The sequence below is a fragment of the Gymnogyps californianus genome, chromosome 4 (assembly GCF_018139145.2).
Source record: "Gymnogyps californianus isolate 813 chromosome 4, ASM1813914v2, whole genome shotgun sequence".
NCBI lineage: Eukaryota > Metazoa > Chordata > Aves > Accipitriformes > Cathartidae > Gymnogyps > Gymnogyps californianus.
In genome coordinates this window covers 24285301-24429479 of record NC_059474.1, presented here as the reverse complement: position 1 = coordinate 24429479, position 144179 = coordinate 24285301, and the positions used below count along the sequence as shown (strand labels likewise).

Below are 144179 nucleotides of genomic sequence, written 5' to 3'. Positions count from 1 at the left end.
TCTACCTAATAGATCTTGAAAGTTAAAAAAATGTGGAGAGCTTCATTAACTAATTGCTTTACAGCTACCATTCCAGAAGTGTACTGTACCATATGGCTGACAAAAAAGAATTAAATAGCAGCTGTTAATCCATTGGGTTAAGAACATGACATAAAAGACTATCTTTTGCTTCCAGTATGTATCTTTGTCTCAGATATATGTATCTAACCTGATTATTACCTTAGTGGGTATAGCATGTATATCTTGCCAGCCAAACTACCAATAAGTTGTGCAGATGGGGATACTGAGGAAAGAAACCAAGGACATCAGGCAAATCCAGAGAGCAGTGTAAAGCTGATGTGCTTATTTTATTGCATGGTTGATTATTAATTTGCTAATTAATAGATTGTAGATGTAATGATCTGAAGCCTTCTTGCATGTCCCCCATTCCCTGTTCACAACTGTTGTCTCTCCAGCTCTTACATCCCTGCATTAGAGATCCCGTGTGAGTTCGGTGCTGTCGCTACAAAGGAATCTCACAGCGATTTGGCACTGTAAACGTAAAGAAGAAATGTAAAGCTTAGCTCTGTTCAGCTACCTAAGATATTTCTTTTCCTTTGTTGATACAAAACATATGAAGTAAGTTAGGTCCGAACTGAGTCTTGTACAAGGAGTCTTTTTCTATACCTAGTCCAACTTGTCCCAGAATATAGGCTGGTAGGAAGTGTGTTGTTTAGTGAGGATGTTAGGAGAATATTGAGTGATATATGAGAAAGAAAGATATTGAAGGTCTGTACACTGGCACATTGGACTTGTCAGTCATATCACACACTGAATTCAATCAAACACATTAGCATCCTTTCAGGCATGTAGACAGATAAAGACAACCTTGAATACCACTGCTTGCTCAAGACTTTTTAAACAAGGCTGTTTGACACCAACTATAAGAAAATAACAGTTGTGGAAATCTGTGTTAACTAAAGATATAGCTGTATGTATCAATATTTGATTATTCATTTCCACTTGAATCTCTCATCTGGAATTATTACATAGATTTCATTATTGAGATTTAATAGTATTGCTAATGGTGTAATACAGAATTCCTCTTTTTTTCCAAAAGTAGGGTACCTCTTAAAAGTGATAAGTAATTAAGAAAAAATATTTCGTGCATCTGATGTAGAAAAATACATTGGGAAAAGAATGAGAACAGAGACATGCCATTTGTGAAGAACGGCATTTTTATTATTTCTATTGTAGTCTCATCCTAAGGCCTGAATAGAGATCAACTATATGAGCAACTAATTTAGCAATATATTTACCCCTTATAAATTGTTAAACATTCAGTAACAATGCTATTTTGTCCACATTTTTCCTTTTATCAGTTTTGGCAGCATGTAAACAGCTGGTCTCACTATGCTAAGTTGTATGGTTACATAGAAGACGTATGGCTAAATTCACAAGATACTTAGCCACCAATTGCTGCCTGACTGCCTAAGCTTAAATACACACCTAGGACATGCGTCTGGAAGTGTTACTTTGAACCCCGTTTGTTTCTGACTGGTGACTTATTTTAGCAATAGGGGAATTAATAGACCTGTGGCCCTTCTCGTAACATTGTTCCGAATAGATGGGTCCAAAACTGTAGTGCTTCATGCTGTCAAGGAGCAAAACAGTTTCACTAAAGTAATAAAAGCAAATTTTATGCAGGTTTTGCAACTATGCTTTTGATGAAGGTCAAAGGGGGAATGTGGATGTAGATTTAGTCAGGAGATAATCAAGGTAGTAGACAGAACAATGAAATGGAAAAAGGGAACGCAACAGGATAGAATTAGAACTGAAAAAGTAATGGACTGAGGTCTGCTGAAAAAAACAAAAGAGGTGAAGAGAGAGCAGAAAGAAGAGATTTGGAATACATTGCAAAATGTAAAAATACAGAAAACCTAGCCAGAAAGTAAAATGTGTAAGAACGATTGAGTTTTGTCCTTACATAAGAACTGTACACATTTTGGGTCACATTTCAACAACTTTAATTGCTTAAGATTTTTAAAAAATAAGCCTTTTGATTCAAATGTCTTACATTTTGGAATAGGATAACTTATGGAGTAAATCAACAAATCAGTAAATCGTTCGTTTAAATTCATGTCAGCTTTCTTCTTCAGAAATTATATATTTCTCATTTTCCTTCTGACTCATTTTTTCCCCATTCTTTGTGCAATTACAAGTATTGGTGGAAATCTTGCCTTCCCCGTCCCCCTGTGAAAAAAACCTCATCTTTTTCATTTCTGAACCTGCAGCCTCTATTCTCCTGAGCAGTTCCATTAGCTTTACGAAGATAAAATAGAAGAGCAGCATGATGAATTGCAGTACCTATCTTCCTTTGCATGCTCGTACTACACACAAATTTTTAAAGGCATGTGTCACTCTCGTGCAGGTGCTGTATGTCTGACTAAAATAAAAGATTTGTCACATGGAGAAAACCTTTTGTGGCAGTTTATTTACTGTCTCACCTCATTCTTTCCACAGTGTCACACTGAAATGGTGTATATCTGAAATTCCTGCTCTGGGTGCAGACAAAGGGAGAAAAAGAAAAAAGTACAAACATAAAAATTCAAAAGAGACAATTTTCCCCCTTTTTATACTCTTGCAAAAAAGGATCAAAAATAATTTAATTATGTATTTTTCTGCAGTTCTCATCAGAAAATGAATTTAGGAGTTGTGAGGATGATCAGCTTTTTCCACATAAGAAGAGCTATGTTGTGTGGTCCATGGAATGTTTCAACCCAAATCTTGCTTTCAGCCTCACTGACATAATTCTGTGTTCTGCCTGCTCCTGCAGCTCGTTATTCAGCACTGAGTTTGACTGAAACAAATGACAATGAGCGGTTTGAACTTTCCACCACGGGGAACTCTTGGCTTCACTTGAGGCTCTATAGACATTTGCACTGGGGACTTCACTCCTGTAACTGGCCTGTTTCTGCATTACTTTGATGGTGAATAGTAAGCAACAAAGCAAACAGCCTTCTTCAGGATTAGCAAGCCAGTACTGTATTCACTTATTGGAAAATACATTTGAAAAAATAGAATTACTGGCTGTGCAGACAGTATTGGTGTCGGTGTTGTCTTCTACTAGTTAGTGAAGGAAACATAGTTTTGAGACCCTAGAGAATGTGGAGTAACTCTTTTTCCTTGTGTTCTATGTCATTAATGTCAAAGGCATTTTAGCCCCTATCTTAGGCAATACATGGTTCATAGTGCAGGGGAATCTTAATGTTTACAGAGCTGTATTTATTTTTCAGGTGTTTAGATGTGTTATCAGACTTCATCAGCACTACTCTTATGAAACATATGTTCTGGTCTTTGAATACATCCTTAGACCATGACTCTTCTACAGCAGGAACAAATAGGTGAAACAACTGTCCTTTTTTCATTTTCTTGTTCACTTAATGTAGTACAAGCTTTCTCTTAGAATACAATGGTAATTGTATTAGGCCATTAATTCCTATTATGCAAGTCTGGGGGAGAGATGCCTTGACATAAATATCCTCAGGGCTACAAAGGGCTTCATTTTTCCAGATTCTTTATTCTTTTAGGAATTCTAAAATAAACCGCAGACTTTCTCCGTTTATTTTGTTGCTTGGAGGACCAAAGCACATGGATCTGCCATCATAAATAATACTACATTAATATGAGGAAGAGCTGTAACCTAAGTGTGTAACTCCCCGAATACAGTTCTGAAATTGACTTCAATGGGATAGCTGATGGTACATGTGAAAAGTTGCCCATAATTAGTGAAGTATCCATATGTTGGCATATAGACAATAAATCATGACTGAAGAAATTTGTTTCTGAATAACTGTGCACTTCTGTGCCCTGAAGTTATTTTCAGTGAGACAATAAAAATGGATGGGCCTGATGTTCTGTGGATGTGATTAGGAGAGAGGGACTAGACTTTTTGACAGTTACCTAGACTACCTGAATTTGAGTTCAGACTGTGTTCTAGTAAAACAGTGCAATGTGAAACAGTTCTACTTGAAGATGTTGAAAGAGACCTGCTCAAGAATATTTGTTGTAAACGTATGTGTCTTCTTATGTATGGCTGGCAGATTGCTAATTTGAAACAGAATACTGTATTTGTAGTACAGGTAAAATAATTCTACAACAGGTTGAGAATGTTTTGAAAAGCGTTAACTTTAAATTTCTCTGTGTCAAATCTGAAGCTTTACCAGCTTGGGTGAATATTTTTTAATTCCACGAAAGTTTGATCATTTCTTAAGTTCTTGGCATGGCATTGAGCCCTACCTTCCTGGCCACACCTGTGCCGTGCAATTGAATGAAGTTCAGATGTTTCTAAACTGGCTGAGACCATGTGAATTCCTTGATGGCAGTGGCATTACAGGTCAGAAAGTCATTGTGCTTTTGGGCAGAGGTTGACAAGGCTGTAATACTGTTTCCAAGGCCTGACATTTGTTCCACATCCACTTCCATTTGGATGTACCAATGTACCTGTTTGTACTAGCCTACATTTAACATGGTAGATTTGTCTATGGCTTGTTCAGCTGAGGTCCTTATAATGAAATATAATATTTTTTTAAAAAATTAAGCTGGAAGTATTATAGAGTTGCTGCATTTTTCTAGATTGTCTTTTCTTTATCATGTAAAATATGGTCTTTCAAACTGTTGTAAATACACTGTCTGTGAGCTTCATCCTAAGAACACTTTATCAATTTTCAAAGCAATAGGTAAATTATTGTGGAGGATTTTTTTCTTATTTTTATTGTAGTGCAGGCCAATATAATTTAACATAATGATTTGAACATTTTTTATTAGCTGAAGTGATGCTATTTTTTCACTGCTTATTCACATGGGAGATACTAACCAAACTGGAAATACTTACCTACAAATCAAACAGCCTGTGAACTTGCACAAGGGTTTTATTTGTACTGATGAGAAGGTTCTGTGCTATAGTTTGTTGTGTCACCTGTAGCATGGCATCTGTTATTTTTATGAGTTGTTCACCTTTAAATTTTAGTTTTGAGGAAAAGACATCTAGGTAAATTTTAGATCACATTAAAGATTGCAAATTCACTCAATATATCCAAGGACCCAGTGGGACCAATATACAGTGTTTATTTTAGTATTCAAACTTACCTTTTACTGTCTGCATACTGTGGTTCTTCAATTTAGTTTCTTAAAGAGCTGTTTAAAGGATTTGTTATAGAATAAAGCTACTTCACTATGCTCCCTATTGCAGTTGAACCATTACAGTTTATCTTTTGTTCTTGAATTTAGTCTCTTTATGTCTTGAGTGACTTCTGGGTATCTCACTTTTCTACTGACTTTTTCAGTGGTGCTGAACAGTGTATTTTCTATGGTATTTGGAGGAATATACTTAAAAGAAAACTGTTAGTTACGAAACAATTTGGATTTTTATTGCTTCATGCACATTATTTTTATCAAGATAATGGTTCAAGAGTGTTTTCAGTAGCATGAATGTTTTAAGCCCCAATGAAGCTCATAAAACTCGAGTTAGTAAGCTTATTTTGGTTATTCCATAGTCTTGAGTTCTGTATTTTGGTGAATAACAACTGAATCAATTATTAGTTGCCAGCACACCCTAGTTATGACATCTCAGTTAGTAACTGAATAGCTGTGAGTGAAATGTCACAAATAAAATGAGCATTAAACTGCGTACCAATTCCTGAGAGGTTCTTTAGCTTGTTTGTTTTAGTTCAATATATTGAATGGTAGGGAAAAATCCTATTATTTCAAGCAAGCAAGTAAAACTGAAAAGAATCACAAAACCATTAAACAGTCTTCAGATAAGCAATTATACTTAAGAGGTTCTGAGAACAAAATATCATCCACCAAATGTGATTTGGGAAGGACCTTTATACATAGACGAGCGTATATCAAGAAATAATAAGCTGAAATTAAACCAAAAGGAAAAATGCAACCCTGTTCTCCCTGTCTCTGTATACTAAGCAAAGAGAAATTATTTATTTTGTTCTAATAATGCTGAAATTAGTGGTATACATTGTTATTTTTATCTGTCCCAAAAATAGTGTTACCTCTGCAGTATTTCTTTGCTGTTCAGTGTTTTACATGCCTTCCCTTTTATTCTACATGTGTATATTTACATGGGTATTAAAGCAGTAATCCCAGTTCTCCACTGATTTACTGTCTTGGTGGGTGTAGGTAGCGTGTCTTGTATTTGTGTTGTAAAGGAGGCGACTGCTTGAAGAAACTGGAGTTGAGAAAGGCATTCCTCATTCCCCACCTGAACAGACTTTGGTTTAAGAAAATGGGGAAATTTGTTAAGAACTCTGTGTGTGTGTGTGTGTGTCCCAACCCCCCAATAAGAATATGCTTTATGCCTTCTGAAAGCCTGTGTTTTCAGTGAGATAGGTGGAAGTGTTGGTGTGGAGAAGGCTTAGTCATGGGATTATTGGCTACAAAGGTCCCCTGTTAGACACAAAATCTTCTTATGGGCAAAAAGAGGAACACGGGAACACTGCTTACAATGCCGTCAGTAATTTGTTGCTAGTCCAATTGTTCAGTGTTTCTGTTCTCTTTGTTGTCTCTAAAATTGGTTTTAATTGAACTGTACAAGGTTGCGTTCCAATAGTGACTGAGCATTGTGATTGTTGTTTACAGTCTAGGGCCTCTGGTGCTGTTGTATGTGTGTTTTATTCCACATCATTTTATTCTAGAGTCATAGACAATTCAAACTACATTGAATAACTACTTGTTCTCACTATAAACTGGAGCTAAGAAAAAAAACAAGTTTTAGGCAATACTTACCTGATTTCTTGGCAATTGCTATGTCAACTAAACAACGTAAAATCAGCTCAGGCCAAAACAAGCCCAGAAGAATCCTGAGACCGTGCACTGTCAGGTCAGTGCAGTCTTTGGCCTTTTACTAGTAATAGTAAACATCAGTAGTAATGTTAAAAAATCATATTTACTGGTTTATATTTCAGCATTCATTTTTTGGAACAGACAGTGGCAAATGGGGGCTACGCAAGCCCTGCCTTCACACAAATGGAGATACGCAATGTTTCTAAAATTCTGTAACAATTTTATATTAAGAGTTCCCTAGCTAATTACATGGTTATGTTGTAATTCTAATGCACGTACAACTGATCTACAAACAGATCCGTTCTTTGCAGATCATTAAAATGGCGTCTCCAGCATGGTAAAGTAAGTTCTGAAAGCACAGGAGTCTTGAATTGCTTCAGATGTGTCCTGCAGTAATCTCTATGGAAATATTACTATGTTTTCTCTGTAGTTGTGGATGGGAAGACTAGCTGTCATCATTCTTCATGATGATTAATCGTGAAGTAGACTATATTTTAAATTCTATCCATCTCATTAGGTGCTGTATACTAAATGTCAGGACTAGCTGAATGAAGCTCACCTTTACTAGCTCAGTAAAGACGATATAATCAAATTTACCAACAGATTCCAAAATACTCTCTGGGATGAAGAAGCTTTGCTAGGTCCCTTATTTTTTAAAGGAGCAAGGGGGGAAAGAAACCAGTGATTTATTAACTTGAGTTTTCTGAGGAATATTGCTTCATGTCAATGCTCCTACAGTTGCAAAAATCTTCTGTGGCACAGTGAGATTGCAAGTGATGGATGGATACGTTGGGTATCCAGCCCGAATGTCCTGACAGTGTAATATGAGTGGAGTATGTCCTGCCATTTGAAGACTATATACTACCACATAAAGGTGGTGGTGGTGTTTTAGATTATATTGAGTGTTTCAATCTGAACTTCCCTTGCTAACTAACAATTTGAGTTTCCTGACTACAAACAGACATTTCAAAGTGAAGAGAAATGCACTGTAGTCTCTACTAGAATAAGCAACGTTAATAGGTGTGAAAACTTTCCTATCCTCCCCTACTCTCAAAGCCCTTCAAATTCTATAAACGTACTTATTTTTAGGTATTATATTATGTTTTAAATACAGTCTCTTTTTAAGTGTTTGCTGTATAAGACAACTACAGAAAGCCCAGTCTTCTGCTTTTATCTGAATATCACATGTTGAAATACCCTATCATTTCTCTTACAGCGGTAATTTAAAATATACATATAGTAATTATATACACACAAGTGAGGTATAATAAGGAACATGTTTAGGTGATGTCTTCCTTCCAATATTCCTTTTTGTGTGTGTCATCTCATACCAATAGGTCTTTGGGGTATAGAACACATTGTCCTATAGTGTGTTCACCACAATATCAATATATCATACAAAGATTAAGTCTTATGGTGCATATTACTAAGTTAATGACTACATATTCCACAACTGCATATAATGACCTTTCTTGGGGTTGTTTAGCCTGGAGAAGAGAAGGCTCTGGGGAGATCTTATTGTAGCCTTTCTATACTTAAAGGGAGCTTATAAGAAAGATGGGGACAGACTTTTTAGTAGGGCCTGTAGCGATAGGACAAGGGGTAATGGTTTTAAACTAAAGGAGGGTAGATTTAGACTGGATATAAGGAAGAAATTTTTTATGATGAGGGTGGTGAAACACTGGAACAGGTTGCCCAGAGAGGTGGTAGATGTCCCATCCCTGGAAACATTCAAGGTCATGTTGGATGGGGCTTTGAGCAACCTGATCTCGTTGAAGATGTCCCTGCTTATTGCAGGGGGGTTGGACTAGATGACCTTTAAAGGTCCCTTCCAATCCGAACCATTCTATGATTCCATGATTCTATTTAATCTACAATCTGTGATTACTTGAAAAATGTATATACTAATTATATTTGTGCTTTCGAAAAGCACAATCACATCTAAAGGGAAATGTTTCTAATTTTTCTTTCTATATTTTAAAATGCTTGTGCAAAGCTTGGGAGAGCTCTGCTTATAACTTTATTTTGCATTACTCAGGAGCAACAAGCAAAGAAGGTATGAATCAAAGATGTTCTAAGGAGAAAGAAAATAAAAAGTGATTGCTTATCCTAACAAGTTCATTGAAAGGTTGGGATGTGGTTCATCAGCCAGAAATCTCTTAATGGCTCCTACTTCTAAAGAAAACATAATTTTTTAGATAGTTTTTAAAAAATAAATTCAATTACATGCATGTACAGCATGAGTACTATGCTGTGAATAATTAGTATTCAGTAATGAAATGCTCAAGAACCACTGCTGCATCACCCAGGTTCAGAATAAAGTGTCTTGATGTTGCAACAGTGTCCGCAAAGTTCATGACTCAACTGGTTAATAAGAAAGATTTATTTTTTTTCAATTTCTGTTGGCACTGCTATGACAAATTAAAATAAAACCACAGTTTGATCATCCCAAAACTATGCCTGAAATGCCTACTGTGACTGTTTCCTGATTCTCAGAAGGTGTATTTAATTCAACATTTCCTGGTTTCTTCAGCAGCACTGCAAATGAAGTGTGGAGAGAACATCAGAAATAGTTATCTGTAATTGCATAGCAATTAGATGGGGTGACATATTTCTTACAGCATGCAACATATGTGATGTTTCTTTGGGTATTCTGTAATGTGGTTTTCTTTTCTTTTTTTTAGTGGATTCAAAATGAACTGTGATACTATTAATGTGTTCTGTTATTAACAGTAAGGACAAAACAATAAGCATGTTTTTGCTTAGTCAACATCTCCAGTTGACTTCGGTAACGTAATTTTACATTGGAGGGTTCTCAGAGTTGTATGATGTCTCACTAGCTCATAGGCTGTGACTCTTGTCACCTTTCTCAAAGAGAAAGGGAAGTCAATTTTTGGGAGTTTTTTTCAGACCTCTAATTGAAACGTAAAGTAATTCCTATTGCTGGAAGGATAAAGACTAGGGCTTGTAGCTGGAAAGGTGCAGCTGAGGGAATGTATCTGCTTAGAGACAATGCTACATAAAGGATGTTCTATACTGCCATTATTTTTGATGTGTGAGACAAAGACATTTTTCATAGCTTCATTTTTTTTCCACACAAGGATGGGATTGTTGCTTTAGTTCTGCAAGAAGACCTCAGTTATGACATTCTATAATTGCATTTTGAGAGAATCCAAATTAAAAAGGCATCAGGCGCTATTAAAGTGAATGTGAAATTGCCAGGACTCTTGTGATCATTTTTTGTTTTCTTTAAAATAGTTTTGAGACTATGTTGATAGACTTGCTGTTGTGGTGTGACTTTTCATAGCAAGAGTATGCATTTGTCTTTTGAAAGATACAACAGATCACTGCTCATATTTTTGCAGTACAGTTACAGATTATGAGAATCTCAGGAGTTGGGAGGAACTGGAGAAATGCAGCCAACTACTTCTGATTATATTCATTACCTTTAGTAATGATTATTCACTGTGCTAAATCTTTAAGGAAGCAAAACAATAGATAATCTTTCTCTGTTCCTTAAAATATGTGAAGCTGCTGTTAGTTATTAAACAGCAGTTAAAGAGCTGTTAGAATATTTTGACAGTGGAGCAGCAAGGGGGAAACCAATTAGAAAATAATCATGACGCTGAATGAGCAGCTAAAGATGATGTGCCTATCATGAATGGCAGGTGATGGTTAAAGAAGTTTTACGATTTGTCTGTGTTTAGAAAAAGGTGCCTGCACAAAGAATAGAAAAATACAGAAAGGCCTGTGCAAGAAATCTGCTGAGCATAGATTTTAAGGATGACAGGGCACAATTTACCATGGTTATTGTTACTCTTTACTCCAGCCCTTTTTTTCCTTTCAAGTTTGAATAGGATTTAAAACTCCTGAAAATAAGGGGATTGAGCAACTCTATTTCCTTCCCTGCTGACTGTTCTTTTAAACATCTTTGTCATACTGTCAATGTGACAGTGTCTAAGCATGGCGATACAGGGAAAATTATTAGATATATTTTTACCACACATTTGACAATTTAATTTCTCTGGGTTGCTTATTCCTGTCCACATTGTAGAAGTTTCCACCCACTCGAAGAGTGGCCTGAGCTAATTTAGCATAGCTGAAGTAACAGAAATCTTCAGTGGGTCTGGGCAGTAGGAGGTCAAAGGGAGAGTGAAAACTGAATGAGCAGCTGCTACACTAAAAGAGGAGGTATCAGGTACCCCCTGCAGTGGCCAGTCTTTTTACATCTGTAGCAAGTGCCCACATGACAGCAGGACACCTTCAGGATGAAGGTGAACAGTTCTTCATGGCAATAGTAAATAGATAGTTTTACTATATCTTTCTATAGTAAACAGATAATTTACATAAAGGTAAATATCCCTGGCTGGTCTATTCTTCTGTTTTTTCTAACTGATTTGTATGTACACCGCATTTAAGTGGTTTGGAGGAATGCCTCACCGACAGGGTTAATGGTTTGCTATGTTTGGAGCTCACTTGTGTTTCTGTCCCCCCTATTCCATTCTTTGTTATGCCTGTGCATACAAAAGCCTTATGATATGCTGAGGCAGAAAATTCTCTGCCTCATCCCCTCCTAATCTCCCATTACTGGATCTGAAAAAATCACACTTCGTATAATCACCTGATGAAGGAGACAGCCTGTGCATCAGCTCTCCTGTGCAGCTCAGAATTTGTTCTTTATGGACCAGTCAATTAGCTAACCTAAACAGAGTAACTGTCTGATAGGTAATTTATTATTTGTTGAACCAGTGCAAATATCTTGCAGTGCAAATCTCTTGCACTATATTTTGAGGTTGTAGGAAAAGAGTATGGATTCTTTCCCCTTAGTCTGAAACTTGTTCCTTTGCACTTTGCCGTGCACATTACTTCCTAAGCAGATTATATTTAAAAGAAACTTTATTTTTTTTTCTAGCTAAAGAGATATCTTTTGGATTACAGGGAAAAAAAGAAAACAAAAAGTATGACATACATCTATCATAAATAATACGTATTTCCATTATCCTTTTCCTGTCCTCTCTACAAGCCTCAGTCTCTGAAGAGCAGAACATGAAAATTCTATCACGTTAAAATTAGAAATGAACTTTTGAACCTTCAATGCTGAAAATTAATAAAACAGCTCTGTCCTCTTCGATTGACGCAATAAATGATATAATGCCAGTAAGAAGAGATTGTATTGCAGAGTGATTTTGAGTTAGAAGGATTGCACTGCACCACCAAACACACTGTAGTTAGAGTAATCCTATTAAGAAGAAGTGGAAGTGTGAATGGAGACATTTGTTAAGCCAATATACACACAGGAAGATGAAATAGTGCAGTATTGGTTTCACAGTGTAGCCTTACTTTGTTTTTAGTCATGCTGTTACCTTTCCCGAATATATCCAGTTTTTTTCTAATATGGTAATTAGAGTTCTGTTCCCCTAGAATACCTTTACAATTGTTTCTGTGTAAAAATTAAGTGTATAGTAATATATAAAGAGTATAATCTCATAAGTATTTATTTGCTTAGTCTATCAGTTTGTAGCTGAAAGGAACTGAAGCTTTTTTTAATTTTTATTTTTTTTTTCCGTAAGGCTATGTGATGACCTGTATTTTTCCATAGAACTTGCTCAACTGGAAAGTTCTGTTGATTAATTTTATTTTGCATCTGTCCAGGCCTATTCCAGATTAACAGAAAATAAAAAGTGAGCGTCTTTCTCAGCCTTCTAAAATGAACCAAGATGTCAAGCATCAGTTTTGATTTGTCGGAAATCAGTATAATAAAAATCTGTGTGAGATCTTACAGAAGGGGAAAATGCTCACTAAAACTTAACAATTCTTAGGGTCTTATCTTTTTGCATCAAAATTTTGTTTACTTCAGTATCGTCACATTTTAAGAAGTCTGCGCTCATTGTTTGTGTTTCCTCTTTTTAGGTGTCTCAGGGCTAACAGGAAAAGGAATACATTGTTATCTTCCTGTTAATGAAGTGTAGGGTCTTCTGCCGATGAGTTACTAGCGTGACCACTTCTGGTCTTCATGCAAGCAATATATTCTTTGATGTTTCATTGCTATTTTGTTCTTGGTTATTAATGAAGGCCATTCATTCAACCCTTCTGCTGTTTTTTCTGATGCTTTTTCTTCTTCCTCCTTTGCCCCTCCCATGCACACACTTCTCTTTCCATTTAATTCTTTCAAATCATAGTATCTCTTATATACTTACACACATTATAGGTAAGATATGTTTGCAGGTTTCTCTTGGTTTTAACTAATTTTTATGAAAGTTGTTACGAGTCATTACAAATGTAAATTGCTCATCTAGCAATTCCCAGAGATAAACGTGGGAAAATAGGGATTTTCTTGTCTTCAGAGTTTAGGCCCTCACTCTATTAAATCATACTTAAAAGAGGTGGAAATAAATGATTATAAAGTCTTTGTCCATAGGGATGACACCCTCTTAAGGCGAATAAACTTGGGACAGATTCTTGCTAAATCAACCCTGTACCTATGCCTTGTTTTACCCTGTTTTAGACACATTATCTCCAAGAATTCTTATGGAAATTACTAAGAAAAGCCAATAAGGAAGTAGGAAATTAAATTATGATGTAACTCTGTTACAAATTAAAGTAATTGTGGAAGGAAGTCTATGTTCATCTGTTGCTAATAGAAACAACTGTCTACTTCTAATAAATTGGCTAATAGTTTTCTTTTAGGTTACCTGATGTTTAAAAATTTGTTTTCCACTGACTGCAGACATTCTCATGCATCTGTTGTCCTCTAGTTTGGGTTTTTTTTGTTTGTTTGTTTGTTTTTTAGAAAAAGCTACAACTTCAGTATTGATGAAAATCTTATTTAGAGGAGGGGCCAGTCAGAAATAGTGGCAGTGTTACAGAAATTCAACGTGTATTTTTGAAGTCTCTGATCAATGTTAGAAAATCAAAAGTCATTTTCAAACACCTCCCATAAATACTCAGTTACAAAGTCAATGATGGTCCATGGATTTTGTCGTTCTGGAAGCTTATTCCAGTTATCCATATCTGAGATGCTATGAATGATAGCTGTCATAGACGGAGCACAAGGAAACACGCTAAATATGGAAATAATTTTTTACTGTCCTATGCTACCAAATTGATGAAAATTCCTTTAGATACGTATGGCCATGACCTTATTGGTACAGTAAGCCTAAAAAAATAGAAAGGTATCTCCCAGTGCTGGAAACTGCATTGTTGAAGCACAGTATTAACTTCCTCAAATGAGTATCTTCACACATTAACTTCCTCAAGCTTCGCGCTTCATGAAGTATCAAATGGTGCATTCAGGTGAATTTGAATTTTGAGGTTTTCTCCCTTGATATTTTAGTTCTATTAAGAAAAACAAAAGGCTGTGCTTTTCGTTTAAGCTAGTGCGCGTTTATTTTGCTGAAGTAATGTGTCCATCTATCACTATTAATTCAACCATCTTTTCAAGTTAATTGCAAAAAGTATTATCTGTTAGGCTACCTCTCATTTAAACCAGAGTTTAGTATAAATGAGAATTGATCCCAGACTTTCAAAGAGTGAATGCAAAATCTGTTTAACTACATATCAGTGGTTTAAAAGATGCTCAGTATTTTCTTACTAATTTCAAACCACATTTTTTGTCACAGTGATGCGATGTTTATTTCTTGACAAATTTTACTCCTTGACATTCTGTTTATGTGAACTAAAAATTTTCTTCCTAAGCTGATACAATCAATTTGTGCCTCTGTGATAATGAATTCAAATATCTATGCTACTACATACCTTGATAAGAATGTAGAGAAAATATAAGTATAGTATATTAACCTGCATACTGTCTTTCTTCCAGTGTTAAAAGACCAAGGAGAGAAACAGAAGCAACACTGTTTAATAATTAAAGTATAAAAGTGTAATTCAGATGTAGAGCTGTGCAAGTAAGTTTCATGGTTAAAAAGAAAAAAAAAAAAAGAATATTCTAACTTTGCATTTCAATGATTGGATTGGCAAGTTTCAAACTGGAAAAAGGTATTGTATTTGATATTTGTATTTTCAGTTGGATTCTGCAGGTTACAAGTTAAGGTAGCTGAGCTATGTCTTGTTCTGAAGAATACCAGTGACACAACACTTACAGCCCTAACAGGATCTCCTGGATTCCTAATATGACAGTATAGTGGGCAATTTTCAGTCATATTTTGTAAAACTGCAAGTGGACAGTACGTAACTTCTAACAGGCTATTGCTGGTGCTTCCATTTCAATATGATGCTGTTCTTTGGTAATAAAAATGAAAGCACACGTGACATCCAAATAGGAAGCAGAGAATGGTTATGAGAAGAAAAATAAAGTATTGATAAGTTGCGAATTGAATAATTGCTAACCTTCCTGGCCATGGTAAGGAAAATCTTAGCATCTAATGATTTATCAGTTTGCTCTAAATTTCTGACTTTTTAAGCCCGGGGAAATCAAGTTGGATATCCAATGTGGGTGGAAGTATTTGATGATTTTGTCAGTTCTCTCTCTGCTTCAAGTTAGCAATTATGCAGGCAGAGATAGCCTATTCCAACGGCGTGACTGAGAGAACTCTGATAATTTAAGAAATTTATTAATGTGTTTCGTCTTTATTGTTTCTCAATTCTGTGTGAGGTGTCAGATAACTTAATGCTAAATAAGTCATAAAAAGAAATCAACGAGCAGGGAGAATAACAAGAAGCCTGTTCTGGGCTTGATACTGAAAAGGACACACACAGACACACACAGGACCGTGACACAGCCAGCTGTGCCACAGACAAGGTGCTGCCTTCAGCATCACCTACATGCAGGACTGACAGGAACACAAGGACAGACAGCCAAGTGCCCTCCTCCTCTTTGACTGGTAGAGACTGAAGCTCACTATTGACAGCACACACTCAACACTCCCTTGATTCGCACACAACATGCACATTAGCGGATCCCTCGAATACCGGCATGACCCTGCTGTCTGTCCAACACCCCTGACCAGTTCCCAGCCTACACCTCTGGCCTGACTCCAGCTGCTGGCCCCTCTGCCCCGAGGACAGAGAGTGGGATTACACAGAGATAGTCAAGAAGGGATTTAACATGAAGACAGGACAGACTGTGGTGATCAGGCACAGGGCTCAGTCACGCAAGTGTACTGACCAGCTCCATTTTACAAGTGACCAACCCCTTTCATACCCCTGTCTGTCTGTTCCCACTTTGTTCCTCCCTGATCCCCTTCCCCTGCACATTCCTCCATCAGTTTGCATAGCTCCAAGATCCCTGGCAACATCCTGGACCCTCAGGTTTGCATCCTTATCAGCTGCAAGCTCTTGCTTTGCCTGAAGTTTCTTGATAGCCTGTCAGTTAGTGTGACTGACCAGGTTTGTTTCTGGTCTTTGTCTCCTTTATGTTTGTCCGACAGGTTTGTGTCACCATATATATTTTTTTTATGGCTTCTCCCTTCTCCTTAGTATCTTATTTGGCAATGTCCTAGATCAGGTAATACAGAAATAAGCATTCCTGCATTCTCTGTACCTTCATCAATTAGTGTGACTGACCAGATTTGGTTCTCCTTACTGCCTCCCTTATCATTTGTCAGTCAGGTTTGTGTCTCTCTATGTTCTCATTTATGGCTTCCCTCTTTTCTTATTATCCCTTGTCCCCTGTTACTATAGACCACAGTCTATTATTCTTCCTTTTAAAGTTAACCAGCAAAGCACTGAAAGCTTAGACTTCTTTTTCTTTCTATTTCAAACACAGTGTGTAATTGGATGTCATTCCTGAAATGGTGTGTTTCAGTTGATCATTGTATAATGCCCATTTACTGGTCGATCGTTGGATGCAGAAAGAAGCTCTCCCAAATTAGTTGAAGAATCTGGACTGAATATTTCAAATTATTTGCATCTCTCATTGTCTCAAAACCTTGATGCTGTTTTATTCCTGTAATGCAGTTTACTGCAGAATTGCAAAAGGTTTCAAAAATACATGGGACCCTAACTCCAGGTCAGTCTTACAGCTTTAGGCATGGATGCAGACTGCCTAAGAGAAACCTTTAAAAGGGTGGTGGTTTGTGAAAGAGGAGGGGGAGTTAGAAGGAAATCAAGCATTTTTCATTTTCTGTTATATGCACACAAGAAATTCAGTTTCAGGAAATTTCAGCAAAAGCATATTTTCTTATAGTCTGTCTTCTACCTTTGATAGGAGTCTCAGTCTACAACTAACTATGTAGCCTAATTGCAAACATGAATGAGCAAGTAAGTACACATGCTTAAAGGGGAGTGAAAGAATACATTGGTCTTCACGAGTGTGCAAATTTTATGGAATGTAGCCTAGCTTTAGAATGTTATTATCCATATAACAATGAGGTCATACAGATCAGAACATTATTAATGCATAAAACTGGGAAATATGGCAAGAGAGTTATTGGCAAATATTTACTGAAATGTAATATTTCACTCACTCATCTATTTCAGAAGCACTCCTTTTTTATGCTTGATTTTCCTGATCGAAACTGCATTATAACAATATGAACATTCACTATATCTTTGTCGCGTATTGATGGTGACTAGATCTTGAATTGCTTATGCCAAAATCTGCCTTTCATTTTTCTTGATCACCAATCAGGAAATGGAAGATTGCTGTGAAAGCCATGCATCTTCAATCACAATTACTGACCACCACTTGGATATCACCTAGCAACTGTAAATGTTCAGCATGAGCTTTCAGACCAGAGAAGTCTTTGAATGGTTTCAAATAATGAATGCCTGAAGGAGTCATAATTTTCCTGCAGGTATTTTGTGAGGGGAGGAAACAGAACTAACTGAAACACACATATGCAAAAGTATCAAAATCTTTTGCCTATAGTCTCAGACAATTAGCAAAGCTCCCTGTGTTAGGTGAGAATCCCATATATGAAATTCTATCAAATCCAAATGAAATAGATGATTCAAGTGCGGTGAGCTCTATAACCTCATATTCCTCTAGGACACATCCGTTATCCTGTGTATTTGCAGAGAATTAAATATTTTTTAACATAATACTGGTGAGCTGAGCATGACCAGAATCTTAAAGAAAGATTTGTTTGCTTCTGTTCTTCAAAAATAGAATATAATGATGTCTCCAAATGCTGCAAGTTTCCATCCTGTTTGTTTTTCATCTTGCAGTGTTAATAACATTCTGCTGATCAAATTCACGTACAATTATTTTGAAAGCCCCTGATGTTGTCAGCTTCGCTTTTTATTAACCAGATAATAAATGCTTATCTTTTTAATACACAAGGAATGAATACCTCTCAAATGCAAAAACATTCATTTTAGAAAAAAAAGTAGATATCCTTTGTAGATGTGTTGTTTCTTCTGAATCCCCATGAAGTTTGGCAACTTTCAACATAAAACACAGATCCTTCACTGTATTTTATCTTTTGTTGTTGATTGGATAAGCAGTGAAAGACGTGAAGATGGAAGGATGGATAGGGTAAAAGGCCCCACAACTTAGCTGTTACATTATAGCACAGCATATTTACTTCCTTTATTGTTCAAGTTTTTATTTTGGCTTGGATATTTTTGGCCAAGTACTTTCTTTGTTAGCTGAACATACCTATACCAACAGGTGGTTATGTATTTTTAATAGCTTCAAAGGTACTTTGACCATTTTTCTTTTCTTTATTTTTAACTTATCCCTAAAAGAACTGGACAGGTGATGAGTGAGGAACTGGTAACTGTATAATTTGTCATGGAAATAAGTTCATCCCATTACTTTAGGCTTATCAATTATATTTTTTAGCAATTTTGGAGGTTCAAAGGTGCCACTGCAAGATGTCAGATATTCAGAAGTCATCATTATGGCTTAAATCCTACTTTTTTATCCCTACTCTCAATTTTTAAAGATTCAGATTTAATTTGAAAAAACAGTCTTTTGCATGACAACTTTGATGCCATTCTTTTAACAAATCAGTACTTTTGTTTGTTGGTATCAGTCCTTTCTCCCCACTACTTGCTAGATCACACTGCTCCAGGAAGCTTATCTCAGAGTCGAACAAGAGCAATAGTATTGCTAATATATGCAGTTTAAACAATCAGAATAAACTTTCTGTCTCCAAACTTCAGTTCTTCTTGTTTTAAAGATTTTTACGTTCTCCATTAGGTGTGAAGCTGTTTCTTCATCTTTTTACTATTAAATTATGTATGTTATATAAATTATAAACATCTCATACTTTTTGACTGTGATGTGAATGTGCTCATCAGTCACAAATTTGCTTTTCACACAGTAAGTATCTGTGCATCCTAGCTTTCTGCTGGTTACTGACAAATCTTTGCTTTGCTTAAAACATTTGGGTTTGATTATTTTCTGTGGGTTTTTTGTCATGTTCTTTTATGGTATTTTGCATAATTCAAGCTGAACTTCATACACCGTAGCTGCAATTAAAATATTCTAAAGGCTGAGTGCTAAAGGAAGTGGAAATATTTCTAACTACCATTTAGATTTTGGATGGAGTCTATTGGATGTATACTTTGCTACAGTAGGTGTGTTTTACTGAATCAAAGCTTTAACCTGGCAGGTAAAATGTATGAAAAAAGGTTCAATGAAGAGTGAGGAAAAGAACGAAAACAGAAGTAAAAAGAAGTTTAGCATGGTCTTTTTGTACTGTGGCTGTGCTTAGGAATTACAGACACACGTTTACCTTCAGTTCAACTGAACAGCGTCTTGTTTGGACCTATTCTAGTTTTACCACCAGTAGTACTTCGTAGTGCCATCAGCTGTGAAAAAGGATATCCGAGCACAGCCAGCACTCACATACTGAACTGTATGAAGTTGTTAAGGTATGCAGGCAGATGGACAGCCTTGAGAGGGGGGTGGACAAACTGAACATTCCCTAACACAAGGTACAAAGCAAAATAAAGCTTGAAGGAAGCACTGTGGCATATTAATTAATTTTAAGTTTCGGCTAGGAGGAAATGCACAAACTTGATGTTGCAGTGTTTTGAAAAACATAAGGTGATGGGTGTAGTATGCTTTGTTTGTAGAGGGGAAGAGAGTAATTTGGAAAAGGCAAAAATTATTTGATTAGGTTGGCATAATATTGATATAATACTATAATGAATGAACCATAGAGATAACACAGTAAATGAAAACAAGGTCTAGAGCCTCAAGAAGATAACATTTCATCAATAAGCCGTTAGGATTGCTGAACTGTTTGTAATAGCAATTAATAATCCTTCCTAAGCAATTAAAGATGTGCTTGGGAGAAAAATCACTGCAAGCTACACAATATCCAATAGTTTTTACCTCTACTGTGGCATGATTTAATTTTTTTTTCTGGGGCACAGAATCTGGCTGTTTCAAAGGAGGATGAAACTCATAAAGCTAAGCTTGTAAAAGAAAACTTTATTTTTTGTTCAAGTTGCAAAGAGACTACGTGTCTTCTCTTTAAAGTCCATGACAAAAAAAAAGGGAACCTCTTCAAAAGTATTAAGTGATTCGAGTTATTGAACTGAAGCCTGTGAGCTGCTTAAGCACAGAAGCCTCTGATTGACTTCTTTTCTTTCCTTCCCACCTCTCAAGAACATGAAGGAGAATAGTGGTGGTGATAATATACTTGGTATTTTTTTGCATAAATCAAGGAACAATATGTACCACAGGAGTGCTGAAAAATTTTTTACTTTGAAATATAACCTTCAAGGGAGAGTGCACAGGGAACAGTGGGGAAGGCACCACAGTTCACATGATTCATTTCCCTCAGGGGTTCTTCTAGGGAGGAAATTTTTAAAAGATGTCTGGGATTTCTTGAGATCCCTGAAAATTCTGAATCACCAGGACAAGCAAAAAAAGAAGGAAACAGAGGGCTGGAGCATTCAGTTGGGTAATGTATCATTGTGTATAACTCATGTAATTCATTGATAAAATTCAGTTACTGAAACATAGCTGATTTGCTCATGTCTGTACTAATGAACTTACTACAGACTGTGGCACAGGCTTGAAAAGTGACGTGTGACTGTTGACCTGCTTTCTAGCAAGGTTTCAGCCAGTGACAGTGTTTTCTCAGGTGATACATCGTAAGCAAGGGGTTATTCCTAATTGTTGATATAGATAAGGCCACTCTATTTTGGGAAGAAGAAAGTCAAGGCATGAGGAGATCAGTATCATTTGTGCCTGTGCATGGAGAAAGTGTCATAAAACATTTTATTTTTGGAGATGTTGAACATCAGCACTACTTTGAGGTGTTTTGTGAGAAATTGAGCTTCAGGAAAGAAATCAAATGTGGCTCCTTCTCTTAAAACAATTATTGTCATTTTGTTCCAGTAAGGACTAGTGTCGTGGTTTAACCCCAGCAGGCAACTAAGCACCACGCAGCCACTCGCTCACTCCCCCCGCCCAGTGGGATGGGGGAGAGAATCAGAAAAAAAAGCCTCGTGGGCTGAGATAAAGACAGTTTAATAGGACAGAAAGGAATGAAAAACAATGATAATGATAATAATAATATGGGTCAGCTGTCCTGGCTGTGTCCCCTCCCAGCTTCTTGTGCCCCTCCAGCCTTCTTGCTGGCTGGCCATGAGAAGCTGAAAAATCCTTGACTTAGTATAAACACTACTTAGCAACAACTAAAAACATCAGTGTGTTATCAACATTATTTTCCTACTAAATCCAAAACACAGCACTATACCAGCTACTAGGAAGAGAATTAACTCTGTCCTAGCCAAAACCAGGACAACTAGGTATCCAAATAAGACTGATCTTTGCAAGTGAAAAGTAGGGTTCCCTTTGAAGTAGACAGTTGGGTCTGCTACCATGGAATTAACTAGGCATTTTTAATCTTATTTCTCAAATCTGTACAAGTCTCTTTCCTCAGTACAGAAGTAGAGGACTTGTACCATATTCAGAATTCATTACAACAGCAAGAAAAGTAGTTTTGTTACTTGGAAACAACTTCTTGTGTCTTTTGTTGTAAGAATCAAAACTCGGAGAGGAAGTACGGCTAAACAGCATGGTTTATAAATCACTTGAGCTAAAGTAACTTCAACAAAAGTCAAGATTTTGTGATCCTTCTCGAAACAGTAGACAAACAACCAAACAAACCCTTCCCCCAAAGAAAAAAACCCAAACCCAACATAAAACCAACACAGGAATAAATAGTGCACACAATTATAATGAGATTTATTAATGTTCCTGATTATCAGTTTACTATCATGCTTTCCTGGATATTCATCTGGAAAAAATTATTTCATGTATTGGTTCCTCTGTTAGTATAACACTCGGTCTTAAAGCTCTTTAAATTATTTCTTGTTATATTACAAAATTATCAGACTAAGATAATATTTATGGGAGCTGGTCCAAAACTTTTGAAATAGGCAAAAATGTTTCATTATTTCAGTTAGTTTTGGATTGAGCCCATTTGTTCATCAGGCTTGTATGGAAGAACTAGGGTTGATTAGAATCATGGGTTTACAAAGTTAGGCTGCATAAAACTGGTTAAGAAAAGGAGGACAAAAAAAGTGATAACCCTTTACAGCAAGTTAGTTCAAATAGCTGCATACTGTTGATGATTCCTGACATTCCCATTATTGACCATCTATGTCAATAATTCACAAAGTTAAATATACCCTATTTTTACTTTCAAGATTACACAATAGGCAACTTTCAAGAGATTCACAGTTTGTGGAGTTTTTTCTTCTTATGATTAACATAAGCATTTGGAGGTATCTGAATATTTCATTTAACTAATGATATATTAAAAATAATATATTTTTAAGGCGGGTATACTGATATGTCTATTTCTAGAAATAATACTTTATTTTAAATCTACATCTTTAAAACAAGAGTACTATTCCAGATAGTCAAAAATTTTGGAAGATAATTAGGTTTGATGATATCCAGTCATTCCTGATTTCTGTTGACATCAGCAGGTCTGGGGAACACAAGCAAAGGTCAGTGTTGGAAGTGCTCTTCAGCATAACGAATCACTGCGATAGCATTCTCCAGGCTTTCCTCCGTAAGTCCTCTTTATGTCATTAAGACAGCTCTTGACATAGGCATTACTTAACTTCTAGTGCTTGTTAGCTTGTTTCTATTATCAAGATAAAAGCTAAATGTTTTATTAGATGTGGAGTGTATGCAAAACAGATTGAATGCAGGTAGAACTGTGCTTCTGTGTGCTGGGATTAACTGAGCAATAAAATGCCTTCTCAAGGTCATTTTAGTCCTTTGGTTTTTTCCTTTCAGCTTTTGCTGTTGATGTTTTGTTGTTGTTGTTATTGTTGTAAATATCATCAGGAAAGATTTTAATGGTTGAATAGACAGACTGTGTAGTTTTCAGAAGTAAAAACAAAATAAGTGACTTTCCTTTAGTGAGTCATTAGAAGGGTCGCTGATTATTAGTTTCTACTAAATGACTGCCTAGCATGGTGGTAACTTAGTCACCTTAGTGACTGAGGTGGACTGTGGTGGACTGCGGTTTCATTCACAGACTTTCAGTTTGATTGTGTGTAAGCAATGGGAGAAAATGACTGGATGTGACCTCTCAGCTGGCTTGGCAATAATACAGCTGGAGGTAGAGAAAAAAAAGGCAAGTCTAGGGAAAGCTTCAGTTCCTGTACTTAATTATTTAAAAAAGCTGCCTAATTGTAAGCTTTATCTCTGACAGTTGTCAGATGTCTTCCTGCAAGTGAAGATCAAAAGGAATAATTAGTATGTAGTCTCTTTGTCCCCCTGGCTAACAGAATTTTTTTTTAATCTGCTAAAATGTGCATTGACGAAGTCCGTAATGGAAGGCAGTGATTTTCTCAGGTGAAAGTTTCCTTTCATTTTATCTCATTCTGTCTAGTTCTGGTTTTCAGACAAGTGGAACTGTAAGAAAAACTTGCCTTTGTGTAGTTTTTAGCATAATTTCTTCAGCAAATTGACAAAAGGTTCCTACTGTGAGAGAAATGTTTCAGTGTAGTTCTTTTTCTCTAATGTAGAACAAAGACCTCCCTGCAAATGTAACTTCGAGCTTTGAAAATATCAATAAGGTGTGAATCCCTTATTCCTTTCCTGTTTTATTCCTAATTAAAGCCTTAATTGGCTCCCAGCATTGAATATTTTGGACTCGATTCTTATCTGAAATGCACAAATAGATGAGTTAATTCAGTTTCTAGGTAAAGCGCTGAATACTTCACATGCCTCTACCTTTAAAAACTGGGAAAGCAAGAGGAGACACTCCTCCCATGATGACTTGAGGAGTAATGGGAGAGAGGATGAAACGTCTCTAGTGGATGCAGAAGGGTGAATTCCTTTGGCTTGCTTTTGCGCTTTCATTCAGACAACCTTGCTTAAACAGTCAGTGCGGCGGGAGAATCACAGGTGACTGAAGGAGATTACAGCTCATCTCACTCGTTGTGTACCGCTACCTCCAGTACCAGGCAATGTCCTCACCACAGAAGTCTGAGAGACTTCTAAGCTTGGTCAGGCACTTGATCACTCTTGCCTGCAACAGTATTATTTTGCCTGAACCCTTAGCTTTCACCTAGTCTTCTCTCTCTTCTGTGTGGCCTTTTACCTCTGCCCTCCTGAGCTCCTCCTAAAATTCACTGTGCATTCCTTTGTCCCTCCCAAATTGTTCTTTCTGAAAAAACATAGCTTTAATGATGGGCTGGTAGGAGAAGCCCTTCAATGACTTTAAGTTGTACTTCTGTTAGCAAATAAGGATAACCAACTGAACAGCATATACTGTTTATTATATAGTAATAAAAGGTATGTACTAATCAAAGCATAAGTTCAGAACTGTCAAAATAGGTAGACTCGTGCATGCATGCTGATCATGCTAAATTTCATAATGTTGACAGGCATAGCAAAAGGCTGAAAATCATTCAGGACAGCTGAGTGCCAGACTATTTCAGTTCACAGCAAATATTTAGAATTAGTCTACATCATACCATGCTGTTACATCAAAGACAACCAAAGACTGAGAAAGTGAAGCCAGCCTGACAGGCATTGGTGGGGGGTCAGAAGGAAGACAACATCAGAAACCATCAGAAAAATTTAGAGTCACGGAAAAATAGCAGATGCTAGAGCATAACCCAGTCACCACCTATGCCCAGTCCCCAAGTTCCTTATCACAGAGTAGGTTAAAGCTTGTGAAGGTTTATGTAATGAGATGTATCTTCTTCCCACGTACAGATTTGCCCTCATCTATTTCTATTTCTCTCTGAAAAGATGCTAATTCTTAAGATCCTGCAGCAATTTTGTCAAAGTTTTTCGCAAGTCTCAGAGTCCTGAAAACTCTGTGATTGATAAAGGACAGAAAGTTGCTGTTTATGTGTGTAGAAAGCCATGAAAATATGACTTGAATATATTTTAAAAGCTTAAGACACAGAAAGCACGTAGAAGTCATGTTATTATAAACATGAATGCCTCATAAGTCCAAATTAAATCTCCTCATTTATTTATACATATGTTGTTAGTGTATACGCGTACACACACGCACATGCAAATATGTGTCTTTTAAAAATATGCGTTTGGTTTTAGAATATTTTGAGTTGCAACAGCATTCCTACATTCAAGGAATGCTTTTCTATGGGCAATAAATTTGTGTTTATAAATTGATTTTAAATAATTTCAAGTGAAAGATTCAACAGAAATGTAATAAATAAAAATCTTATTTTGGTTTGTAGCGTGTGTGTAACTACGGGAGTCAAGAGCTAAGTCGTGTGGAAGGCAGAGCAGAAAACGTAATTATGTCCTAGTGCTCCATTGTATAACATTACTTTTTCAGCAAAGCCTAAATTAAGAAAGTCAGAATTTAGGAAACCTCATAAGTTTTTTAAAGCTTGGATTAACCTTTCAATTGTTTACAGTTGATGGTCACTTTATATTTACAAAAATACTATTTAAAGGTATATTAAAATAATTACAATTCTCAGTGAGAAAAAGATATATTTTTAAAGACAAATATAAACATAAAGATGTAGAGAAAAAAATAGAACAAAATAATGCAGAAAGAAAGATATCAATTAACATTCTTCCACATCTGTCTATAATTCTAGCAGTGCAAAATTGTTAAAATTTAACAGGAAGATAGAATATTTTTCTGTAGAGGGAGAAGTGGAAGAAAATACTTATCTGTATAGTAATTAAATGAACTATTAGTATTATGGGATACACGTGACACTGACACATGCCTATTTCAAACAGAGCTGTATATCTAAGAAAAATTATCAACTTCTTACCTGAAAAAAAAAAGAGAGACATGAGAAAGGTAATATATTGTACGGCTGTGCCTGGGCCACTTGGTATGTGTACGCCCTAGGTATCTTGTTGCACCCATCATCCAGCTGTGAGGGTGAAAGGACTGTTCCTCTTCTCATGGAAACTACTGAACAAAAAGGGCCTTGAGATGAGAGAGGCTTCGTGCATCCCCAGGGACGTCAGCATGAACTCTGAGTGCAGGCAGGGAATGCTCACCCATGCAGGAGCCTGGAAGCAATTCAGATATAGGTAGGTAATTCTCTCCCAGCCCAAGGGCACCCTGAGATGAGCAAGGAGTTTGGCTATTTTAGAGATTCATGATTTGATGTCTTTGCTTTCAGGTCTGACACAGTCCCCTGTAACAATTTTGTCCGAAGTGCATACATTTCATAGTCCCTTTTAGCTCCACAAAAACTCAAAACCCAAAACCACACACACACACTTGTTTTTCCATACCTTAAGTCTTAGCATTTTTAATCTTTATCTGTCTTTAAAGTTACATTTCAGTGACGACCATTGTGTTCATCTACTGTTTTCACTCCTGTTTATTGTCACCCACCTTTCCATTATTCAGTTAGACTGTTTTTTCTGATTCATCAAATGCCACAGAAAAACTTTGCCATTTATTCTTTCTTTTTCCATTTCCTTCAGATCTGTTGAAATGCATATTGTCTATTGAGCCAAGTGAGTTTGCATTATTCATGACCAGAGAAACTTTATGGATAATTTCTATTACCTTTTGCTTTCAAAAGTAATCAGTGGCACATACCGTTAGGAGTTTTCTTGTGTCAATCCATTCATCATTTACAACTTGTCCATTATACTTCATTCTCTCTCCTCCCCTAGGGACAATGGCAACAATTCCACTCGTAAGTCTCCCTTCATGTTTCACATTATTTTGCCAAATGCATGTTGATATTTGGATGGCCAAGGCGAATTTATGCTTGGGCAACTAATGTGATTTTGTCTTATTATCAAGCCACTTTAGTTCCTGGGAGGCATCCAAAATTCAGCATGTGACTGTGCCTTTTCATATCCTTAATATTTGCATTTAAAATGACCATGTGTTAAGTGTACGTATTCCAACAGAAGTAATCAAGAACAGTATGAAAGGTAGATTTTGTACAGCAGAAAACCAATAGTGATCCTTTCAGTTATATAGTTTTAATTTTTCCAGACACCTGCGGTTTATTTTGGCACTACTGAAAGTGCATAAATTGTGCTCCATTGTCGGTAGCTTTATTGTACAATCCTTTCATCTGGACAGCTGTTTTCAATGGATTACAAGTAGTTGAAATGGACTCTCTTTCCCTAGAGAATGCTTCCTCCTATTTCATCTGTGAAGACGTTTAAGTATTTCTCTACCTAGCTCATAACTGTTCTTTATATGTTGAAAGAAGCTGTATCTTTTTTTTTTTTTTTTTTTTAAAAAAAGCTAAAGCAATCAGTTTAGTGAAATACCAAGGGTCACAATCATCTGTGGTGAAATCTGTGAGTTAGTGGAGCTGTAGTCACTTATACTCAGCTGAACTTGGCATAATTCCTGAAATACAGTAAAGCTGAGGAACAGAACAGAGAATAACAGTTTAATGTAAGGAAATTGCATTGAAACTACAAGCTGCTTCGCATATAAATTCTACCGATAATTAAGGGCAACCTTTCAAAAGTGTGATGGGGATTTAGGTGACCCACACTTAATAACCTGGGGTTTTTTTATAGCCTTGTCATAGGCATATCCTTAGATAAATCTTAATTCTTGATCAGATTTATAGAATATACAGTATTAGATAAATAGGTTACTCAGGGTCAGATAAGTAGAAGGTCTCATAGACTTCAGTGACAATTGAACGAGGCTCTTACCATCCCTGTCAAGTGGGTTGGTGACTGATGACATCATAGTTCTGTAGCCTAAATTGGCATAAATTGGTTCTACTGTGGGTCTTGCTGTTCCCTCTATGCATCTCACTGATAACATCTCCTTTGTGCTGACACAGGCATTCATTCAGGCATGCACTACCCTGGGAATGAATTTGGGTTAAAACTATTTTGAAGAGGTTATTTCTCAATGTATGTTATTTTGCTATTCCAGTTCATCGTGCAGCTTCGCAAACACCAGGCAGTGGCACTCAGAGGAAGAGCTTCACAGAGGTAGGAGAAAGCAGCTCGGAGTAGGGACAGCAAAGGGTAAGACCTCTCCTGGTGTTACAAATTCTGGCTCATTCTTGCTCGAGGAGCTTGTTGAACAACATTGTTAGTCAGAGCAGTTTCACTCTTTGCTGTGTTATTCCATGATCTAGCAAGACTTGAAGGTATTTTTTATTCTATCTGAATAAATCCTTTCTCTCAATTAGAAGTAGCTCTTATACTGTAACACATTGTCACAGAACATCGTCTGAACAGAAATTTGAAAACGTTGTTTTTCTCCTTCTCAAACTCCTTCTTTATTTAAGGATACTTTCCCCTTTTACTTCCCTGTTAAATAATTGTTCTCCTGTCTTGACAGAAGAATATAATATATATTTTTCCTTTCTTATTGTTATTTTCCTTAAAAAAAAAAAAAGTGCAATGCAGAAAGATATATGGTCATTATTTGGAAATAAAATAAGACCAGACAAATGCACTGAGCAGTGAGAAAATTGTGAAAGGATTTTGTAACCCTACTTGTGTGTTCACATGTAATTTATTTAATTTATTTCTTAATTAGTTTACATTCTTTCTGAGAAGTGGCTCATGTGAATTTTATATTTTTAACCACTGAGGCATGGGACAGTAAATGACATTGGGTACTGTCACTTTAAATATTATGCAGGTCTTTCACCTGCTAAGGAAATAAATTTTGAACATTTTTGGTGATATTTCACTTTCCAAACCACCTAAACAGAGTATTTGACAAAACTAAATCTCTGATGGGGAAAAAAAGAGGGTGGAAGGAATATCAGAAATTGCCAATTACTATTCCTGATAAAACATTTTTCAAAAAATTAGATAGACTGCCTTGAAAATAATTTGAAAGTATTAGATTTTGAGTACTTCTGAAATCTGCCTGTTTAATTTCTTAAACAGGAGCCAATAATTAAATGTAATAAAAAATGACAAGATATTGAGGCCACAGTTGTACATAACTGAGGAGATGATAAAATCCTAGTGAGGATATTCTGGGTCCTGTGATCAGCTGCAAGTATGAGGTGCCACTGAAGAACACCAGTCCTTTCCTCTGTGTATTTTGCATTGTGTGTACTTTAAAAATTAGTGCTGTAGCACCAGCTTAGGATTTGTTTTCCTATAATGGCTTGTGCTTTCAGCATTACTGAGTATCTAATAGAGTAGTTTAACTACAGGCAACTGAGAACTTCATATAAATAAAAATGTGAAGGACTCCAAGGTAAAAAAGAAGGTCAAGTCCTTCTGGAGTTGTAGGTGGTTTAGTGCAAGAATGTAAAGGTAATAGTCTTAATAGATCTCTTTTGCACTTAACTTTCACTTTGCATATACACGCCCATTTACTTCTTGGCAGTCACTGTTTTTCTCTTGGTACTGTGGCTCTACCTCTATACCTCTTCGTGGAGAAATGCTTTGTATTCTGTTTCCATGTTGCCTGATACCCTGACTCTTTTTCACTGCTGAATATTAGACTGCTGCCTTGGTCTTGCTGGATCTACTCCTGGATAGTTTCTGACTCCGTCAAGCCACATTTCTTCAAATCTCCGAGTATGTCCACCTCTTATATTCAAGGCTTTATGAAGCTTTCCAATAGCTGGATAGTCATGTTTTTGATAGCATATATCCAGAGGTTTTTTCTTCAACTAAGGGGAAGTTAGAGAAAAGTTTAGTGAAACTTAAAGTGAAGAGATCCAGCTCATCTAGGCTTGAAATGTTGCAGTCTACTTTTATCCTGATTAGGAGCAAGCAAAATATAATCACAATCCTCCATGAAGGAAAATTTCTTTGGAGATACACAAAAATTAGGAAGATAAAACTAGGTATCTAAATTGATGTAAGGACAGAAATCACAGTATGCAAAATAATCACTTTCAAATAAACAAAGATTTTTTTGAATTGGAGATGTTTTTCTTTTTTCCCCAGGACAGATTAACTCATTGGTTGAATTCCCTACGGCTCATAATTAGTGCAAGTCATGGTCGTGGTGGGTTCTCTGGCTGTAGACAGAAAATGTTCTCAGTTCTAGTGTAGGGTGCCCGCACAAAGACTGCCATTCTTTGAGGAGTATTGTTCAGAAGTTGCTGAAGGTGAAAGATAAAGTAAGGTGATAGGATTTGCTGATAAGTGAAATTTAACCATGGATTGATGTTGTTTGGTTTTAGTGAGACATTTTCATTTAACATTGAGGTTTTATTTGAGTTAGCAGTGCTTTTGAACTAAAGCTAGTGATGTTCAATAAATTCCCCTTGCACAGAGGGAAACTTGTTATACTATGAAAGTAAAATTCAGTCATTCACAAGCACAATGTGGTCAAACACATAAGTTTTTTTTTAGTAAAACCTTCTGATCTTAGAAAACTAACTTCCCTGTCATGGTTTCTAAGGTGATATTGTAAAAAAGCTGTATTATTTAGTTAATAAAGTAACTGACAACAACAGCTGGGACATATGGAGACGCTGTAATGAAAGTCTTATTGTTTCCAACAGTGTTCTGGTCTAACTAGTAATCTTTTATTATCAATAAACCAAATCCTGAAGGAATATTTGCTTTCTTAGGCACTTGTGCACCTACTACAAGCCCTTAGAGACAAAAAAAAAAGGCATGAATGCTGTTTTGATCTTGTGACTGTTAGGATGCGAAAATGTGAAAGGATTGCAGGAAGGAAAAGAAGAAAGTGTCATGGATTTGAAAACAGAGAATTAACTGAAAAATCATACTGAAAGAAATAGTTTGCACCCTTCCCAAAAATATTACACATTTCATATTGCTTTTGTGCTTAAGGATGGTGAAAGAATTTCACTTCTTGAGGAAAGCTCTTTCCACTTCCTTCCTGGGGCAGTATTAGATCCACTGTGTGCTTGAGCAGGGCTCTGACTAGATGCTATCTAGCGAATGAAACCATGACACTGATGTACTTCTGTGAAGGGAAGTAAGGGACATAAGCCAAAAGGAGCGTGGTACAGATTACAGTGCTGTCATGCTGGATTAGATGTTTTTTCAATGCATCAGGTGCAACAAGAAAGGGGAGGGGGCTAGAGGGGAATGGCCACTATTCCACTTCCATTCTGAAACACAAGATGGAGGCTTAGGACATCATTCAGACAGTTTTCTTCAGAGAGTACATCTTTCAGTCTGAATTTATCAAATTTGAAGATTTGTTGCACTTCTACCTTAACTAAATTTATACAAGGGACTCGTAATAGACCAACCTAAAGGATTCTTATTTCAGAGACAAGCCAAATACTGAAACATGTTATAGAGACATCTGAGCAAGAAACCCCAGTTAAGTTTATCAACAGAAAAGAGCACCATTTGTTTTCAATACTGATGTCTTGATGAGGCATAGCTGTACCACGTTAATACCTCAGCTAGCTTAATGAGCAGGCAGAGTTCAGTACTCAAATGCATTCCTGGGCTAACAGGGCTGGATGTTATTCAAGATCTCAGTTAGCAGATGTTTAGCCAGCTCGATGGACTCTGTAGTGTGCTCTGTTGCACTCTGGTTCTGGGAAATACATGTGGAATCAGCTTTGGTATATCTGTGTTGGATATGTCTATGATCCTGCAAGGAGGAGAGACAAAAAAGGTAGAGAAATATGTACTGGTTGAGTGTTAGTGAGCCTCTCTGCATTGAGTTATCTGAGACTAATCATTTCACTGTGACTGTATACCTGACTGATTCCAAATTTAATTTAGTGTCTTAAGGTATCGAGGTTTTAAGCTGTGTTTGCCAGCTTAAGTTATGACTGTTCTAGTTCTTCCATTTCAAAATAGCTTCACTTTACACTTCTGTAATTGAGAGATCTAGCTCATGTTTTTCTTGGGTGTAGTATCTGGGGTAACAGATACTAAATAACTGGAAGGAGTGAAAGGAAACTGTAAGTCACTATCTCCCTTTCATGCAACTTCCTTGTAACTGCTCCCAGTAGCATATGTTTTCGGTAGCTGTTTTTTTATGGTAGGTACTCAACACTGTAATAATTTTGCCATTGAAATGTTGATGGGCTTTCGTAGTTCCTTTTGTTCTCTGTGTTTTATTTCTTAAGTAATATATTCTTAGCCCAAAGTGTATCTCTCCTCTGTGCTGTAGGTTCAGCCTTTGAGGTAAGGGGCACCTCCCTCTGCTCCTTGCAATCGCTTCTCTGGGTTGAGTGTTCCAGCTATGCCTGGATGTGGGGGGGAGAGGTACAGTATTTAGCATACTTGTGCTTTGGGCTATAAAAGAGGGCCTTTGCCTTAATTTACCCAGGATTTCTCTAACGGGAGACCTGGATGAGTGAGGGTGAGGCATGCAGCATGGCCACCTTTTCTTGTGAAGGGAGGGCAGAGACAGGGTGCAGGCTGGAGCCAAGGCTGTGAAGTGCACTGGAGAATGGGTGTCTGCCCCATACCAAAGTTTCAGCTTATGACATCAAATCAAAAAAGCACATGGTTATGTGGTAAACACTGTCCCTAATCACAACAATAATTACATAAACTCTTAAGCTGCGTATCTTCTCAAATACTATCTTGACTCCAGAGTACTTCCACCTGAGAGAGGCAGATGGAACTCAACCTTAGGGAAGTAATCGGAAGATGGGAGGAAGGAAGTCTAAAATGTGAAAACCCAGGTACCTGCGGAGTTCTATAACTATTTTCAATTTCACTTAGAACTTTAAGCCATCTGATTTCCTGTGTGTCTACATGCATTTCTATCACTCCAAATAGTCAGAAGTTCATATGGCACATGCTTTCAGAACAAATACTTAGCAAAACTGTAGCACATGTTGATTTACCGTCTGTCTCGCCTTCAAAAGGTAGTGCAGATAGAATTTTTTTCTACTTATAGATAACAGTAAATTCATATGCCACCTGTATTTGTGCTGTACGAGTGTGATCTAATGATTAGGCCCTGTAGATCCTTAGGAAACTTATGTATCTCAAATACGCAGTGTCAAGCAGGAGTGCACAAGATACGGTGAGCTAGAGTTTGGCTATGTCAGTGTGCTGCATTGTAGTGGCTGGCCTGCAGACCCTTTTGATTTCCAGTGTTCGAGCTTATTCTCTGTGCTGTGCAGCCCTAGCCTTGCTGTGCTCGCAATGCATTACGCTGCCTGAATGCAAAAGGTTATCTCCAAAGCAGGCGGGATGATGCAGCACAGCAAACCTTTAAATGAAGCATCTATATTGGTAGACAAGAAGATAGAGTTCCTTGAAATCCAACTTGCTAAAGTGACATAGCTGTCTGGCAAGACAGAGGAGATTTGCAAATACATATATATATCTCTATAATTTCTACATTCTATATATATAATCTATAGACTAGAATATATAATTTCTATATTCTGTTAAGAGTAGTTGTATTGTAATTTCAGTACACTGCTGTATTGCTCTGCCAAATCAAAATCCCGTGTAACATCAAGTGTCTATAAATGAGTAAATTTGGTATTAAGCATTAAACTGTCTTCATGTGGAATATCTTAAAGGACCTGGTCAGAGAGTATTGAACTCTGACAGGGAATACATCCACACCATGTCTATTCAGGGAAGCCAAGTGGATGTGTATTGATGTCTGTCTTTTCTTTTAAGTTAATTTCATGAGTTCTCTGGACTTTCTGACAAAAGAAATTAAACTTTATTCTGAAGAGGCCGTGTCATATCTGTATGTGCTGTTACTGTCAACATGCTCCCTGTGGGAGCTTGCTGTTAACCTAATTTGGTTGCTACCAGAAGTTGTACGCCCAATAGGCCATCAGGAAGTAGTCAGTCAATTATATAATTGCTTTCCACATAGTGTTGAATATCTTCTGGTGTTCATAGCAAGCATTCATATATGTTTTAGGAGGGAGCATATGTTAGATACATGAACCTTAATTTCAACATATGTTTCACTGGTCTTCTCATTCTTTTCTGTGCAAAGGCAGCATTAAAACTATACTATTCTGCTGTCATAGTGCAGAAGAGAGAGATAAGGTCCTGTTGATGCCCAGTAAAAATGTGTTCTATTCCAAGGTCTGGCTACTGAAGATGTCTTCAGACTTTAATGAGCTTCTGGAAAGTTTTGTTCCAAGAGAGATAAGAAAATGGCAGAAACTTTGTAAGGTTTTGATTAATGAAAGGAATATAATGTTGGTCTGTTGTTGTGTTTTGGGTTTTTTAATTGAAAAGAAAAAAGTGGAAAATAAACATGTCAAAACATCAGTCAGATTGAATTGGCATAGTGTTTCTTTTTTATTGGTAACCTATAACTCTGTCCTGTTGATTGATTTGTATTTTCATCAATTCATTAATTGATCTCCTTCAATTTGATCTTTTTAGCCTTTATTAGGATAACAATAAGATGATACAGGTATTGTAAAATTGAATTTTATCACAAAGAGAAACCAATACATTGACCTGTCAATTAACAAGGTATGTGTTAGACAGAAGCAGGTAGCAGTGCATCCGCTAGGTATATATTATATTTTGAGTCACTTACTGAATACGATCCAGCCATACCTGAAAGCTTTGGGCTCAGCATCAAAATAGCAGAATTGGCGTAGAAAGGTTTATTAGCCTGGGTACATGTTTCTGTTCTAACATTAAGCAATAAGGATTGGAGTTTTTATTTTCAGAGTCAAGATATAACAGTTTCGTGTCTCATTAGTGTTAAAAATATCTCGCTTGTTGCCTGATGACCTGAGATGACTCCTTCAGTAACAGATTCTTTTATCAATAAACCAAAATCAGTGGCTATGTTGTTATGGCTTTTCCCCCCCTGCCCCTTTCCTTTATTTGACCTTTTCACTTCTCAGTGTGACTCCCAGTGACTGTTTCAATATAGCAAAGCATGCGTGCAAGTCGGTAACTGCTCTTGGTTAGGAAGTTGGTAACTGCTGTTGGTTATATTCTTTTGTTAGTATCACACATTTCAGAGAAAAAGCCTCCAACCTAGCAGCCTAAAAAAGAGGAGGTTATTGTGCTATCTGATGGGTTTGTTATGGCATCCTGTATTCCCTCTTTAGGAAGTATATGTGTATCTCAAGCTATGTACCTGATGGGAAGACATGCTTCTGAAAATAAATTCATTAGTGAAAGTACCACTCTGAACACTTGTATTTTACCATCATCAGGACAGTTAATCATAATCTTGATAGTATGGTGGAAGACCTGCTTTTCCATAAGCAAATGCTCTTCTGAATGACAGAATTGTAAAAATACGGAGATGTAATAATTAATTTTAAAGGTGAAATTCAGCTAGATATTAAGAATCTCTGCAAAAATCTCAAGTTTCCAAACCATGCAGTAGTGAGGTCTGATGGGAGTCTCCCTGCAGAAACTTCTTACCTCTTCACAGAAGAGTTCCTCATGTTATCTGTTGAGGAAAGCAGACTGTGGAAAATTACCTTGAGTTCAGGGATATGAAATGTAAAATAAAATACTTGTTATTTTACAAATCAAATTGTCTCCAGCAGAGAGGGCAGAACTCATTATCATCAGTTAGATTGCTACCATGCCCGCTTTCAACAGTAAGTTCATGCAGTCCTAGAACTTGGGAAAACAAATAAAAAAATATATAAATAAACAAAAATCTGTCTGCAGTTAGAGCAACAATACTGTAACAGGGAAAAGCAATTTGGATTTAACATAATTTAGCCGCTGGAATTGAACTTGCAAGCCTTTAAAGGAATTTCTAATGTGATACTGGAAAGGGGAAGAATTTTATGTAGTTTGTTTTTACTTTAAGTTTACCAGATCAGATATATTGTTCAGAGTGGGAAGAACCTTGGTTGGGCTTAAGAAGGTATTTTGATGCTATCCATTATATCGTTTGAGCAATACACTCTGTAGCAGGTCTATTGATATGAGTGGATCTTACAAGAACAGTAAGGTACTAGTGAGGTACTTCTGGTACTGTATTTTCTAATCTTCCTTTACAGAGAATTTATTCATGCTGATTAGCATTTTGTCTCTCTTACTAACAATTCATATCTCAGTCTCATATACTGATGTCATATACATGATGTGACATGGTAACCTGAATCTTGAGCTTGTAACATATCAGATCTTTATAAGTCAAGGTATTGTCACAAAAAAGTTTCAGGAAGACAAAAATGAAAGCTGTTTAAAAAAAAAAAAAAATTAAATTGGTGTGCTCTTAAAAAAACCAACCACAAACAGACAAAAAAAACCCCTCCAAATCATATAGGCTTCTTAAACTTAGGGTCTTTGGAAGAGATCTGAGAGTATTGATCACAGTAGTAAATTCATTATTTCTCTTCATGTTTTTTCTAATTTTATTCTAATACCTCTAGTTATTGTGAAAAGCAGTGTATTAGAAATCAAATGGGTATGAAGACCAGTATCCTGCCTAGCAGTAGATTCAGAAGGAAGCCCACAGGGTAAGAACAGAGCAAGCACACAGATTTTATCGGTGTACGTTATCAGTGCTAAGAACATGCAGCTCCAATGCTTCCTGAGCCCAAGATAGTTTCTTGTGTTTAAGATGGATTATACTTCCATGCATTTATCAAATCTCTCATTAACTTATCTAAATGAATGTTCCATGAATGTTCATCCTATGGACAGGCAGAGGACGTGATACTGATTTTTTTAAGCACTATTATTTGTACTCCAGGTTCTTGGAAATACTCATTTATTCTATACACTATATATATACCTGACAAAATCCAGTCTTCACCCATCCCTATATTCTGTATCCCTCTTTTAAGCCTTCCCCCATCCTTCTATCTCTGAGATCTGTACCTAGAGGCATTCTGGCCCTTAATTAACTAAACAGTTAAAATCTATTAAAAAAATACTAACGAGCTGCATTAATTGTGTTTTGCCTCCCTTTTTCCTATTGTGGCAGTTGGTAATGAACAGCAGTCTTCAGGTGTAAGCCTTGAATGTCTGACTGAGACATTTCATCCCTAAATTAATATTTGCAGGGGCAGATACTCAATCCAGTATCATAATTCATCAAAGCCACTGAGGATCACCTTCCAGCTTCTGTAACTGCAATATGATGCTGCACTTGCCTTGATGATTTCATGCCTTGTTAGCTTATAATTTAATGGAAATGGAATAATAAACTGGAATACAATTTGATCTTCAGAATTAAGTTTCTTTTCACCTTTCCCTTAAATTCTCTAGTGGCATATAGTTCCTATATCTATTCCCTGAAACAATATTTTTGGTAACATCAAAAAGCTTGAAGTGATTGGAAGGGTTTGCCTGCAATTCAGGACACTCTGGTAAAATGCTGTATTGTGGCACTGACTTTTTGGGGTAAACCAGAGCAAACTACATAATCCTTCTGTTTCTCACCTGTCTAAATTAGAGATAATAATATTTTACTGAGATACCAATCTGCTGAGACATGTTAGTAAGTTGGATCAGGTAGGTATGAAAGAATAGATATTAGAAAAACAAACGAAAGTATAAACCCTTGTTTCAACTGTGAAAAAAATGTGGAAAACAGCCTGTTAGAAGTTGTGTCAAATTTCCTGTAGTGCAGAATCTTGTTCTTCAGGAGCTGCTGGAACTAATTCTTCCCTCATACCAATTCTACATTGTCCAGTGGTGTGGCAGCCTGTGATAAGAGACTGTTCCACATTTAGAAAATAAGAATAGCAGCTGAGCTAAGGATGTTGCTGGAGACTTAACTTATATATTTTGACTTTTAGGGGCTTAAGTCAGACCCCCAACTTTATTTAAATGTATTTTATATTGAATTATAATCATCATCCTACTTACCTCCCATCTGCTAAGCTGCTTAGAAAATAAACAGTATGTACTGCCTAAGCATATGCACTGAAAATAAACTGTCAAAGAGCCATTACAGGATTATTCTTTTGTTGTAGCTGTCATTGGGTGAGCTGTTCCTCATATACTTGCTAAATTATATGACTTTTTTTTATGTACTCCTTGCTTTATATGCCAAGGTGTCCCTGCTCACTTGTTTTATATAACATGTTACTGAAATGAAACAGAGAAGCTTTATTCTGCAGCATTCATTCCTGCTTGCCAGATGGCTAAGTGACTTCTGCTTCAGAAGTCTCAACATTTTCATGCCCTGACAACTGGATTTACAAATTGTGTGATTTGGGTCTCTTGAAATGAGAGGCAAGCAGCTATTAAAAAAAGAACCTGCTACCTGCCTGTTCTCATTTAGTTTTAAGTCTCTGATGTGATCCTTAGATACTTCACTCCATGCCAATCTGATCAGAACCTCCTACATGTTATCCCAACCCTACAGAGATCTCTCCTGGTTTTACTTACTGATTGAGATCTCTGGGTAAGAGTAGATGTTTCTTTTTATTTTATATTACCTTATCCTTCACAGCTTCTTTTCAAAAGTCAAGTTTTATTTCCCTTCACCATCCCTTTGAGGGTGTTTCACAAGAAATTATCCACAGAACTTATATAAATAAATAATGTTGGACTATTTTCCTTAAAAAGAGGGATGTTTTGTAATGACTAAATTAATGCTGTATAATGTTCCACGGAAGAGAGCTATATGAACTGTCTGAAATCAATGGAGAAGGGGAAAACACTATAGAAAGAGCTATTTAAGCCCATTAGCCAAAATGTTCTATTTGGCCTATGTAAAGGCATGGATTTGGGAGCATGAGAATTACAAACAAATACAGGTCAAATGTGACACGTATCAGCCAATGAAAAAGAAGAAGGTTATAGGTAGCAAGAATTCTGAAATACGATGTTTTTTTATTTTCCTTCTTAAATAGTAAGGGGAGTTGTGGGGTTTTTTGTGGTTGTGTGTTTTTTTTTTTTTTACAGTTTCAATAATAGAAAATAAAGTGGCATTATTTCACTTCAGGTCAAGCTCTGTGGCTTGAGTCTTGTGAAATAGAATATGGGGGTTTGGTTTGTTTTCTTTTGTTCATGTTTTTCTTTACATTTGATTGACCTGAAAGGATGTTGTATTGTTTGGGTTAGAGCACTGTGCAGAAAAATATGTTCTCATCAAACTCAGTCCTAGCAATCCCTTAGGACCTCCTATCCATTGGAGTTTACTGAATATTCTGTAGTAGGCACTGTGCTGCTAGGTCATTGTATTGGAGAGCCCTGAGTCAGTCTTAACAATGTTATTAAAGCATAATGTTGCTGTAAAAAACCCAAGTGAACACATCACTGTCTTCAAACCAATAATATTGGAATGTTGTTCCAAGAATATTTCCATCCTTGTCATGTAATGATACTGTTGCAGGAATGGATGTTTTCACATAACGTGAACTATTACTGGACATAATAAATTTGCAGGGGTTGATACCATCTGCTGTGTCAATGCCTCTCTTTCTTCCTGCACGCCTGGAACTGGAGAGCTCTTTGGTAGTATCGGATATCGGTGGCTGGATAGCTTGTCTTTAAATAGGTGTAGGAAAGCAGCTAGAATTAACCTCCAAGTTTATTTTACTGGGTTTGTTTGTCTGGTTATTTTATGATCAGCTATCATAATGATTTAGATTCCTATTACAATGACATGTTCCTATATGTCAGCTTTCAAAAAGAAGTTAAGCAATGACATGGGAATAGGAGGCAGCTGCTTTCTAGGTTTTCTAACTGTTGCTCGGATAGTCCTTTAGGATATGTTCAAATATTCCTTAACAGTTGCAGAAGATTCAGGCAAAACACTTCAACCAGAACAGTGCAGCTCCTTCTAAAAATGAGACTATGGAGAAAATGTATTATTTAGTCTTTCTAATTTAAATGTGGGTGAGTTATTGTTTGCAAAGCTGTGCAATATTCCTGCTTTGAGGGAGGGCCTGAAATCCTTAAAGGGAACAATCTTCGTCAGGGCTGTAGTTTTCCAGATCTGGTCGAACTCTCAGTTTATATGTGTTGCTTAGAGGGTTTATTGGACTGCAGAACTCGGGTAGCATTGCACATTTGCTACTGCAGGAATGAATCCTGGTGGCAAGGCAGGAACAACTTACCCTCCAACTTCAACCCTTGTGTGATACAGGCCAGACTTAAGTCATGTAAGAAACCTTGTGTCTTCTATGATCTCTGTGCTGGTACCTATATACTGTGATGGTTAGAAAGCTCCAGTTGAGATTTTAGAAGAAGTAAGAACTGGAGGGTAGCTAAAGAGGTAACTTGAAGGAACAGTGTGTGAGGATGGAGACCAGAAGAGCAAGTCTTTGAGACAGGGAGGCTGGAAGTTGTGTGTGAAAGAGACAAAGACAAGTTAGGGAAGAGGACTGAGAACTGCCATGGAGGTGGGGAGGAGAGGAAAGCTGACTGGGAGAGGTCAGGAAGGTTACTTCAGGCAGGTAGTATGGACTAGGAGAGAGAATGAGAGAGATGGACAAGGTGAAAACCACGTGAGAGAGATCACACAGGTAAGGCAGGACCTGGGAACAGATGGTAACGATCTGGGAATTACAAAGAAGAATCAGGAGGAGTGGACAATAGGACCAGAGTAAGAAGTCTGCCAAAATAAATAGCATTGGGAAAATAATATTGGGCATGGAAATGTGTCTCTAATAGCTGAAGAGAATAAGCGCGTGTATTTAGTATCTTTTTGAAATAGATAATATTTGCAAACTACAAAGAAATTGGTCTTGGGTTGTTTGGGTTCTATTTTTTTAAAGGAATCGCAAGGTCTAAATTCTCTTCAGGGCAACAGAAGATGTGCTGCACACAATTCATAGGGAAGCACATTTTGAGCTCGCATAGAATGACATAATGTTAGGACTCAATTTTCCCATTTTGCTGTATAACTCTCAAGGATGCTAATGGGCAATATATATGTATCACTTGTGGAAATTAAACCTTTATATACAACAAAGCTTTTTTCTTTTTTTTCCTGTTGACCCCATCTTTTTTTTTTTCCTGATTTATTTTTTTCAAGATGAATTTTACTGGAGCATGCATTTATTTGTCTAATTCTGGGGTAATTTTAGTCACAGCTTAGCAGAAAATTACCTATGGATGCACCCAATCTGTATAGTTGATCAGACAACTTTAAAATAACAGAAATATAAAACTACAAATAATAAATAAAGGAAACTGTCAAAATTTAACAATATTAATCATGGAAGCTAATTTACACTTGGTTTTTAGAATTCAAAGCAATGGAAAGAATTCTAAGTAATTACCCTTTAAAAAGCTAGTAAAACTATTATTATCAGATAATTACTATTATCTTTGACTTTCAAATTAGTAAATATTTGAACTTTCTTGAGTATGACTATTATTTTGAGTGGAATAGCTCTGATCCTGCTAATGCTAGCATATGTGCTTGGCTTCACATACTGTCAGCTTCCTGCAAAGTTTTGTGTATTCCTCTTCATAAAAGTTCCATTTGTAATAACAAAATATTTTATAGTTTCAGTAAAAAGAATTGAGTAAAAGAATCCAAAGATTTAAAGATCAGTGTGTTCATTCAGGTTTAAGGAATTAAAAAGTATAGAAATCATTGTCTTATGTCAATAGCTATATTATTATAGTTAAGTGTTCTATGGGCAGGTTATCCATAATTTGGTCAGGATTTTATTTATTTATTAATATGTATTTGTTAATGCGACATCCTCTAAAACAGTTGCTACTGATCACTGTTAGTATCAATTGCTATACGTAAACCCATGCTAATGTGTTTATCAATTACAGGTACAGACATTTCTATAACAAACTTCGGGCTTTTTTTTTTTTGTCATTTAAATTCTCTTTCTTTCTCTGTCTCGAGGATGGATGATAAATGAGTACCTTGTTCATCCTTTAAGCGTTAACTTGTTGGGATAGGTTTAGGAGGTCTGGAATAGCTGTTTGACTGGGGTTAAGTATTTGTTTCTCTAAGCAGTTTGGAGCAGGTTTTTTGGGCATTGAAGAGTGGCAACAGATATGTTGCAAACAAAAATATGTTGTGTAACTAATCGTAATTATTCTAATCTTAACTAAACTGTTAATGTTGCATTTGTTAGCAATTATTTATAACTCAAACAGCTGTCTATGGTTTGTCTGTTATGGCAGACAGTTACCCTCCTGGCCTACACTGAGTCAGGCTACTTCTGCCTTGTGGTATAATTTTAGCTTGTGATACTAATAGGAAGTTTTGGAAATCAAATGTGTTGTTTCTAGTCTGAATCTAATCCTTTTCTTACTTCTTATCCCCTACTTGTCTCATTCTCTTAAAATCTTGTTTCCTCCTCTATCCTTTAGAGGATGCTTTCCTTATAATTGCTGTGTTACAGTTTGCCTAGAGGTATGTAACTGCTCCCAACCTCCTGCGGCTGAAATTCTTGCTGTAAAGATGTTTTATTTTCCCCCTGAAAAGTGTCTATTTCATGACTTTTGCAACCTTGCTTAAAAGTAAAATTGGACAGTAATCCTTCAGAGTGCTTAGATAAGCCCCTAAGGGAATGACAATGATATTGGCCATTTTCTAATTTTCTAAATAGCTGAAACAGAGCTTCTGTTTGAAGGAACCATGAAAGAGATGAGTAATCGCTGGTGACAGATCTTCACAATGGTATTTCAACAACTAATTAGGATTGTTGTCACAGTTAGTGGCATTTCTTCTTGGTAAAGCAGCATGCAAAGTAGCCCTTATATTACAAAGTACTGTAGCTGACAGCCCAGAAGCAGGTGATGGCTATGAGGTCAGTGTGCAGCTGCCCAGAATAGTGAAGAAATGATTAAATGTCTGCAACCTCTGAGACAGAGATGTTCTCCGACTAATTCTTGTGAGACTCTGACATGTCATTTGTGTGATATGAAGAATCTTTCTAGATGTAATTCCTTATCTAGGAAAAGGAAACGGTCACTAACGAAAAAAGTTATTAAAGCAAAACCTTCACGTTGTCCAGAATCTATGCAGTAAATATGTAATCTTGGGTGGTGAAATGAATTATCATATTTTCCAGACTAGTAGTCCGTTTGGAAATGACAGAATGAAAACAGTACAGAGAGCAGGAACTGGAAAAATCAAGATTTCACCTGACTCCAAATATCTTCCCTTTTTTGGTGGCAGCCAAAAGTTTTGCCTTCATTAATTCAGCAGCTGATTAAGAGAACAGCCTTTTGACATTCCTGCTTTCTTTAGTGATTATAATGTGCTATAGTTAGAAAAGAGTAGAACAGTAAAGCAATAACAAAAACTATATTAGTTGTATTAATCATGGTGTTTGGAGAGAACCCACTTTTTCTGAACATGTTTTCACTTTTTTCAGACATAAAAAAGAAAAACGTGTTAATATAATTCCTTGAGATGGTAAAATAGGATACTTCTACTATCAGCTTGATTCATTTCAGTACCTGATTACCTTGAATAAGCCAGGCCAAAGCCAGCTTTTTTTTCTGTGACGAAAGCTTTTCATTAACATTTGCTTTACACTACTGTGGGGATGAAACAAAGCATTTTACTAGTTTTGAAATGGGAGAAACTAAAGAGGCTTATAGGTGTTCCCACTAGTTTTGGATGATCAAGGCCCCATGCATATCTGTATTGCCCTGCAAATTTCTTGGAATTAATTTAAAACAGTGGGAATTTGCACTTACTCAGTTGTCTATAAGGAATAGTTTCTGAGTACTAATTAAAAAGAATATCTTAGAATAACTGATAAAAAGAAGAAAAAATACAATCCTGTCAAAAGGAGTGTTTCCTTCAGAATTAAGTTTGGTCAAAGCAGACATTTCTGTTTCCAGAAAAATTGAAATGTCATGATTTTTTTTAAAACTCTAAAAGGGACACAAAGCCAAAACATACTTTATTTACATATTTTGAAGGAAATTTAAAGAAGACTTTGAGCTTTTTCTTTTAGCTTCAATCTTAAGTTTAACTTCAAATACATTTCAAAATTGTTTCTTTTTTATTTGCGAATGTTTTAGGTTTGGGGTGTGTTTTTCATGAGAAGAAATTAGTCAAAGCTGGTGGTTTCACAAAATCAGAATATTTTAATTGAACAAAAGCTTCTAATCAGCTGATCTCCAAAACTACACAAATTATGAAGTTCAGTATCTCATCCTTTTAAAGGCAATGACAAAAAATACCACACGTAGCTGGAATGGTAAAATATCCAGAAAATTTCCTTGGAAGTTCTTGCACTTCTCTCCTGTAGTATGTATTTTTGTTTTATACCATACTTTGTGAAGTCATAAATAATCCTAAAGTAAGCATTTGATTCTTAGTGGTATTGCTTCTTTTAAGGAAAGTATTTCTGGCACTCTGATTCCCTGTTCCTTTCCCATAATTGCATAACAGTTTTCTCCCAAGTCATCTAAAGTATGTTGAAGAATAACATTACACATTTTTTTCGACAGACAGCTCAAAATATTTCAGATCCTATCCTGCCTCTGAATTGCATTTTGTCTTTCCTCCCATACAGTTGTACAGTGACAACTGTTTGTGAAACAGTGTAATAACCCCAATTACTGGAGTGACTGAAAAGTAGAAATTGATCTAAAGCAATTTATCCTTATTTTTTTCTACATAAATCACTTCAGTGACCTAGTTCACGTAATCAACCATACACACAAATGTGTTGGCACAACTGGTAAACTGTGTGTGAAACTAATACATGCAGAAAAAGTACAAATTTCTTCAGCCAGTTTTGCCACTGTGAAAGATGTATCATGTAGATGCATCCAAAATTAAATGCTCCAAGTTGATAACATGGATATCACTCAGTGTATTAACAGTCCTCTGAAAGATTAGATAATCTCAGTTTCTTTACCGATGAACTGCCAGGTCTAACCCTGCCTTGCTCTATTATGAATTTCCAGAGCAACAAGGAGGACATTAGAACCACTTGTTCATTCCCCTACAGCATAAGGAAGTGTGAAACTTCATGTTAAAATTAATATTTGTTTTATAGTAGGTGGTGTTTTTTTAGAGCAAAGATATAACTGAATCGTGATGGAAAGTAATATTAAACAAAGCCCATTTTCTGCCACTCCAAAGTTACTGCAAATCATCTGAGGAAATCAATAAAGTTGGCCATAAATGTGTAAGGTTAGGCACATTGTATGTACCTTAGACTTTGCAGAAGGTAATAGATTAATTATAGACACTTAATAGACGAACTTCACTTTCTTGTCTGTGCTTATTAATTTGGTGAAACTCTATTAAGCTGAATGGAATTACTACTGATTTTTACTTTATATTGCTGATTTTATTTTGAAGGAAACAGTAAAGGAAGAAATGTTGTTATTAAAACTGTTTGAATTTGTGATGAAGCAATGTTTAATTGAAAATGCCAGGTATTCAAGTAAAAATAGTTTCATGGATTCGTGGAGAGAGATTGCTTGTTTAAATTTCTGACCTAAGAAAGCGATTGCTAGATTTTTATTTTATTTCCTTCCTGTGCACTTGGTTACTGGAGCTCCCAGAGATTCCAGAGCTTTGAGGTTTCTTGGGTTTGAGGTAATTGATAATCACGTCCCCGTCTCTGAAGAAAGAAGCCTGGGAAAACTACTAACTCCAACCTTAGTCAGAAAATTTAGACCTCACCTTGACTGGGAGTTGGGTGTCTGGAAGACTGTGGTAGGTTCTGAGGTGTGGCCTCCTCCAGTCATGCTGCAGAAGTCCTTCTATTTTTGCATGGGGAGATCACCACCTCAATAATGAAACTAAAGTGCATTCTCTCTCTGTTTCTCCTTACATTTTTCCAGCCTTGCAGTGGCATCCTACGCAATTGCTGCAACTGACTGTTTATAGGCATATCTATATATTTTTTGAGGAATTAGAGGTGGCCATGATGGGAGTGTTTAGAAAACTGATAAATCATGCCAGTTTTAGAGTTTAAGATGAAACTTTGCTGGACTGACATTCATTGACAGCACACTTCATAATAAATGGTTAGTTCTTAATCTTCATTCATTATCTCTACGTAATCTAAGCAGCTAGTCCCAACAATCACATTCTAAAGTAACTGTGAGTAAACAACACCACTGAGGTGATGCCTTATTGCCCTACATATTGCCATATGTGGAAAAAGTCCTTCATAGCGGAGGTGTAGAAGCAGCCAGGCTCAGAGCTCTTCCACCAGGCAAGCCAGAGTCTGTGTAGTATACAATGCTATAAAACAAGGAGGAGGAGGGTATGTGGGAGTAGGGATGAATAATTGACTTAATAGGACTTGAGACACAGAAGTTGAAGCACAGAAAACAACAATAGTGAGTTTCAGGAAAAAAAATCATCAGTATATTTAGATACTGAAAGATGCAGGTTAAACACATGATGTGCGGCATAAGTTTGGAAAACATGCCATGAACATTAAAACTATCACCTTTTCTAAGGCAATATAAAAGTTTGCCTCTACTCCTTATTTGTATGCTGTGGATTGAGGCTGCAATCGATAGTGAAACTACCATTCATTTCGCAATGATGTTAACTTTGGAAAAAATCATTTAATTTCTTCCTTCAAATATAGAAGGATTCATCTCTTTGATATCTTTATATAGTCAGACATCTGAGAGTGAAATACTTTTTGTATAAACTAAGACTTCAAATTAGGCTTCAATGGCTAAAAATGTCTGTTTTTTGGAACAGAAATCTAGATGCTCCTGGAGAATGAGTATGTTTAGAAACATCAACTACAACATGGCCCTTCAAAGAACAAATCTTAGTAGGATTCCTAATTAAAGTACAAACCCGAATTTAAACAGAAGCCTATACATCATTTCAAACTTTTCTTTTATCACTACATTTTTCACCTAGTTCCAGCAGTGAGCCGAATGGCAAGCTGTCAGAATAAAATTAACACCAAGTCCTAAGGACAAATTGATATAAAGATTGATTTAGTAACTCAATACTCCTCTGTAATTTGCCAGAGTTTTAGGGAATATTTTATATGTGTATATAGTTTTATCTATATTTTAACAATTAACTTCAGTTAAAACAAAATTAACTTCCTGTGCCTTTTGTTTTCCTCTCAACTGTATTCAACTGTATTTTCCACTATATCAGTATCTTGTGGTATTAATGCTGTCTCTCTCCTTGCTAATTCAGTCTCTTCAGTTAATCCATATGATTAATTCATTTTGTATGATTGCAGAATGTCCACGTTTTAGAAATATGGGTACTTTAAATAAAATTCACATTTCTGAGTTCCCTTTATAACTATTGCACTTACCATATTGTATGTATGTTACCTCCTTTAGAAATTCTATCACTATGTACCTGGAACATATAATGTACAGAACATAGAACATATAACTTTTCCTGGATGACATTGAGTATGTTGAGATTAATGAAAGCAAGTAATTCCACACATGGTTTCTCGTATTCTTTGATAATTAACATTCCTTTCCAGATTTCAGCAGCAAGATATAACCTATTGAAAAGCTTCTTATAACCTGAAAGAAATCCTTTTAGAAAGCAAGCTTGCTGCATGCTCTGCAGATGTGATTTCGTGGGAGGTAATGTCTTAAGAAGGATATCCTGTTTCACTCAGTGTGGAATTTTGATTTTGAAACATGATTGTCTCTAGTTACATACAGTTAAGTTTTTAGTGTTTAGAAATTTAAGGCTACGTGTAGTAGAAGTTAGACACCTACATGAGAATCAAAGTGCTCTTTACACACAGAAATAAATAAAACTTTTTTTATTCATCTGCCATTTTAGACTTGGAAGCATCTAGGCTTCAGAATCTGCTGAGATAGCTGGGAAGAGAAACCAGAGCTGAAAAATAACAAGAAATAGGGAGAAGAAGAGTTATTTTTCAGAAAGATAATGACTGTAAACCAAGGGGGGGGGAACGTTGGAACTGGTTGAACTGGGGACCTGGGAGACTAACTGAAAAGGTTAGGAGGAGGGTTCAGAAGGGTCTCGTTAGGAAAGAGGATGTGACCTGGAAGCTGGGTAGGAAAGGGAAAATTAGACAGGCTATTTTGCATATGCAAACTAAAAGGAAATTGGTTTCTTTCAACTGGAAGGGAATCACCCCAATTAGATCAACAGCTAGAAGGTGGTAAATAGTAGATTGTTCTTCTTACCTCAATTTCTGAACAGAAGAGAATAGGGCAGAACAGGAATATACATTAAATAATACAGCTGTACATTAAATTATGAAAGTCATTCTGATCATAAAAAAAGCTTCTGCAAAATCTGCAAGTGTAAGACTATTTTCTTTCAAGATGAATCTGTGCTTTTTAATGTATTAACGGGTGTTTTAAGAAGCCTATATAAACCATTATGCATGGAAAACCCTTTTTATGATTGTTTGGAGAGCTCTAGTCTGATCTAATGAAATAACCTTAATTACGTATCCATATGCTTGATCTCATTTATAAACAGTGGAGAGGAAAAAAAAAGCATTTTTTGCTGCTGATACTGCTATTGTTGTTATAGCCTGCTGCTGTGGGTATCACTGAAGCAGTTAGTTCCCTTCTTTCCTTCTGTACTACAGTATGTTAATTCCTGGAATGTGTTCTCTGTTCTGATGTGCACTTGGTAAACCCATTAGCCTTCTTGCAACACTTGCTTATGAAAACATGTTTCTAAAGATCTATGACTGCAATAAAAGCACGTCTGGCTTCTAACACTTGCACACACTTGCGCACCCACATTTTTCTTGAAAATAGTCCCTTAAAAAAAAGCAAGCCAGAAGTATGCAAATAAACACAAACCATAGGTGGCTATATGGAAATGGATTGTATTTTTATGGAAGAATAGGTGGGTTAATTTAGCAACATCCCTCCAAAAAAAAAAAAAAACCCAACCAACAAAAAACTTAAGCTTTTACCTGATTATTCAGTGGGATTTGGAATTTGAAAGTTTAATAGGAATGCAGTCATGTATTTGGTTTGGTTGGAAAATTCCTCACCCTTTTTTAGACTTTGATCTTAAACCTAGGCTTTCTTTGAACCAAAAGTGCTGGAACATGAAAATAATGCTTCTACAGTTTTGTTTTGGTTTTTTCATTTCTAAGTGGTGTGGCCAGGGAAACACTACAAGTCTGTTCTTGCGTGCTTTTCTTTTCCATTCTGCAGGTTTCATCTATACTGAGCTGTTTCCTGATGGGAATAGACAAACCAAATACGGTATCATAGAATAATTTAGTTTGGAAGGGATGTTTGGAGGTCATCTAGTCCAATCTCCTACTCAAAGCAAGTTTAAGCAGATCAGGTTACTCAGTGCCATGCTTGATCAAGTCCTGAACACCTCCAAAGATGGAGATTCCACAGCCTCTCTGGGCAACCTCTTAGACTATTTGAACACACTTGTGCTACAAGAAAGGTCCTTTCCCTGTGCCAAACTGTGTTCCTTGCTTCTTGGCCTGTTGCTGTGCACCTCTGGGAAGAGTCTGACTCAGTCTTCACTATATTCTCTGGTCAAGTATTTGTAGGCAGCAATAAAGTCTACCCTGAGCCTTCTATTCTCCAGGCTGAACTGATCCAGTTCCCTCAGTGTCTTCCCATACATAAAGTGCTACAGTCCTTGACCATCTTGGTGGCCATCCTTTTGACTCTTTCCTGTATATTAATATCCTTCTCTTACTGGAGAGCCCAAAATTGGACACAGCACTACAGATAGGCTCTCACAAGTGATGAATAGAGGGGAAGGATCACTTCCCTGGGCTTGCTGGCTACACTCTTCCTAATACAGCCCAGGATGCGGTTGGCCTTCTCTGCTGCAAGGACACACTGCTGACTCATGTTTGACTTGTCAAGCAAGATCCCAGGTCCTTTTCTGCAGAGCTGCTTCCCGTACAGTCAGTCCCCAGCTTGTACTGTTGCATGGGGTTATTTCATCTTAGATGCAGGACTTTGCATTTCCTTTTATTGAACTTCACGAGGTGTCTGTCACTCTGTTTCTCCACCCTGTCCAAGTTCCTCTGAAGAGCAGCCCTGAGGTACAGCATATTGACTGTTCCCCTCAGTTTGGTGTTGTCTGCAAACTTCAACCAATTTGGTGGTACGCTGCAAGAGAGGGTGTCAAAGGCCTTGCTGAAGTCAAGGTATACCATATCCATTGCCCTCCCCTTGTCCGCAGTATCAGTCACTCAGCATAGATATCAATAGAGTTGGTCAGAATGGAGTGGTCCTTGGTAAACCCGTACTGGCTGCCTTCAATCACCATCTTGTTCTTCATTAATTTAGAAAGGGCTTCTAAGACTGTTTGCCTGTCCTTGGTCACTAACAGGGTCAACATATGGAAAAGGAATACAAGAAATAATGAGAAGGAGCAGTTCACCGTTGGTTGTATGTATTGATGAGAAAGGAAGCAATATGGAAAGAGAAATCCTCACTGCTTCACAGTGGAAGAATGGGAGGAGAAGGAAAGAAGGAAATTCTCTGCAAAATGTCTGTGGGTCTCCTTTCTCAGGAGGAGCCATTAGGGTGTATCAAACCCCTGCTTTGCCCTAAACTGTTGAAGGAGAGTTTGATGCCCCATCTTGATGAAGAGCATGGAAATTATCTACTAGGAAAGAGTGAAGACAATGGATCTTGAGTCCTTTTTCTTTTCTTAACTTGGATTTCTAAACAATGAACCTTTTTTAAAAAAAAAAAATCAGTATTTCATATTTATATAGTGCCTTTACAAACATATGAATGGGCATTTTGTTTCAAACTGAGGAAAGCACACATGCATTCTCTTATCACAAGATTGCATGAAGAAGTGTATAAATGTCACTGTCGGAGAACACAGTTGTTTTTAAGATGAGGAAAGCAGTGTCATTTTCCTCCAGCTTTGCAGGCTGACAAGGCATAAGAGCACAATAAAAATGGAGATTATCTATTAAAAGTGGTCTAAAAACATCTTAGAATGTTTAGTTAGCTTAAAAAATATTAAGGCAGAGCGGGAGAGAAACAAATACTATTTACATTAATTGCTGTCTCACTTATACCCACAGAAGAAATAGCATCCCATTCTAAAGAAATCAAACAAGCAAAGAGGATAACGTTAGGAACTCTGATCTTTGTAAAGAAAGTTTTCTTTTGTTACATCCTTCAGTTGCAGAGGACTAAAGAGAAACTTTCTATATATTCAGTAAGAATGAATTGTATCTCATGGGACAGGGACAGAAATCTTAGTCGAAGACTGAAGTAGAACTTAGGCAGTTCACAAGGCTTGTGTGGAGCCCCATTGCAGGTCGATATATTACCTGTTGAAAAGTCAAGCCATTCTGTTGCTTCAGTACAAACTACTAAATAGGACTGTGTCATTCAGTGGTGTGCCAGAAGTGTAACAGGCTTAATCTAATCATGATTTGAAATTCCTAGCCATGGTTAACCTTTAAATATTTGAGCCAGTAACAGATTTCAGTTTCTAATGCCAAAATATGGTACCTGCAACAAAGTTTTAGCCTTGGAAATGTAGTTTGAACTTCTTGTAATTATAAATTTACAAGAGTGGAAAAATAAGACAGAAATGTCCCAACTGCCTGAGGACATTAACACATTAAGCACTCACTTCCCACTAGGTCTTTGAAAAATTCTGCATTGAAAGTGTGTTATGTATTTCAGTGGTCTAAAGTCCTTAATATACAATCTCAATCTTATCCAAAGTTAAATGCCTAAATTCGTCTGAACAAGTATACAAAGGAAAGAAGAAATGTGAATTGAAGCTAAACAAAATAAATCCTGTCCCTTCCCCACCCTCAAACAACACTCAATACCTCTATAAATAAAAAAAAAAAATCCAAACCAACCAAACAACAAACCCACAAATAGTTCCTCTGAATTTGTAATTAATCTTTGCTCAAAACTCTGAGCAGTGAGCTAGGATTCTTTTGGGTCAACGAGCTTCAAATGAAGTCAGTGCATAGAAAGATTAGGAAGGTGTGTAAACAAGGACAAGTTCTTCCAGTTCCCTTTTTCCTCAATGGAAATAATAATTTTAAAGACAAATTATTCTGAAACACACAAAATATCTTATTCACAATCAAGGATGGGTGAATTGTGAATGTAAGGCTTTTTACTTCTATATTTATCTCCATTAACTTTGGGCAAAAAAGTCTTCCTATTAACATTGCTATTTTATTGATATTCTTTGTACTGATCTGGTAAAAATAGAGCATAGGGAAATGCGTATCTTCATAAATTAGTATTTTCCATTAATTTTTTTCCCTCAGCTAAAAATCAGCAGGTTTACTTACCAATGTAAATAAACACAGACACACTTTGGCATTCTTTGAAGCTGTATTCTTTCGCATCTTCTGATTACACTTTTTCCAGACATCTTACACTAGTGCAATCCTAAGACACCTTCTTTGGATGATGGGATGTTGGCTGACTGGTGGGTTAAATGAGTAATTTGCAGAAGCAGAGCCCTCACTGTGAAGTTGCTCCCTGTGTACGCACCTTCAAAGGGAGCAGTGACCTAGCTGTACATTGGTGCTGTGGCTTTTCTCCCAGTTTGGGAACTTGTGGGCTAGGTGCAGCTGATCAAGAAACTGCCTCCCTGTAGTAAAAAGGCAGTGGTGGTCAGCTGCACAGGTGTGAAATTCAAATGTTACACTGGGAGAAGGAAAGAAGGATTAGGACAGAGAAGCTCATTCTTAGCACAAGACGTACATCTTCGTTATTTTTTATTTTCATTGAGTTTTATCTATTCAACTCTCAAAGGATTAATCTTGCACAATAGACTATCAAAACTGGCATGTGTGCTCCTAAATCAAGTGAATTCGGCTTTGTATGTTTTTAATTGCTGCTTTTGTGAGCATTCCGTGTTGCTGCTGTTTCTACACGCTTGTTTTCAACCTTCAAATCAGGTGAGAACAGAAGAGATGCCTAACACAAGTATTCAACCTTACTGTGTCGGTAGCACTATGCTGTAATGAAGCATAGTATTTGTTGGTCCAGTAAGACCAACAAAACTTATCCTAGTAAGTATTTGCAATTTCTGAGGAACTCAAACTCTTTGCTAACAGGGTCAGATTTTTGAAGGATAGTTGTGACAGTCATTTAAAACAAACAAATAAACAAAACCTTTTAGAAAATTGATTGATCTGATGATTTAATAGTTGTACAGTAACTATTCTCTTTCAGGAATAGGTGAATTGCATGCGCTAAATGCTGTAGAGATCCAGGGGGATAAAAGCTTAGGCCACAGGTTTTGCTACGGAACAGATAGGAAAGGCTGTATTGTAGGGATATCATGAAAATGGTATAGCTTGACGATAGCCCGATTACGGATCTGAGAGATTACTGCTTTACACAATAATCAGAGCAGGAGGGAGCAGAGAGGGGTTGGGAGGTGAAAACATTAAGAGATTCTTTTTTTTTACGCATTAAACTTGAATTCATAGCTAGTTATCCATGAAATCAAAAAGTCAGAAAGATAAGCCAACATAGTCCTGAAGGCCTTGAAAGAGCAAAGGTAATTTAGTAAGACTGTAAAAAAATATTCATTTCTTGAGGGGGAGTCAGGAAGAACTTAGAACTCCTCCATATACACATTTTTACATAATAGTATGCTGCTAAAAGTATTCAGGTAAGTATTATATGAATACAAGTTCCACATTTTACAAGTTTGTCCCCCCCACAGTGATTATATAGTAGTGAGTGGGAATAAAAAGAAGAAATGTTTTAGTAGTGTGCAAATTCTTTCATTCATTCTTTCACATATTAAAGTGTTTTTCCCTTCCTGAGAACATCATTATAGTAATTATTATAGCAACTAATGAATTTTTTCTTTGTGTTATAGGAGTGTCTCAAGGCGCATACTTATTTTTATTCCTTCGTATCAATATTTGTACATACCTCAGTCAATAATCAAAGACCTTGTGGTGCTAAGCACAATGCTGAAAAAGAGTGCTTTCCCTCTGAGAACTGAAGTCAGCAGTGTGCCGCACGATAGCATTCAAATAATGAATGAATGTGAACAAAATCTTGTAAGCGTCCTCTGTTGTCACTAAAACTTTGTCCTTTCCCTTACTGCCTATTGAAATCCAACATGCGTTCCATAAGACATGGTATTGTGAGAAAGCCAGAAGCCTCCATAGCAACTTGTAAGAACACTAACTGTAGCAACTAATGACAATTTCCATGTCTCTTGGTAATTTCCAGACTCACATAATGCGTCAGGGAACTACTGAAAAGGTGAATAAAACAAACAAAGGTTGAAAAAATAAACAAACAAAAAACCCAAATAAAACAACAGCAAAAAAACCCCCCAGAACTAAACATGAGAACTTTGTTTACAATATCTTTTTCTCTTGGAAAATTAAAACCAAATGCTTTCAGGTTCTTCTGGAAGATGAAAAACACATTAAAAGCTTGATTTTGATCATGTACAAGGCCACTCAAGAATGTCTTAAACTGACATGACAAAGAAATGTTTCTGTTTTCTTTCTTGTTTTTCTACCAGATGAAAAGAATGTTGTATTGTACTGGATGTTAGTCTTGGTGAAGAACAGAGGTCTAACTATAATAGATGAACAAGCAACAGCTGATGTGCAGTTTCAATCCTGCATTTTAATTCTATTTTTCCATTTGACTTGAAAACCTACATAACATTTTAGTGTCCAGATTTTTAAAAATACCAAAGCCTTTTCAGATTCATCAATTTTTAGATACCCAACATTGATAAGTAAATTTAATGTAAACATGTTTCCAAAAGGCTGTGATGAAGTTTCGTGCTGAGTAAGTGATCTGAATGCATATCTTGGTATAGATCACAGGCATGAACAGGGAGAAGACGTTTGGAAGGAAAATTAGATCCTCAGTTCTACAGCAAATAAAATCCCTCATACATCTTTATCTCTATAGCAAAAGAATGGTATCTGCTTGAACACTTCTCATTTCCTACTATGGCTTTAAATGAAAGCAGCATCCTTTGTAGTTTCTTATTTGAGAGTCAGTCAGTATTGTTTGCTGCTGGGGAATATCTATGAGAAAGCACAGCTGAGACACCTAGAAAAACATTTGCTTTTTCATTCTACAGGTGTTACTGTCTTGGTTTTCATGCACTTGGGAGAACATTAAATACTTTGCCAATGACTGAGTGCTTTATGAGATACTTTTTGTGCTAGAAACATTTCAGATGCAGGTGTTGGTTTCATGCACGTGTTTTTTTAGGTCTGTTCTTACAATTAAGTTAGATAATATTACAGAAACAAGGTAAATTAATTTTCAGTTGACTAAACAGAATAATTTTAATCTTTTTTAGAGTGTGTGTTCACCCATCACTAGAAGTTTGTAGATACTGTATCTGTCCCCTCAAGCACCCATGTAACTGTCCTGGGAGTACACCCCTATAACAAAAACCTGGGATATTTTTGTTTAGATATCTTTTGCCATGCACAAAGAGACTTGTGCAAGGATATACATTGTTTATGAATTCAGATCAGTTATTTACTGGTTGATAAACTCAATAAGTAGCTAGCACTAACAAGCTACTGGGATATGCATCAGTGTGCTCACCATACCCAGTGAGGCACTGGATGAGTTTTTCAGTCAGCTGCAGAAAGGTTAGGCTGGAGCATTGCTTGGCCTCCATTGCTTTGAATGCTCTGTACATGTGTAGCATATTCCTTTTTTTTTTTTTAATGTATTTTCTTGTGAGCGTTTCCCTCCCCCCTGCACTACTGTTATTCTTTCAACAATTACATGTCTGTGTGTTTACTTTTTTTACCTTGCATGGCTTCAGCTTATGGGCTTTCTCAGACCTTTGCAGTGATTTTGTCTGTGAAGCTAACCCAACAGCACATAGCTGTTCTGCACCAAACTGGGTTTTTCATTAGAGACCTTTGGGCTTAGAGTTACCTACCCTTGAGACGGACTTTCCAGTTCAAATAGCTATGATAATGTAAAACTTTGTTTTTCTTATAAGGGTATGATATTCCATGTACTGTGCATTGTGACTAGCTTTAGGTATTATTTCCATTATTTTCAAAACTCTTAATGTTTTGAAAGCGTGGACTTCATTTATTGGAGAAAAAAGCAGGGAAATAGGCTCTTCCGTATTGTCTTCCATAACTGTTAAAAATTAACACATTCTCATGTTACATTTAACATCGTAGGACTTTCAAAATCCAGACAGTATAAAAGATGCATTCCTTTGGAGGAAAACAGTAATACCGTTGTATTTGATCCAATGCAATTAATTTCAGAAAATGAATATATTTTTGCAAAGATGGAAAAAACAAAGTATTTTAATACAATTCTCCCTATTTTATGAAGAAATTAATTTTACTTCCTCTTTAGTTTTTGCATGTGATTAACAACATGGTCAGGTCAGACCTTTTCCTGGGCAGAACCTCCAGCAGAGGTTTACTGCTCCTAGAAGATGTTTCTCTACTTGTTAAGCAGTGCTGTCAGCAGAAGCATATAGCTATCCTATATGATATGGGATGAGTAGTAGCTCTGTACAGAGAGCCTTGATAAAGCTGATGTTACAAAGTTATAAATATAGGGAGATTGCATGAAAAACTGTGGTGAGATAGAGATTCTCTATAAGCTGAAACATAGCTTTATCAGTGCAAAAGTTCTGTTTTTCCAAAAATGTGAGGAAACATTGGTTTTGTAATAATGGGGAACTATTCTTGTGTTTTAAAGTGCAATATATTTGCCTTTATGTTGGATTTTCTAAGAGCAACACAGCCTGATAAACCCGATTAACCCAAATATATTTATTAAATCTTAAGAAGTATTTGGATATTCTTATTATTACATGGCTCTTAAGCCACAATGAAATATATTTCATTTAAAATGTGACTAAAGAATTGAGGGTCTTTTGATAGTTTTTATTTTTAGAACTATAATCACACATGATAACCATCTTGTAAAAATATTTGCAGCTGCATTCCATATTAACATTCTGTGATTACAAGACTACATGCTTCCTATGTAGTATGATTTAATATACAGGTAGAAGTTATATATACACATATAACCAGCTATAAATATTTGAAAAATATATTTAATCACTTAAGATGACGTTGACATTTCCAACAATCACTGCTTAGTGTTTGAGCGTGCCCAGTGCAGGAGAAATTCTCAACAATTAACCTCTTATGTCCCCGTATGCAACAGATGTAGACAAAGATGCTAAGATATCTAATATATGCATAATTTTCCTTCAAAACATATAAAAATTATTTCTACTAACTTCTAATAGATTTGTAAAAAATATTATTTTAACTACCTCCTATATAAAGGGGTATTCAAATATTGCAGGTGTTTTTTATAACTGCGTGTGATAAGATCAATACAAATTATGACTGGGTGAAACATTTTTGTTAAGAAAACGTGTATTTTTGAAATATTCTGTTACTGGTTTTGATGAAGCAAATTCTATATTTTATGTTTTGAAAGCTTTCTTCCGTTAAATAAAACAGTTGGTAACTTTGATAACCTTTGCTATTACTCCACTCATTCATCCAAGGCAAACAGTTATATCTGGTTATTACTGAAAGTAACACCCAAAACTCTTAAAAAACAGAGGAGAGGATACAGAATATAATACTAGGAAATGCAGAAATCCTTGATTTCCAAATGTCATACAGAGAAATACTGCTTTCACATGGACCATATCCTGTGTGTTTCAGGACAGGTAGATGTATGTGTCTGTGGCCTTTGAACCAGTAATATTACAGTTAATACTTACATATTCAGTATCTCTATATTCCGAAGTGCATGTATTATTCACTTACTTCTGCACCAGGAAACTCAGGAAAGTGATTGAATTATGTAAATACAGGCTTGCACTGAGAATTCATCCTTGTAATTTTTTTAAAATTTAATTCTCTTCAGAGGTAACAAAATAAAACCATAAAGTAGATACACAGAAAAATATTCAGATGCCAAACTGAAGGAAAAACAGAACAAAATGGGAGATCTGTTGGCAGCATGGACTTCATAAGTGGCTGCTTTTCAAAAGTTGCTTTGCGAAAAAGAAAATAAGTCTGAAGAGATACAAGACAGCAATAGCGAAGTGTAACCTCTGGGCAAGTTTAATTGAGTAAGAGTAGATGAGGCACTATTGCATGTCCCAGTTCAGCAAATCGTTTAAAAGTTGCTGGGAATTTTTGTTGATTTTTCTTGTTTGATGCAGTAAACATCCATTACACATTAAAAGAGTACACAAATATGCTACTGATCTTCAGGTCCTTGATAAGGTGCCAGCCACTCAGTATCAGCATTTGCATAAACAGCTGGAGTTTTTCTGGACCTATTCCTATCATGTAGCTGGATGCCTTCCTGATTGATTGTACTTCATCGTATTTCCAATGAGCTAGCCTGTTTATGATATATCTGAAAACTTCATAGAGAGGAATAGATACATTCTTTAGTCACATTTAATTTAAGCAGACTTTGAGATAAATTTAATAGGGAGGATGGTCTGGAACATGCAGAATAAGCTGTTCTCTGCATTTTCATAGGTTTACTAACAGACATGGGGAAATCTCTAGGTTACAATAATCTGTTCTTTTCCCTAACAGAATTATTGTACACATCAATGGTTTAAGCTGTTCTCTGGGGCGGGGCGGGGGGAAGTATATTTCCTAATACATTAAAAGTTTCTTGGTACTAAAAATCACAAAGTTAGTAACATGAATGTGACTCTGTATGAAAAGGATTTGCATACTAGGAGACATTGCTTGCTTAAGAAAAAATTACAGCAGTGTAGAAGCAATTCTTCTTCCCTAATTTCATGTTTCATTGTCTATTGAGCAGGTAGTGTTTTTGTTCTCATTCCTTTATATCTAATAAGAATCTGTGTGACAGATTTATGCTTTGGGAATACGAGTATAAGATAGTCTACAATGGACCATACTCTACACAGTGTTTTTTGATAGTCCATGATGATGCACAAAAGTCAATGTTACATGATCTCAAATTGAAAGAAAGATAAAGCTATTTTTAAATTACTTATCTTTATTTTTCCTACTTTATTAGAGAGTTATAAAGGTTAACAAGGTGAATAGCCTTTATTCTTAATTCAGATTACAATAAAAATATGTAAAAGTACAAGAAATGTAAGTAAACAGTTTTGTAACAGTAGCCTTCATTTCTGAAAAATAAAAGCAATATAATTCTATTTTGGCAAATAAAAGCAGTGTATTTTGGGAATGTTTCAGAAGCTGGAGAACTGTATTTTAAATAAATAAATACTTGGAGCAAGAACAAAACCTTCAGAAGGGGGGAACAAACAGAGAACAGTTAGTAGATCTCCTGTGAAAGATGATATTTAATGACACTGAGATTCGAGAGAATACACATGAAAAAATAGGAATATGAAATGTGTAAAGCAAACTAGAGAAAAACCAATTAAAAATTGCTTTAATAGCAAAAAAAGATTGATTATGGCTAAGGATAGTATCAGTTTATCATCGTTTATTGGTTTTGGTCATATCATTTAATATGGAGGTCATATGATGGAGAAAGACTAGAGAAATCATGCTGAAAAAATCAATGATAGAGAATTTATGGTAGAAAAAGTCGCTCTCTCAGCCAACCTTCCCTGACTGGAGACCAGCACAAGTTTAGAGGTGTGCATGAACCTGGAAGAAATGAAAGATTTAGTTGCTAGCTTTTGAGGTTTGTCATACACTTTTATTGTCCAACAAACAATAAAAGTCCAACAGACAGTCCAATTTTTACAACACTGAGATGGAAAACTGGCTTCTGTATTTCAACAAAATGTCCCTATCATCATTTCTCATTCTCAGTTACAGAATGAATTAATTAACTGTTCTCTATTCAATTACACATTAAGAAAGAAAAAAGAAGTAGGGACACAGACTGAAAGAATTAAATCCTTTGAAGATTATTTTCACTGTTAACTAATTTTCTTTTGTAGTATTAGACTCAAACATCTGAGAAGTGAAATTTAAAGACCCAGTTCCAAAATCTATAGGCATATATCTAATTAAAATCACATAAAATCACCAAAGTTTGTCCTCAATGAAATGAAATGGAAGCTGTGGAAAACAAATCCAGTAAAAAGCAATTGCTGATATTACAGAAGTGAATGTTAGTTTTATAAGGGGGTTAGCTGTTTTAACAAGCAATCTCTTGTGAAGGACTGTAAAGTGTTTAAGAATAGAGCTGCTGTTTTTAATTTGATTTCTCATCACTGCAGTTTTAGTTAGCTATCTTAGATATCTATAAGAAAAAAAAGCATATTAACAAAAAATACTGATGACTACAAGATCAAAGAATCAAGATTAAAGTAGGATATGGCAGAATGTGGCAGGAAAAAATAATTAGATTCTTATTCTGCAAATATTCAGTTATAGTACTTCAACAATACTCCATCCTGAAGTTTAGTCTAAATTTTCCCTTATTTAATTTCAGCTCATCAGCTAGTTACCTATTTTATACTATATTGAGTAATGCTTTGTAGAAGTTTTTATCAAACACCTGACACCTCTTCCTTACTTCCTTCCCTGCTTCTTCACCCAACACAAATGTCATGGTCACAATAATCAGAAGTTTCTTGTTTCTAGTGTTCCTCTTTTTTTTTTGGTGGCAGCTCCATGAGGAGCTTTAAATATTTAGAACCCCCCTGAAAGGAATGGGTTTTGCTGCTTAGTATTTTGTACAACCCAAGAAACTCCCTCTTTTTTGGTAGCACCTTGCAGTTGTGAAGCTCTCCATTTTCCTGAGCCACCATCAGCAGTTCTAATCAGTGTTAGCACTAGGTATGTTTGTGCTGCTCGTAACACTCTTGGGCATCTCTCTGTCAAACCCATCCCACTTTCTGACCTTCTGGAGCTTTCTGACATTGAAAATAACATTACAGTTAAAATTTTGTTATGGGCAAAAGAACACACTATATATATATATGAAGCTGAGAATTTTGTATTAGTCCAATGGATCTTTTAGCTGTCTAATAGTTTAATTTCTTTAATTAATGCAGAAAAGACCTATTAATAGCACAGTTATTATTAATAAAAAAAAAAACCCAGCCTCTCTCGCCTCCTTTTTTTAGCATCTGCCCCTTTCCTCTGGTGTTATTCTCACCTTCTCAATGTCCTTCTGGATCCCAAGGTTGATAGATTCAGCCTTCCTCAAGCAGAAGGGGGGGCACGGTTTGCAACAAGTTGTCACAATCGCTCCAGAGGTCCGCACTGGGAGGCTCATGATCTTCATAGTACAGGTTTCTTTCTCCTCAGTCTTGGGGTCGTCTTGGGGATATTTATATGTTTTTCTGTCACAATCTCCTTCCTTCTCTTTGGTGTCCAGCTCAAGCCTGAAAGTTGCACAAGAGCCTCCCCCAACCTCAGTTGATGGCAAGGGCAATTGTTGTGCCATGACCTCCTCTGTTGGTCAGACTTGACCATGGTTGTCATTCACAGAGCTTCAGCAGAAGCTGGTGAGACAGTGGTTACTTGGTCACCAGCCTGAGACAAGCTAAAAACAACTCAAGCCAAGGCAAGCCCAGGGATCCTGTACTGTCATGTCAGTCCAACATCTCTGGCCTTTCACAAATAATGGCAAAAATTTTACTTACAGTACTACAGTAGGAAATCTACAGAAAATTATCTGCTTCTTTTTGCACTTTCAGCCTTTTTTAGGGTAAATTCTATAGCTCTTAATAGATTTCAGCTCCTCCAGAGAACTTATGCAGCCTAAATCTTTCCTGTCTTGTTTTATTCTCTCAGTGTTTATTAGTCCTGAATTCCCTGTCCTCTCTGAGTTGGTGCAGGTTAGACATAACTTATCCATCATAAGGCAGCTACACTCATTTTACTTAATCATTAATCCCAAAGTCCTTTTCCATATGCTGCTTAACAAGCTGTGTGTATTACTTTTGCCCATCTTCACTAATGTTTTATTCTTTGATTATTTACATTTTAGATTTTCTTTATAATCCATACTGGATTTCAGAAGCAGCTACATGTATTTTGTTTGGTGCCTTTAAGACAGCTGTTTATTTTGGCAATCTGGTTCATTCATACAGTGCAGAAAAAAGAGATCTTGAACACACATAAAATGAAATGAGGCTTTGAAGTAGTATCAGTCTCAAGACTGTTTTCCATTTTGCAGAGCATTTATGGAATCGTCTCCATTTACTGGTCCTTGTAGAGAACTACCTGGGATTTGATAAATATTACTCAGCAGTTATCTTGCAGTGGGTAGCTTTATTTTTAATTTAGGTGGTATTTCAAGCTTTTAACTGTTTTTTTCAACATTTTTAAGGATGCTTAGTTTAGAAAAATATACTAGCAAGCCTCTGCCGTTTTGAAGTCAGTATTTATCTAGATTCTTCTCAGAGTATCAGCATATGATATTTGAGACAGAGTCTGTTTCCTTGTTTCTTGCTCCACATTATCTTTTCTGCATTACTTCTGATGCCAGTTGTCAATGTTATTTTCCACTTTCCATCGTGTACCATTTTGTGCTTTCCCAAGGCAGTCAGTCATTCTAGTGGTGGTGTGTAATTTGCTTTGTGAAGCAGACATCTTGCCATGAATGTATGTGAAATTTCTTTCAACTCACATCCAATATATTCACTTCCCTCTGGTGATCATTTTTACTTTTCTCCATTTAGTTGATGACTTCTGTCTGAGACAGGGTTTACTAGTTGGCTGAACTTCAGGTGATACTACATTAGCATACAATTTTATTGTGTGACTCAAGCTTACCAAATTCACCTGTTCTGTTACAGTCATGTTTTCACAGAAAACAAAATACCTCTGAAAATTATATTCTTTCTCAGTCTCTTGCCAAGCTAAGAAAGTAAGATGGTTAGTTAATATTAGTCGACTCTATTTTAAGCTCATCATAGGTAGCGGAGATTTATTCATTAATATCAAAATACAAAGATATCAAATACAAAAATACAAGGCAAACCCAATGTTCAAAGCTCCAGTTTAAGCTTAAATTTAAAGTTAGACGAAGATCAGTCTGCAACTTCCCTGAAGGTTGCAAAGCCTGAATGAATATTCATCCAGTATTGCAAAAGTTAATTTTCACTCCTGCAACAACCTAACTTGTTCTTTGTTTATTTTTTTAAATGGGAACTTCTTGAGGCCCTATTTTGATAAGTCCTAGTGTGTACAGTTGGTTTCCTTAACATCATCAGACTTCTCCATTGTCCATGCCCTTTCCCGTTTCTTACTGTGCCTTCTCTTACTGCAGTGATACTCCGTTTTGTGATTCTCTTCATATACTTTATTAAATAAAGGGGATAGGTTTCTTTTTTAGAAATGAGTGGTAACACCTACTTGCAGCTAAGGAGGGAAGGATATGGCCTCCAAACATTTAGGGCAGTAGCAGGGGTCATTATGATGCTTCCAATTGTGTTTGCCTATTGTGCCTACATCTTAAATTCTGAAACCAGTACCCTCATTCATAGCTATAATAATGAACAATGAAGAAGAGGCTGTCAATTGGATTCTTTTTACACTTTTGTTCATTTAATGAACAACCTACTTATGTTCTTTCTTGAGAATCCAAACAGTTTTTCTTATTCTACTGTGCATGTAAGAGGTATATAAAAAAATACTTCCTATGCATTTGACTTAGTATAGATTTTACGGAATTTTCCTTCAATTCTTGAGTGTGTGTACAGAGTATATGTATATGTGTTTGTGTGCGCATGTGTATACACAAAGGCATCCTTTCAGACTGCAAAGAATGCATGGTTCCTCTGTTCCTGTTTAGTTTATGAAATCTGCCTGAAAACAGTAGCCAACCAACATGTTTTTTCCCCAAGATTGGGAGCAATGGTCAGCTTCTGCATATGGAGACATAGCTATCTATCTCTCAAATTATAAACCAAGCTTTTTTGTTTTATTTCCTCTTCCTCATCTTCAAAAATTTTCTGTATGTTTTGTTGTAGACAAATATCTTTTTTCTTGTAACAATTTCCATGGAGATTGGAGTGGTCATATATGTAACAGCACAGGAATAACTGATATTTTTAGGTTTTTTTGGTTTTTTTTTCTTAATGGAGATTGAAGTCCTTTTTACATTTGATAACAATGTCTAAAGCTAGCCATTTCTACATAAGTTTTTCCTTCGTTCAACTCATTTTATTTGGGGATTTATTTTTTGCTCTGTTTTTCCTACAAAAATCCCTAGGTATATAGTAAAGACCAAGAAATGCCTCTTCAGTTTTTAAGGAATACTGCAAAAGAGTGGAAATGAGGGGGAAAAAATTGCTAATTTGAGTGTAGGTCAGGTTACTTCTGTTCACTTAATCCTCACTTTCTACCCATGAAAGCCCAGCCCCGTATATGCATTACGTTTTGGACTCTCCCCATAACTCTTGGTGGTAGCAGAGATTGAAAGAGAACAAGCCATTTGCTGTCACATCTCCAGAGTCATTCCTTTGGAAAACAAAGGTATGATTTTAAAGTGAGGTTTTAGGCAGGAAGAGTCATGCAAGTAGAGGAGTACTTATACAAACTGGGTAGCTGAACAACTGAGTTTTTGTAAATAAGAATAATGAATTAAGAATAAGAAATTAATGTATTTGGAAGGTGACCATGGGATTTTATAGGTGAAAGGGTATTATTTTCCCCAGCAAATGTGACATATGTCGCAAGATGGGAAATCTTTTGTCTAACTGTTGAGAGCAAAGCAGTAGTATGCACTAATGATTTAGCAAAGCTTGGACAGTTTCCCAAAGCTATTTTGCTCTTGTACAAGCAGTTCAAATGCCTAACACTCCATGCTCTACAGAAAAGCTGGTATCTCTATGTAGTAATTTTAGCTGATTTCTTCTGGCATGATCTTATTAAGCCTTGTAATTTACAACTCCAAATTTGGATTGCCCAAGCATTTTAGAACAGCAGACAGTAGCTCATTCTGGATATCTATTAATTTTATTGGGCAAATAATAACAATTTCTAGCCATTGGAGCTACATTTGTTAAATATAGATGTCAGAGCCCCACATGCCCCCACAGGCCTGACTCTTCGTGCCCCCCAAGACTATTCCCCCAGCCATGGCCCAGGACCCCATTTCAGCCCCACCAGGGCTGAAAGATGCAGAGAGATGCAGAGAAAAGCTTCAAGATTATCATTGTTGAGCAGGTTTCCTAACAAAAGCTTCTAACTCTTTAGGTTATGGTATGTAAAGGCCTTTAAGAAATGGATATGAAATTAATAAATGAACAGATATTTTGAAGCTTCAAAATGCTGCTGCTGAAGATATAACTGATATTACAAATAAAATAGATTTTTTTTTTATTTTATTTTTGAGAGGTGACAATACAGGCTCCAAGTGGCTCAATCATTTTTTTTGTATTTGTCTTATAAGAATAGAAATTAGTTTCTCCATAGCTGAGGAAGGAACTAGGGCCATCTTAGCTTGGTTTTCATCAGCTGCATTACCACAGTTAATCCATTGTGCTTCTCTCCAGAAAAGCTAGTTCTGCAGTGCATTAGACGTACATTCTGATTTATCTGATCCTCTTGCCTCTTCTAGCAATATAATAGCTGCAAAGAGTAAAAGGTTAATTGTGGGGTATCTAGTACACTTCATCATAGGTGAACATAAATGTGTGTGCAGTTCCAGGAACTGGTGATTTATAGGGGAGAATAAATCAGATTTCATGCTCATTCTGATTTTTTTTCACTGGAAAGAACATATATTAATAGAAATCATTTCAGAAATAAACAGAAATATATTGAAAAAAAGGTATAAAATTGGCACGGTTCTTTGAGAGCAAGAATGAGACCATTTTTAACACGTTAGGGATCCTGCCCATTTTTTATTGATCTGAAAATTGTGTGAGCAGCATGCCATAGTGACTGAGCAGTATTAAATATAGCAGGACAGCACATGAGTACCCCAGCAATGCACTTACAACTGCAGTTGGACAATTTGTGTGTGAACTTCCGTATAAGTCTCTCTTTCAATTTGGTGCTTTACAGAAATGTCCAATGCTCTTAATAAGCTGTCAAGAGAAACAGAGTGGCTGGCATGGCTAAAGTGTTTCTGGGGCTTGGGTTAGTATCTCTGCTGGCAGTACATTCTGCTGTGGTGCCATACCAGGTTATTTCAGGCTAGCATGAGTATCCACTTCTTTGAAGACTTACATTCAAGTACAATGTTTTCTTGTACATTTTATGTTTAATGTAATTATCATTCTCTTTCTCAATAAATAATATTTTACAGTAAGTTTACGGTAGCAGTTTACATTACCTTGTGGCTCAAAAAGCTAATTTGTTTTTGGTTTGGAGGGTGTCTATTTAACAACTTCAGCTGGTTTTTTTATTTATCTTGATTTACTGGGCATCAATCACTGCTTCTTCACAAATATGTTTTTAGCAGACTGCTCAGGACTCTGATTACATTCTACTGATTTTAACCATCTAAAAATTAAGCATATAAAATAAACTAGTTATATTTATCTTGCTAGTCGCAGCTAGTCACAGAGAGAATAAATAAATTATTCATTTACTGTTTTAGAGGCATTCTTCTGTATTCAGAAGAATTATCTTTGTAAGATGTTGTCTCTCAATTGATGACAAGTGCAACCTAAGTATCATAATCCAGAAGCTTAATTTGTAGATGCCTATAATGATGAGAGAGTCTCCTCCTCCACCTAATTTAGCGATTTATGGTTTAAAGTACACAGTATACTGAATCTTGACTTCTCCTTGCCTGCAATTTAATTTACTCCTTGGAGTATTTATCTCACTTCCTAGCCCTAGAACTGCCCAGAAATCAAGTATCCTTTCTAGGAGCTTTCCTCTAAAAGAAATTGATTTTTCTTATTCTTCATTTTTCTTTATCAAGGATGAATTTGGCATAGTTATTCCAAAGACAAAGCATATTTATTGAGGTTTTGATAAAGCATAACATATGAGCTGTTCTGTTCATTCTGTGCCTTCACAGAATCCTGGCAACAATAGCAGGGTCCACCAAAGTGTGTAAGTATTTTCTTTAATAGCAAAAAAATGCTTATCATCTAAAAGTGATTACTCAAAGTTTCCTTTTAGTCCTGACTGTAATTCTGTTCTCCATACAGTGCTAGATTATGTCACTTGAAAAGAGGCCTGATGATGCTTGCTTAACCTTGCTTACAATTACTATTCTGCTAAAACTAGTCACTACTGCTATATGTTATTTTAATGAATCATGTCCATTCCTTGTATGCACCCAGGTAAAATACTGTTTGACTTTGTTACTTTAACTTAATGAGGATAGTGAACCCAGTATGCATTACCATAAGGGATGAGCTGAAAAGTTGGAGTTGTCTAATCTCTATACGTATCTGTCGTTTCATTTTACACTCTCTGGATGATGGACATTTGCAGAAGAGTGAATTCCCTTTGAAGTTTCAAATTGAATCAGGACGTTTGTTCAGCCTCCACTCTGTCCCTCTTGTAGCCAGCATACTCTCTAAGGATTAAAGAACTGTTACTTGTCCCCTTTATCTGTCAAATCAAGAAGGAAGTACATATACTGTTCCACTTGATCATTAAAAGGTTTGAATCTCAGTTGCCTTTGGAAGACTCCCTGTGTTTATAAAGGATGAATCTTTTACTGATGGAATAGGCAAAGGCAACAGAGTATATCACTTTGTATTCTTCCCTTTCAAACTTACTGCTGTGTTTTAGAAATATCTTAAAATTCGGCGTTGTTTTTTCCTGATGATAACACTGTCTAACATATATGTTTCCTTACTGGATGAATATGAAGTAGACCAAAACAACAAACATATTCTTTATCCTCTAAATCAGCTATTTTATTAAATTAAAATTTATTTTTAAATGTATTAGAATTTAATATTCATAATCTATCAGCAAATTAATTCCCCAGAATTCAAGAGCTAAGCAGCCAGAAAAATGGTTGTCTGCTCAGCAGCATGTCCGTAGTGATTCTTCTAAAAATTATGATAAAATTATTCGTATTTGATCAAGATTGGAGTGCCTTCATTAAGTGCTGTAAAATTTCACCTTTGAAACAAAATGGTAACAACAAATTAAGGGCAAAGAAGACGATAGAGACGCTGGCTTCATATTATCAATGAAAAACTAATTCTGAATGAATTGCTAGCAAAAATAAGTGAAAAAGTTAAAGTGATAGCAAATCCAGGAATTGAATCCTGCTCTGCTGCGTCTCTTTCCTCAGCTAACTGTCTGCAGAATCAGCACTGAATCGGGCTTCTCTTTTTCTACAGAAAAACAGGTTGCAAAAACTGGAAAGAATACAGAAATTATTTATGAGTGATTTCTGATCTAGTAATGCAGTAATATTTTTCTGTCCTGTTTTGTTTAAAAACTCTACCTGTTTAGCTTACTCAGGAAAGAGTAGGTTAGTTATATTTTAAAACTATTTCCAGAAGAGATATTTTGACTTTTTTTACTGAGGAGACCAAGTTGAAGTGACTATGGTGGTTAGAAATTGACACTAATTACATTAAAAGTAAAACACAATTTACATTTTGTGTAGGGAAATAGAGTATTCTTGATGTCTTGGTGTCTTTGTAATTAAATTGCATTTTCTATTTAAAAGAAATGCCAACCACAGTTTAAACTGGTAATTATGGTCATCCCAAATTATTGGGTATATATCCAGGGTTTGCTATCCAGGAGTCAGACAAAATTATCTTCATGATCCAACTTATCCTTATAAGATATGAATTTACAATTGCTAAGGGAAAAATTTTGATGTAAGAAAATCAGGGAAAAATCCTACCTACTGAAGTCTATTAAGAATTATGCCCTTTTAAAAATTATTTTATTTTGGAGCTGTAAAATGCTAAGAAAATCTTTCACTTTCTGAAAGAAACACTTTCGTGAGAGCTGCCATCCTGAAATTTTTGAGTACGTTGTGAGGAAACTTCATACAAATAGGAAAAATGAAAGCAATGGATGTCTTTCACAAGATCTCATTCTGCATCAGAGATAACTTAGCTATAGGAATGCTTTGCTGAAAGACATCCGTGTTGTAAGGTCAGAAAATCGTGCAGAAAGCCTTGGCGTATGCAGAGCGACCGCGCTAGAATTTACCTTCTGCCCTTCCTGTCTGCATATTGTGTATACCTGTGTTTACATAACATCTGACAATGTTCACGTGCAAAAACATACATCTATTTGATTACATGCAGTACATTAAATATCCATGTAATAGCTCAATCAGTGTAACCACCTGTATATTCTTCCCTGTGAGGGTGGTGAGGCACTGGGACAGGTTGCCCAGAGAGGTTGTGGGTGCCCCATCCCCGGAAAGGTTCAAGGCCAGGTTGGATGGGGCTTTGAGCAACCTGATCTAGTGGAAGGTGTCTCTGCCCATGGCAGGGGGATTGGAACTAGATGATCTTTAAGGTCCCTTCCAACCCAAACCATTCTACGATTTTAAAAAAGAATAACAATTTTGCCATGTTGTGCTAAGGCAAGACACAAACCTCAGCAGTATATAAACAGCTTGATCTTGAATTATATCGTGTAAATTGAGATCTATACATACTAAGAGACAGAGAAAGCTGTGATAAAAGCTTGTGCAGAGCTTTTCCTTCCGCTTGATGTTCTATAAGCAGGGACTTATGATGAGGGCTTTTTAACATAAAGGAAGACAAGACATACTGCTTATTTGGGTGTTTGGGTAGAATTAGGTAAAGGTTACATGAGAAATAAGTTAATGGACTGAAGTTTATAGCTGTGTATATAACTGTCAAATCTCTGTGTAAATTACCTTTCTCTTCTGCTGGCTGGAATGCAAAAATCCAATAAACTGTTAATAAAAATGGAAAGGTCATATGTAAATACCCCAGATCTTGAAAATGAATCAGAAAAATATGATAGTTTGCACACAAATATCATTTCATATTCTGTTTCATGGTGTCTAAAGTGGGATGGGACTTACGATACGTGCTTTTATCAAAGTATGGTTAGAAAAGATTCTATTAAAAAGAGATTTGCTTTAAATCTGAAAACAAGTGTTTGATCACTAATTGGCTGTTTGTTTCTCCAGCTTAGAAAGAATTTTTTTACCTTATTAAGAAGACTCAAAAATAAAGACTGATTTAATTATTCTAGTAGTTCACCAAGAGCGTTTACAGTGGGATATACATTCTGTCTTTTCAGTCCACCTGAGCACATGCTTGTTTATGTATTTTTATTTACACTGAAATATATTGGTAGCATGCTTTCTAAAAGAAAAGATGAAGGATTTTGCAAGCTCGATTTCATGCTCAGAAGACTGGAATTTATACAGGTGCCAGCTTCAATTAAGTCATTATTGTCTGTATTTTGTTCCTGAAAACAATATTGTACTTTTGTCTAAAAAACTGAGATTCTCCAGATACCTGAGTGATATGCATTTATTTAATTCGAATTAAATAGAATATATACATATGTATTGTAAACATAGTGGTCTATAAGTCTGTGGCGGTTGGTGGAGGCACATATCACTCTGGAGTTTTCCTTCTTGTTTCCTTTTCTCCTTCCATTAAGGATATAGTATAAAGGTACTGGATGCTTTCATAGTACTGCTTGCCTATTTAAGAAATTACTTTTTTTCTTTTGGGGCTGTTAAGCAGTACTACTAAGGGATATCAGCCTTAGTATTTGTAACTAGAAGAGATTTTTGTTAAGAAGGCAATTTTCTCTTAGAATGAGCTTCAGGCAGTGGATTAGTTTAGAAATGACCTGTAAAATGGGTGCTTTATAATCAACACATGAATAAAAAGCCCCACTGCTTACCTTCAAAGCAACATCTTGATATCAAAGATGCTCTAAAATTAGAGTGATTAACCACTTATTTTTCTAAACAGGAAGAGAAATGATGACTTTAATCAAGAATAAGCATCAAAAATAAATTGGGAAGGACACAGGATATGTAGCCAAAGGATTATATAGTCGCAATAACAAACACCTTCCTGGTAGCTTTTTTTTTAAAGATTTTTTATTATATTTTTTTAATGAAGCTTAATTTTATGTGCCATTGACTTGAGTGGTAGAAGGCAAAGGTCATTAGAGACTTTGGACACCTAGGGTACTCCATTATTCTGTAAAAATAATATAAAAAATGTTCTTATTTTCAATTAAAGTTTTCCTTTTTCCTCAAATACTGTAACTTCTGAATTATAGAAAATTTAGATCAAGAAAGAGATGTGCCACCAAACCAAAAGCCTAGATCAGACTCACACATTACGTTTTGCTTGGGGATATTTACTGGCATATCCCATTGTACATCTGAATGGAAAAGGGAGTAGAAGAGAATACAACTTCACTACCTACTTCTATTCTTTCTTTTAGAGGACCAGGTGAAATGTTAGCCTATCATCAAAAGCTTCTGGATAAAAGTGGTCCCTGAATTTTGTGAGGCTGGACATACCTCCTATTTATAGACCTTTATTTATGTATGCCTCATGCTTTGAGTTGTACCGGCAATGCAAAATTATTCTGACTGTATACAAAGAAGCATAAAGCCACTGTAGAGATACCTTCGCAGGCTGCCAGTAAGCTGCTGCATCCACGTAGTACTGCTCAGTATTATGCAGAAATGTAAGATGGGATTCGTCTTGGAGTGTATTAATATCCTGATGCAATTTTTCTGCTTCTGTTACAAGAATAGGGAGTCCTAGTTTTTACCCCATACAAGGGAAGTACTATTATTCCCACAGTTTTAATCTTAGGAAAGCCTGATGGTGTTGAATCCATTTGAGGAGTTGTGAGAGACTTAGAAATCACAAAAAGGATAAAGGAAAAGACTCAAGTGTCAAAGATAGTGTCACTCCTTGTACAGATGTAACAAACTAATTAATTGTTTATGTAAAGACACAAAATTAGAATTAGTAGAAAACCATTCTGTCCCATTAGCATATTACACAATGGTGTCCGTATGAACCAAAAAAAAAAAAAAATTTCTTTTGCAAAGTTGATGAATTATTTTGTGTATGTTTAAATACAGATTTGCAAACTTGGATGTGTAAAAATCACTGGAAAGCAGCCTAAGGTAATCAATGTTCATATTTTAATCCATTGGAGCTGCAGTTTCAGCAATAAAAATGCCACACAAAAAGCATTACTTCAAAAATCTGGTACTTCTATGCAGTTGGAGGTGCCTGTATTTTATTCAGTAAGGTAGATCTGTATACTGGAAAACCTGAATAGAATTAAATTAGCATGAATTCAAATTTTCTCAAAATAAAAAAGTGCATCTAGTTTATGATAAAGAGTTTTAAGGATATGTGTTATACACTGTCATAAGGATTTGTAGGCTTACTGAGTAATGTGTGACTCTGTCACCAGCTCCATAATTAAAAAAAGTTATTCCAGCTCTTTTCTGCAGAAAGCTTTTGAGAGTCTTGAGCTCAGTGACTTCTACAAACACAGGAAGTGAATTGATCAAATAATCTTCAGGACTACTGTGCTGTCATTTTTTTCATCCTCTGTGCAATTCTTTTCTCTGTGTGCTAAATCATGTGGAAGGGAGAGAGGCACATTCTGTAATCTCAGTAACAATAATTGGATTAAACACCTCTTCTTTTTTTTTTTTTTTTTTAGTAACTCTCAGCATTTTTGAAATGTTATGCTTTGAAGAACCATGGGACTATTAAGTGTAAACTTGCGAGTGTTTTCAGTTTCCATTTCTGTGCTGCAGACTTTCAAGCACTATACAAAAAAGTATTTACAAAACATCTAGACAACTAAATGTTCATGGTGCATAATTAATAACTGCATGGAAGCTGGCGAACAATACACTTCAGAATACTCAGGCTGGAAGTAATTGTGACATATGCAAATACTTCCCGGAGTCATAAGCTCTGGTCTTTGATTTATTTTAAAGGTTTAGATGATGCTATCAGTAATATGTATAGAAGCGTGATTTATATTTTTCTGTTGTAACCTGCTCATCTTCACAAACCATAACAAAGCTCACTGCAATCAGTAGAGACTCCTACTCTCTTTAGCTGGTATTGGACAAATGAAATGTCTTTATTGCATATGCTATAGATTTTTATTCACCTACCGATGCTATGTCAAGTCCTGAGTATTATAGATTGACCACTGTTTTGCTGTTGAGAAAGAATGGATACTGGTAAAAATAAGCTAAGGAAAAGATACCTTGGGAATTTACGAGAATATTTTTTAATAATGAAAGTATCTCATGGGTGTTATTTTATTTAGATTTAAAACTTTCTGGATCTAACATAATACTTGACTTTAACCACTTTCTTTTCCTTTGACACTTTTAATATTTTCCATATCTCTGAGCTCACTCTCTAGGCAAGCTGGTTGAAGAACTCTGAAAAGAAAAGCAAAATGAAAAAAAAAAAAAGGACCTTGACAGTTAGGCTTTCTGTTTTGGTTTTGTTCTTTTTTCCTACTCAGAGCTTTCACACATCAGTTTTAAATAACATTAAAACCACCGACTCCATGATTTTGTAAGAATTTGAAAGATAATAAGTTGGTGGGCACTGAACAAACGTAAAGCTCTTCATATTCCTAAATCAGATCTGCTTGTGTACCACACTGTCCATAAACTGAAGTGGCTCAGTGGACACCCTTTACTGGATGATTTGTGGAGTCAGAATACCAGACACCACACCGAAAGAGCTTCCAGTATTTGCTGAGAAGATACTTGTACGAGAGACATAAATGCATGGAAAGATGGGGAGCTGATGCATAGCTTCTGGACAATATCCCATCATTTTGCCATGAACATTCTTTGTTTGCATGAATTTTAAGATTTTGGCCTGGTTTGTTTTTTCCTTAGCTTTTCTTTTATCTTAGGAGAGATTTGGTTTCATTCCATGTTTGTTTTTCATGCAGAACTATAATGCTGAAATAAGTAATAGTGCCTTCTCAGGTGTGGTGTTGCAGCTACTGAGACTGACCCAGAAATGGAACCCAGATTAGTATTACAAAATGTTAAGGACATAGTTGTTACGATGAGTAGAAAAAAATGACATAACCATGACTTTCTCTTGTAAGACTTCATAAACCAAAGTAGCTGGGCTCCTGTTCATGTTTTGCTTGAATGTCCTTAATTTTTGTTCTCTCAAATGGAGCAGTATTCCCAGAGACTTCAAGTCCTACAGCAGATTTCACTGAACTGTGTGAACTCTGCAGTTCTCTGAGGTCTTGGGACTGCAGAAGTCTGCTCACTGGGTCTGGAAGCTGATGTTGCTGATAGCTGATTTTAAGTCGCAAAACTTGTGGTACAGCCTAGGTGTTAAAATGTAACTTGGATTTCTTTGTTAAAATAAAAATAGAAATCTAATATCGAAGGAAACATGCTAACAGCTTGGAGATGGTAATTTCTATTACTAAACGGGGAGACTGTTTTAGGATAGAGTTGATACTGTTGAAGGAGATTGATATGTTTCTGTTGCTGCATTTGAAAGACTCATGTATTTTACAAAAGATTTGAATTAAAGATTTTTTTCAGTGTTTGAAAAGTATTCTAAGTGGTCATAGGAATGTACATCTAAGAACTTTTTTAGTACTTAAAAGGGATTTGTGGTCATTTAGTTATAGCATTCATTTACAAATTCCTATAGGTGTAGATCACCTGAAATGAATGTCACTAAAATAATATGGGTAGAGTTAAGTTTGGCTTTATTTTTGTTTTGTTTTCAAGATCAGCTAACAATGGAGATAAAATGAGTCTAACATCTGTCCCACATATAAATATTTATAAAGTATTTTCCTCTGAAGTTAGGAACATAAGTTTACAATAATTTAGGATTCATTACAGTAGCCCACTGAGCATGGGGGTTACTCAGAAAGTCTGAATACAAGTTCAAAGACAATGCTCAGTAGTAGTCAGCAAAGAAAACCTAATGGCACAAATTATTAGAAAAGGAACAGGGAACTGACTCAGAAATGTGTGCCACTGTTTTGCAGTGTTTTGCCAGTGTCTTTGAATATTTTGTGAGGTTCCGGTCTGTCTGATCTCAAAAAGGATATAGTACCAGTGGAAAACTTTTGAAAGGAGCATCAGGAATGGTCAAAAGCATGACATACTTTCCATAGAAAGGACAACTCGGGATGCCAATTACGTTGGCACTGTAGCTTGGATTGGAAGTGTGCTTTGGAAGCGAATCTTCAGATTGTTTCCATTTGCCATTCGCTTCTTCAGTTGCTGAGCGGTCTGGGAGATCACAAGCTGGACTTCCTTCAGATAAAGTTAACTGGAAGATTTCCACTAGTCTTTGAGTTCTCAGTCCATGCAAACGGTCTAGCATTAGTCCAAAGTACAACATCGCTAAACACACACTTAGTGAGCATGTCAGGCTCTTAGCATCAACTATTTTGCTCTTCACATCTGTTGCCAGTGTGCTACCTGCTAGCGTCATCATATCATTAAGTAGGCAAGGACTCTTTAGTTTGGGGAAAAAAGCCGTCTGAGTGAGGAGGGGGAAAATATTACAGAATTTTATTAAAGAGAAGAGAGAATAATTTAAACAATTGGCTTGAAAAACTTCTTTTGTGATTTTTGCATCGGGTGGTGACTATTGACTCCATTGCTGCTTTCAGTACCAGTTAAAAGGTAAAAATTACCTCAGTGCTTTTTTTAACACCTTTTTCATATATAAAAATATGTCATATGCACAAAAAACAGAAGAGGAAGACAGTAATCAAGAGAGAGAATTTTACCATGACCATGATTTATTTTTTTTCTTTTCCTTTTATATGATTTGTGTTGTTTTATGCTGCTGAGTTTCATACTCACCAGAGCTATAAAGAATGTGGTATCTCTAAGGTGTAAGCCCATTTACTCCAGCAAAGCCATTCATCTGACCAACACAATGTTTGTGGGATTGAGCTTCATTATAGATTCTGTAAACTTCTGTACAAATTGCGTATGACCCACATTCCTCACTGCCTCCCCTTGGTAGAATCTGAGGCTATAAAAACTACCGAAGCAACAGTACAATATTACTTTACTACCTGATGGTTAGCAAGCTTCAGCTTATTTACAGTGTATGTGGAATACCACTGCTTTTTTTTTTCTTTTCTATTTCTCTTGTTCCCTTTAATATATTCCTTTAAAAGCATGCTTACTTAAACTAATAACTATGATTTGAGGCCTCAATATAGTCTAAAACCTTTATGATTCATAATAGCTTTTCTTCTGGCAAGCTCTACAACAAATCTGCACATAATACAAGGAAATTTCACTCTTTGCTGCTAGCAAACTTGTTATTGTGTCGCTCGGAGATGCTTGTGGTGACAGTGACCACTGTGTGGCAGGTGTTCCATGATGTTGGATAATAAAATCCCTATGGGAAGCTGCATATTCTCTTAATGTCGATACCTTCCTGCCAGCTTCAGCTTTTGAATGATAAATGATGCAATTAAAGCTTTTGAGATGTGCATAAAATAACTCACCTGATTCCTGTTAGCCCTAAATAGGTCTGTGACATTATGGAATAAATGTGACTGTTAGTCTCAGTAAGAACAATTTTTTTTTTTTCAAATCTGACATTCTTCATAGCTTCTGAGCAATAAAAGGAAAGAAACCAAGGAAAGTTTTAAAAGAAAGCTACCACTTCCAAGGATGCCTCGAGTATTAGCCAAAAGTAGTAAGATAATGAAAATTCCAGATGTCATTTTCTCTAATTTCTCTCTTAAATTACTGCCTTAATGTTGGTCTTACGTTTGACAGAAAAGAAATTTTATTTACCCATTTAGCTGGGGACTGAGAGTATCCAACAGTTGTTTTTATATCATGATTGGCTTTAAGGAGATCTCATTTTGCCTGTTGCTCTCCTTATTTTGAAGTTATTATCCAATTTATATATAAAATTGGAAACTGTGCCTGTGAGTGACTGAAACAACCTGGTAAAAGTGATATTAAGGGCATCATTTTATTCAACTGGATGGAAAAAATGGGATATTTAGCAGATAACCTAAAACTGAATTAGCTCTACTCCCTACAATTTATTACCAGGGCTTTTCATCCATGGGTCATATGATTTGAAGCTATACTTTTTGTGTTATAGTTTTTATGTCAATTGCAGATTTAACTGAAATAAATTTAGCAAGAGTTTAAGACGAGAACATTTGAAGATTATTGAGCTTATGGGAAAAGAGAAGAAAGTGGCCATCCCCACTCCTGGGGAGTAGGAAGGCAAGTGTAAAGGGGGAAACCTAACACGACTGATTTCTTTCTTGGCTAAGTGATCAAATACTGACCATATTGAACTCTGAAGGCCTTTGACTTGGATCTCTGGTGAGATATGGGGGACGAATGTTTTCTACATTTGCAGCGTTAGTTTGTGCCGTGCCTCATTTCTGGAATACCAGCTATGGAGCTGTCATCTGGCAGCTTTCATGAATGTAATCTTCAGAATAGATGTTCCCTCATGTTTCAATATCTTGCTTTGTCAAAGCTCGTATCACTGTGAAGAAGATCAGAGTAGAGTTTTAATACCATTTTTTATTAAAAAAAAACAAACAAAAAACTCATCATGCTAAACAATTCCACTGATACAGAGTCAAATCAGAAAGAAGGAATCAAAGCACTCAGCCAACCACAAATCTTGTCAGAAAAAAGATAAGCACTTTCATGTTGATTATGTGGTTGCCATGTCAATTAACCTAGAATGCTGTTAGTATTCCGCTATTTCATGGACCCAGTTTACATTACCAACACTTCACTATTCCATAAACAGAAAATCAGTGACATTAGTTTGGCAAGAAAATGATTTGACAGTATATTCAAGTAGTATCAAGTTTTATTATTGTATAGCATAGTAATCTATAATGTTCTACCATTAGGAGAACATATATTTTAATATCCTCATTCATCAGCTGATATGTCTTATCTGGAAAAATTCTGATGAAAGAGGAATAAGCTTACAAAAAGAGTGAAATTTAAGCATAATTTAACGTTAGTTCATCCTTTTGGGGACAGACAGTATTATAGATGTAATTATAAAATTAAACTGTAATTATAACTCATTTTTTTACCACTTCTGTATGTTTATATTCCTGTTTCTTACAAAGCATATTATGATAGTACTCAGTTGAGATGTTTTTTGTAGGAGGCTTTCTCATGATACAGAAGGTGAAAGGTGTTTATTAAAAAAGCAATAAATCTTTACTTAATAACTGACGATTCCAGCCCTGGCCTTCTTGTGGTACAGAGGTCACCTCTGTCATTGACTGTGATTGTATTTGATTCGTCTGGAATTCAAAACCACAAGAACATATGAAACAGCAATGTAAGAAATACTAAGAAGTAAATGGGATTGTCTTTTCCTTTCTTGATTTCCAAAAGAATTGGAACAATAACCTCATCTCAGGTAAAAGGACTGCTATTCAGTTTACGCTTGTAATTCAAGTATGAAGTTAAGCACAAGAACTCTTGCTGAGCCAAGATCTAAAACACTATTTTCCACTTCCCTATTGCTTTTTTAAATGTCAGTCACCCTTAAAATACATCAGTTTATCATACATGAAATATGGACAGTACATACTCATTTGCTAAGAGGTCTGCCAGGAGACAGTTACCAATTCTTATGATGCTTTTTGATCTCTTCCGTAGGAAGGTGCAATATAAAAGACAGTGGCCTGTACTGTTTCTTCTGTTCATAATGAAAACCATAATTTATAAGGTGCTGTCAAGCAAGTCTAAGTGTGAATGTTCCATTATTTATTCTCAGTTTGTGACAGATATGATTATGTTAGTTTAGAAGTGTTTTTTCCGAAGAAGAAGAAAAAAACCAACTGTACAGAATACCTTTTTTTCAGGGAGGCAGGTCTGTAGGTGGAGACATTAGACCATATTTCAATTAAAAGCATTTGTACTTATGTATAAGACACAGTCTTTTTATGATCATAACTAGGGATTCATCTTTTGGAAGAGGGTTTTCATGGCAAAGGCAAGAGGAGCAAGATACATAGACTGTTACAAAACTAATTTGTTGTTACTATGATATTAGAGGATTTTATGGTTATGATCACTGAGTAGATGCACTGCATGCAACTTATCTTGTCCTAATTGCAGAGTCACAGACGGTATATGGTATGTTAGTGGATAACAGTATCTTACAACACATTTTTCTCCAGCTATTACCCCTCTTATCCATCTCTTTAGGACTTAATGGTTTGAGGTCTGAGTTGCTGGTCATTACTACATTTTGTTTTGTTAGCTTTTTAATAATGGCAGCTGTTTTCTCTTCCTTCTCCCCTTTAACTGAATGCTGCTGATATCATCTTATCACGTGCTGGATTCTAACTGAGGACCTCTGGAAAGTTGGAAAAGATAGGCAATGTGTAAAAGAAGTTAGGGCAAGTTTTGGTTAAAAAGATCTAGATCCTTAAGGGGGGTGGGGAGGAATATCCTTAGAAAAAGCATGCTTGAAAATCAGACTTCACCTGGAGGTTGAATTGTTTTGTACTAAGTCATTCATAAAGTCAGGTTCTTCAAACAGCTTTTGATAGCATAGCTGTTTTACATGTTAGTCCGCTACCATATGCTTTGTCCTGTATAAATTAAACATTCTTGAAATAAATTTTAATCCCATTTTAAAATATAAATGGGAGAGAGCTATTAAGCTGTTAAGAACAACAACATCAAGTTTTATGTTTTGTAAAGATGTGGTTAATCTTTGAACCATGGGTGTAACTATATATCCATGAGACATCATAACATAGAAATAGATGTATTGTATTGAAGATCCAATTAATCCAATATTTTGTCTACAACAGAGGCCATAAATCAATTTACAAGGTATAATACAAAGATCTCATGCAGTGATGCTTCCCTGAAACATCTTGGGTATATCAAGTCACTGAGTTTTGGAACTTCCTCCTGCAAAAAAGCAGTACAAACTGTATGCTGTAGCAGGGCAATTCTCAGATTAGTAATACACTCTAAATTTTACCAGGTGATTTTTATTTCATGTTAGTGGCTACAGAATAAGCCTGATAATCGATCCCAGGATCAGAGAACTAGAGTAACATAATAGTTTACTGAATCATGGAAAATATTACAAAATTACAGACTTAATTTTGGCTAATTTCCCTTGGATAGGAGTCCTTTTGCCACAAAATGTAGATCCAATAGCATTAGTTCTGATCTTCACAGTCCATTTAGAAAACAAAGTTGAATTCTCTTTGTTCTTCATTTTTCCTGTTTTATTTTTGAATGTGTCCTATGTTAGGAAATTTCTCATAACACGTTTTGTTGATACGTATAATTAGGATACTTCTGTTGCTTTATATTCTGTGGAAAAGAACGTAATAAAATATTTAATCTTTGCTAATACCACAAAGAAACTGGGAGCTAGAATCCTGTTTTTGTGAACGGTATTCTGGTAAAAGACATGCATTCTTAACCAACAAGGAACAATAAACAATACATAAAACCTAAGAGACATATTGTTCTCCAAGAACAAAAGTACGCCTTAACCACAGATCAAAGGATAAAGAGGTTCAGTATAACCCATCACTGAGGAAATGAAAACCTTGAAATAGTAGGTGAAGTAACAGCTTTGTGTGTGTGCATTCAATGCAAACAAATACCAGGTGAAAAACCAGTTTATAGATATATTAGAATGACTAAGGACTGAAAAAAAGTCTCTTGTACAAGAGTAAAGTTTGTTCCAGGCACATGGAAAAAAAGACAAGCTGCATGAGTGGATATTTAATTAGGCAGCAGCTTCATTAAGGTAATTCTTATGGGAATCCCTTGCAATAATTTAGTATTTAATGCAGTTCATGGTTCCTCTCTTAATAATTCTTACAGGACAGAAAGCTCCATATCACTTAATGGACAATACTCAGCTTCTATGTGGGACCCTGCTAATTTCCCTTTTTCTGAAGTTTTTGGTTTGGTGTGGGTTTGCTAGATCAGACAGCAAGGGATTATAGATTCATCCCCAAGCTGCTTTTGAGGGTGTTTCACCTTAAGTCAAATTTCCACTGCAGTTTTTCAGAGAACTAGATGACTAGGTGCGCCATGGAATAACAACACTTACTAGATAGCCGGCTCAGGGAGAGAGTCCAAAATTCATATCCTACTTAGGTCTGAAAATGCTGATACTTACTTACTTAACATTGACCCTGAACAGGTATGTTGTAATCTGGAAAGTTTAGCCCTCATCTGTGATTATTATTATTGTCAAGTTAGATTTTTCATTATTCGTACAATCTTTCTGGTTCCTAATGATTCGTGTATTTCCTGGACATATATTTACTGATAACATAACATACACAGGCTTTCCATTTCCTAGTCAGTATTATCTATCAAATTTAGGAGGAGTTTACAGCCAAGTAGAAAATGTCACTTTCTTTGCTCTAAACGTCCGGTTCCCTTTATAAGGAGCTTGAAAGATCAAATTCTTAAAGATCTCAAACTGTCCCTAGTGTTTGGTTGCTTCCCAGCTACCAAACAATTTTGAAATACATTTTTGTACCATGCAACATCTGTCCAATGATGTTCTAAGCAGAACTGGAAATAAATATTTACCCTTACTTCCCACTTCCTTTCCTCTGTATTTTATCCATCTGCTTGTACGCAGAGCTGCTGTAACAACTGAGGTGCAGGAACGTTCTGAGGGGAATTGGATATCTACCTGAAGGCCAATTATTTAATTGTTATATGTGGATCAATTGAAAACGGCACTCAGAAGCTTGCTTTCTACATTGAACAGATTTTGTGCAATTCTAGGACACAGAAGCAGCTGCAGCTTTCTTTAGGGGGAAAAATGTACATCTTAATCAATTCAGCACTCAAAATACCAACTCGTTTTTTTGTGATACCTTTTGGATATACTTTAATAAGGCAGACTTCTTTGGGATGAGAAGAAATTTAGAATTAGACTATCAAACCACCAGAGTCCATTGAAGTTCTGTGTAATGAGTAGAATTCTCTAAGTCCTGGTGATTTAACACTGAGTAGATCAAAGCCTAAAAAAATTCTTCAGAAGGTGGAATCTATTAAAAATAAACAAAGTCCCTGATTGAATGTGTTTCTTATGAAATGTTCTAGTTTGACAGCCCTAGAGACCAGAGTTATCTCTATTCATCCAAATAAAAGGTACTATGTAAGTAACAGCAACGTAGCTGTCCTGTCTTTCTACAGTAGTGTGAGAGAAAGGATGGATGAATGCCTGGGAGGAACCAGGAAGATAACATGTGCCTCAAGTTGGAAAAGTATAGTGGATGTGTGTAGAGGAATGCTTGTAATATAGAAACCATATGCAGAGCAAGGTCTGAAAAAAATAAGGGCTGCAAAAAGAGACTTACAATGAATTCAGATTACTAGCAAGTTGAATTCAGTTGTCTGACTTTGTTCAGGTAATTCTACTGAGAGTACAGAGGCCAGGTTTAGACACTACACTTCTGGCTTAAATGGTGCATGTGGCTCTCATCCCAGTTCTGAGTCCAAGTGCAGTGGAGGAAAAGGGCGAACTTGAATTCATGCTCTAAGAAGTGCTTCTAGATTCCTCTGTATCTACTAGTATGCTTACGCTAATGGCTGAATAGTTTCCATTGGAGCAGTAAGGCAGACCACTCAATTTCAAATTCATCAGAATATTATACAGGCTATAAAAATGTAATCCGAAGGGTTAAGGTGAGAAAAACCTTTATTTGTCATGTAGCAAATGTGTTATTTTTCATTGACAAAACTCACCAAATAAGAAGTAGCAATGCTGGGTCTTCTAATAACAGCCTTCAGCATCTGCTTTTATTTCTTGCTCTTCTTTCTATTATCAACATATTTATGATCGTGCCCTTTATAGGCTGAGAGCTTTCCAAATAACAGTGAGAGGGGGTTACATTTCCAGGAGATTCACAAACTAAAATGTTCTTTATAGTAAAATGATTAAGAGAAATAAGGAAAGAATTTGGATAGCTTTGTTCTCTATAGGCAGCATGGCACAAAAAAACCCTCAGCGTGGATACAGTGGAAGTAGTAGTAATGCTTATGCTAATGTCTGCAGCAAAGTATGCTAATGTCATCTGGTTTTGCATGCCATCCAAGCAGACGACGAGAAGGAAAAAACCAAACCATTGGAACATATTGTATCAGTACCTTCAATGCTTTTGAATTCATCCTTTACAATTAATTTCCTTCCCTTTCCTTCCATTTTAGTGGTATAAAATAAAAATGGAATAGCTTAATCTTCTGGCAGGATGGAAATCCTTTACTAGCAAGTCTTGTGTGTTATAGTTCACTTTGACCACAGAAACAAATGTATAAAAACCACTGTAGTTCCTACCATTATGGTAATAGATGGAGGTAATACAACCTGCTGCAATACTAGGGGAACTGTAGCAGATTTCATTTTACTATCCCTTCATAAGTGCTGTATTTAATTACTTGGATGACATTCCTCCTGCAATGAGAAGGAGATTTTGTACCGTATCAGTGAAGTTACACGAGCAAAACATTTGGCCCGGGACTAGAGAGCCCATCCCTAACTACTTAAGCACAGGCACTTTGAAAGAAGGAAAATGGAAGTCATTATTTAAAAACAGACTTCCCATTATTGTAGGACAGAAAGTGATAAATGAATTGAATGAATAATACGGAAGCTGTAACCGCCTACTGTTTTCATATCTTACAGAGAAACATCAAAAGATGCAGCAACAAAATTATTCTAAGTCCATTTCCTTCCAGTTCCCAGTGTCCTACCCAGGCTTAGTAGCTGACAAAGTGCAACTTGCCAAAAGCTAATGTTAGCCGGTATTGTATTGGCCCAAAAGAGCAATCATCATTTTAGCTAATAAGGTTATAATGACTCTTCCTGCCATTACAGTTCACAGTTGGCAGAAGACCTACAGCAGGTGGATTGAGACTTCTTTCTAACAAGCTGTCATCGTGTACTCGTGTTGTGTCAATAAGAAAACTACTGTCCCATATTCCCTACTTTACAGATTTTTCTTCACTTGGTTGCCTTGCCTCCAAGTTAAGCATTTTTGCAGTTGATATTTGTTTAAGCAATTTAGAGCTGTCCTGGGAATATATCCCAACTCTCAGAATTCAAGTACTGTTGGGAGATACGGAGAAAAATCTTCTATGAATCCTCCTGTAAAAAGATTTAAAAGAAACTAAAAACTAAAAAAAAAAAAAAAAAAAAATCCTCTGCTTAAAGACAGGGTGGGGATGATAAAACGAAGATGGTGGGCAAGCAATATTGGTATTATTGCCAGATTTCCACTGACTAAATTGGAGCTATTTTAATTTATGCCTGGTTAGGATTTGGACCAGTATCTCTGATAAGAAAACTCTGCAGTATGCACTGTTATTTTGCAGCAAGTGCCTCATTTAATTTTAGTTCAAAATGGAAATTATTTGGCTGGCCTGTAGGCTGTAATATCAAATTCAATTCAACAGATCATGTCTGATGTTACTGATATTTATTCAAAAGCCTTGCAACACCAGTGTTTTTTCTTCACTGACCCCCTGCTATTCTTTAAAGTCCAGAGGGAATTTTACTTTAACATCCAAAGAGCTTTTTTTAACATATTTCACACATTTTCCACTAGCTCTTTGTTCAGATGTTGAAGTGCCAAACACAAGATTGTTGTCATTTTGACAACCGCATTACGTTCTCAGATACACATGAATTCCTACTGCAGAGGTGAACAGGCAAGCAGTTATTCTGTGACAACAGTACTGATAAGAGGAGGTGAACAGAATGTCTTTATGTCTGTATTTGCCTGTGTACCATATATATGCTAGTGATTTGTGGCAGGTTATGAAAAGAGCCTGTTAGGCTGCCCATAGTACCCTAAGTATCTATTTTATCTTCTTCTCTTTTTCCCGTGTTGATTTACATTGTTTCTGCAAATAGAAATATCAGGAAAGGGCCTCCATTCACTTAACAATCAAAACTTAGAAAACTGTGATTTTTTTTTTTTCCCGTAGTACCCATCCTTCTATTAATTTTTTCTATTGCTAGGGATATCATAATACAGTTATTTAAGTTTTGTCAAACTCTTTTCTGTTCAATAGCTCTTTCATAACTTAGGAAACAAACAAACGTTTAGGTATTTGTTTCAGTGTTGATTATATTTTAAAAAATAAATAAAAGTAAAGAGATTTTAATAAGCTGTTTCATACAGAAAATAAAAATGTTTTATTTTGAAACATTAACTGAAATAATGCATTTGACTGGTCTGCAAAAATTTTTTTTTTTTCTGAATCCTCTCTGCCTCTTAATATTTTCACTGAAAAAAGTTTTGAGTTATTTTCTCCGTTTTATCTCTAGCTACTGTTGCTGATAATAAAATGAAGTTCATGATAATGATAATTTTCTTACGTATCCTTATTTTATTTGTACCAAATTAGTTTTATTACTACTGCTAATGTGATGGTGATAATGATAGGGATCAAAACTGAGTGAAAATAATATTATAATTGGAAGGAGAAGCAGGAGAAAACAGGTCTCCTACCCTAATTCCACATCAAGATAGCCAATATTTCTGCAGTTTTTATATAAATGCCTTCTGTTATTGTACTATCAGTTTGATTATTCTGACGAGAAATTAGGAGTTATCTTTCTATATGCAAATCATTATTTCCTTTCATACAAAGCAGCTGAACAAAGAAATACAAGATAATTAAGTAACCTTAAAGTCAGTGTAATTAACTGCCTCTTTGGAAAATGGCCTTGGGTTGTTTTCCTTTGGAACAGTTATAGAAACGCCAAGGTGAAGAGCTCATCCCTCACTCCTAAGGTTATATTTTCACTTCACTGTTACCCCATTGAGCATCTGGATAAAGGTGAAGCTTGAGGAGGTGACAAGGAAGGTGACTCTTACTGCAGAAATTGATGATAGAGTAGAGCTCTCTTTAGTCAGATTAATGGCTTGAATCACTGGCTCAGAGTTGTCCTTCTGTATCCAGAAATGCCAGTAGTTTCTGGTGTCCTTTCATCTACATCTTTTGCCGCAAAATTAAAACAAAAAATTTGAGATAGCTGAATGTTTTGGGTTTACAAACCAAATAAAGGCAAAAGATGCCAAACCAGCTGTAGCTTCAGCAAAACTGATTTAAAAATCAATTCCCAATAGGAAATATTTTTAAATAAATACAGTTGGATGTCACCATTACAGTTGTGACTTTAAAGATGTATTGCACAGGCACAGTTCAGCAGTGGTTTTTCACCATATGTTTCCCCCTTTTGGCAACATTTGGTAAGATACAAAAGAATCAAATTACTTGCTCTAAAATACATGCTAGTAATAATTCAGTGGTATGACAATAATGGTGTCAAATAGATTGTCAAATATTTTGTCAAAAAATTCAGTGATATGACAATGCAAGATTATTCAGTGACTACGACAAAAAGAAAGTAAATTGTAATGCCGTAACATAAGGCTTCCTCATAACTTAACTATGGGAAGTAGAAATTGGCTGTAACAATTTCCCAAAGCTTTCAGAGTTTAAAAAAAAAAAAAAAAAAAAAATCAAGTGAAATATTCTCAAAAGAGCAAGATGTTCACTGGCAGAAATATAAAATGATCGTTTGAAAGAACAGCAGTATGTGCTAGGATAAATGGGCTGCTGCTTGAAAATATTAATGCATTAATTGGAACATCTAATTCAAAAATATAATATAATAGGTCCAAATCATGTGACAGAATTTGTTTCATGACAGTTGTTCTTCATGGAAAATAAACCTACAAATTTAGGTTTCAGAAACAAGAATTATATAGTCAGAGCCAGTCCTTTAACTTACACATCCAAATTAATAACAGAAGTAGCATATTGATATGTCACTCATTCTCTTAATTAATTGTCAAGTTTAACACAAAATGTAAGTAATCTAGTTCCCGTGTTACTCACATTAGAAAGGAGACTTACTGCAAAGACATTTTCAGTTAATTTCAAGGCAAAGCGCTGGTTTATTAGAAGATATTAAAACTGAAAGAGGGGTGAGAAATGAAAACAAACAATGTGCTCAAAAAAAGAGTAGATCTCAAAAAGGCACTTTCAAATATGTATCCCCTGGTGGAATCTATAACCTTGATACATGATACAGGGAGACAAGCAGGAGTTTTAAGAACGGGATTCACAAAAGCAATTCCCTCATTAACAAAAGCTGCCTAAAGTAGTAAGCAGGAAAATGGGGAAGAACAAGATGGTTGGGCCCACATGGACGAGTCTCTGTCTTTTTCTCTCTCTCTCTGAATTATTTTATTTGCTGTACAACATTTGTAACTACAGAATCACAGAACCACAAAATGGCCAAGGTTGGAAGGCACCTCTGGAGTTCATCTTGTCCAATGCCCCTGCTCAAGCAGAGCCACCTAGAGCCTGTTGCCCAGGACCATGTCCAGAGAGCTTTTGAATATCCCAAGGATGGAGACTCCACAACCTCTATGGGCAACTTGTGCCAGTGCACAGGCACCCTCACAGTAAAAACATGTTTGCTGTTGAGACTGAACCTCCTGTGTTTCAGTTTGTGGCCATTGCCTCTTGCCCTGTCACTGAGCACGACTGAAAAGAGCCTGGCTCCATCTTCTTTGCACCCTCCAGCCAGGTATTTTTATACATTGATGAGGTGTCCCCTGAGCGTTCTCTAGGCTAAACAGTCCCGGCTCTCTCAGCCTCTCTTCATACGATAGGTGCTTCAGGCCCTTCATCACCTTTGTGGCCCTTTGTTGGACTCTCTCCAGTATGTCCATGTCTTTCTTGTTCTGGGGAGCCCAGAACTGACACAGCACTCCAGTTCCATGCTGCTAGCGCATCCCTCCTTACCTGCTCCACTCCTCCTTATGCCCCAATCCATTCCCTTCTTGCTGCACATTGCTGCTTATTTCCTTGTGTCTCGGGTCCAGTCCTATTCTGCAAGCTGCTTTCCAGCTGCTTGGCCCCCAGTGTGTACTGGTGCATGGGATTATTCTTCCCCAGGTGCAGGACTTTGCACTTCCTTTTGTTGAACTTCATAAGATTCCTGTTAGCCCATTTCTCCAGCCTGTCGAGGTCCCTCTGGACAGCAGCACGACCCTCTGGTGTATCAGCCACTCATCCCAGTTTTGTATCATCAGCAAATTTGCTGAAGGTGCATTCTGCCCCATCATCCAGATCATTAATGAGGATATTGAACAGGATTGGACCCAGTACTGACCCCTGGGGTACACTGCTCATTACTCGTCTCCAAGCAGACTTCATGCCTCTGATAAGTAGCACTGATGCTTATGATCCATCAGCCTCTGGGTTATGGGCCCAGAGACTTCCTCAGAAAACCCAGGTGTTGAAGAAGATCTACTCCTCTATAGCGTAGAGGTAAAATTTTGATTTGGTTTTCTATTTTTCCTACAATTTTTAAACCTGTTTAAATTTTTGTAAGAATGCTTAGGCCGTAGACATCTATCGTCAGGCATCACTTAATGCCTGTGATTAATTAATTTTGCGAGGACTAATTAAATAATAACTAAATCAGAAAAAAACCAGTGGAAGTGTACACACTAAGGCTTCCCACAAAAACCTGTGTCCCAGGCCCCAGTCGAAAGGGTGGGGGTTTGGTTTTGTTCATTTGTCCTCTCAAAAACCTTTTCAGCAAGTAAATCTTTCATTGAGGGCTGCAGTCTAAGGTATAATTCCAGCTCTGCTGTTCTCTTGGGATAAAAGCAGAAGTTTTGGAAATTCTGAAAGCCTTTAGAATGTCCAGAGAATTAATCAAGGTAGATAAAGACTATGGCAGATAGATCAAGACTACCTGTCAAATTAGCCAGGTGTTTATTTCATTCTTGATTCAGATTGCTATGATTATGAATATGTGGTGTTTAGGAATCTGTATAGTCGTGTCACATATTATAGCATTGCTAAAGGTTTTATCCAGTTGGGTCTTAAAAACTTTCAAGGATGGAAATTGTGCAACGCCTCAGTTGCCCAACCTGTTCCTATAGTGACTCTCCTCATGACAAAATTTTTTTTCTTATATCTAGTCAGAACCTCTCTTGTTTCTTTTTATACCCTTTTCCTCCTGCCATGATCCAGCGCGAAAAGCCTGGTTCCACTTTCCTGATAATATCTTGTAAGGTACTGGAAGGTTCCCCACTAAGCCTTTAAAATAAATAAAATTTCAACTGTGGCAAATGATGTTTAACTTTTGCTCCAGGCTTCTTTGCTCCCTAGGCAGAATCAGTAGCATGGATTCATTTCATAGGCTCATTAAAGAGACTGAGGAGGTGTGTTAATATTATTCACCTTGGGATTCAATGAAATTTATGATAATGAAAAAAATACTTCACCTGCTTTCAATGAGTGTCCATGTCACAAGCGAGATAACTGAGGAAAAGCAGCATGAGTGCTCCAACCCCCACTCTTCAAAATCCTAAAATATAAACAGCTGAAATAAAGGTAACTGGCAGTGAACACAGATGAAGAAATGACATTTTAGCTTAGTAAAAAAATCAGAAAAAGGCATGTTCTATAAAGACAGCTATTACTCTGAAGTCAGTTTATGGAAGACTGGAGTAGTACATAAATGTATATAAGAAGAGAAATAAAATGAAAATATGTAAGTTGATAAACTATGCCAAAAATTATAGATTTTGACAGATCTGAGTTACTGTGAGAATGACTGACTGGAATAAGAATTACTGAATACATAAATAGGCTTCTGTGTGTGTCAGTCTCAGATTTTCTGTTATTTTTATTTTATTCCACTGCACAGAATGTCTTGAATGACCAAAATGATCTGAAGCAATCTTAAAGACCTATTTAGGAAACAGCTTACAAGCCGGATTGAAGTCTATGTTGAGTGAACTTGAAAGGCTTTGGAGGTTTGATTTAGATAAGCATACAAAGCGTTAATATTTATTTGAACCTATTTAACTTCTTGTAGCTTGTTTTTGTTCTGGATCAAAATGACTCTTTCAAAGCTATATTGGATGTATGGTTGTAACAAAGAAGAAAATATTAACAGCTTTTAAAGTGTTTGAGCTTGAGCTGGCAGGGAATGGTTTTCTTTTGCCAGTAAAATCTTTTTCTATATCTGTAAAATACTGACGTTGTGTCATGAAGATGAGCCAAAAAAAAAAAAATAGAATGAAGAGGGAGACAGAGAGTATACCATAAAGTATTGAAAGGGTAGTAGTTACCCAGGGTATAAATAGTGTGGGCTCAAAGTCCCTGTGTTATATTTTATAGGCTAGGAAAATTGCTAATTGACCATGGAGTGAATCCATAATAAAATGTTGTATTCCTTAAAACCAATTTTTGAGCAGAAATACACATTAAAAGAAATATTGGAAAAGTTTTAAAAGGAATTCTTGCAGGTATTCACTGATAGGAACGAGTCCTGAAGATTCAAAAAAGACCAGTGTACAGAATTAACTGAAGATAAGACTTATGTGAGCACCAGGCTATTTCTGTATGTTATGTTGAACATCAGTTGTGGGTAAAGGCTTAGAAACTATTTTAAGAGATCAAGTGAGAAAATACTTTGAAGGACTCAGCTTGATTAGGAACAAAAAATATAGTTTTAGGAAAAAAAGAAATTTATGCATTGCTGACTTTTTTTTTTTTTTTTTTTTTTTTTTTTTTTTTTTTTTAAGAAAACCACTAAAGCTTCTGACTTGGAGAGAGAAAATTGAAACTATACAGTTAGAAATCTTTTGGCAACATTTTCTTTGCAGGTCTAGAAGTTTTATACAAATAGATACCTGAAACAATAGGTTGATTCCTTAGGCTAAAGGATAATTAAGAAGGAAGCTTCCTACTGAGAATGTCAAGAGTCACTAGTAGGCAGGGGTGCTTGTCTGGATGGTGTAATAGGGTGCATTTTGGGCCAGCAGTATGAGAGCTTCCCCAAAGCTTTTTGTCCATACAGTCACTTAAGTGTATTACAGGACTCTGAAACTACCTCAATTTCAGCAGGACCAAAGAGAGGCATAAGGAGTAGACATGAGCTGTTGAGGTTAGGGAATGAGACCTTTCATCTCATTCCATCATTTGTAGAATGAGTAGACAGAGATTTACTTGAATGTGTTATCAGAAAATTGTACTGAATCTTTTAAAATGTCTTGTTTTCAGAATTGATTGTCAGTAGTTCTTAGCACGTGTTTGATATTCAGCAGTCACTTTTCAAGCTCAGTGATTGAAGAGATGTCATGTTGTATTGTTTCTGTTTCCTGAGTAGATGAGCAAGTGAGCAATGTTTTTGTGGTGCTGCCCAGTCCTGCTGCTACAACTGTTGGACCAAATGAACATAAATTAACTTTATGCCAAACAGGCTATTGCTTTCTCACTTCCTTGCAAAGAGTAAAGGACAGAGAGATCATATGAAATCGCATAGCATTCAGACACAGTAGACTGTGTTATGGAGCTCCACAAATTATTGAAATTGAACTTCAGTTGTCAAAATAAATTACAAAATTTGAGAACATGATTTGTGATGTATTTTCCTCATTTTTCTAATTATGTCTGATGCTTACAAGCTCATGCATAAAATCCAGAAATTGACAATGGTCTCCACCATTCTTTTGTAAATTATCGTAGGAAACGAAAAAAAAGGAAGAGAACAGCGAAGCACCAAAACTAGCACAAAACTGTAAACCTGTAGAGGCAGAAGTTGCAGATCATTTCTGCTAGTGCTGAAATAACAGTCCACAGTAATGGAGAAATGAAACATACAGGCTACAGCCTTCCAACAGTGTCTTAATCTAGTGTTAGAATAACAGAATTGTTAGTGAATGCGGCTGTATCCCTTGTTCATTTGTCATCTTAGTAAGTTCTGTGCAATGCATATCTAAACCATTTGTCATCTGGTTTTGTTCACAAAACAGAACGTAAAAACAGTTATTGCTCCCCTAGATAGTGTTCACCCCAGCTGACACATTCCCAGTTAAATCTTGTAACTTAAAATGTCCATCTTACAGCAAAACATAATCGGAAGAATATCCATGTCAGGATGGAATTGTTTCTTTTTGAAACAGAGAAAACAAAACAATCACAGACGATACAAAATGGTGAAGGTATTGAGGTAGGAAACCCACGTCCTCTTTTCTGTTCTGAATTATGAACAGCAGAGATGTAAGTCAACCTATGTTTTATCTGGAGTGAGAACTCTCACTGTAGGGCTATTGGCTATCCAAACCCCTATTTACTTCTAACACTACATAGTTTACAAATACTACTGGGTTTTTTTTCATAATTTTTTTCCATTAATTAATAAAATATTCAACTTTCAGAAACAGGGGTTTTTTTATGAAACACAATTGTTTCCTTGCCAGTTCTAAGCATGCTAACATCGTATCGTTACAGTAGTTATTAGTTTAAGAAAAAAGGCCTCCAGGAGGAACAAGTGGTTCAGGTTTAATACATTATTAAAACAATTTCGGAGTGTATTAGTGTATCAGTATTAGTTTGCAAAAAACTGGCAGCAAAGCTTGCCTTTCTCCCACATTTCACAAGAGTGGTCTCATGAGAGAGAGGCTGCTGCTGACATTCTTTAATCTAAGTGAAAGTAAAAATGGCTTTTGTGTACGTCTAACATAGAAACATTATAGGGTTGACTTTTTTCCTTCTTCTGAAGTGTGTGGCTAAAAAGTTCAGAAGAATAGACCCATGTTTAAAATATCCCAAAATTACAATACACTTTTCAAATATCTGGCTTAGGATTCAAATTTAGAAATAGCGGTGTTGTCATGTGCTCTCGTCAAGCTGTCAGGGTCAGCTTTCTGTTTGCCAGGTCATTTGCAGAATTCATAGACATAAGCGGTTAGTGCAAATCAGGATGTACTTTGATAATGAAAGGAAAAGTCAAGAAAAGCAAAAGTTTTGGGTAAAGGCATACTTTTCTAGCTGGTTGTTTTCATTATATATTTTTGATCAGCATGATTATTATTATTGGGATAATTAGAGGCAGAGTTTAATCTGTTTGAGTATTATCTCTCTAAACAAAGAATTGACTATAAATCCTACCTTTGTAATTTTTTTCCTCCTAACTAATAACTAGTTATTATTAATTTTAGTAAAATACATATCCCTTTGATTTAAATTCAGGTTTCTTTCAAGCTTGAACAGAATCAAGAAGCAAAGTTGTCAGTAATAGAAAAAAACAGGTAGCTGGGTGTCACTGCTGTGTTACTGGTATCACAAACATTTGCATCTGCAAACCTCTTCCAGTCAACTTACATGTCAAATAAAAGAAAGGATTGATAGCTATGCAGAAACTGTTGCAGAGAGTCTATAGATGGATCTTTGAAATTCAACTACAATGAGTTTTGTTTTGTTTTTCCTTTATACTTCTATTTGTTGGTTTGGGGTTTTTTTAATCATGATAGTCAATAGCAAGGTTGTTAGACACCAATAGATTTTAATTTATTTAAAATGCCATATAATATTGAGAAGGAGCCTGAGAAATGGACAACAGCTGTTGGCAAGACAATGTTTATGGTAATGTTATAGCATATTTTATTCCAAAACCATTAAAGAAGGTAATGTAGAGAAAGCATGATGGGAATAGCTGGACAAAATGAGTGTAACTATAAGCTATGAGAAATTAATCATTCCTGATATCAGTTCCCTAATGGAGATTGCAGGATCTAAAGGTATTTCAGTGTGTTGGCTTTTGTGTTTTAATTTAGGAAGATAAACAATTTGTAGAATTGGTATTTAAGAAAACAAATTATTAAAGTTTCCATTTGATATTCATAAGATACCGTGAAAAAAGGTGTTGTATGAATGAATACTAAGCCAAATATTTTGCTGTCAGTGCTTAAATGATGTCTACGATGCAAATATTTTTGTAAACATCAGAGCTGCATCTTGTAGAGCAGTAACCAAAAGATCCTCTAAAAGCTCATTTCAAAAGTCATTTCTGTTTTGAAATTAGAAATGTGAATCAGGAAAAAATGATCTTCCCAAAAATATAATCATAATTAACTCTAATTCTCAGTTTGAATATAGTGAATACAATAAATACATTCAGTGGATATGGTTGCAAAGTCATCTTATTTTTACCATTAGGTAAAAATTGCCACATTGAACAGTGTCCTTAAAATTACGGTACTGTCAGACTGATTTCTTTGTATCAACAAGAAACAGGTAAAAGCAAAAGTTAATGTAAGGTAAAAGTTATAGAAGTTAATGTAAGGTAAGAGCTTTCTAAGATTGAAAATTGATTGACTGAAAATTGTTATCTTTTTTCTTTTCATATCCAGACTACTTTATTAATTTCTTGCAAGAAATTCGTAATAATATACTGTGCTATACACTACACAGGTATTTAAATACACTCTATTGGGAGGAACATGTGTTTTTAAAAGCTAAGAATATTCTGATGAGTAGACCATAGAATTCCCCTAGTGATATTTAACTTCCATTGCATTGAAACTAATAGACATTGTGCAACTATATGTAAAGGCAGAGTATGTTTAGTTATGTTTCTAGTTTCCTAACAGTTTTTATATTTAGAGGACTAATTTTTTGCTTTAAATAACTTATTTGTAACCAAGTTCAACATCTGCTCTTTGTGTTCTGCACAGAATTAAAATATTCGTGGGGGGAACCCCTTATCTTTACCTTTCGTACAAACCACTCCTACCTTTACTTTAGTCCTGAATCTGAAAGGACTTTGGCCAGGATACAGCAGTCTTCTACTCGCATCTCTTCAGAAGTTTGCTGAAGGTTGCAGGGTGTTCGTCAGTGACCCAAGTCCTGTGCCAAAGCTCAGGTCCTAACTGAAGGTGGTGAAGTTGCAGTGGCTCCTTGGGTTTTCCAGTAACAAAGGCAAGGCTCCATCTTCCATGCTCTTTCCTCATCCCATAGGATGTTTCTGTCACACAGTAGGAGGCAAATACTAAGTCCATGACAGGTGCATCTACATTACCAAGTCAGTGCCCTGGAGGGGTTCTGCTTGGTGTGAATTCGCCAGCGTCTGTAGCCGGCACCTGGCAGTATGCCACCTAGGAGATCACTGATAGCTCAAAGCAGTTTCTCTCCTGCAGGGACCAAGGCTGAAGTCGCACACAAGGGGTGCAATCCAGAGCACCCTGCTTCCAGTGTGGATGCATGGTCTCCCAGTAACCAGCTCTTTATGCATGCTGAGAGCACGCCCTCGACTGGCAGCTGGAACAAGCTTCACCACAAAGATAAATGGTCCTGGGGCCATAGTCTTTCATAGTAAATAAAACCCAGTGCCTTCTGTCTTTGCTCTAGACCAGTCATTAATATAGACACACTCAATGAGTTTGGTTGTATGGGCCAGACTCACCACACTTCAGTTACTGCCAGATGGTCACTTCTGTCACTGTAATGCTGGAGCCACCAGAACGGTGCTTGTTCCCAGCGCTTCACTATGGTGCCGGAGCAGTGTTGCATGTTAGAGCTGTTGTTGTAGGCTGCCTGCAGATGAGCAGATTACACTCTAGTGATACTTTTAAACTGTTTTTTGAAGCTAAGGATTAAGTGGGAAACCCTTGTCCTATTCCATTATACTTACACTGGATAAGAGGGACTGTATTGGGTCTAGCTGAGATGGAGTTAATTTTCCCCACAGCAGCCCTCGTAGTGCTGTGCTCTGTATTGGTAGCTAGAACGGTGTTGATAACACACCAGTGTTTTGGCTACTGCTGAGCAGTGCTCCCACAGCATCAAGGCTGTCTCTCCAACATTGCCCCCCTCACCAGTAGGCTGGGGGTGGGCAAGATCTTGGGAGGGGACAGATCCAGGACAGCTGACCCAAACTGACCAAGGGGATATTCCATACCATATGACATCTGCTTAGCAATAAAAGCTAGGAGGAGGAGGAAGGGGGGACATTCGTTATTTACATTTGTCTTCCGGAGCAACCACTACACGTACTGAAGCTCTGCTTCCTGGGAAGTGGCCGAACATCGCCTGCTGACGGGAAGTAGAGAATAAAATCTTTTGTTTTCCTTTGCTTTTGTGTGCGACCTTTGCTTCTGCTTTATTAAACTGTCCTTATCTCGACCTACGAGCCTTTTGTTTTATTTTCTCCCCCTGTCCAGTTGAGGAGGGGGAGAGATAGAGCGGCTTTGGTGGGCACCTGGCATCTAGCCAGGGTCAACCCACCACAGTCCTTTTTGGTGCCCAATGTGGGGCATGAGGGATTCGACATAAGGATAGTAATTGGGAGAGGTAACGGGCAAAACATGAACTGAATAATGTTAGAGAGCGGAATGATCATGGGGAATTTTGATTGTTGTAATTGTGGTGAAGGGACGAGGGGTGGATTGTGCGTAAATTGTCCACTTCTGTCCTGGTTTCGGCTGGGACAGAGTTAACTCTCTTCTTAGTAGCTGGTACAGTGCTGTGTTTTGGATTTAGTGTGAGAATGATGTTGATAACACTCTGATGTTTTAGCTGTTGCTAAGTAGCGCTTATCTTAAGCCAAGGACTTTTCAGTTTCCCATGCTCTGCCAGCAAGCAGGTGGGCAAGAAGCTGGGAGGGAGCATAGCTGGGGCAGCTGACCTGAACTAGCCAAAGGGGTATTCCATACCATGGAACGTCATGCCCAGTATATAAACAGGGGGGAGCTGGCCGGGAGGCGCGGATCGCGGTTCGGGAACTAACTGAGCATCGGTCAGCGGGTGGTGAGCAATTGCATTGTGCATCACTGGTTTTTTTCTTCCCCCCCCCCCCCTTCTTTTGTTGCATTCCTTTTCATTACTATTATTATTATATTTCATTATTACTATTGTTAGTATTATATTTTACTTTAGTTATTAAACTGTTCTTATCTCAACCCACGAGTTTTACTTTTTTTTTCCTTTGCTTTCCTCCTCCTCACCCCACTGGGAGGGGGAGGGGGAAGCGGCTGCGTGGTGCTTAGTTGCTGACTGGGGTTAAACCACGACAACTTCCGTTCGCTGTTGTGATGATGTTATTTTGATTTTGGTGTGGGGAATTCTTTTTTGTTGATGTGAGTGAAGTTTGTGAAGATTGTCTGATGAATGTGGATTTTAATGATAATTCTTAAATATGTGATTCACAGAGACGAGGGCTGGAATGTATTGGGTTTGCATGGCAAGGTTTTGGTAGCCGGGGCGGGGGGGGGGGGGGGCTACAGGGGTGGCTTCTGTGAGAAGCTGCTAGAAGCTTCCCCTATGTCCGATAAAGTCAATGCCAGCAGGTTCCAAGACGGACCTGCTGCTGGCCAAGGCCGAGCCCATCAGCAACAGTGGTAGCACCTCTGGGATAGCACATTTAAGAAAGGGAAAACAATTTACAGGGGAGTAGCAGTTGCAGTGAGAGAGAGGAGTGAGAAGATGTGAGAGGAACAACTCCGCAGACACCAAGGTCAGGGAAGAAGGAGGGGGAGGAGGTGCTGCAGGCGCCGGAGCAGAGATTCCCCTGCAGCCCGTGGGGAAGACCATGGTGAGGCAGGCTGTCCCCCTGCAGCCCATGGAGGTCCACGGTGGAGCAGATATCCACCTGCAGCCCATGGAGGACCCCACGCTGGAGGAGGTGGATGCCCAAAGGACGCTGTGAACCCGTGGGAAGCCCATGCTGGAGCAAGCTCCTGGCAGGACCTGTGAACCCGTGGAGAGAGGAGCCCATGCTGAAGCAGGTTTGCTGGCAGGACTTGTGACCCCATGGGGGACCCACGCTGGAGCAGTCTGTTCCTGAAGGACTGCACCCCGTGGATGGGACCCATGCTGGAGCAGTTCATGAAGAACTGTAGCCCGTGGAAGGACTTGTGTTGGAGAAGTTCGTGGAGGACTGTCTCCCATGGGAGGGACCCCACGCTGGAGCTGGGGAAGAGTGTGAAGAGGAAGGAGCGGCAGAGACAACGTGTGATGAACTGACCGCAACCCCCATTCCCCGTCCCCCTGCGCCACTCGGGGGGGAGGAGGTAGAGAGAATCAGGAGTAAAGTTAAGCCCGGGAAGAAGGGAGGGGTGGGGGGAAGGCGTTTTAAGATTTGGTTTTATTTCTCATTATCCTGCTCTGATTTGACTAGTAATAAATTAAACTAATTTTTCCCCAAGTCGAGTCTGTTTTGCCCGTGACGGTAATTGGTGAGTGATCTCCCTGTCCTTATCTTGACCCACGAGCCTTTCGTTTTATTTCTTCTCCCCTGTCCAGCTGAGGAGGGGAAGTGATAGAGCGGCTTTGGTGGGCACCTGGCATCCAGCCAGGGTCAACCTGCCACAGGGCCATAGAGGTTTGAAAATTCCAGAAAGCCCAGTCATCTACTTCAGTGAATATTTTCCTCTTACAGGAACTGTTGACAAATGAGGCAGGCGGGTTCACAAGCTGGGTGTCAGGTATGTACCAGGAACAGAAAGATAATATCAGGACTAATGCTGAAGATAAGAGGGCCCTCTTAAAGTGGAAGCGGTACAAAAGGGCTGTTGAATTTCCAAATACAGCAACTGCCCGCCAAAACAGACTATATGTAGTATGTCCCTATCCATAGTATTTCATGATCAGAAAGACTCAGAAATAACTGAAAGCCATCAGTGTAAGAATTCTGTGATGTATCACAAAATCTCATTCTTTACTAGTTTATTATTTTCAAAGTGAAGGCAGAGGTTTTATGAAAATTGTGTGTCCCTGGAAAATAAAATTTCTGATGAAATGGAATTGTTAACTCCAAGAATGGATCCTTGCAATGTAATCGTATGTTACGGATCATTGCTCCTATGTACAGCAGAAAGAATCTAAGCTTGTAGGAGCTCTTTTTCCCTGAATTGCAGACATCAGAGGTTAGGAGCTAGAGAAACTGAGTTTCATTCAAGTTTTAATTCGACCTGCGTTCAGTTTGTTTAAAATTAAGACCAGATTGTGTCCACGAACTTTTCAATTTATACACTATAACACTGAAGAGGCAGCCAAAAGGTGGAAGGATGGTCTATATCACTGCTTTGAGACAAAGGTTCTTGAACTACTGTCCTTAAACTGTGGGCTGATGGTTTTGGTCCTGAATAATATAACAAGCTTTCTTTGCCCTTCATCACAAATTGTAATATTTTCTTTCCTGACCTATGGGTAGTAGAAGGAAAGAACAAAAAAAAAGAAAAAAAAGCAGTCAGTCACTTGGATCCTGCAGTCTTACAGAGCAGCATCAACTCTTGGATTATCACCTTTCATTGGATGGAAATTAAAAAAAAATACAAGTTGGTATGAGAAAATGGGATAAGAAAAATGAAGGTAGTGTGGGCAGTAGTAGTTTCTCTTTTCATGCTTGGCTGCAGATATTTAGTATTCTGCCCATACTTCCAGTCTTTTATCTTGCCTGCCTCCTGTTTCTCGTTTTCCTGGCATTCAGCCTTACCTTGGCTGAGCTGATAAGAGGCAGCTGGTGCAAAGATGCATTTGCATCTTTCTCCAGCTCTGCAGTGACTCAATGTGGTAGGTAATAGCTATGGAGGTGGGAAAACTTGGGATAAGCTAAGATCCTGGAGGAAAGGCAAAGAAGGAGAGAACAGGTAATTAGAGAGATAGAAAGCAAAGTCAGCATGTGCGAAAGAGATCAATGCTTCTGAAAATACAGGGTAGGGACCAAGACTCTGCTTGAAACCTTCAGAGGAATAGACCTATTCTCTGCAAAAATCTTCCAAAGAATGGGAGACTAGATGTGGTGAAGGAGAAAGCATTTATTTGGAAAAGACTTCTTAAGTGATTTTTCTTTAGATTTTTTAAATCTTACTGAATTAGTATTCATGAAAGCAACAATAAGATGATGCTCTTATTTTTCAGTTTACATTTGTATTTAACATATAAATAGTAAATCTACTCAGTAAATCTACTAAACTTATGTGTAATGAGGGAGGAAAAAGGAACATCTTGACATGTCTAGCAATTTGCAGTATTTTCTAATCTGCAGTCTAGTATATTTGTTGTTTGCATTTCTTTTTTGTTGGCTTTTAAATGAAGAAAAGTATTTTAATATGCCCACATTAATGCTTGCTCTGTCTTTGGATCTATGGTTTGCCCCTTACTGTATACTGTATAAAGAAATGCATCCATGGATGTTATTTCTACTCTTAACTGTGTGGAATCTACTAAACAGCATGAATTACAGAAGTGAATGTTTCAATAATGAATAAAATACAGCTGTATTTCTTACATTTCTTAATGTCTTTTCCCTGGATTGTTCATAGGAAGACTTGAATACCAAGTGCCTGTACTGGAATATTTATCTGTAAATGTTCATCATCAGTTCACTTAGCAAATCACTGCATGAGTTGAAAAACATTTCTGATTCCCAGCTGATTGTTAGCCTCCTTAGTTTTGACTGGTGATGCTTGTTTTGCGGATAAATGTCAGAAAAGTATTTAAGCAGATGCTGAAATTGATCCCTTTAACATGACTGAGAATAAGCCTTAGATTTAGCATGTTAAAATTGTGTAAGAACATAAGAAATGCTCTTCTGGATCAGATCAAATGGTCCACCAAGTTCAGTGACAGTAAGAGATAATGTTTAGGGAAGGCACACAAATCTGGCCAATATCTGATACTCATTTTCCTCATACTTCTCCACAATCACAGGATTAATGATCCTGACTATTCACCTCAACATCTAATTTACAAGCCTATTATTTATGAATTTGCCTAATCTCTTTTGAAGCAGCTGATACCATCTACCTCCACAATCTCCTGTAGGAAGAGATTCCAGAAAATTTCTTCCCACTGTGCAAAGAAATATATTCTTCCACCTGTTTTAAATTGATCTCCTGGTTGTCTCAATGGGTGTTCCCTAATTCTAGGGTCAGAGAATTAGGTGACTAACAGTTCTATGTTCACCTTACCCACTCCATTAATGAATTTGAAACCATGATCTTGCTGCATTCTTCTTCTTCTCTGCAAACTGAAGGGTACACGGTTGTTTTTATTTCTCCATTTAAGGGGGTGAGATGCCCTTCATCACGTCAATTGCTCTCTTTGTGCTTATTCTATCTCCAGGATAACTTTTTAGAGATACAGAGAGCAGTATTACATGTACCACAACAAAAACAAAAAAATAAATCTTTCCAGAGAAAGGTACTAATGTTTCTCCCTCTCTCGGGGGTGGGGGGGGGAGGGGGAGAAAGGAAGAAAGAAGAAAGAACAAATGATATTTAATAGTCAGTGTACTTAATGCTGAAATTTGACAGCACTGAATGGGATTTGAGGAAGAGAACATAATAGAACAGAAATCAAGTTTTTAATTTGCCATAAAACCTGTACAAAGTATGATTATGTAGTTATTTCAATTGCACATAAGAATTCTTTTCCATGGGTAGGCAATATTTGACTACTTGCACAAGAAGCAAAGCTGCGGACTTTGTGGTTGATCTGAATACTTTCTCCTTCTGTGTCTGTGATAACTGCCAGTTATTTTGCCACAGAAAATTTTTGGATCAGACACTATCACACAGTGACAGAAAGTGTATCTTGCACTCCACTGCAGAGTAATAGTTCAGCAAGAGTGTAAATTGCCAGGATATCAAGAAAGGTTTTTAGAGTTAAGAAAGACTATTCTCCTCAGAGACACAGACGAGTGTTTCTGAGGCTCCAATATCTTCAACTGATAAAAGTCAGAAAAGGCTCATGCACTACTCAAAGTAATAGTTGCTATTATGGAACTGTCATTAGAAAGTCATTGACATTCTAGCCCCCCTGCAAAAAAAGTGTGTCTGATAATTTTAATTAGATGGTAAATAATTTCTAGCATGAATAAAATATGGTGTGTTCACATAACCACATGTGATTCTATTTGTGCAGTCAGTGTGAGTCTGAAGAAGCAAATTATTTCACTCATAATTATGTGTGTTTTAATTTTGTCAAAAAAGAGAAAAAAAACCCCAACAAAAACTACAAAAAAACCTTTTCCAAAGTCTTTGACTTTCTGTGATCCAAGACTGGGAGAAGGAAGAAAAAAAGAGGTTTCTGAGATATTTCAGAAGGCTTTGCTTTTGTTTTTTTCTTGTAAGTATGACATTTTTAGAGTCTTTTGAAAAGTATACTTCCTGTATGCGACATCTTCTCTGGACTTCATTATTCATCAGAAAAAGGATTAAGGATTGGTCAGCTCTTTCTTCATGACTGAAATTTTCAGCAAGACTCCTGCATGATTGCAGTTCTCTCACAATATATCAATATGCAGTGTGTTCCTTGCAACATACCTTTAGCCTGTATGTTAACAGGTGAGTGCTGAGACTCTTGTTAGGTGAAGATGATGTTTGGTCTTGTTATGTAGCAGGGACCATTGTGTCCAGTTTGCTGAATGAATTTTAGCTATTATACTTTAGAGGTACAGGTATGGATGTTTTGTCTTAGGTAATCTATCGTCTATTGTGCTTAGACATTTTTTGTTGGCTTTTACATAAACTTCATATGCTTCCTGACACATATTTTGCTCAGTGTGAAATGGAATCTTGACATTCACTGTTTTAATATTCTTCTTTTCATCTTCATCAGTATTAATAGGATAGGTTGTGATTTTCTCCTGTACTGAAGAAAAGATGAGATAGGGCCCTTTCTTCCTTTTTTTTGCCCTAGTTCTTGCAGAGGAGCCAATTCTGAATCAGCACAGGAGGCTGATAGGCAAGGTCTGAATTGCTGGTCCACCTCACAAAAGGCTAAGGTAAACCACTTTCAAGGCTATGCAAATATTTGCGATTTGCAGTTCCACTCTTGAAGTGGTCGGTTAGTGCTTGGTATAAAGGGTATTCACTTCCAAAGTGAAGTGAAGTAGGCAGGGGAAACAAAAAACTGCTCCTGAGATATGATATCCTTCATGTAAAGATGTTCAAAACAATAAAAAAGGATTTTTTTTTACTTGGTAATTTGTAACACAGTAAAAGATGGGTACACCAGAGATGGAATGCACCCGATTGTTCAGTCAGTGGATTCTTGGTACAAAATATCTCTGGATATAAGTACTGTTAAAAGACCGACAGGGCTCACACTTATATTTCATGTGCATTGACAACCTAGTGGCACAGTTACTACTATTATAATTTATTACAGATCTGGAGAAACATCATATCTTTGCAGCCAAGATAAGGAAAAAGAAGGTCTGAATGTCTCTGTGTTCCTGCTCCCTTTTTTTTTTCCTTTTCATTTTCCTTTAAATATACATTTTTCACAATTTTAACTTCTATTTGGTGACCTATAACCTCATCTGTTTTCAAGGGCACTTCAATTTAAGAGCAGCAGTAGCAGCAACAGGAATAGCAGAAGTAGCAGCAGCACGGATTCTGCCTGTGTAGCTATGAGAAGTATTTCAGTAATGAAAGGGATAATTGTGGCTCCCTGCCTCTGCTGTAATTGAAAATCTAGTATAGTGCCTTTTCCATTTAACTTTATTGCTTGAGTTCAAATCATTGTACAGGAGGGAAAGCAACACTAGAATAATGTCTCTAATGGTGCTTTCCTGTCCATTCACCAGTTTGAAACCTAGCATTAAAGCTAAAAAGAAGAGCAATTAGATATATTCAATTATTGAGGAGGGAAAGAACTATAATTATAAATTTCAGTAATGAAAAAGTACTGCTTACCAAATACTTACTTACTAGTTCTGTCTACTGAGTTATCTTTGATGAGCTGGAAAACAAGTAACATGTTAACACAATGGTCTGGGTAATTTATGCTGAATTACATGGAAAACCTTTTCACTATAGTAATTGCAGTAACATGTAAACAAAATGGCTAAAGCTGTTCCATCCACTGACAAAGCACAACCTTAAATCTGCGAAGTGTTGAAGTATTTTCGCTTCCTACAGTCTTAACTGCCAATGAAGGTATGTAGTATGTTGCACAGCACTCTTCTTTGATAATAACTATTCTTATACAACATGGCTTTCAAAGATTCTTAACTTTCTTCTGGTCACCTGATAACTGAGTTTCTACAACAGCATACATATGAACAGAAACACAATGGGTTTAACCATTCTAAATGCATCTGAAATATATGCTCTTTATTTACAGTCACTTGTATTACTGTCAAAAAAGAGCAATTCTGAAAATAGGTACTAATTATGCATTTGAATAGTATGTTTACTTTCTTATAAGAAACTGTAGACCCACAACACTCAGTCTTCCACCCCCTCTGATGTGGCATCAGTTGGCTTCTGTTTTCAGAGTAAAACCCATGTGGGTATGGTGATATGCAGTGATGGATCCATAAAGTCCAGTTTTGTCCTTATGAGTACTTACTTTGGTGTATTTCAGGTAAAATTAATGGAGCTACTATGGACTTACCTCCTTTAAAATTAGAGGGAAATATTGGCTTTGTATTTAATGCATGGGAATGGAGACAGGTACTTGATATTTTGCAGCAGCAGGCAAAATAAGAAATGCAGAGAAAGAATCTTCAAGGGCATGAAATAAAAAGGAGCTATCAACAATCATACTCATCCTCTTCTGCCTTAATGATAATTGGCAAAGCCCTGTTTATTTTTTGTGTTTGTATTTTTTATTAGCTGCTCGGTAAAGGAAACAATATTTTTAATAGGTGGATATTTCTAGTATGTGTAAGGAGATGGAGAATTTCATTTAGACTTTCCATTCTAAATCAGTTAAAGGTTTTTTGAGGCGTCCATACATGTCTAATTCCCGTCCTGTGAAGAGTCAGTCATCCTATGCTAGTGTTAAAAAATGTCATGGAAACACAGATGTGAAGACAAAAGAGCAGAACAAATTAAGGTCTCAGTGTGACATGTGATGGAGAAGAACTCTGACTAAGCTAAAATTGTGGGGATTTCATTATTATGTAGTCATTAGCTTAGTCAAAGCTAGAGGTGTAGATTTGTTTTGGGTATAAACAGAAAAGGGAAATGGGCAGTATTAACAAATAACTGTGACTTCAAACTGATCTGGATAATGTGAGTCCTTGCACAAAACAGTTACTTGTACTGGTTCTTCAGAACACCTCTAAAATGAACACGCATCCCATGTGCTGCAGTACTGTTGTTCTCCTGAATGGTTATCAGATTTAAAAATAAAAACAACAATTGGACTATGCATTAAAATAAAGTGACAGAAATAAGGAAAAAGTGAGGAAATGAGATATTTGAACATAAACAGAGTTTAAAAAAAACACTAAAAAGGAGATGTCCTTCCAGATGTAGCTGCTGGACAGATGAAAAGTCAACTATGATAAAAAAATACAAAGAAACACAAGTAACACTATGGCAAAAGTTATACACTCTTATTTTTTCTAAACTTGTGGTGGAAAAGACAAATATTTCCTCTTTGGATTATTGATACACTACTGATACCTATTTCAAAAGCACTTGTATTTAATAGACTTCTAAAAAGGACATGAAAAAAAAAATAACCATTTTATTCCAAAATTTACAATTGAATAAATAGTCCTAAAGATCTGTGATAAGTATTTCAGAGATTATCAACTGATTTAAATTACTGGATAAATCAAAGAATATTAAGTCAACATAATGTATTTACCAGAATTTCAGTAATCCGATGAGTCTCAGTGTTTTGTTATGTTTAACATTTTAGTTATCTACTACTTATCCTGTAACAAAATGTTTCATATTCCTACAAGCTGTTTTGCCTCTGTTCACAGCTTTCTGCAAATGGTTCCAGTTAAATAATCCAGTTCTACTTGGATTATACTTTGGTGTGGGTCAGTTGCTGAAAGCATTCATGGGTCACTACTTAACATCAAAGGCAATGGCACCTGTCTCAGAGCAACTACTTCCTAACATTACTCAGCAGAGCACACAGAACTTCAAATTATTGGACGAATATGCACAGTTGACCCCTAATCAAGACTTTTTGCTAATGGTGGTAAAAGAGTCTGTGATGGTGAAAAAATTTATGGTTGTAGTTGCATTTTATATATAGTTATTTGGCTCTATTAAGATAAGCTGGTAAAGAATGGCATCAAAACTCTAACCTTTATTTCTGTCCTAGAGAACTAGTGCTCTGTTGCCACAGAACATAAAAATGGGGTGAGACATTTGACACATCTTGTAATTTCTACCTTAAACATCCTAGAAACCTAGTTAATTGAAATTCACAAGCAATTTTACTACTGAAAGATCTTCTTATAATTTTTTCAAGTTCCTTCTGGGCAGGCCATAGAAAATAATTTCCATTGCCATCAGAAGGTAACGTCCTGCCTCTATTGTGCTGCACAGTAGGTAATATTTTCTGCAGTATCCTTAAAGACAGATATGAGAGACAAAGTCTGAAGTTTACTAGCTTTATTTGTTGTTTTAGCTCCAGTGCAATAAATAAAAGTGAGAAATATTTCTGTTTTCTGCCCACTGTATTTTGTTCAGGTAAGATCTAGAGACTCTAAGTGGTTTGTCCAATTGGATGACTAACTGGAAACTATAAAATTGAAAATTGCTTAAGATTTTCTTGAAAAAAATTTCCATTTCCCTGGATATTCCCAGTTTCCATTAAATCTGAAAAAAATAGTAATTGTTGACTGTATAATTAAAAATGGGGACCTGAAATATGGTTGTATACCAGGTGAATGAAAATATTCTCCGTTCTAAAAAGCAAGCAGAGATGACCAAATAGTAGAAACATTTCCTGAGCGTTCATTAGAATTTGAACTGTTGGGAAGCTTTAGCTTTCCTTCCACAGTGGAATGCTAAATCTCTATTGATATGGGAAACAATTTGAAATTCAAATCATTAATGGAATTACAGAATTATTGTTATTAAATAAGAAAGGAATTTCATATGTACTGAACACAGCATTTGCATATCAAATTAGCTGAGGAGTTTGATGTTAAGCTAGCTGTAAGGTACATGAGGATTCCCCACCCCACCCCCAACACGCAAAACAGAAACTATTTTGCCACCCTCATAAGTGTCATAGGTATTTTTAACTGCAAAGAATGTATATTCCAGATTCTTGATAATATTCTGTGAATGTTGTGGGAAAAGTATATTAAAAAAAAAAAAAAAAGTGATGAAATCGTACTCAATACAGACCGAAATTTGAAGAAAATATACTTAATATCAAGGAGGACAAAGCACTGCTTTCTAGGACAAACTAGAGAGAGTGGAACTGTATTTGGGATTATGATTGTGTGCACACTCTGCGCATGGGAACAAGGCAGGATTGGGCATATCCACGCACTATACAAAGGCTGGGTTTATTCCAAGATGCGAGCTGAATTGCAGATTGGTTACTGTTTTAAATGAGTGATCTTCTCTTTCCTATTCTATCACTTCAACTTCTGGACATGCAGTTTCAGTCTTGGTGACTGAAACACAGTTAAAAAGCAGTTAGTTAGTAGCACAGTTAAAAAGGCACATAATAATAGGTATACTTCCTTTATTCTGCAAGGTATAGAGGTCAAAAACGTTGTTTATGCTGGATGGGTGCTTCCAAAGTTACCCTTTTCCTAATGGAACAGTTTTTACAGCTGAGATTGGTTCAGCTTCATGACATTCAGAACTGCATCAGTACATGTCATATTCTTCACAGCAGGATATTTTATGATTGTGTACTGTAAATTACTCTGCAAACACGTAAGTATAAACAACTGTAAAATTTTATGAATGAGGAATCAAAAATTAAAGAATATTGTGACCATAAAAAACAACAATATTGTATCTAGGGGAAAAAACTGTAAAAAAAATTAACTGAGAATTATAGCTTTGTGCATGATTTTATTTGTTCAAAAGAAAATCATTCTTATAAATAAAAATTAGTATTATTTCATCAGGCAGCTCACATATACCATAAATCATGAATAAAATTAAAATTTTATTTTCACAGAAGTACATTGGCAGGGGCTTTTGTCTCTCCTGATATATTCAAGATGAACCTTAGGGATACTCTGCCTTCTTTCAGTTTGTAAGGATTATGTCTTCAGCTATGTGAGATGATGCAGCAGGTGCTGGAATTATTGTACAGTGTTTGTTGGTAAGGAATAGTAGTCGCAGGGATGGGTAATTCTGCCAGGTATTCTCTGAGGTGATTAATTGTTACTCCTTATTTCAGTAAGTGACTAATTTATGTTGTCAGAGATTCACTGCCTGCTGTTTGGCATGTGACAAAGTGATTCCAAACTGTACTCTCTGAGTTACTTGAACTGTGGCAAGGCTGGAGTAATTACAGTGTTGTGTAAGTGGAATTTCAATGGAAGCTGTAAAGATAAACCCAGAGAGGTGCAGAAGGCTCTTTTTTTTGTCTGTGTATATGATGCTACTGCCATACCTGAGTGTATCTGCAAAGAAATCCTGATAAATTGAATATAGAGGTTTAACTTACTTTATTTTGTTTAAATTCAATAATTACTTTGGAAAATAGAATCATACATATCTTATCAACTTTTTTAAAGTACAGACTATCAGGAACAGTTGTCTGTTAATTCAGACAATTGTGTGGTAAAAATTGGAAGGAAAACCTAAGACCAACAGGTTTGCTACTCACACCTTTTGAAGTGGAGACTGGAACAGAATGTTAGTGTCAGATATGAAGAGGGATATTTCCTAGTGCCGTCCATATGTTCAGCATTTCCCATTATGCTAATAAACAAATATTGAAAGAGCTTCCACACACTAAATACTAAACATCAGCTTCTGTGCTTTAATTACATTAATAAAGTCTTTCAGCCAATACACAGTAGATCAACTTGATCAGATACCCACTTTGGTGTTGTACAACCTTGGCTTGTTCTTTGAATCAGTACGTGAGAAACATATATAGTATGACATCATTTTCTGTCTATCTCAGTTCATTCAAGTCACATTTCTAAGTGTTTTTTTCTGTAGCCGTAAGGGACAGACTTTTTTATTTAATGGGTGGAAGGAGGAAAAAACATGCATGGGAGAATGCACATCATCTAAACATTTTATTCACACTTTCACCTACAGCAGATAGCACTGTAAAGAGAACAAAACAGAAATTCAAATCTTGAGCTAAATACTATGAGATTTGGGACAGAATCACCAGACCCAGAAACACTGTGTTTTTCTATGGAAATTCCTTTTGGGGAAAAAAAAAAATCTTTTGGAAATGTGGTATTTTCGTAGCTCTTGTAAGACAAACAGGAAACAGATGCATCCAAAAAGTGAACTGACCTTCGATATGTGCCCTTTGAAGTTATTGTGATGAACAAGTAATAGAGTCCCTCACAGAGAACATAGTTTTGACCAGTAGAAGCATATATAAGAGATTTTCCCTCAAACTTAAATTCTACAATTGAACACCTATGAATATTGTCCAGAATCATCTATGAACATATCCAGTTTCTCTATTCCAAAGTGAAATAGATAATCTTCACACAAGCAAGTTTGAAACTAATCCTAAGTAATGTCTCTGACAATGAACTTTCAGTTTTAATGCCTCAAAGGACTTCTTTATTAAACTTTGTAATAGATCAACCAACTTTATATAAGGATCAGATTAGGGATTTGCATACTGGTAAAAGGTTAAGCAAATCTCTAAGTTGTTAGTATTTTTAATTTACATCTTTAATGAGCTGTAGCATCACCAGAATTGCTGGTTTGGCTTCCCTCTATTTGGCTACATAGGACTTGAGTTTACTTTTGATGTACTTGCAGTCATCTCATATGTGAAGAAAATACTGAAGCGTATGAATTTAGGGGGCAAAAATCGTACAAATTTCCTGCTTACCACCAACATATTTGCACACAGATAGGACATTTCCATGGACCAATCTAATGCAAGCAGATTATCACTAATCAGAACATTAGAATTTCTGTTAATTACAATGTTGTAAATTTGAGGGACTTCATGCTGACATACTAAAATTCTAGACTAACAGGATAATGTTAATTTTTGCAACCAGGAAGTGCTGAAAGTATTTTGTATTACTTTTTATAACCCAAACACTGGTTTGTAACTCACTGTTAATAATGATTATGTACAAAAGGGCTATTTTTGTTTACTTTCACTGTATGAATATAAGTAGAATCTTCTTTGAATACAAGGCTGGTGTTTTCCAATGAAAATCCTGGTGAAGATCAATGCAAATACTTAATGGAAAAATGCCTTTTAACATGATTCTTCTAAAATCACTACAGATCAGAGAGGATAATGTGTTTATGAAGATGTGACTATTAGCAGATGTAGAGCTTTGATGAAGAATAGCAAACCAGAATAACAAACTGATGTGAAGAACTGATTCAGCCTTACCAGGACATTTTTACTTCCTTAATTTGAATTTAGAACTTGTTTTTCCTACAGACTAATTTTTCATTTACTGAATTTGCTTTATGGTTTTTTATGGCCCTTTCAGGAAACTAAAAAAAAAAAAAGAAAAGAAGTAGTAATGTTAGATAGAAATTAATATCATGAAAGACTGGAGGAAGGCAGAGAGAAAACTAAAGGAGAATACCAAAACATCTTGTAAAGATGTATGGTAGTGTCCAAGTGCTGATAAATTGGTGTCCACATGATTACCAGCACCCTCACAGTCTTCAGAGTTGTGTAAAGGGAACAGAATCTGGTTGACATTCAGTTGTTAAAGTGACTGTAACCCACCAATGCTATGAAGCCATGACAAGGACAGATGTAGTCCTATAGTGTACCTAACTCCAGTAGAGATAGGGGAATATCGATATGAGTACAAACATTTTAGATCCTAACAAGAAACAACATATTTTTTGAAAGGATTCTATAATTTATTCATTAATGGGGATAGGCTTTGATGCCCTGTAAGGTATTTTTTTGGCCTTTTTCCTATGTTTACTGTTTCTAGCCTGTTTCCTAGTGCACAATAATGCATTGCAATAGCTGTAGCTGCACTGTATGTCTGAGTCAGGGCCCAAAGGAGGCATTTCAGCTGCTACCCTATTCACATGCAGCATGTTATCTGACCTAATGCCGTTCTTGAAGAACTTACCCCTGACATCAGTATTTCTGTTCCACAAATAAAATATGGGCCACTCGGATTTAGTGAGGCAGTGATAAACATTGAAATTAAAAACTTTGCGGCTCTGGCCTTTAGTCTTTTTATTCAAATGTGTCTTCACAATTGAAGGAGGTATCACCAAAAAAAAAAAAAAAAGTTTAGTAACAGTTTAAATCTTTAATAATGGATTTTATCTTGGGCACGTGCCTGGGAGCTTTTATCTAAGAACCTCAAAATATTTCACAAATTTTAATTTTATTTCATAGGATCCCCTTGGGAGTGATCACTGGTTTTCTGAGAAAGTAAGTATTATGAAGATAAAAACTCACATAACATTCACGTTTAATACTTATATATAGTTGTCTTGGTTCTGAATTATTTAGAGAAATTTTCTAACCAATTGTTGTTACCTTTTAGACTTTTAATATTAATATTCTGTATGAATCCCTGGAGGAAAAAATCATATATAGAGAAAAATAAATTAAAGCTTTCACAAATCATTCCACAGAGGTTGATTATTCAGATTTTTTTTCCAAAATACTGGACAGCTGTCTGGTTATTTCCATTTTTTAGCCTGGTTTAAATAAAATCATAATAACTAGATGTATATGAATTGAGGTTGTTGATTATTAGTACAGAATAATATTTCATGGCTTCGATTAAATACAATTTTTCTGACTTTTATAGGAATCCTGAAATCATTTTGTCGTCCCTACTTTATCTTCAAGCACCTTCTCTGCTATTTGATGAATAATAATGTTTTTTCCTTTGATATAATGAATAGTGAAATATTTGCAGTTTTTTATTTTTGGGACTGATTATTGTACATTATTTTACATTTCCGGGTATTTTTGTCCTTGGTATTCAACCTGTCAGTATGGAACAGTATAATTGTGTGAGATTTGCTCGCTTTTCATATTTTTACTGAGCTATAGTGGCTCCTTTATGTACCTAAGTGTGTCAGCGTCTTAATTTTTAAGCAATTCAATGTTACGCTCCATCCTTTCATATATCCCTAAACTAAGTAGATTCCACAGCAAAGGCTGAACTCACTTCATCCTTAGGAAGACAGTTGAATCTACAGTCACTGGAGAAAGCGGTGCAGTCCATGGACTGATTCACCCCTGTAGGATGAAAGAAATTATTCTCTGGAGAGGTCTGTTTTGTTATCTACAAGGGTATCTAGACAAGTAACATACACTGGGCCACTACTTTTCTTTTTCTTGGATATATTTCAAGATAATCTTAGATGCCTTCCCTTTAAGTCAGTTTATGCATAAATTTTCTCGATAAGGCACTGGATGTTGAGCAGAAAAAAACACCCAGTAAAAGAAATTGTGGGAATCTTTTGTTCTGTTTATGTGGTGTCACTCCGCTGCACGGTCAAAGTTAAACAAACAGTGAAGTACTATTAAGAATCTAACAACTGCTTTCACTCTGACTGTGCTGAAACTTCAAAAATGAAAAAAAATAGCCTAAACTGAAGGCTATACTCCTCATTAACTGTGTTGCAACATAAAACAGAATAATGTCAACACTGTATTGGCTGTTTTCTGTGTGAGAGGAACATAGCAGAGTTTGATGCATATTCCCTGTTTGTTTAACACATTTCTCTCTCTTGGTACTACTTGTATGATATTAGACCTGGTGGTTATGTTCTGTTGCCTTCTGGGAGGGGGTAGGTATTTTGACCTTAGAACACGTTGAAATTACTAAGCTTTACCTTTGACATCCTCTGGGGACTCAAATGTTGCAGCACCATGAAATGAAGCTGCCAGGAATTCAGATTTATGAAACTTGTTGTAATGTGTAGAGCAGATAAGCTGATATTTTAGCATGTTACATTTATAAAACTGATCTCGGTGTCCTTGTTCTTAAAATAAAGGCAATAACTAAAAAAGAGCAGTATTTGCTTGTTTATTTGTTTATTCTGATATATCCTCCGTCAGTAAAAAAATCTGGGTATGCAAAATAGGTTTGCTAGAACTGAGATTCTTTTTCCCTGGTAATAGCAGCATACAACACTCTGAAAGAGAAAACTAAAGAACAATTTACTCCAGCAGAGACCTTCTAGTAGCTCACACCGAGAGAAAGAGAGAAGGGCCTTGTAACATACGGTGGCAGCTGACAAAGGGGCAGTGGGAATGACCCTTCATGATATCCCTGCTGGCTTCCTTCGTGCTGATCAAAGAGCATTGCTTCTGCTTGGGAACCCCTGGCTGACCTGAGGTCTAGCGCAAGTCCTTCAGAAAAGAAGGTCCTTAAGAGATGAAGGCTTAGAGGCAAAGCCATTAATTCTGCCTAGTCCTTGGAGAAACCTAACTTCATCTCAAAAAACAAGAGTATAGGTGCTCTGAAAAGGTACACCCTATAGCAAAGATACCACTAAACTTGGAGTGAGTTTCTTCTGCTGGATGTAAGATGCCCTTCAATATATAGTGTGTAGTAAGAACTCCTGCTAATACAGAAATGATAATGTAGGATAATATAGTATATCCTTAATACTAAATGTGGTTATTAATTGTATTCCTAGCATTTCTTTTTGCTTAGCAATGGCACTTGCACATTATTACAAGTGCATATATGTACACGTACACAGAGTAATAAAACTGTACCAAGATATGACATGCTTCAGCATCAACTATTAAAAGTAAATAGGGGTAATAAAAGTATGGCCACCAGATCATGCTAAACCAGATTTTATTGTTGACAGCGGTACTCATACATAGCAAAATCTGAAATTTCCCACCTCTCCTAAAATAACACACAGACACACAAGGAAAAGGAGCAGCAGAAGACATTTTCTCCACACAGTACCAAGGTTTGCAAAAGCAATACTGGCAGAAATGAGCTTGCTGAAAGAATTTGAAACTGGAGCTAGCAGGAGCAGGGGACTTTACGGATGAGTTCTCAGAGGCTGATCCATGCTGGGGGGAGTGGGAAACAGGGGAGAGGTGACAATTTGAATAGAAAAAAAGATTTTAGATTCCTGTAGAAAAGAAACAGGGACAAATTAGGTGGATTTTAGTGGACACTGTCTTCCATACCATATGGTCAAGTGCAGCAGAAGTGTGATTGCCTGCTGACTTTGAGCATGCGACTAGAAACACTGAATGGTAGTGGAGTTTGAGAACTGATAGGCATCAGCACAAGTTTCAGTCAGTAAGCCTCAGATCTCGCTAAAGCCAATCCCAGGCCAATCCCAGCAAGGGATTTTAAAACTGCCTGTGGCATTTTCAGATCAATCCATCAGTCTGTAGGTAGCAATGTAAAGAATGCACAGCCAGCACAATACCTGTTCCAACCAGTGACAACTCTGCTAGTGCATTCTGAGCAAGCCACAAGCAATTCAAAAGTCGTGTGAGGAAAGAATCACAATAAATGAGTCTCTGTTCCCAAGAGGTTGAGTCATGATTACAAGGATCAGGAAAAAACAGTGTCACTTGAACAAGGAATAATGCATTATAAAATTAGGTGCATGGAAAAAATAGTCTTGCATACAGATCACCCTAGCTTATTATAGCATTCATCTTTCAATAGCCTTTCATTTTTTTCATGGAATCTAAAGCTAAGGGAAGTGTAATATAAATCTAACAAGCCTATTTTCTTCACTGTCGCAATTTTTTTTTTTTGTTAATTATGCAGAGAGAAAACCCAACATTTCAGGGCAAACTTAAATTAATCCTACAAGGTACAACCCATCACTGGAATCTATCCCTTCTGTGCAAAGCAATGAATCCTAGTGCAGGTGAACAGGTAACTAGTTGCGATTTGGCTTATGATAATGTGCTCTGGAAGAACATGGTAAGACAGACATTAGAGTCAGATTTAGTAACAGTATTAAAGGAACCAGCTGTCATCTGTAATGGTGCTTTCCCATTAAGAAATCTGTGTAGGTGAATCCTAAAATGGGCTTTCTTTTCTGAAAGATGATATTCAGTTGAGAGTGCAAACCTACAGGTAGTGAAAGGACAAGACCTCTTGCACGAAGGATTGTGTGTGTGTTAGTGGTTGAAAATAGCTAAACTTCTCTGTATACCTACATTTCGAGGAGTCTTTTGGGAGACATCTAGTTTGTTTCTGCTCTATGAGTGGCCATTTGGTTAAATTTTTCAAGTGCATTTGGGATTTCTTATCTTCTCATCATCAAGTAGCCAAACAGCCAATCCAAAGGCAGAAACATTTCAAAGATCTCACTTGTACTTCAATTTTTTTTTTCCCTAGGCAAAATCCAAACAAAATGGAGAATATTTGTCTTGAAAATCTTTTTTAATGGTATGATGTTTGTCGTGGTTTAACCCCAGTCAGCAACTAAGCACCACACAGCCGTTTCCCCCTTCCCCCTCCCAGTGCGGTGAGGAGGAGGAAAGGAAAAAAAAAAGTAAAACTCGTGGGTTGAGATAAGAACAGTTTAATAACTAAAGTAAAATATAATACTAACAATAGTAATAATGAAATATAATAATAATAGTAATGAAAAGGAATATAACAAAAAAAGGAAGGGGGGGGGGGAGAAAGAAAACCAGTGATGCACAATGCAATTGCTCACCACCCGCTGACCGATGCCCAGTTAGTTCCCGAGCCGCGATCCGCCCCTCCCAGCCAACTCCCCCCTGTTTATATACTGGGCATGACGTTCCATGGTATGGAATACCCCTTTGGCTAGTTCGGGTCAGCTGCCCCGGCTCTGCTCCCTCCCAGCTTCTTGCACACCTGCTTGCTGGCAGAGCATGGGAAACTGAAAAGTCCTCGGCTTAAGATAAGCGCTACTTAGCAACAACTAAAACATCAGTGTTATCAACATCATTCTCACACTGAATCCAAAACACAGCACTGTAGCAGCTCCTAAGAAGAGAGTTAACTCTGTCCCAGCCGAAACCAGGACAATGTTTAACTCGGTGTTTTTGTTCTCGATGGCCAGCTCCTACCTGGGTATACAGTGATTAGCACACTGACACTGATAAATAGAACTTAAACTTAGAAATACCTTCCAATAAAGAAAATACAACAATAAATATAATGTATTTCCTCAGGCAAGTTCCGAAATGAATGAATGAAACAAACGTTCACAACTAAAATAGCATTTTATGAGACCTTGCTAGTCATATTCAGCAGAATTGTGGTTAGTGTAAAGTAAATCAAATCTTACTGCCCATTTTTCCACCACTGGCTTGTAATGCTTCTGAAATGACAGAGCTTAAATTGGCAGATATCAAGCTACAGAAAAATAATATTTTTGCTTTATGTACTGCATTAGATTATTTGCTGACACTAGCGTTAAGGTCTATGCAAATAATCCACCCAGACTAAAGGTAAGAAGAAGCATTTAGATGTAAGCAGGATAGTGTCAATTAGTCTCTTTGGCCTGACAGTTCCTGAAAATGTCATTTGAAGAAATATCAGAAGAAAACAGTGAATAGATTATCACTAAAGCTGCGGAAGGAAAAAATGTAGCTTTTAGGAAAAAGTGCTGGAACTAATTTCCACCTGTTATCTGGCATAAAACTCACGTGGAGGTAAGAGAAGAATGGATTAAAGCACCAGAAAATAGAAAAGCATGTTTGTTTTTCCCCCTTATGCATATATATATCACCATTTTAATTTCTCTTACTGATTTTTCACTTAAGCTTTTGGTTCTGCATGTATTAAAAGAGCCCTAAGGCTGTTTGGATACCTGCATGCATGCAAGTCTGCTTGGATTTTACTGAAAGCCTCTTCACTTAAAACTTTACGATGTTGTTTAAGATTAGATTCCTTTTCAGGTTATATATGTCTCACTGTCCCTCATGTTCTTGGTAAACTTTTTTATGTTATGTTATTCTTTATTGCCTGTAAGAGAAAACTTTTGGACAATCCCATCGTGTTGGGTTTGTTGTTTTTTTTTTTTAATGTTTCACTGTGTTTCCTTTTTAGTTCCCCACAGCTTGTTCAACTTGATTTCCATATTGATTTTGATCACCTAGACTTTTTCCAGTCCAGGGTGCTAGGACTTCATACAACGTTATCCTTGAAAGTCATCTTTTGTATGATCATGTGTTCGGTAAATAGCTTTAGATAAATTCCCATGTGATTACTGAAACAAGAGATCTACCCTAAATCAAAAGTAATAATAAGCAAGGACTTTTGTAGAAAATGGACTATAAATTTCTCCTATTTTTCACAATTTGCAATGTATTGTCACCATGTCCAGTTCCATTATTACCCTCTGTTCCAAAAGCAAATTGCATCTTATGCTGTTACATGAATATAGTTATTATGACAGCTCAGCATGTAGTTTTTATATCAGAGCCGAAAATGAAAGGTAAAAATTAGAAGGAAGTTACAGAAGTAAAGAAGTGATATAGAAATTTAAAGCTTTTGTCAAATTTAATTCCTTCTGTAATCTTTTCCATAAATCATTGTTCTATCAACTGCATAATTTTGAAGAACATGGTATTTATTTCCATAAAATCTAAGAAAAAAAGATTTATTTACTTAGGTGCTGCCAATGTCCCCTGTAATAGTTCAGTAAAAAGTAACAGCTGTGCTGTAGTGGTTTACAATGGTTAATTACAATCATATTTTTCTACTGGTACATTTTATTTTTGCTCTTTTATTAGGATAAACTGGCTTTGAATAACAACTATTTGCACTAAATAAACCAAAAGTTTTTTTCATTTCAGTTATGTTTACTACAAATTTCTACTTGTCTAGAAATTTACATAAAAATAATCTGTACTCAGTTATGTGAAACATCTATATTTTTTAAAAATCCATTTAGTGCAGTCATGGGATACCAGTCCAGGGAAACAAAGAAGAAAAAAACAGTTCAAGAGAATAAAAGTATATTGGGGAAAAGAATAGCTGAGAAAAACTGTTTCTAAGAGAATCTTAGACTCAAAGAAGGATGTAGACTAGGATTATGGGAGAATTATAGCCTCTTTTTCCCTCTCTGAGATGGAAAAACTGAACCAATGCTGAAAAACTGGATGATGGTGTCTAAATCTGGCCAAGTAATAAACTCTAAGCAGATCAGAGCAATCTACAGTTTACAAGAGAAAAATGAATCTTCTCGGAATGTTATTGTAGGTACAGTTTTTTCTGTATGTAGTTCTTTTAAAAAATGAAGGGAAAAAATCTTTAAAAATTTACAGATTTGGAGTATTTAACATGCAGTAAATGACAAAGATTTCATGACTGTTTTGGTATCATCCACAGACTACACTAAGCCCTCCTACTAAAATCAGCTGTTCAATACAGAAACATCTCATGCAGTCATTTTCAAGTGGATGTCTGGGCATCACCCACTATTGCCTGCTATGGTGACTTGGCAGACCTGGCAAAGAACTTGGTTTCCATAAACAGGTCATGGAAAAGCATCACTTCATGGAAGACCAATTTCTGACTTCTTTGTGAAAAAGCATAGTCTGAGACTTTGACAGTTCCGAGGTCTTGGGCCTCTTGGGCCTGGGTACCAAAGTGAATTACTCTGAAAAACCATGCCCTCAAATACATAGCCATTTCAATGTTTTTAAAGCCATTATTGTTCAAGTGTCGTGTGTTTAATGTGAGAGTGGAACTATGCACTTCCATACACAGCCAAGTGCGTGTATGCAAATGTGCTCTATACAGCAAGAACTGTTCCAGGTCTGCTCCTGACTCTGACTGCTAAATGCGGTGATTTGCAAAACCTGAATGGTACAGCACTGGAATGAAAAATAACGGTGTTCTCAAACAAGCCATAGCTACATTGCCTCAGAGATCTGTTTAGGAACAGCTAGTGCAAAAAATACAGCATAATGATAGTTAGCACTTACGGATATGTTATGCTTTTCCTTTTCAAAGCACTTTACAGACATTAACTAATTAATTAATATGTATAACTCATCATTAGACAACATTTCAAGAACTCGGTATATAATGCTCTAATGGCTGTTACTAAGAAGTCCCTTTGAGAGGCAGTCCAAAAGGTTAATGCTTAGTGTTGGAGAGATCATTAGCCCAGCCTTTCTAGACCAGTTGCTCTTGTATGTATTTAAGATATCCCACGTACTAATAATTTTATATGGATATATGTCTTTGAAGCATGGGGTTTATATCCTTTTTATTTTCTAGAGAAATTTCTAGAGGAAGGTATATTTTTATGTAACTTTCCCTATTATTTTCTAGAGATTTATTTGCATTCTACATTGTACAGCCTGTAAGAAGACAAGCACAGCAAAAAGCAGAACTAGAGGGGTGCTGCACAGTCTGCTTTGTGTGATTCTTTTCAGAATTATGTGGTGTGAATCAGAAATGAGAAAATATTTGATTGCAATGTTGTTGCTTTCTGACAGCTTTCTGAAATGCTTTTTAGAAACTTGCTTCTTTCAATTAATTATAAAATCACAAGTTGCTTGGCTATAGTTTCCCAAATCTGGGAGTTTCAGCCCTTTGGTGGGTTGCAAAAAGAGTTTGTATTTGACTGAGGAAGTCCTTAAAATCTCTACTTTTAACATTTTATTAGGAAAAAAAAGTATCTCTTTTCTAGGCTTCTATTTGGGAGTTGGGTTAATATAGCTCATTTGCCCTTTAACATGCCACGCAGCAATAGTGTGCTGAAGCTGACAGCTGAGACATGACAGCATCTTGTTTATCAGTCTTTTACCGGTATTTAGGTTTATGAGAGAGGCTGGCATATTTTGTCAGGAAGGTTGAAATTTAAACTTCTTGTAATACAAATAAAGAGAAAAATGTGTAAAATGCGTAAGTGTGAATGACTACTACTCCAATTTAAAGAATTTCCTTTTTGAGTTTTCACTGAACAAAAGCAGACCCCTTGAGTTATGTCTAATACATTTTTTATTAATCATGCCAAGGGACTTTAAATCAGTGACACATTTAGCTGGAGAGGCTGGATCTGTACCTCCTCTCAGTCTGAACCAATCTTTTCCATATTCTCCTTCCAGTGCCTCAGTTTTCCTGCCTCAGGAATGAGTTGGTTGCTCCAGAACTGAACCAAAATGAGAACTGTAATTTAGGCAGTATGAATGATTAGGTGCAGAGGGAGCCAAGCAGAGCTGGCTTTGTAATCCCATGTTATCTTCAGCTGTACTAAATCCTCCTGGAGGAGATTTTTTTCTTGTGTACTTTAGCCTTTCCTCGGAAAAAGATTGCTTACAATCTTTCATCTCACTAGAAAGTTTTCCTCCAAAAAAAAATAAAGATCAGCACACACAAAAAATTCCCAAGTGAGTGATCTGATAAGCATCTAGAAACACTTTTTTGTTTTAGGAAAAAAAACATACATTTTGTATAGGCAATACCAAAGATACAAAATCAAAACCTATACATGAATTTGTGAAGTTAAGCCTGTGAACAAGGATATTATAATCTTCTCAGGGAAGCAGACCTCAGCTTCAGATTACTTTTCCATGGCACAAGCGTAGCCAAAGGCTACTGTTATACCCTCACGATCTTTTTCACTGGCAATAGCATTGGACTTCTATATTCACCCATACTGTCTAACCATTCTGTTTTAACTTAAGAGTTGTGCATGAAAGTTAAAGACATGTTTGGTTTTCTCCGTGAGAGTTTTAAAAAAAAGTTTCAATATGTTCACATTGCATTTATAACATCTCTTTTGTTTAATTTAATTTTAAGTTGCTTAATTTTAATTTGTTTTATTTTTTCATTTCAATTTACACAAACTCTTAATAACAGATGAAAGAAAATATTAAGTTAAAATATGTTCTAACTGTACTTTGTAATGATGGAGGGGTAACTGTATTTACCTGGAGTGTGTACATTTACACCAACTTTTTAAAGAAAGACATTTTAGGAATGTGAGACCAGATCTCTTTGCCAAGCACTTTACTCATTCTTCCCGAGCACATAAATTCCAGAATAGATTAAGTCAGTTTTGCAGGTGAAAGCAAAAGCCTGGGAATATTTGAAAAAGACCATTTAGCATGCGGTCTTCAGCTGTTATTTAGCATTTACAGATTGCAGAATAAAAATCAAAAGGTACAGTAAATAGCTCTACTTTTCTACAATTTCTTCAGTGTTTTCTTAAACCTTTAATGTAGAGTAATTTCAGTGTTTTCATCTGTCCTAATTCAGATCAGGAAAAAAGTGACATTCGGTATAAGCTTTTTTTTTCTCTCTAGGAAGTAAAATCTACCGAGTTTTCTAATAAAGTTCTTGTGAAGTTGTTATGAAAAAATAAGGAGCAGGGGTCTTCTCCTTTTCCCTTTTTCCCTTTCCTTTTCTCTCTTTCCCTTTCCTTTTTCTTTTTCTTTTTTCCTTTTTTCCTTTTCTCCTTTTTTTCCTTTCTTCCTTTCTTCCTTTTTCCTTTCTTCCTTTTTTCCTGTCTTCCTTTTCATTTTGCCTTTCCTTTTCATTTTCTGTAAGAGAGAAAGTAGTAGTAGAAAGACTAAAACTGTCCCATATTTAATTGGCTAAAAACAATTAAATTAGATTAAAATAAAATTAAAGCACAGCTACTGACTACACTTGCCTCCCTGAAAGGACTCTTGCTTGGTACTGACCTTGCCATTCTCTTACCACACTTGATTGTACAGGAGGTATATGTTTGTGCTATGGCATTATGATTAATATACCCTTCCCCCAAATTCTTAGTTTGGAGAGTCCCTGCTTGGTAGCTAACTCAGTCTCAGTTCTGTCAGTACCAAAGACAAATATTACACTTTGGAAACAGGCATTATTTCAGCATGATAGTCCATGACATTGAAGGATTAACAGATTATTAAATCCATAGAACCCATCATTTGGTCAGAAACTGCAAAAAAATAATGTCCTATTCATTAATTCATGGTTTTTATTGTAGTAATATTCATCACAGTGTCCCAATTAGCTATTAATGTACATGTGACATGTATTAATATAAGATTTGCACTGTAACTCATCATTGATTAACTGGACCATCATTTTAAAGTGCTACAGGAATTCTACAAAGTAAATGTCTTTTGCTTTCAGCTATGTTTAATTTATGCTTATTACAGTTTCCAAGGATACATTTTTTGCTGCAAATGCAAATGTTATGATCATCTGTTATTTAATAAATCCAAATAAATCTTTCGACAGTGAAAGATTCAAATGAAAAAATAGGACTCATGCACAAGTAATGTAAAATGTTGTTAAAGAGAGGAAAATGTTCCTACCTTCCTGTTAATTTTTAACGAATAAAAATAAAAACACAGACCTATTACTGCAGTGCCTGGAGGTAATTAAAACCGCAGTTAAAACCAGAAAAAACAATTTAAAAACAATTAAAAAAAAAAAAAGCAGTGAAAATATTCATGTGCAAAGCCAGATAATCATCTATCCTTTACAAAAAATACCCTCGTGTCCCAAAAAAGACTTTGGGACACTTATTAATCAGTAAAAATTTCTAAACCTACATGTCCCTCAGATGCCAACCAGACTGATAGTCATTCTGGTATGCACTACGGAACATAATTTTCTACATTCAAAAGAGTCTAATAATATTTTGTCAAATGATATTCAGACATTTCCCCTCTTGATTAATGCTGCTAGCTGGTCAGCATGTGAAGGCACTGTTTTTTCTTTGAAAGAAGGATTTGAGGATGGCCTAGAAGAGCACTCAGTAGGCTAGAGGGACATGCAAAAAAAAAAAAAAAATGTTTTGATGCTTTTAAACTCCATGGGATTCAATAATTTCCACCTGGAACTGAAAATCCAGTGAGCCTATCCACTGAAACCTGGATCAATGAAATAGGACAGATTACATGTTAGGGGGTACCCAGTTATATGTTCTAGAGGGATAATGAAGAAATTCCCCTGGATATTTTACCACAGCAGGTTAAAAAGACTGTTTTCTTCAGAGCATAAATATTTTCCAAGCTTATTAAAAACAAAGATTTAATGAACTGGAGGAATTTAGTGTCTGTGATGCATATATTAATGCATTGTCAACATGTCCAAAAACAGTTTTTTGTAGTAAATATTGAGGTGTGCCTGAAGCAGTCTTTAACATGTAGAGACATAGAGCTTTGGGAGAAAAGTGAAAGTCTAAAGTTTCACATTGATATTTCTTTTCTTCTCTTTTCTTATAACGTGATCCCTAACTAGGACTTTGGTATTCATGGAAATCGTGAGTTTATGACTATGGGTTAATGGCATGAAACCAGCATCCAGGTATTAGGAAGATGTTCTAGAGGACAAGCTCTTACAAATAAATGATGAGTCCTGCCATTTAATTCTGTTATTCCTTTGCAGTGAATTAAACTCAAACTACTTAATTTATTCTTCTACATTGTCTTCTTCTTACCTTGATTGGAGAGATGGGAAACATGAAGTGGTCTGGTCCATCCCTTAAAGATATTGCTTCAGCTTATTGTAATGTTTTGTAGTTTGAATTCTACTTACTTTCTCACTGATGCAATGGAATTCCATCCACCAAGAATAGAAGATTTTTTATTTTTCTTTGTGATGTGGGGTCTGGATTGTCCCTAGGGTTTGTTTTAGCTACCAGAAAATAAATATATTACAAGGAAGCTTCTTTAGTTCCTGTAGCTACTACTTAGGACTGCTACTTGGGTTCAGCTGTAGAAACAAGTGTAATGCTACCATCATCAGAAATTAATATTTTCTATCTTCTAGAGATAGAACAAATTATTCTGTGGTTTTTTAATGATATATTATTTTGACAGATAATACTTCATTAATTAGGTAGCAACAGTAGTGGAAGAGGTAGAGTGAACCTCATAATCTGTTAGGAATTGAAACTTGTAGAATTCTCATAAGATAAAAAGTTCTTTTAAATGGTTCATTTCACTGTTTAGACAAGGAGAGACATTGCATTATGTATGACATTTTGTTCATGAAAGAAGAAAGAAATAGGCTCCAAAGTTTCTGGGGAAAAGCTTAACCTGTGTCAAAGTGATTAAAAGAAATCATAGAAAAAAGTGACTATGCGGTGCACATTTAAGCTAATCTTCTAACAAGAATGTTTTATGATTAGCTAATTCTGCTTTTGGGGGCTGGATGGTGACTTAGCTGCAGTGTTAAGTCTGATTACTTTGGAATGCTCTTTCAGATATTTTAAATGAAATTGAAAGAACACGAATGGCTCTAAAATAACTTACTGCATTTGGACACAAGCTGATGTTCAATTATTTAAAAAGGACATCTATGACAAATATCAAATGGGAAAAAATAATCCAATTTTATGTGTACCAGAAAATGAGAGAGATCTTTTATGAATTATTTTATGAAGAAAGCTTAAGAATTAGCAATCTCAAAGTACCATATGCAAAGTAAGATTAAATTGAAATAATGCTTCTTTAAGTATGTTAGAATTACACTGATTTAAGATGACACAAACTTAATATAAACCCATTTTTTTCAATTAATTTGTATATTGCAGATACATAACTGAATTTTGAAAGAAAATCCAAACTGTGGTACGGTTATGATTAGCAAAATAATAAATCTAGAACACTATGGGAAGTACAGTTACTGAACATCTGCAGTTATAATTACTCTGTGAATGTTGTTATTGCCACAAATTCACTGGAGTATCTGAAAGTATAAAATTAAAGAGATTATATTTTTTAAACTTTGTATAATTGAGTACTGTAGAAAAAGTAAATATTCCTCTGGTAGACATCCTAGAGGGCAACTCACTCTGCAATACATGCAGATATGAGTCTTTGAATACAAAGGTGCCTTCACTTCTGGACCCAGCGAACCATATAATAAAATATTTACATCATCAAGAGCCATAAAACCCTAACTTCCATCTTGAGGAGACTATGGACAGAGGATTGAAAGAAAGTTCAAAGGCTGGAATGGTGTTGTGGCAAAGGGTTATGCAGTTTGTGTTTCCCATGGTAACTCAGGGTGGTGTCTCAGCAGCTCTTGCTGGTTTGCTTCCTCCCACATCTGGATATTCACATGTCCGGTATTGTATCAGCATAGTTCTCATGTCTATTGTGTAAAAGTATCCTATCGTAGGGTTTGCAGGTGAACTGAATCTTATGCTTGTTTTCAGGAAACGCGTGTTGGCTGTTCCTTCTAATGGTCTTACATTGATGGGGAAATTTGAAGGCTTTCGGTACAAATGTCAGAAAGTATTTGCATCTGCTAATGTAACATTTCAGTCAGAAATCTGTCCAGAAGTTTCAAAATGGGATGTATGATTTCTTTTACTTCCTGTTAATGTTCAAAAGGATCTTACTCTCTTTTAAAGGTTTTAGATTTTCCAGCTTTTGATATCTTTTTCTTCTCTTATTTTTTTCTTTTACCTTTTCCTCCTTTGTTCTGTTCAAGGCAGGGTCCTAATAAACTCCCCTGCCTTTCCCTTTACTCAGCCAGTCTACTGATGACATGATCTGCGGCAGAGTAAAACTCTCAAAAGTCTTGTACAATGCCACTTCCATATTCTTCTAACTGTGGAATTAACTTCATGCCTTGGAGGTTTTCCTTAATGTGTACAAAATTATTTGCTATATTTCATCTTCCCAAATCCTTAAATAATTTGTTTGAAAGTCCAGTGTTTTACTCAGAGTTTTACAAAATAAAACTTTAGCACCGGAACGAAAATATTGTAACTTAATTGTTTGTTCTAGTTAGCTGCATTGCTTACTTTATCCGATTGGAGGGGAAAAGCCTTAGGTTATGCAGTGCTTAAAGTAAGAACCTTTTTCATCTATCTTTTCAATAAACTAGCTGGCGCAGGGCTGATACTACTTTAACAGCAAAAAAGAGCAAATGTTCAGGTAGTGAAATCATTCTATTGACTTTAAGGAACTGACTCAGTATTCAAAATAAAAAATTTGAAAATCACAGAAATATATTAACTTTTCTTGTATTATTTACTTATTGCAAACCGGAAACTGTAGTTTTAACTTACATTAACGATGTTTCAAGGCATTTTTTAAAAAATTGCATATTTATAGCTATGAATGGTTATCCTCCATTTTCTATTATTAAATTAGTTTCTAAGATGATCTGTAAATATTCTAAAGCTGTGCACTATTAATGCAATAGAAAGACTTTTGAGGTTAGACTGATGTGCTGTGCAGATGTAAAATCACAATCTTTTCTTTTTAGAAAAGATAAGTAGTGTTGTTTGTCTCCAGACTGAACACTTAAAATATAAAATAAAATTGCCCAGGCTCAAAAAGCATTGTAAGTACACTAGATTTTTGCATGAATGTTTTAAATTAATCTTTGGTAATGTCTCGTGAAATTTCCTAACCTTATCTGGCAGTTTTCAATGAAGACAGTAATTTACTTTTATGTGTAAAAACCCTCTTGTATTAGTAAGAAGAGGACTGCAAGAAGTGTGTTTATTATAAGGTAATAATACTCCTGAGAGAAAAGAGACACTTAAAGTAGCTGTATCTTGAAATGCTTCAGGAGTCTGATCTGTAATCAACAAGGTTTGGAAAAAATACATATGAAAGTAATAAAACACCCACAGAGAGGAACTGTCTGGGAACATTACAAATTACATGCTTCTGGAGACATTTGCTACATATGATATCTTCAGCATTTCTGAATTAATTAAAGTTTTTCATATCTGCTGAGAAGTTGGTGTCCAAAATTCTCAGCTCAAAACCACTATCATCAAAAAAAGAAAATGAAAGTCTAGGTACACTATATTCCCACTAACTCTGAATGCAAAAAAGAAACCTGAAGTCTTTCCAAAGTTTTCAAGAGGACCAAGCCTGGACAAGCAATGTATAAACCAAGACTTTTTATGACCAAGGCTAATTTCAAGGACACCAGCATGCAATATTGATACATTTGTTGAGTTATCGGAGTATAACATATGAATCATAGAGCTCTCATGCTCTCATACTTTGTTTATCCTAGATTGAGATGCAAGTGAAAAGCAGAATAGTATTTTATGTGATGTCATTATGTAAATTATAGCACTCACATTTTAATTTGAATGTAAACACACATATGATTTCCTCAAAGTTCTAATTGAAAAACAGGACTAAAGGAGGAAGATCTCTAGTAGGTAATTTAACAGGTCATTTAACTAATTTGTGCAACACTTCTAACAATATTGAGTTTTTCCTTCAACTCTAATGGAAAGTTGAGTGTTTGAAACTCTCTCTCATGCAGTAAGTAGTGATTTGAAATATTTGCTAAAATGCAGTCTGTTTACACTTCTAACTTACTTGTTGCCAAATACTTTCATTCAGCTATCTAATTTCTTTGTCAAACCCCTCCCTCCTCCTCTTCCTCAGTGTAGTAAGAAAGTATTGTACTAGTACTAGTTTTGTGGAACATTTTCAGAGTTGTGACAAAATAGGATTTTTTTTTTATAGGTAGTGATTCTTTACTTCTTTGTAGAAGAAGATAAGAACTACCCTGAAATATGCTGAAAGATTGTTAATACAAACATGTAGGCAAATGCATTATAAGTAACAGGTAGGCAGCTGACTGAAAATATCATTGTGATATTTTCTAAAGGAAATTCTTGAGATACTGCAATTTGCATTTAAAAATGCCCTACAGTGTATAAAATTGAATTCATAGGTATTCAAGAACACACTAGCTAGTGTCATTCTCTTCCAGTCCCATGAGATTCTCTTAGTGGTGCAAATACGACAATTTAATTTTTATAATCATAGGTCAGTAAAAAGTCTTTTTGCAGGAAGCTCACAATGAGAAACTAGAGATTTTGCAAAACATTAGATTATAATCCCTCTTCCCATTCAAAATTAGTTTAGCTGGTTTTGATTTTTATTTTTTGCTCCAGACTCTGTGCAGACTATTTATATCAGCATAAAATATGCCTTGAATGTCATGTATATCCAAACATCTATTCTCCAAAATAACATAGCTATTTTGAAAAACTCTTGGCATATACAAGACCTACAGTTCAAACAACTGTCAGTGCCTCATACTGTAGGTGAATTTTTCAAGTTATCAGACACTGTAAAGGTGTCTAAGAAAAATGATTGCAGAATATATATACAACATTCCTACTATAAAGAAATATTAGTCACTTCTCAGTGAAGCTGAATAAAATTTAAATAACTCAGATGAGGAATAAACAGATACACCGTTACAGGCTGGGAGATAACTATATGGAAAGCAGCTTTGCAGAGAAGCTCCTGGAGACGGTGGTAGACAAGCTAAACATGAGCCAGCAGTGTACCCTCATGGCAAAGGCGGCCAACAGTGTCCTGGGGTGCATTAGGCAGAGCATTGCCGGCAGCACTGGTGAGACACACCTGGAGGGCTGTGTCCAAGCCTGGGTTCCCCCGTATGAGAGACGTGGAATGAGTTCAATGAAGGGTCACAAAGCTAATGAAGAGGTTGGAGCGTTTGTCGTACAAAGAGAAGCTGAGAGAGCTGGAGCTTTTTAGGCTAGAGAAGGTAAGGACCATGGGGGAATCTTATCAATGAATGTAAATGCCTGACGGGAGAGTGTAGAGAAGACAGAGTCGGGCTCTAGGACATTCTAGTAATTTTGTATTTGATAGAAATTTGTGAATACCATTTCTCTTGGGCAGTATACATGGATCTTTTATCTTTTTAAAGTAGATGTTTTACTGTAATAGTGATTTTTTTAAGCTCTCTGTACTACATCTCAAATATCAGTTTGCATACCTACACAATATTTTGAAAATTAAATCAGGACCATTTTGATTGCAGCAGTGCTGCTTTTTCTAACTAGCTTAATACAAACAATTGGCTTGAATGGATATTCTTTAGAGGACAACTGGGACCCTGAAAATTAATGGCAGCAGCAACAAAAACAACAGGTTTCCCATGTAGATGTCTGCAGGCAGAAGAGACAATCCCTGGCAAGGATCATAGTCAAGTAGTGCTGCTGACAGGGATTGCCCCTGAAAGTAGTTTGTTTTTTTTTTAATTTCCAGTTGTTTTTTTGTCAGTTGCTGGCAAAGATCTGTGCCAGGAAGAACACTGTGAGAGAAAGTGAAGTACTCTGACAAAATTACAAATGGATAAGTGCCAACTTCTGTCTGCTTTTTGAGGACTGAGGGAACTACTGTGCTGGCACGTAACAACATAGCTTCACACCAAAAACATTTACCGAGAGAAAGGGAAAAAGCCAAGATAGCAAAAATATTATAAAGGCAGTTTGCCAGTGATTTTAATATGATTTAATTTGCTAATTGAGAAAAATACGGGTGCAATTTACCCAGCTTGCACATGCTATTGAGTCTTAACAATCCTGTAGAAAAAGGAACATCTATTTGAACCATATGAATGCTATTAACTTGAAATCAAATTCTGATTTCTCATTTTGATATAAACAAAGTTTAGACATTTAATGATAAACATTCAGAATGTGTTACTTATTTAACTACATTTGATAGCATTTTTGCCCAAGGTTGTTTCCTGTCTTCTTGGCTTCCAAGATACTGGGTGAGATCCAGCCATTTTGAAATCAGTCAGGAAAGAATATATTATATGCTTCCAAGTTCAGCAAAGAAAACTCCTCCTGTATTCATATATGCTGGGGAGAACTGGCTACAGACCATATCTGCAGGAAAAAAAAGGGCCTAGGGGTTCTGGTTGAGAACAAGTTGAATATGAGGCAGCAGTGCACTGTTGCGGTGATGAAGGTTCACCAGTTTTTGGACTGCATTAGCAAGAATGTAGGCAACAGGTTAAGGAAAGAGATTTTTCTCCTCTATTCAGTATCTGTGAAGCTGCATCTGGAATACCGTGCTCTGTTTTGGTCCTTCTATTATGAGAGCTACAGCAACAAACAGGAACAAGTCCAGCAGAGGGTCACTAAGGTGGTTAGGGGGATGGATGATACAATGTACAAGCAGAGGATGGAGGAGGTGAGATTCTTGTTTAGACTACAGAAGGAAGCACTAAAGAGAGAAGAGGTACCTAACTACAATCTTCCACTACCTAAAGGGACATAAAGAAGATGCAGCCAACTATTCTCAGAGGCACACAGCATAAGGGCAATGGTGACAATTTGCAGCAAAGAAAATTCCAAGTAGATACGAGGAAAAAAATCTTCACCTTGGAAATTACTAAGCCCTGGAACAGGTATCCTAGAGAGGCTGTGGGATGTTCATCCTTGGTGATTTCCAAAACTTGACAGTAAAAAGCCCTGAGCAACCTGCTTTAACGTGGAGGTTAGGCTTGGTCTGAGGAGGAGGTTGCATTAGAAGACTTCTAGCATGAAATCTGTATTTTTCTATGATTGTATATAAAATTTTCTTATACTATGGATAATTTTACTATACTTTTCTAATGTGGACATCTATTGCCATGTTGTTTTTTTTTTTAAATTCAGATACTAGTTTTCTCACTGTTTATTTTGATGATACCAGCCCAATTTCTTTTAAAATAGTGTTCTGATTTAACTTTACTACTTCAAATACTCTTTTTCTTTACTGAATATGTTCAGAACTTTTGAATCACAGAATCAAAGAATAAGGCCTTTTGGAAAAGGCCTTTTCCACTACCTTTGTCACCAGGTCCCTTGCCCCACTGAGCCCCTAAACTTCCTTCTGATGATGTACTTAGAGAAACCTTTCATGTTGCCCTTCACCTCCTTCGCTAGCATCAGCTCCAGCTGAGCTTTGGCTTTCCTCAGTCTATTTCTACATGAGTGGGCAATGTCTTTGTATCCATCCCACGTAAGCTGTACCTGCTTCCACCATCTGTATATTTCCTTTTCATGTCTGAGCTCAGTCGGGAGCTCCACGTTCATCCATGCTTGCCTTCTGCCATGCCTGCTTGACATTTTGCCCATTGGAACAGACCATTCTTGTTCTCTAGGAAGCTATACTTGAAGGGCAATAAATAAACTAGGCCCAGGTTATAAACCACTGTTTGCTTTCTTTTTTTACGCAGTGATTACCCACATTTTCTAAAATTTATTAGGGATTTTTAATTAATGTTCAACTCATTTAAATGCTTGATTTTATTATGTTATTTATTAATTGATCTAATTTTTCTTAGAGACTTTGGGATGTTCTGCTAAGTACTTTGAATACATGTACATTAATGTATTTATAAGCCTTGTGCATTAAATCTTAGTAAAGCAGAAGGCATGATTGCCTCCAGAATCATAAACAAATAGAAAATAATTCATGGGGACATCTCACAAGTTTATCTACCCCAGCTTGGTGCTCCTGAACATAGAAACTGAAACTGGTAGATGCTTGTCTTAGTTGTTTTTAACAGAATCCAGTCACTCATATTCCAGTGCTTACCCTGCCTTACAGCTCATTTAATTTTTCTTACATTTTAGCTCATTCCTTTTTGTTCTATTCCCCATAGACATGGAGAACCTTCCTTTTTGTGACAACCTTTAGCATATATGAACATTGTTATTTTTGATCTCTTCAAGTTTCCTCCATTCTAGGTAAAGGAAACTCAATTAATTCAGTCTTTTCTTCTGGGCATTTTTTTCTAGATTGCTTATCACTATTACTGCTCTCTTCTGAACTTTCTTTAATTAGTGCCCACCTTTCCTGAAGCACAGTGCTCAAAGTTAAACATGGTATTCCATTTGAGACTGAAATAGAGGGAATATTTTTTTGTGCTTTACATACTGTATTTATAAAGAGAATTACTCCTTTTTTTTTTTTTAATACTCTGACAGTTTCAACTTGGTTCAAAGGGAGAGCCCAAGGAATCTTAAAGGGAAATTTTTGGGTTGGATTGAATTTACTCATGATGTTTCTCAAAATCAGTCTGTTTCAGCCATTGGGTTTCTGATTATGAAATGTGGATGACACAGAGTTATATCAATAATGTACCAGCAATCAAGATGTTGCACAGGAAGTGTTGAACAATTTTGAGAAAATAAAAGGCTTGATATCTGTGATCACATAGCTGGAAACAAGTTTCTAAAAAATGTATTTGCTGTGTTACAATACATGTAGGAGGTGCATGTTGCGGTTAACTCTCTCGCTCTTTTTGTCACAGTGAAGTGGTTAAATGTTGTAACTACTGACCTCAGTCAAGAGCCAGTGATGAGCTGCCTGCACTAGCTGTTTGAACTAAGTGCATTTGGGAAGATACAGAATAATATTAAATTTACTGTAACAGCAGGTTCGAGAAAGGAGACATTTTCTTTGGAACAAACACTGAGTCTGCAAAAGCAAGTAAGAGAACATTTCCTTTTCAATGAGGCAAAGCATCAGTCAAATACAGGAGATTAATCTGATCTCTGAAAGTGATTTGCATCTCCAGGAAGTGATACCACAGTTAATATAATGAAAATTGCCTACTGAAATATACTAATTTTGAGGGGAAAAGATTAAATTTGTCTAGAATCAGAGGACTTCAGAGTGCAGACTGACTGTTCCACCAGGCAGATGTATATGTTTAATGGCTGTAGTTTGAGACACACACTGATACCTAGAAATTATTTAAAATGAGAATGTCTGGGAAAAAGATAGAGACACCTTTAATCTTAAATAATGGCTTTTCATTTCTTCACCCTTGTGTTTTATGAAGATTTTAACTGCATTGCTTAGTTTGGAGGCTGTAAATACATACTTTTATTTGCATTTTACCTTAACCAAACTTGAGCTAAGAGTGATTTTAAAGTAAATGACTAGCCAGCAAGTCTTTATCTGTTAGCTAAATAAGGAGTCATTCTCCTTAGTTACTGGGGCTAGCTTAACAAGTGTTTAGTTCCTGGGAATATCACCAAAGCTGAGTGTGCCACCAGAGAGGCTGTGCAGGCCAGGTGGAGAATTGGTGTTTCAGTCAAAACAGGAAGAAGTGATTTTTCAGTGATAGTCAGGAAGTCTACTTGGATAAAGGTGTTAGGGAACATGCTTAAATCCTGATGGCCCCCAGGGAGTTTGTCACTGATTATCATGGAGAAAAAAAAGTAGGAGGAGCTTGATGTGCTGCCTGGTGGAATATTAATACAGGATGCCATATTATGGAGCCATGAAAAAGGAAAATGGGATCTCATTGCATTCAGTGTGGTGTTTCCTCGCTGTATGGGGACAAGTTTTAGAATTGCATGCAGCTTCTTGGAAAAGCTTTATTTGGACTCAAACATATAATTCTGCTGTTCTGGTAAATAAGCTTAGGACATGAGTGCAATGAAGGGCCACTGAAATAATAACAGTACCAGACATCTTATATTACAATATTAGAGAGTCTCAGAAAAAAAATTCCAGCAATTGTAAACTCTGGGAAAGGCAAAAATAGCTTCCTAATTAAAGGATGCTGGTGGTACAGTTATAAGTAACAAATGAGGATACACTGATCATTAATATTTTTCTATTAAAATTCATAGCCATTAGAGCAGGAAGAGTCTGGAATGGAGTCTTACAAAGTAAGAATAATGGAGACTAAAAAACCTTATTACTTCTAATATTGAGATTACTAAATATATGAAAATAGATGATTTGGTGTCCCAGTATCAGGGACTATGCTCCGTGATCCACATAGTCAGTCTTTATTTTGTACAGAGACTGTTCCATGACAGCCTCCCCCACTTTCTCCTCATGGTATCAGGGAAGAAGTTAACATTGTCAGGTTTGTATTCTGGATACCACATGCTTCCTTGTATATGTATGAAGAGCAATCCAAGGGTGTACTCTGGCCACTTCCCATTTTCTTACACCAGCGTGGCCACCTTTTACAGTAATAGAGTTTAGCAGAAGAGATGAGGGTTTTCTGGTGTCAGGTTCCGGTTTAGACTTCAGAACCGGGGAAAGTTTGTGCTGATCCCAAGAGTGAGATTAAGACACAAATGAGGTCAAATGCCGCCAATCAGGCTGTTTTCTTTATTGAACAAGCAGGGAGAAACAGAGCGATAGGAGAGGCAGGAAGTGGCAGGAGGAAACTAAGCAAGCATTCAGGCAGATAAGCAAAGGATAGTCACCACCATGGATCCAGCGACGTCCCGTTGGTCCTCAGTCTTCAGTTCCTCGGTGGTGGGTGCACACACACACAGGCTTTTTGCAATTGTGCCTTTTATAGACCAATCTCTGCCCCCCGCCCCCCCCCCGTCACACCTCTTGAAGACTTATATGGGTTCATTCTAGACAGTTCTTGACATATATGGTGGTATTCCAGATGGTTCTTCACCTACTGAGCATGTGCGGCTTATTGGGGTGGTGGTCTTAGGGACTTTTCAAGGAGCTACAAGCCCCCTCCTCAAATAAGCTTTGTGTGGCCTCTGGCCATATGTGGTGGGTTACCAGGCTGGCTCTGCCAGAACACAGGACTGCACACCCTCCAGCACACCCCCTATGCCAGCCAACTTCTTGCTAATGGCCCTCCCTCTTCGTTATGCAGACCATAGCTTGGTTGCTACAATGTTTGAGACATTGACAGACATTAACTCTTTCAGTCCCTTACATCCTGTGCCAGGGAATGGTTCTGAGCACATTGTATTTACTAGTATAAGCATAGCCTATATTTCTTAATTACTCAGATATCATTATTTGATAAAATCTACTCTTCTCATGCTACTTACACATATAACAGCAGTAATATATTTTTTATTATTATTATTTGGGAGGAGAAAGAAGTGTGCTTGAGCATTTAGGGAAGGAGAGGTAACTTAGGACTGCTTAACATGCTGAGGTGCAGATAGTCAGGTACCCATTTAATCTATACCCCAAGTCAAAGCGCCATGAACCAGTTCTGCTGAGTCCAATAGAGGACTGCAATAGAGATAGAGTTTCACACACTGAAGACAATCTTGAAAATGTTATCCTACTGATTTTGATTGAGAGTTTATAAGATCTTGCTGCTTGATACATTTACTGACATTTAATTTATTATTAACATGATTTATTCTATAGGCTTTTGTACCTGTAATCATGTTGTAACTAGGGAGTAGTAGCCCTGACTTTTTCATGCAGTTTCCCTCCCCCTTGTTGCTCTACAACAAAGTAGCAAAACTTTAAGGAACCTTCTCTGGTGTAGAATGGATTCTCTTATCTTCATCTGTATCCATTGTCAATATTTTTGTGCTATATTAAATTTACCCAGATTATATCATGTGAGGTTGGCTGTCTCAGTTGTTAAAAATAACTTCAGGAATTGTAATCTTCAGTGTCATGTTGTGTGCATCCCAATTCGTATAGTTTACATAAACAAATGTATGAATCATATATAATTTGTTATTCATGCTAGATATGAAGGTATATGTATATGCTTATACAATATTCTTTTATTCATATTGTTATTCATAACAGCATTAAACATTCATATGCTTTTGGGTGTACCAGGAGCTATCTCATCAAGCTAATAATTAGGCATTAGGGATGAACTCCTCTCTCCATGGCCTGAAGCTCCCATTTTTTATTCAAAATTATGCCAGAGATGGTTTACGTGCATCTACTCCTTTTGAAAGTGAGAGTAGATTTGCTATAATGTACACATTAGAGAAAAAGCTAGAGTACAAAGTGTTTTTTCTCTCACTCACCACAACTTCTGGCAGTTGAAGATGCTGTAAGTGGAAGGATATGGTGAAAGGAACTGGGCATATTTATGCAGAAATCAGAGACTGGTAGAGGTAGGAAAAACATGTTTGATTGGCATGCTCCAAAGCAGTTATAGGACTGAGTACAATACGTTCAGTTCACACCCAATTTACAGAATGTGTACTTCTCAGGAAAAATGTGAGGATATGTTACTGCTGTAATTAGCAGTAATGATATTTTTATTTCTAATAAGGAAATAATATCCATATTATTGTATTTCAAATATAAACCAATAACTTAAAAAATTTAAAAGCCTATCCTGACATGAAAAGAAAAAGTTATTAATTTTCTTTTGCAATGATGCCTGGAGCAAGACAAATAATAAATTAAATATCTACCATAAATACAACGGTATTTTAACATGCAAAAGCCAAGATAATAAAAAGCTAGGGTTTCATCAGCTAAATTAAAGAATCTAGAACTTATTCGTTATATTTTTATTTTGGCATGCTTTTGCCTAAGTGGCAAATCTCAATTATTTCATTATTAGATTGTTTGATTATTTAATTATTTAATTGTTTGTTAATTTAATTGTTTAATTTAGAACACAGATTGCACAGAAATATGATTATAGAGCATGCTCTCAATTTTTGTGCGGAATTGCACAAATATATTTAAGTAAAAAAAACCCCTGTATATCTAGGCTTATATGCACTTTCACATATGCACATATGTTAATATATGTGTAGCTGTATATGTGAGTACAGGTGTGAACAATATCTAGTGCATTGTCTTCTACTATTTATTCTAATTATTAAAAGAATCCAAATCTTTATATCTGGCTGAGGATGTCTTTGAGCAAAGAGGAAAGAGACCTGGTATAATGGACTGTGGAAGTTCCCAAGTCTTACATAAAATCAGTGTTCCGCATGATCTCTTATGTTTCTTGCTATGGCGTCCAGCTATATACATCAAGATACCCCAAATTTGTGCCACATCTTTTATCTCTGGGGATTTGCACTAAGTACATATCAGATTCTGCCCATTAATCATTCCCAATGATTAACACAAATTAAAAACTTAATTATTAGGTGGGGTCATCTACAGTTTTGCAACTAACCTGTTGTAGAAGTAATACTGACAATCTAACAACTAAACACATTGACCAACACTGTGAAACAACATCTGTGATAGAGTGGTACCTATATTAAACTCTGTAATACTCAGCTTGATTGTCATGATGACAAGCAGACAAAACTATTAAAGTTTGAACTCTCAGCTGAAATGTATTACAAGATCTGATGATTTTAGCAATTTTTTTCAAATGAGGAAAACCACTGGGCAAAAATGAATGTTAAGTGTCTTTTTCTCACTGTTTGCTCTTTTTGTTGTGCATCTGTTGTTCTGTAGGGGGACAGAATTAATCTCAGGTATCTACAATTTGTGGCAGTTGGAACAGTTGGCAAATACACTTAATTTTCCATCTATTAGTTAGTGGAATGTACTTACAGAAACAATCATAAAATAGATCCATTACTAAAACTATAAAGGACGTTTTGGCCCAAGGCACTGCCTTCTGGTTATCTTTAGAATATAACCTTATCTATGCTAATATACTATGCTGATATTCGAAGCTCTTATGCACAAGACTCACATTTAGATTTCCCTGTATTTGATAATTTATAAATAATATATAAACTCTGTAAGTCTCCTCCCAGTCCATAGCTCTTTTTCAGTGGAGATGCGGATCTCTGAAAAACAGAATTTAAATAAACTTGCTGCCTTCTCTAATGTACCCCAGTAAATTAATTTTTTGCCATTTGTAGTTAAAGTTCATAAGCATTGGATCGACATGAAATCACAGGATCTCAGTGCTTGCCTAAGCTTGCCTTTGACTGAGCTGAGTTTAGCTTGTTTTTATGACTAGCCAAGTGATCGCTGCCTCACCTGTTTTATTTAACTGAAGCTCTGTGAATGCCATCCATAACAAAAGTCTGACCGAGATAGTCATGGCAAAAGAAACAATTGCCCTTTCTGTCAGCTGAAGCTGGGCGAGGCTCCTGTGCAACTTCCACACTTCAGCTGGGCATCAAAGAGAAGGAAGTAGACTGTGATAAGAAAACTTAAAAAAAGGCCCATGGCAGCCCCAAGGCTGAGGAGATAATCAGCATTGAACTTCCAGCAAAGAGGAACAACTGACAACCTGCTGTGACCCCAGCATGTGTCTGCTTCAGGAAGATGGGTGCCACTGACCTTTGGATCCAGAGAGGTGAGCATAACACCAAAGGGAAGAGGCAGCTATGAGTAAGTTTTCTTGCATAACAATTGTAAAGACATTGTTATTGAGGCTGTTCTGTATTAGTTTGGACTTTTAAGCATCATCATCACTGTAACTGGGCTAATAATAACTGTTGGGATTTTTTGGGTTGGTTTTGGTTTTTGTTTTTTGTTTTTTTCTTTTTCTTTGCTAATATTTGAATTAGCTAGCAAAAAAGTCTTGGCTCCACATACATACAATGTGTTCTTTTTTGCCCGCAACAAGATTTTGAGTGTAACGCTACCTTTGGGAGATCTTCACAAGTGTAACACAGTCTTTTCCCACAGCCTAAAAATACTATGTCCTACTGCATCATAGATACATACTCCTACATGTAGAGTTGACAATTTTACAGCAGTTGATTTAATATTTTTAAAATATCACAAAATGGTTGAAATTGGAAGGGACCTCTGGAGGTCATCTGGTCCAACCCCCCTGCTCAAGCAGAGCCACCTAGAGCCAGTTGCCCAGCACTATGTCCAGACAGCTTTGGAATATCCTCAAGGATGGAGACTCCACAACCTCTATGGGCAAGCTGTGCCAGTGCTTGGACAGCCTCACAGTAAAAAAGTGTTTCCTGATGTTCAGATGGAAGCTCCTGTATTTCAGTTTGTGCCCTTTGCCTCTTGTCCTGTCGCTGGGCACCACTGAAAAGAACCTGGCTCTGTCTTCTGTACACTCTCCCTTCAGGTATTTTTACACATTGATAAGATCCCCCCTTAGCCTTCTCTTCTGTAGGCTGAACAGTCCCAACTCTCTCAGCCTTTCCTCATAGGAGAGGTGCTCCAGTCCCTTCACCATCTTAGTGGCCCTTTTCTGGACTCTGTCTAATATGTCCCAGTCTCTCTTGTACTGGGGAGCCCAGAACTGGACCCAGCACTCCAGGTGTGGCCTCACCAGTTTTGAATGGAGGGGAATGATCACTTCCCTCGACCTGCTGGTAACACTCTGCCTTATTGCAGCCCAGGATGCCATTAGCCAAGGGCACATTGTTGGCTCATGTTCAACTTGGTGTCCACCAGGACCCCCAGGTCTTTTTCTGCTGAGCTGCTGTTGTGGTATAGGCCCAGGCAGCAACAAAGCACCACGCAGCCGCTCACTCACTCCTCCCCCTCGGCGGGATGGGGAGGAGAAAATACAATAAAAAGGCTCATGGGTTGAGACAAGGACAGGGAGGGATCACTCACCAATTATGGTCACAGGCAAAAAACAGACTCAACTTGGGGAAAAAAAAAGAAATCAATTTGATTTGTTACAAATCAACTTAGAGTAGGATAATGAGAAATAGAACCATATCTTAAAACACACCTTCCCCCCACCCCTCCCTTCTTCCCGGGCTCAGCTTTGTTCCCAATTCCTCTACCTCCTCCGCACCAACAGCACAGGGGGCGGGAATGGGGGTTGCGGTCAGTTTGTCACTCGTTGTCTGCCGATCCTTCCTCCGCAGGGGGAGGACTTCTCACACTCTTCCCCTGCTCCAGCGTGGGGTCCCTCTCACGGGGGTCAGCCCTCCATGAGTTTCTCCAACACAAGTCCTTTCCACACACTGCAGTCCTCCATGAACAGCTCCAGCGTGGGCTTTCCCATGGAGTCACAGCCTTCTCGAGGCCCAGCCACCTGCTCCAGCGTGGGGTCCTCCATGGGCTGCAGGGGAATCTCTGCTCCACCATTAACCTCCATGGGCTGCAGGGGGACAGCCTGCCGTCTCACCACGGGCTGCAGGGGAACCTCTGCTCCAGCGCACCTCCTCCCTCTCCTTCTTCACTGACCTCGGTGTCTGCATGGTTGTTTCTCTCACATCCCACTCCTGTCTCCGCTGCAGGTTTTTCAGCAGTCTCTTTCCCCTTCTTAAACGTGCTATCACAGAGGCGCTACCACCATTGCTGATGGGCTCGGCCTTGGCCAGCAGCGGGTCTGACTTGGAGCTGGGGAAGCTTCTAGCAGCTTCTCACAGGAGCCACCCCTGTAGCCCCTCCCCTGGCTACCAAAACCCTGCCACACAAACCCAACACAGCCGCTTTCCAGCTGTGTGGCCCCCAGCACATGCTGGTGTCTGGGGTTATTCCTCCTCAGGTGCAGGACTTAGCATTTCTCCCTGTTGAACTTCATGAGGTTCCTGTTAGACCATTTCTCGAGCCTGTAGTAAGTTTTTAGCATACGAAAATTTATAATGTTCTGTGTTATGTGGGTGATAAATACCTTTGCTTCTCTTTACCAAAAGAGCTAGCAAACCTCTCTCTCACCTCCATCAGCTATACCCTTTCCAAACCCTTCATTGTTTCCTTGCTACAGATGATACTTCCTCACCCAGTATGCTACCCACTAGACCACACAATCACTGAAATCCAACATGTTAATTTTACATTGTCCTATTACATCTAATGAACTCTAACTCACAAAGGCGGTATAGTTTGCTTCATTAAATCTGGATTTTATGAATGGATATGCTTACAAAAAGGTGTTAAAGAGACTTCACGGTTTATTTGGTTACTCAGTAACCAACTGACATCTTAATTTTTTGCTTTTAAACATTCATCCTCAGTAGGAGAAGGACAATTCTGTCAGAAATGGCAAGACTCCCTATACTCCAATAACTCTTTTTTCTAAAGAGGAAGCATACCCTGCACTTCAGAAGAGTACTCCTGGCAGCCCCCTCATAGACAGCCAACTTTTTAAAACTAATTTTTCTCTGATTTCCACACTTGCTTTCAGTGCCTATGACCTGTATTTTTGTCCAGATGTGTGCTGGGACTGAACCTGTTTTATGGAGAAAAGAGTCTCTGTATCATTCTTTCTCCATGAGGATAGCTGAGACTTGCCAAACACACACAGCTGTTAAAGCTATGGCAAGGCAAGGTTAGCACTCGAGACGAAGCATCTTACAGCTCTTCGGTACGGAGTGCACGATGTAAACACAAAACGTACTATCCTGCAACTTGTGGAGTTCCAAGTTCAAAAACCTTTTAATCCTCATATTCATAGCTTCCTCTAAACTGATGTTCCAATGCACACTTTAGTGTATCCCGAGGTCCCAGTCCTGGTCAGAGTGCAATGTGGTTCTCACCTAACCTAAAGTCCTGGATTTCTTGTGAATGGAAGCTATGTTCTTAGAGGAAAGCAAGATGTACAGAGCATGTGGGGTGAGGAAGGGCCAAAGAATGCATCTGGACCTGGTGGCCTGCAAACACTGCTGCATCCTCTGGTTTTGACAATGCCACAGGTAAGCATTCTTTTATTAGACCTACTATTGTGAAGATTGGCAAAGGACTTCTAGTGCGCAGAGCTATCATTATTTTCTTCTATGCCACTGCTTCTTTTATGAGCAATACATGTTGCTGTATTGCAATATGAGCTGAGTCTACAGCTGACTGTATATTGTGTATATGGGATATTCAAATTTTAGTTCCTTTAAGACCTGTGCTGAACTGGAAAAACATAAAATTAAACTATACTTATACTTGATACTTTTTCGTGAGAAGTTGCTAAAATAACTTTAATTTCTAGCAGATGAAGCTTGAGATCAGATGTCTATAATTCTGAGGAAAGCAAATTCAAGATTATATTTCTTTTCTTAATGTTTCCCCCATATTAATGCACATGAGGACTGTATAAAATACTTTGTGTGCCAAAGATTCATAATATTTACATTAAGATATGTATACCTTTACAGGAAAATCAATACAGTCATCAAGAAAATTTTTTTTTTCTGATGTGAAAATCACCATTAAGATAATAACACTTTATTTAGAAATTCACTGTATTCAAAACAGAACCACATAATGCTTTTAAACATAATAACTTGGCCTTTAATTTATTATAAAATAATAGTGCATTTCATTTTCCTATGGTTAAGAATAGACAATATTTTAAACATTCATTGGTCATGGAGTTCTGACTCCTATTTTGATTCTGGCAAGATTCTACCTGAGATAAATCAAATAAATGGGTGTGCTTTCTTCTTACACTTACATTATACTTACACTAATTTAGTCCATACTGCCTTTCTGTTCCTATTTTTGAGCAGCTGAATCCCAAAATTAAGATTTCTTGAAAGAAAAGCAGCAATAAACTGTGAAAGAAAGACTTTAAAAATGTTGAATTTTGGTAAACCTTGTCATTCTCTGTGTGATATACAATGAAATTTTGAAGCATATTTTTAAATCAATATTTTACACTCACTTTAAGGCACTTATCTGGAAAAGACTGATGTGATTTATGGGTCAAGTGCAGATTATTTCGGTCATTTGAGGTCTAGTGATAAAATGTCATGGTTTTTTTCATGGTCTTACTCCTGACTCCTTCTTAATAACTACAGAGGAAGCTAAATCTTTTGGGTTTATTTCTTCTAACATGCAGGGGAAAATGAGATTTACCAAATTAGTTTTATTTAGTGATGGAAAGTACAAACAAACAAAAAAGTCTGAGTATTTACTGACCTCTGAATATGTCAGATCTTTTGTCCACAGGCTGGTGTGGAAAAGAGTCAAAGGCAAAGGAAAAGAGGACAGAAAATAAAACATGTTAACAAGAGGACTAAGTTATGAGCGAGCTTAATGTCAGAGATTGTCAGCTCTTTCCTTATAGACATATGTGTGTCTCTGTCTCCTCTGTCTCGGAAGGCTGACTGAGGAGATATGAGTTCTCAGATAGCACATGTGGAATAAAAGACAAAATGCACAGAAGATTACTATTAATGTCGCTGTAATGGACTGTAAAAATTAGGGAGCTATAATATACTGTTCTAACTGTCATAATTCTATGCATAACTTAAAGTAGTCTTGTTTTTTGTGCAGGCTATATAGCACTGCAACAATTTTCCAGGTCAAGAAACTTTTCATCACTCTACCAACATCCTTTCATGGATCTGTTCAGTTTAATATTCTTGCAGTTATTCAGCTTCAAGTAGGATTTTCTTTCCTTCACTAAGTGATGTGGAGTAGCTCAGTCATTATTCCCCAAGGTCAGAGTTTGTGGTTTACACTGATTTCACACACTTTGTCTTGTGCTTTAAATTTTTCCTTCTTTGCATTGTCTTATGTGACATGTACACCTTCCCTCAACAGTTCAGTCTACTATTAATTCTGTGCGATACATAGAAATGCTTTGCTTTCACTTCACTAATCTATTGACTATGACAGTTGTGTAGAAGAGTTTATATGGACATAGAGATTTTGTTCTTTTGAAAAATATTTTTCTGTAAGTTGGGATGTTTTTATTACTTCTTTAATAACAGTACAACTGCTTATTTAATTTTCCAATTCTAACAAGTGAAATTCCATTACTTAAATACCTGTATATACATAAATATATATTTGAAATCTTAGAATATTGGTGAGATAGCAAAAATATAATAATGCTAAGAATAAGTAAAAGTTTTATAACAGAAGCATTTTTTTGTTACAATTATGTGTTATAGAATCTTACTTTATATGGGAATTGTTGAACTGTCAGACTCATTAAAAAAAAAAATTCTAAGGTTAGTTCTGGAATCCTAAAATATGTTCTGAGTATCGCTTATGCAGGACTGTCAAAATGATTTGACAAGTGGAACAATGGAAAAATCTGTCTTTTCAGTAGAACATCAAAAGTACAGACATTTAAAATTAGTCTATTTTATGACTTCCAAGAAGTGAAATTGTGTTATTTAATGTTTACATTTTCTTTCTTTCTTTTTTTTTTAAATAGACCACATTTTGATGTTAGACTAGATTATCTTTCATATGTCGTTTTCTCCTCTCACAAAATATGTAGGCAGCTAGGTCAGGCATTCAAATTAAGGCATTCAGATTCAATACCTAAACTAGGAAATACCCTGGACTCAGTTTCTTGTCGATGGAAAGAGATGCACTCTTCCAGATCGTCGTTCAGATCTTGCAAGGATTGAATCATCCTTGAATCTGTGGACCTTTGAAATTCTGTCCAAAGTTAGTGCATCCATGTATTTTTGTGACAAAATCATTTTATCCATGGAAGGCAAATATTTTGGAAGTTAAGTTTCGTGTACAAAAATTTCATTTAAAAATAGTTTGGACAAAATGTTTAACCATATTTTGTGAAAAAAGGCACTCCAGGTTTTTTGGGGGTCATCTTTTTCAGTTTCTACTGGGATGCAGAGAATTTGTCAAATGTACACTTGGGATACAGTGAATTTGAGAGGTTAATAGCAGTAAATGGGTGTGTGGCTGGAAGGAAAAGAAGAGCAATTTACAGTAAAAAAAGTGATTCTAGTTGTCTCTGAAATTTTTCAAAATTCAAAACCAACTAATAATGAAACTTATTCCTACAAATTCCCTAGGGCTGTATTAGCTCATTTGGAGCTCTGAGTTTTGCGACAGAGTGTTATATTTTTAGCTTCTGTTAGAGAAGTTCCAGTGAAGATTCTTCTTTTTTTTGTTGTTTTTAATAAATTATTTTAAACTTACAAATATCAGATTAGGGAGTCCTCAAAAGTCAAGGTAACTCGTATTCTTAATTTGATTTGTTTAATGCTTCATTCACAAAGTTGGTGAAACTTAATTTGTTTGATTAGCCCAAGATTTCTTTCCTGTTGCCTTTCTGGTCCTCCCCATTTAACAGAAAGGCTTTTCTGAAACGGAAATGTTTTGGCTATTATTTTCTTATTGAAAGGACTATTTGGTTGAAGTTCATCTCTTCACTGACACCTCTCACATATACGTATCTAGCATTCATTCACATCAGAAATAATTTTAAAACCCCACACATAAAACCCCTTCTCTTCCAAAAAAAAAATCACTCTCACCTATAGTATGTTGAGTTTTAGCACAGACTCTATGGACTGGTGAATCCCTTGGCAGTCCTTTACATTCTGAA

At 36.5% G+C, this 144179-nt stretch overlaps 1 long non-coding RNA gene across 1 annotated transcript; it reads left to right on the top strand.

The window, feature by feature from the left end:
* Nucleotides 1-31631: 31631 nt before the first annotated feature.
* On the top strand, nt 31632-112538 carry LOC127016036 (uncharacterized). The gene is made up of 4 exons (XR_007766423.1): nt 31632-31766; nt 32700-32790; nt 110924-110959; nt 111345-112538. It is a non-coding gene; the product is annotated as an uncharacterized LOC127016036 (long non-coding RNA).
* The last annotated feature ends 31641 nt before the right edge of the window (nt 112539-144179 follow it).